General features: G+C 40.4%; 1 protein-coding gene across 2 annotated transcripts; it reads right to left on the reverse strand.

Annotated features, from left to right (window-relative positions):
- Positions 1-8,593: 8,593 nt before the first annotated feature.
- On the reverse strand, positions 8,594-118,493 carry zmat4a (zinc finger, matrin-type 4a). Of its 2 annotated transcripts, none has more exons than XM_047593083.1 (7): positions 118,318-118,493; positions 97,432-97,533; positions 75,234-75,323; positions 54,245-54,401; positions 38,273-38,494; positions 25,234-25,330; positions 8,594-12,058 (listed from the first exon to the last, which is right to left on the reverse strand). In XM_047593083.1, the coding sequence occupies exons 1-7, from the start codon at positions 118,402-118,404 to the stop codon at positions 12,031-12,033; spliced, it is 783 nt and encodes a 260-aa protein (XP_047449039.1). In that variant the 5' UTR covers positions 118,405-118,493; the 3' UTR covers positions 8,594-12,030. The 2 variants fall into 2 exon arrangements, with proteins under 2 accessions (XP_047449039.1, XP_047449040.1); XM_047593084.1 differs by lacking the exon at positions 118,318-118,493 and adding an exon at positions 101,456-101,574.
- Between the last annotated feature and the right edge of the window lie 25,686 nt (positions 118,494-144,179).

A 144,179-nucleotide genomic window follows, 5' to 3' on the forward strand; every position in this document is an offset into this window, starting at 1 on the left:
TTAGAAGGTCAGACCTCCGTGTTGCTCCTGGGGATTGGGTGACTATAAGAATCGGTGGTATGTGCCAAGATGAGACAGGCTTGTGCCTAATGAGTGTAGTCAATAAATCTTTGATAAAGTCAGCAGTGTATGTCACTGGGCTGCGCCTCCCTGATGTGTACATGCACGCACTTGAGCAGCATGAAATCCAGGTCTACCTGCACTAACGCACGCATACACACACACAGCCTTCGAGCAAAAGAAAAAAAAAACGTTAATTAAACATACATGACTTGGCTTATGGGACAGCAGGCAAATTTACATACATTACCTCAATCCCTCAAAGATGCTGCCAACACTCGCGTGCTTCTCTACATGCAACATACTATCCAGCATTATGTAATTAAACTTGCTTAACATGGGCAGATTGCAAAAGATTTAACCAGACGCAGCATCAGATAAAATTAACAGTTACATGTGTCAGTGGAGGTGATTCTGACAAATTCGTTGTGATCTATCCACCCCACACATGTGCATGTATGAGAAAATGTGACAGTAATCTAACCCACCACTTGATGAATCTCTGGGGAGCAGCTCGTGAGATGAGACGCAGCAGAAACAAATTATCTACAGCTAAAGGTCATGTTTCTCCTGTTGCCATCGCTCTGCTATTTTAATAATCTTGAGGGATTCATGATGCTTTGCACTAGTAATGTTTTCAAGCTGTCTGGGGGCTCGAGATTGAGTACTAATGGGAGGAAGGCCATCCTGCTGCCCTTTAGGGCCATCAATTATGAATAGGTAACATTTGTTGCTGATTAATGAGAGCCTGTTACTGACTGGGCTCCAGAGCGCTTGATATCTGGTTCTAGACGATCACAAACAATGCCAGACAATTGATATGTAAATCCAAGAAGACTACAATGAATAATGAATCATTTTCAAAACCTCTGAGATTCACGTGCATGTGCTATATAATAGCTGGAGACAGCACACATGGTGATTTGTGGTGAAATTCTTTCTATTGTTTAATTCACTACTTTAGACCAAAATGAAATTAGGGGATAGTTTGAAAACTCCTAGAAGTTGATTCCCAATGACCCCATCAGGCCAATATTTTAACTTTATTGTAACTAAAAGCTTAATTACGACTAATACTTGACTCAGACCAACTTCACCCCTCCCACTAACTGGTGCCTTGCTTAGATCCAGGCCAAATTATTCAGTAATGCGCGGCGTTTATAGATCTGCTCTTCAGCCTCCTAAACGGCTCACAAGATTCATTAGTGCCAATATGTCACTATTTTTAAGGTTTATAATTCTATAACAGCCAAGGAAAGAAACATGTCTAGAACAGGCAATGGCCGACATCTTCCAGGCTAACCTTAGCCCACATACACTAATGCTGACAGATATTAAAACTGACAGTTTAAATATCCCCTCCAGTTCTCTCTGAAGAATAGACACACCAATGGATGCATGTGCCCCAACATTATTTCACCCACACTTTTTTCTCATTGCAATTATTATAAAGGATTAATGACTCGCTTTGGTTTGATAGGTGGTTGGTAAAACAGTATGCAGGTGCTTTACTGCCCCCTACCAGAAAGGAGTGTAGAGCAGTAGATTAAGACCAAGTTGTTGCACCACTGTTTCCAATGAAGTGGTGGATCCAGGCTCTTCCCAGCCTCTCACAATAATCTAAACAATATTCTACAGTGTATATTGCATTATTATTTTCAAATCCTGTGGTGAGTGCAAGTTTGAGATTAGAGAGCAACCCGGGTAGGATTTTTTGAACTCCCATAGCCTGAGCCAAAATCTGTCTTATGTCCTCATTATAGCTTGTATTTCCATATGCCTGGTTGTATGTTTACAAAATCCTCCAGAGCAAGCCTGAAGGAGACGGTGGCAAAAAAACAACAACTCCTTTTTAACAGGAAGAAACCTTGAGCAGAACCCAGCTCATTTGGAGGGACCCATCTGCCTAAGGCCAACCGGGTAGTTGTGTTACATGTTTGAGAATATAAGAGGTAGGCAGGTTGGAGAATTGTTCATTCAGGTAGGTGCGGATAACGGCAGGGCATGACCATGACCATGACCAGGACCATGGGCAAACAAAGAGTTTGAACAAATCAATGAAAATTATATCAAGCATTGATATAATGATCAGTCACACACACAATGATATTGATATATTGTCTGTGAACGACACAATTTTAAGGATCAAAGTGACCGTAGTGACTCCCAGATCCTATATGCTGATTTGAAGGGGTTTGGCTTGATGTTTCCCCAGAAAAGGTATGCATGTGTGTTCATGAGTGTGTGTGTGTCAGGAGGTCATTGTGCTGCAGGTTGTTTCACTGGATGTCACTTGTGTAGGACACATTAAAGCGTAGCGTGCCATGCAGCCACAAGAATGCTGCTCAAACCGTAGCCTGTCATGTCTCACACAAACACAGACACGCACAGGCACATGAAACCCACCTGCAACACTAAACTGCTCTGACAAGCCCAGACCCCTTCAGGACTACAGACTGGAGGATGGGAAAACATAGTTTGCCTTCCTTCTTGTTTTTTATTCTCATCTTTGATTGAAAATAATTCAATTAATATGCCTTGATTATATGGCTGATTTTCACCTGATTAAAACTGCCAATCAGTGTTTTGTTAATGTTCAGTGTGATGCAGATTGTTTGATTGGCAGATAATTTTACATGTTGTCTGTAGGAGGACATTAAGAATTCTTCCTACCAAAACATTATGATTGGATTCATCAAATTCTCTGTATGGATGCGAGTATCACACTGTGCTTCAGCATCCTGCTGGTTGCCTGTTTCTAAGGAAACAGTGAACTCTTTATCTTACTGTCATCAAAGGGGCCTCATTTGGAGATACTGAAACTAAGCAATCAAGGCAGCTTCAAGCTAAAGTCATTTCACTCATCAAATAACACTTTTCATAAAATAAAATGATATTGCATGTCATGGAGGCACCCGTGGAACATGATTGATATGTAGACTGATATACCTTGACAAGCGTGAATTCCCTCCAGACATAATGTAAGAGTCCAACCATGCAAGAGCAAAGTGCATAAGACAGCCTGCTCATCTATTCCCCTTTCTGTATATTTTATCAGCAACTCATGTGTCGTAGGAAATGGCGCGGCTTCTTGTGCACTGGTGCACACTGGGCACATTTGAAGCAATATCAGTGTCACACAATGAGGTCTGCAGAGTCATTCTTGTTGTTGCAAGATCAGTTTATGCCAACAGTGGATTAACAGTGGTGGAAACAGCAGCTCAAACGCAAGTGTGAGACCACTTGCAGAGATACAGAGTAGACAGCAGTCATAGCTGTAGAATGTAGGGGTTGCACAAGTTCAGATTTTTATGAGACTGATATGTGATGAAAGTCAAGTTGACACCGACTAGTCACAGATGTAGACAGTAATCAAAAAACAGTAGAAGATAATGCTTTTCAGCAATTAAATCTATATTCTTGACCTGAACATTCTGTATATGCAGAGAACAGAGAGCTCATGTGCTACATATTGTGAGCTGCAGATATGTCTAGCCTGTAAACAGGCTGCAATTCAGCACCATCAGTAGCATTTCAGTGTGGTCCACAGTGTGTTGCAGAGTGGGATAGTGACGCCAAGTTAATAAAAAATGAAGTATTTTTCTGAAGCTAAGGTCTAACAACTTTGGCACTGAAATTCAACAGCAAGTTGTGTATCTGCAGCCTCCTTCTCTCTGTTACCTCAGGGCATCTGGTGAAGTTGTCAACTGACTCCTGTCCAGAGGATTGGGGCCGTTCCTCTGTTACTGGCTGCCTTTTCAGGTGAATGTGCAATGCAGTAGAGCTTTTGTTGTATTTCAAGACTGACTTACATATTTTGCATGTCACAATAGTGTGAGCTTCATCTTTGGTCATCAGGCGTCCGTGTTGTTACCGTCACAAGATCACTGACTGGTCAACATGATACTTAGAGCTCAAAGCAAACTGACTAGTTTTATATTATTACAAAAACACTCAAATGATAGCTGCCCAAGGAAGAAGAAGGAATTGTTGGGGACTGAACCGGTGACCCCACAATATTTGAACAATAAGTTTTGCTTACTACATACATCCAAATGCTTTATTTCATAGTTTTGTCATCTTCAGTATTGCTCAAGCCTGATGTCGAGTGAGTATAATATGAGTAATTTGAGGAGTATCAGAATATGAGCCTGGTAACACTCCTTTGGGATTTCATTATGGGGTTTGTCCTACAACTAATCAGAGGCATTTTGTTGTAAAAAAAAAATAAAATACAACACTAAGAGTCAAACAAATTGACCCCAGACCAACTTCCTGCTGCAAAATTTTGGTGGACCCGCTGGTTTAAAGACTAGCACTGTCCTACAGAAAATAAATAAATCATTAAACAAGTATGTGTTGAGAATCCTTTATTAAAATTTAGGGAATGTGTTTTCACATATCATGCAGTACACTGATCTCTTTCCATTACCTCCAGACTATTTTCTTTAGTCACACCAGCAACATTTCAAGGCCAAATAATCAACCCTTCTCAGGGTGAAGGTAATGCTGCCACAAGCATCTCAGCCGGTGATATATCATGAGAAGGAAGATCAAAGTATGTGTATTTGAAGCTAAATCTTTTTTTTTTTTTGATCATGTGTTGTTGTTAAAATGAGGAAGTGGCTAACCTTTCTTCAGAAGGGCTTTTCTTCTGCGTATTCCGCATTTATGTGGGTGCGTACACGTCTGAACTCATGTACCGCCTCTTCATGCTTTTGTGTATGTGCTGTGTGTGCAGCACACTCTTTCCCTCTTCCTGCGTATCATATGTAAAATTCGCTCCGGTAATGAGAACAGAGCTCGCAGACGGCTGCGGGAAAGTATAAGGGGGCTGCATTTTAGCCTCAGGAAATTAGGAGGCAAAAAAAATAATTTATTAATGTACCATTAAAAATTGATTTGTGTTCATTACTTTCTCTGATAACTTTCATCCACTTTGTATGCAGAGAGAGAATTTCGTTTCCTCCAAGAAGAGGCTTTAGTGGTTTGATGCAATAAGCGCTAAATATTCTATATATAATGAATTAGAGCCAGTGCTACAGTAGAAGTCTGCCAATCAGGACACAGTGCTATAATAAACTCAATGATCATGGGTGTAATGAGATGTGCAAATGGATATACGGGTAACTTTGCACACTGCATGCAGGGAAGATTTAACATGTATTAATGTGTATGCATTATATTTTAGGTATATATTTACTGCATAATTAAATACAAATCATTTATTTGACATACAGTACGAGGAGACACAAAGGAGCTTTATCTTTTGAAGATAATTAATGTTTGGTTATGGTCCAACCCAGAATCATGAGTGACATTAGCAACAAAAAATGCAATGGTTAGGTTCTGTTCAAGTCTGAACAGTTTGTTAAACTCTAAAAAGTAATTCAGGGGGTTAGTAAGTTCAGCTCAAAATCAAGAGCTTTTCCTGCACAAAAAAAAGCAAACAAACATTATGATGAGTTGATAACTTAATTTAACACATTGGTCTAAATGAAACATAGAGGCGTATTCAGTTAGCAGAACTTGAAACTTATTTTGACGCAGATAAATAAGTTATTGTACTAAAAAGTAAGGTAACAAGTTTCAAAGAATTAAACTGGTTCCGCCCTGTCCCTGGTCTGTTGTGTCTGGTGGTCTGAGAGGCAGCCATGTTTCCATCAGTCTGCCTCAGGGCTGCTGTAACTAGTTTACCACCACCAGGATTTTAATTTTTAATTTTTATTTTTTGAAAAACTAGAAGCACAAAATACAAGCACTGATGAGTAAACTTCATAAATCATTAGGAGCTTTCCTATGTTTAAAAAGTTTTTTTTTTCTCCCGGCAGTTTTTTTTTTTCAAATGCAGCTTTGACAAGACCACTAATATCTAATTCTGAGCTATCTAAAAGGTTTGAATCTTAAGACATTGGCAATTTCCAGCCCATTACCTTTGTGATTCATATGGTTTAAGCCAAAACAACCCATTTGTGCTCCGCTTCCCTTAGTTCGTTGTGTTTTGATTTGAATGAGGCACGGCAAATTCATGTCCCAATGAAGAAGGAATTTATTCAATAATTTAAGGCAAACATGTTCCTGAAGTTATAAACGATAAAATATGTATTACAGCATGAGCTAACCTTCAGTTTAATTCTTTGTTTGTCTTATTGTTCAGTACCACCCAACCTAAAACCATGCTGTTATGTAGTTTGCTTCAGCACTGCAGTGAAGATGTGTATGGAATATAGAGTCTGCACATTTTCCCTTGGATTGTTCTCACTCTGCCACTGGCACACAGTGCTCCAGCAAAGCTACTTAACTCACTCCCTAATTCCTTCAGAACTGAAAAAGAGGCAATTGCTCATATTTTGTATGCATAGTAGGAATCCATAAGGGACTTGCAGTGGATAGGTTGGGTTTTGTCCCAGATCTGAAGGCCTTCTTTTCGCAGACCTTATGTTCATTCTCTATCGTGGCTTAAACATGCACAATGTGAGAGCATGAGATGGAAAAAGGAATAAAGATTTCATACTCAGCCTCCTCAGAATTACTCTGCTCCTCTTCCCTTAAAGGTTGGGACCGAACAGCACGCACACCCACAAATCTCTTGTGCTCACATGTTTTCAAGCCTCTCCTTTGCTCTTATCACGCTCAGGTAGAACATTAGAGATGATCTGATTCCATCTCTGGAAACTACACTTGATAGGTCAGATATAGTGTGGGCTGTCAGAAGGTTACAGTAGAATACTGTGTGCGCTTGTGTTTATTGCAATAAACTAGAGGAAAATCTGTTAAAAAAGGAGCTGTCCCGGACTTATCGCTGCAGCCCTATGATCTGCTCACTATTTGATCGATGGCTCAGTTTTAAAAAGTGTCATTAACAAAGTGATCAGTGCAGTCTGAGCCTCTTGTGTTAAGGGAATCTGAACGACCCTTTAGAGGTCGGCAGAGATACTTCAGGAACACTTCGGCTTCTTTTCCCGACACGCCTCCTCATGCAGAAACCAATTTGGGACCCTTTCCCATTTACATTCTATTATTTAAATTTCGAAAGAGTGAATTAATGAGTCTTGCTTCCTGATGGGCCACTGTTGTCTGCATAGCTTAATTAGAATAATCTATCTTCATGGGTCAGGACTCAGCGAAGCCTGGCACTGCTGGAACGTTTCTCTGGGAAAAAAGGAAAGTAATGAAATGAGCTATGCAGAAGTGAATGGAAGAAGCATGCAGAGGACTGGAAATGTGACACATCTACTTCTGACTAAGATCATCCTTATGTCAGTGACATTACACATGTTCAGTAGTCCCATTAGGGGAAAAGTTATTGTGAAAATGGTCAATGTAGTTGTCTCTTGGGAATAATGTAGAGAGTGCTCTGTGGGGTTAATGAGGCAGTGGTCACTGAGGTGCATTCACAAATGTAAACAACATGTAACATACAAGATTTTTAATTAGTATTGATCAGTTATAGTTTTGTCAAGGTTCAGCAGCAACCTGTCAGGATTTATGGCTGGCGACTGAAACCAAAGGCAGGACATGATGATTGGATTGGTGGTCAGGCATTTAATAAAAGAACAGATCTTGATGGAGAGGGCTTTCTGTGAACACAAGCAAGAAGTGAGCCAGGCAGGGCCTAACCCTAACCCGAGATGGGTATCCTTATACAAGTAGAGATCAGCTTCTTGAAGTCAAAGGTGACCCTACAAGACTGTGGCGGTGTGACTGGCAGCTGGCATGGTCAACATCCCTCCAACACCTGACTCTATTCCAGTAATCAAAAAAAGGCAGGAGGGTTCACCCTGGACAGATCGCCAGTCTATGGTAGGGCACAGAGACACAGATGACCAATTTAGAATCACCAATGAACCTCACAAACAGGGCCATATAAAGAAGATACTTTGGTTTAACTGTTTTATTAACAGATACCCATTCTTCATGAGAAAAAAAGAATAATCAAAATCACTTCAGAGAGAATGGTGGTGACTGGTATCGTACAAGCTCGGGACGCACTGTAGACATCATGAATGGACGTTCAGTAGACATCAAAAAAAGACGTCACCTGTAGTAACAGTCTGCACTTTCAGGTAACCTGAATCAGACGTGCAAAAATGACTCGGAAAAGACGCCGTGTAGACGTCACTTTGCGCAGTGGGCACCTATTGGAGATAGATACCCTAAACTACCAAGTCATGATTTTCTGTTAATCCAAACCTGGATTTATTTGAAGTACATTCAGATACAGTTTAGTGTCTCATGTACAACAGAATGTAGCTGTAAACCAAAGATTTCTCTGTTTGAAATCTTTTACTGTTTGACCACTTTGATTGTCAATGTTCATAGCAAAATGTAAAAAACTACAAATTAAAAACATATGTCATTTGAACAAGGTCTGAGAACATTATTCCCTTGGCGCTGGTGATTGTAAACTGCTTTTGTCTTCCGCCTTCTTAAAATCAGCATATAGCAGATGAACAATAACTAGAACTTATTACACATACGAGCATAGACAGTACATTTATTCTGAACAAACCGAAGACAAAGACAAAACAACTGTAGTTGCAAGTGTCTTTTATTCTTTTCTGAGACACAATAGAGCACATAACCCAGAGCACAAGAGGACTAGAGGGTGTATGAGAGGTGGACGTCCTGTGATGAAGGAGAAATGACTGATCCAAAGCAACATTTGGTCAGAGATGATATCACTCAGGGTGAGCAAAGCAGTTCAGTGGAGTTTTTTTTTCTTTTTTTCGTTTTCTTGCGATAACAAATTATTCGTGCACGTCTTATTTGCAATATTAAAAAAACACATTTCTACAAATTGTCAATGTCGTAGACGGTGGAGTCGCTCCCATCAGCTGGCGGCTCTGACATCAGCCAGCTACAGTTCTTTCAGTTTTCAATCCATGGCGCTTAATGATGCTTGTTCTTCTCTTTCTCGGTACAAATCTCCAGGTCAATGTTCAAGTGGTTTCAGCTGTCAATAAATTAAGAGGTCTCTGCAAAACAAAATGCTTTAACAAGTCAAAGCTACATTTGAATCAAACACAGGTCTGCAGTTGACACAGCACTGAAAATGACAGTAGGTGAAATTACTTATACTGTAAACAGATAGCAATTACAACTTAATCTGATCACAACAGTACTAGATTATTCATGTATAGTTTACCTCCTAGTTTTTATTTATACAATACTGGCTTTTAAAGTCAACATCTTTAATTTCTTAACATGACATGTAAGAAAGAAGACTGCTACATAAGCTTCAAATAATAGTATATATATATATATAGGTATACAGTATATAAAGCTGGATTATCCTTTAAAACACTCCACAATAATAATAATAATATTCATCTGTGAAACCATTAGTTATGGTTTAGTCCTTTGCACCTTATCTACCGACACATTCTACAAGGCTCCATAGTGGAATGGATTCGGTACGTGCGAATGTTCAACTCTCTGCAGCAGTGTTAAATTTCACAAAAGCAACCACTTACACCTCCCTGAGATGAAGACCATACTGAAATGAAAGGAAATATTTCTAAACCTATAACACCGATCACATAGAATAGACTGTATATGCTGCATTACACAGTAAAAGACAAATCCAGTCTTTAACTTGCAAGAAGAGGTTGTGTTTGACATCTGTTGAGACGATGAAAAATCTGCCTATTGAGTTTAGATTGTGGCCCATCTCAACTCGGATCAAATGTCTGATGTATTGGGTGTAATTTATGTCACCATGTGAGAACAATGTCCTCACCAAAGTAATGTGCTCTGCTCTTAGATCTAGGGTCACTTTGGCAGAAAATTGCATTGGGGCAAGAAACATGAATGGTCAGACAATCAGACACTTCAATGGTCAAAATAAATTGGAACCAAGAAGTCAGTTTGAAAACCGTGTTTGGGTTTAAACGAAGTCTGAAGGCACAGCCGGGGCAGGAACACATGTGTATTTCCTACAAACTAACCATGTACAAGGAAACCTTTGATTAAAGCAGTTCCTAATATTCACTTCCACATGATCAGTTTTGTGTGACTGCATTGTAATGTTACAGAACTTGTGTAATGCAGCCCTCCTTGCTTCCTGTGGAACAAGGGAATATCAGACACTCTTCAACCATCTGACAAGCACTTCTGTCGAACATACTCCACCATTTTGTTAACCAGATCACCAGGCTACGATCTCCAGTGACCAAAGTGGATGTTTTAATATTAATATTATCATAGATGGCTATTAGCACTACAGAATCTGAGGTGTTACTATTCTACTGGAAAAAGGACTTGATTAATAATAAGTTTCCCCAACAATAGAAGGTGGTCACGAGTGAGGATAAAATTCTCACATAACAGGCTTGAAAGATTGACACTACAGACACATATGGGTCTTTTGTAGACTATTACCTGGCTCCTTTGTTATACTTCCCTGTACACTATTTACATTTGCTTTTCAAACATGTATTTCTTGCATACAAGAATAGGATCAACAAATAAAGCTTACACAGCCTCACACTACATGTCGGTGGGAGGGTTGGAAGCTCTGACTGCATCTGTAACTTACGGTTGCCTGCAACACCCTTCTCAGTGCAGGTTTCCAGACGTGTGTAAGTGTGTCTCCACGGGAGAATAATTCAGCCTTTAGTAAAATGGAGAGCTCAGTCATTTGGAGTGGAAGCCACTTTTAACTTAAAAGGAGTACACATGGACGGAGATACTGGTGGAAACCTGGAACCTGCTAAAGGCAATATAGCCTAACTGGCCTGGGAAAGACACAGGGAGCTGAGAGATGGGAAGAAAAATATCTGGACTACTTTGCTTGACCCGCCGTCACCTGGAAGATAATGCAGAACTGCATGGATTAAGCTGGAGCAATCAATTAAATTTGACTTGTATTTTTTTTTTTTGTTTCCTCACACGTGAACTTGATTAACTTGGAGGATTTTACATGACCTTGGTTATTGTCTGTGTTTCTTGCCACATTGTATTTCTTCTTGGTCGTGTTACTAGGGCTCATCAATTAACTTGGTGAGGGTGAAGTTATTACTAATATGGGAAATGAAAATAGGAAAATCAATGTTTAAAGGTGTAAAAAAAAAAAAAAAAAAAAGTTATTTTTATAATTAAAAGATACATTTCCTGTGTAGATGCAGACATATGTTATCCGTTTTTCTGGACTACCAGAGCCCATATAAAGATACCTTTACAACATAGTAAGAATCCCACCAGTGTCAATTATTGCCATCAACCCCTTTTAAGCTGCACAGGGATTTAGTTACACTGCCAGAAAGTATGCAGCAAAAGCTTTACACTGTGTGTACCATACAGAATGTGAGGGCAAAGAGAGTGACAGTGACACATAAAATAAAGCTACAAATTATAATAATAAAATAAAGCCCATAATGCTAAATAATGTACATCATTTACTTTTCATTACAAATAAATATGCATGTTTCATTCAAGTAAAAGAAAACAGAACATTATACTCCCAATTCAAAATTCATCTTACTACAAAATTCCACATACTGCGTCCCGCGAAAAATAAAGCAAGTTCGTCCATGCATTTTTAGAAAGGCTGCTGTGCATTGGATCCACTTTAACGCTCTCAGACTGTCAGTGGATTTAAAAAAAATAAATAAAACAAAACAAAACAAAACACTGTATACAGCTTCAGTGGAATGTCAAAGGTCAGTGATTTATGAGTGGCCAGCAATGCAGAGGAACTGTTTCAACTGTGACAGATATAGAGAGCATATGCAATGCTAGAGTGTTGAAAACAAATCTCTTTGTTTTCCTCCTTGTCAGGGCGGCCAAAGCGGACAGAGTGAAAATCCAGGACAGAAAGAGAGAAAGAAAGAGACAGAAAGAGAAAGAGAAACTGAAATGAAGTTGAGGGGAGAGTGAGAGCGGGGCAGAGGCAGAAAAAGCAGGGCAAGCTGATCACAGCTTGTCTGACATCAATCCAGTAGTTGGTTTTCATCGTCAACGCCACGCTCACTGGACACATATCTGATTCTTCAGACTGTTGGAGGAGAGAGACAGAGAGGAAAGGTTTACTACGGAGTTATTCTCTGCATGGAGCTGAAGCAGCACATGGCAAAAATTTTAACAACTACCCATCAAACTAACCTTAAACAAAAATTATTTTAACTTCAACCAAAATCTTTTGACATTTTTCATACTCACGTATACTGCATTTCAATCTATTGAGTCAGTTTATTTACATTTATGTGACGTTCCTGACATCAGCTGTAATAGTCAAGCTTTGATTCCTGGTAATATCGTTAAATTCATCAATTCAGTTTCATGTAATTTGACCCAGACGCTTGCAGGTATAGAGCATTTAATAATAGCGAATATCAGCAAAATAGATTGTTCATTTTCTAGTGGAACATAATATTAAATAACCCCAGAGGATTAAAAAAAAAAAAAAGTTTTCCCAGTAGTTTCAAGACTGATTTACATTTGAGTAAAAAGGCGACTCATTTAGTTTTTATCACTGTTATTTAGAGTTTCGATCCCTAATTCTCAAAAGAAGCAAAATACCAGAAGCTATTGCAATGGAGTGAAAATTATAATTCTACATATTGGCAAATGTTGCCTGATAAAAAAACAGAAATATGTTGCATACAGAAGCATCCTTCACTGTGTGTGTGTGTTATTTTTTAACATGTTGGTCATGTGCTGATCCAGCACACTGGACCCAGACCTCATCTTATGAGTTTATCACAGGACTGAATGCTCACAGGCTCTCTACGTCCACTGAGGATGGAGTGAAAACAAGCCAGTGGCAGTTTGTCTCTCACACATTATGAACGGCACCAGCAGTGCATCCGTGGTTTAATAGCACAGATGGAAATAAATCTTGAGGCTTCCTGCGGTGTCCCCCAGTGGGGCTACATTGTGACAGTGTAACTGGGGGCGGAAACATGACGGATTGACGGCCGGCACTGTTTTTGTTGCTTTATTTGTGCTGCACATAAACAATGTGTCTTCCTCTGTCAGTGCCGTGGGAATTGCGTGTTGTCTTCAGGTGAACCAAGCAGAGTAATCACAGCCTTCACTGTAAAAGCAGAAAACGCAGCGGGACACAACAACTGCTTCACACAACAAACTGCCATGCTTATTTTACTGGAAACCTGAATGTGACACAAAGCGCCAACGCATGCAACCACTCTTACACTTCAACACACAAAATATTTTGCACTGAACCTTCCTTAACCTCTGGATCTTCTAACCGTTACAGTACTACACAAAACTTTTGAATCAAGCAAAAACTGTACAACTCACTCGTATGGTTTTAGTATTGTCAAGCACATGGGCATACAGATGGCAAACAAAACTGCTTGTAATTATAAAGTTGAAAAAGAATGAATATTACAGAAACGTCCATGGCAGCACTGAGGTGGTACCACAATGGATGTGACACATTCCCTCTCTCTTTACCATTATGATGGAAATAGAGAATGGGCTGTGATATTAATATGCGTGGCATGGAAAGTATATAAATATATATAAAGCCTTAATGGATTGCTTCCTTTTTGTCGTATGCTTTAATTTGCAGTGCTTTACATTCCTGGCATCATCCATATGTATGAGCCTGCCTTGATTACAGCAGCGCGTTCATGACTAGCTGGAATCTCCTCGCCTCTCACAACTCTCTAGATGAAACAAACAGCAAAAGGATCCCATTCAAGAAGTCAATCTACGGCTCTTTTAGACAGATTTCACTTCAGCTGATGCGGCTGGCGGTCCTAAATTAAAACACAGTCCTCCAATCTGAAAGTGTGGGGAGCAGAGTTCTATTTGTTTAATTTAGTACCTCATTAAACCAGTGAGCAATCTCACAGACTGCACCTGGAGAGCATACCGCCCCTGAAACTCATATTCTTCTTGTGTGCGTGGCAACATAGTTAATGAGAACTGCTGGTCAGAGGTTTGATCTCGACTGCAGACGTATTTTTTTCTATATCCAGCGTCTTTAAAATGTCAGACGCACCCGTCAACACATTCTCAAAACTTGACTTGCAGATTGTGTTGTTTATTCATTCCATCCAGGCCAAAAATTGTTCTTTATTCCTTTTCTTTCCAGTATTGGCATCCTGCTTGCTTCAAACTTCTCTGACAGATAAAAAACTGATGAAGGATGAGACTGTGGATTTGGTAGAGACATTATTTGGGATGGCCAATATACAATTTTGTGCTGTATTTGAACTTACTGCTTACCGTAACCCATTTTTTTTTTTTTTGTTTTAATAATTATATACTACTGAGCCAAGACATCGTGACCACCCTGCCGGTCTTTAATCAGCAGCAAAAGAGCTCCACCCTGCTGTGGCATCTCTTAACATGCCATACAGACTCAGGCACCAAAACATTTATAGGAGAGCCTTTAAGACACTTAGGTTGACAGTTTGAGCCTCTGTTGATCAGACTTGTTCCAGCAGATTACCCACCCCTTCATAGTTTCTTGGACCACTGCTATGAGTACTTATTGAGACTTACCTGGCACCTGTTTTACAAAAATGATTTGTGAAAAAGGTTTACTTGCAGACTGCAAATAGTACCATCTAATTTGAGTCTCAGGTTGCTCAGCTGTCACGCGACCATTTGTGTTTAATTAATATTAAGCTCTGTTCTACCTCCATCAGTTACAAGGAAATGTTGAATTATACACTGTACTTATTTTTATTTTTTTTTCTCAGGGGACCAAGTCCCATCCACTAACATGCAGGAGGTGAAGCGTATGACCCATACTGCAGCCAGTCACCAGGGGGAGCTCTACTTGCTTTAGCTTCACTTTTGAGGGGCCGTTCCATCCGTGTTAATACAGTCTATAGTTTACACAGGTAAGATAACTGCAAATTGCGGCTTGCATTTTCATTAAACTAGATTTGAGAGCCTCCCACAGGAATGGCTGTTTCTGAGATATTTCGACCCACTTGTCTGTATGTGACCCATGCATGTATCATGTTGGCCTCACCTCACTTCAAAAGTAGGACATTCTGCGCATCATAATTAGTTCACTTTTGTCACATCCATTCCTCTTCGAGGGCATTGGTTTGTCAGCAGCCAAACTGAGTGATATCATTCAACAAACTGAACTGGCTGAAAACAGGCAGGGGTCTGACTTGTGGGAACAGCGCAGGAGACACTGCAAATAGTAGGGCTACCAACACCACCCGACAAATAACCGATGAACGGCTTGGTGTGTCACCTCCTTTATGTCATAACACAACAGCACAGGAGAAAAATAATTACTTCAGCGCTACAATAACTGAACCATCCCTCTAGACAAGAGGTGTATTATTTTCAGCTTGGGAAACAGAGAAAGTAGAGATGGTGCAATTGAACAAAGTCTAGTTTGAAGTGAAAATTACTTTGAACAGAGTTAGTGCATCTAATCAAGCATACGTTATACCGGACAGAGTGCAGGACCACTGTGGATGCGCATGCTAATGTAATTCAGTTCCTAACTTCCCAAACTTCAGCTTCTGTTAGAAAGACAGATAAGATTTTATGGCTGTTTTTACCATTTGTCAAACTCAGACTGGAACAGCAAAAGGGCTTAGTGACAAGCACAGTGATTACCATTTCTTAAGCTTCTGTTGCTTGGTGCAGGAGGAAGAAGAATATTATATTAATTGGTTTATGCATGGCAACGGGAACATTCTGTCACAACAAATCAAACGTTCAGATTCACAATTTAGCCCAAAGAAGATCATGACCTGCGTATGACCTCCAGTCAAGTAGTTATTTGAAAGCACCTAATGTCACTGGAGGGTCACTAAGTCAGTACAAACAGAGTAGACATGTTAAGACTCATAGTTTAAATGGCCTTGACAGGAACCTGTGCTGTGGCAGTTAATGTGCACTGTTGCATATTTAGGTGCTGTGTCTCTTTATTAACCACCTCTGGAGAGAGGCAGAGTAGAAGCATCTGTCATTTAACAATTCCTTTCCTACACGGCATGATGTCTCACACATTAATGATGAGCCCTTTGGAGAGTGGAGTAATTCCAACACACCTTGGTGCAAATGGACTCAGTCCGACCGAAAGCAGATTTTTGTCAGAATATCTAAAAATCCTTGCTGCTTCCTCTTCCTTACCATGAAATCGTCACTGCTTAAATGCGCATCCTCCCCACACTGACAGCCGGACAGGCTTTCAAAGACTTTGAAGCTGATACATGGCTTTAAACCAGCCTTCAAGAACTGTGCTATGCAGCACACTCACAATTTCAGAGGTTTAAGTCAACAGTAACATCTTTCAAGCTGCTGTTTAGCTCGAAAGCTCGTAGCTTTCTTCACAAGTTGAAAAAGGGTCTCATAAGTAATTCACAGGGCAGGTGGTGTAGGTTACACAGCCGCACAATGTCCAACGGCACAGGGCGACCACACGACCTGACCACATCAGCTCCGCAAATACGGCCACTCTGCAACTTATGTATTCCTATGGCGTGTGACAAATTGTGTCAGCACATTACTCTAGCGAAGCATTTTTCATGCATAATTCATCCTCAAGCCTACATTCCACATGGACATATTCAAATCCCTTTGAAGTTAATTCCCTCTTCATGATAAACAGTCTTGCTTGCTCTGACTGTGCTGCAGCTTATGGTCGCCTGTGTTGAAAGAAGTCACCTGTCCGAAACTATTTTACTCGACAATACTGGAGTGCTGGAGAGATTTACACTGGATAATCCAACATTTATTTTAAAAAAAAGCTTTTCTAAGTGAGAGTTTTTATAATAACTGCCTTGTTTTGTTCCTTATAATAAGTGACACAAGGGACATCTCAGTGGCCGCTGAGGCTACTTTCAACAGCACAAAGGAGATATATGTCATAAAAGCCATCTGCACAGTTGTGAACATTTGGCCTCCCACGAGCCCAGTTGTTCTGTTTTAGTGGATCACTGCTCCGCCTAAGAAAGTATAGCCTACTATAAATAACATAGTAAGTAGTGTAAGTGGTCAAATTTTATCTTAACATACATCATTTACAGGATATTAGACTTGTAAATATATATATAATAGACACATGACTGTGAAGACCATAAAATCATGGAGGCAATTCACATTTTACCATGAATGCAAACCTCAAGGGTGAGACAAGAGGAAAAGTTAGAAGATATATTTCAAGGGATATTTAACTGGTGATGTCAAAGTAAGAATTAAGGGAAAGGTGAAGAATTTTCCTCTGATGGTCATGAATGTATGAACAAATTAAAATGAAAATGTGTTGGTCTGGACTGACTGAAGGAGGAGGACTGGCCAAACAGGCACCTGCTATTGTTAGATAACAGTCGCTCAAATACCATTCATCTATGTGGCCTTCTTCAGCTGCGGTGGACGATTTCCAGCCAGTAACATTCAACAGGAAACAAAGTGAATATTTGATTACCCTCCGACAGTAAATAAACTGAATGAGGGTTGGCATCTCAGCTAGCAGCGGGCCCCAGGGAAACTATCAACAGTAGAAAGGGAAAGAAAGAGAAGACAAAAGCAGGTAAGCTGACAAGCACTTGCCCCACTTGGAGGTTGACAATTGGCTGCTCTGCAGCCAGTCCCTGAGTTATCTGCCTGTGCACAGGGGAATTAATTAAGGACTTGATGATCTGGGGAAATGAGGATGAATAATAAAATCCATGACGGCCTCTCTTTGTGGAGTTGCTTCTTTTGTCCTTTGTCCTTCCCAGCTCGTGATGATTGTCATGCCTCGGAGCTGCTCTTGTCATCGATACCCGCCTACCATGTGCACATTAAAGTGCGGTTTTGAAAAATCTTTCCACTGAGCAGCTAATGGGTGCACAGTGTAAAAATGGCCCGATCCTTTGCAGAGCCCCCACTGTGCGCTATTGTAAATCATAGAGCCATTACACGGCAGATGAGTGGTGGGAAAATATGGGCACAGACAATTCCCCCCAGCCTCAGCGCTGGCTGTTTTCTGCTTCAGCACACAATGCACTGTACGCACTCAATATTTAGCCCTCCACCACCTTCAGAAACGTAGGTGCTCACAGTCATTATCCACAACTTCTCTTTCCATTTTCTATGTTGGATGAAGTTGCTGTAAGTGAAAGTCATCATATTCAGTAACTCGATAGTAACGATTGGCCACCACGCTTTTCATGGGTCTGTTTACTTACAGTTACAGTGACTCATAACGTGACAGAATGATGAAAGATGAAAGTCTTTGACAGAGTTTTGAACTCGACAAGCAAACTTTAACGGCAGACTTTCAAACTGCCTGATGATTTTCAAAGATGCCCGAGAGGTTATTTTCTTTCCATGTCCAAATAATCAGCAGACTATTTCAGCTGTCCTACAACTGTACCAGCCTATGCATACTGTACAGAAAAAGACAGCTGAATCTCTCCCGCTTTTGAAACCACGGAGTAAATATGTTGTCTGAATTGCAATGAGGGAAACTGTCAAGGCTTATTAGAGAGCGCTTTTTCCTGCTTTGAAGATGTGATTTGTATGCGCATGTTTTACTTGTTTGAACCTGCATGAATGGAAGGGAAGAACCATGCTGCTGCTGATGGTGATTTGCGGCGGGCAGGATAGCGCCCCGAGGGGCTGATTGCTCCCCAGGTTAGCCTCTCGCATCGACTTCATGCCTGAGATCACACTAAAGTAAGACTCCAGGTCTAGACCCGTCAATGACACACAGAGGACTTCTTTACTGTTGTGCTGCTCAAATATTGATGTGAATTAAAGTCAATGGACAGCCACTCACTGAAACACAACATCCAGTTTATATATATATATTTTTTTTTTAATTATGGAGTTCATTGTGTAAAATTCCATTAAGACAGACACTGACACATTTTTGAAAATCTAAAGTAAACGTCAGATCACAGTAGCAGACTTTGATATTTCAGTGTGTTTAGCCAGAGCTGCAGTGTGACAGACAAAGAGCTGCTATTGTTTGACTGCGTTCCAGTTTCTTTTTTTTATTAGTGTTACAACGAAGGTGCTACTTCAGCTGTTAGCATTTGAGTATTTTTTTTTTTTTTTCGGTTTTCCTCTCTAGTGAGGATAAAGCTACATTTCAATATGCATTTATGAGGGAACCCAGTGGGGTGCTCTGCATCTGAAGGGGAAACAGCTTCAGAAAGACTTAATGTTCTATTCATATAAGTCAATGAACATTAATGAAAATGTCACCATTGTGGTGCTCAGTGGAGCCAGGGATTAATTATAGTATTATTTGTATGGATATATGAGTTAATGATCTTTTAGAATAGCAATGTTTTGATAGTGATTTCTTTCGTATATGTAATATATGTCTATGTCTAGACCTCATGGAATCAATTACAAAGACGAATTTTCCTTGAAGAATACTGTGCATTTATGCTGTAAGCTGTATGACACATTATGTAAAACCCAGCACTGATAGGTGTTTGGTTGTGGGTTTGCTGACTAATAACAGCACATGCGAACGGTGGATGATGTGATTTCAAAAAATTATACACACAACAGACACCACCCAATCCAATATACAGTAGAAGTGAACTAAACATCTGAAGTGTGCTGCCGCAGGGATGCTTCTAAAAGGGACGTGTGTGACGGCAATGCGCTTTGTGATAAATTGAAACTTCAGGGCAGAAACTATTCTGTTTCCTGTCTTTGGGCTAAACAGGGTAAATACTGCTACACTTGTCAAACAGCTGAATTTAGCCTTCCTCAATACAATATGCATTGCACATTATGTCTTCCTTGCATAGCAGAGAGCACATTATGAGTCAGAAGCAGCACCCTACACACAGGCATGTCATCTACCGAGTCTTGCCACCATACTGACTAAAAAAATACAGTAAAAACCTTCTTATTATGTATTTTTAGACATGGTACCATCTTGGATTATGGATGGCAATAGTTAATCCATTTTTTTTGGTCCCCTGGTGGATGAATCATACGGTCCTTTGCTCTGGTCCAACAACAACACAAACATTAGTGAAATGCCTGCACAGCAATTCCCAGACGCTGAATTCCAGTTAATCGCCTAATGTTTCATATGTCTCCTCCAGCACAAAGGAGTTTTACCCCAAAAAGATCAATATTTACTAGATTGATTGGCACTAAAATTGGTATAGATGCACCCACTTTCCCGAAGATAAATATAAATGGATTTAGTCTTTATCCTCTGGCGCCGAAAAAAAAAGGTTGGTCATGGTTTTAAGTGAAATGTCTCAACAGCTGCTGTTTCACAGTTGGATGATTTTTGGCACATAAATATTTGTCAAGCTTCAGAAAGGTTTTCCTCATTTCTATTTTGTCACACATTACATATACAGCGTATCAGGTATTTACATTGGTGCTAACCATGAGCAGTATGTGAGCCTTTCAGCATGCTGGCATTAGCATTCAGCTCAAAGCACCACTGTGCAGGAGTTCCACCTCAGAGTGCTGTTAGCACAGCTGTAGACTTTTTTCTTTGATGTTGGATGGGCTGGTAGGTCACAACGGGATCAAGTGGCTATGAAATTGTAAGCTCAATTCAGAGCAAAGAAATTGTATGCATTGATGACAAAGAGCATGGATTTATTGTGTTCACACGAGGCAGAGGTTGATTGTTGGCACACGAAAGTGAAAATTGTGTGGAGATTAATTGTCCATGACTTATCATTTCCGTAACAATTTTCTACGAGTAGCTGATGGCAAGATACGTCACAGTAACAAAACACCTGGAATCCTTCCACATAAGTGACTTGTCAGGGGTTTTGCAGGCAGGTCTGGTGTTTGAACTTTAGTATAGAAAGGTTTGTCTATCCGATTTATCCTCCCTGATTTGTGTGTCTGCCAGTGTCACCGGAGCACTTGAAGGTCATGACTATAGTTCAACCTCCTGAGACCCAAGCATTTCTTTGGAATGCATCCTAATTTCTTTAAAATAAGATTAAGATTTTTCGGTATTTGGGATTAGTATAATGTGTAAAGAAAAAAAAAAAACAACATCTTTGAACTGGTGGGTTTTTGAAAACAAATTATGTGGACACAGGGATTATTTCACTGTATATTACAATTTCAGTCACCAATGTGTACCAAAATAAAATCTCATCTCATCTCATCTCATTTTATCTCATCTTAATTACTTAATCCTGCACTAGGGTCGCGGGGGTTGCTGGAGCTTATCCCAGCTGGCATCAGGCGAGAGGCGGGGTACACCCTGGTCAAGTCGCCAGCCTATCGCAGGGCTAACACTGAGACATACAACCATTCACACTTACACGCACACCTAGGGTTAATTTAATAAAATAAAATAAAAATTTCTATTTTAATACAAAAGGAGAATTAGAAACAATAAGATCCCAATGTCCTCAAATGAGTACTTGGGAATTTGTTAAATTTGTATGGCATATCAAACTAGAAAAGTTAATAAGAATAAATACACAAGTGTACTGACCCTTCACTACCAGTACCGCTGCAACAAACCTAAAATTTAGAATGTCGCCATATGAGGACGGTGGGTCTCAGGAGGTTAACTGTGAAACAGGACCTCAGTGGCTTATAAATTTCTGCAGCCATCAGCATGGTTCAGGCCAAAGCCTATTTGTATGCGCCACATCTGAGCTCATGCATGTGAGATGAATACACACACACACACACACACACACACACTCGTAGTGACCTGTGATGGATGGCTGTCCCAGGAAGAGTTGATGGCACAATAATTATCCTGTCAGCTTGAGTTGACCTATTGATAGCAGTGAAGTCCGTCTATGCAGCACAATTCCTCAGATTAACAAGCAATTTCGTTTGTAGAGTGATACCAGAAACAGATAATTGATATTGATTAAATGTGAAATATTTTTACATAGAGCACCGTGACAAATGCAGTACAAATGCATTATTCTTCTTGTGTTTTGTTGACTTGAACACTTGCTGTGGAAATTGTTCTCTGTAGATATGGATAATTAACAATGTTAATTTTCTTTAATTTCTGTTATACTTTGCACATTTGAGGAAGTCACAATGAATTATTATCAGTTATTGCAGGTATGGCTTACTACTAGTAGGTAATACCACAAATTAAAAATCCAGCATAGTGACAATAATCATTTATACATTGCCTCCATTATCTGATGGTAAAAACCTGTGGTTTCACTAAATAATCCATTAGTGTCAGCCATGTTATTTAAAATGAACAAGTTGTGACATAAATTAATGAACTACAAGAGACAGAGTTTTAAAGTCCTTGCACAATCTGAAATTGAGGCTGTTGGAGGAAATCTTGCATCACATCCTTTCTTGGCGAGTGGATGAAGCCAATACAATGTTAGGCATGATCAGAAAATACTCATTTAGGAATGCCCTGTGTTACCTTTCCATGTGTTTGCATTTTAATACAACTATCCCAAATTGAATCAATATCTTCAATTTTTTTATTGTCACTGGAGAAGATAATATAAGGGCAGCCTGATGTCTGCTCCTCTATATGACATGTTATAATGTTAATCCTGCTCTATGACATTTAGTTGAGAGTAAACAGAGTAGACACTATGATACAGATTGTGTGATTCACTTGTGGCATATGTTTAACGATTCAATCTAATGTGCTGCAGTATCTCAACCTCATTTTTACCTACCTATAACACGTAATTTCACATTCTGGACTTGTTTGTAGAATGGCCACTGCAAAAAGGTTCCTCAATTGATTGATCGGCGATTGCTTTGCAGCAACAGAAAGAGTTCCAGTAGTTCCTCTAATCCTTCTCCTTTCCCCTTAGTACTGACCAGTCCCACCAGCCTGACACCTCTTGCACCTCTTGGCAGCACTCACTACTAAGCTCCTTCCCTCCTGCTCCCTGGCTAAGGAGCACATAAAGCTGCTTGGCTATTTTTGTCCTTCAGGTTTACTGTGAAATTCCATGAGAGCCAAAAAGTGAAGAGCTATTTTGAGTTTTCTCTACTTTTCGCTTGGAATCTGGGGAGTTGAGAGCACAACACAAAGAGAGGGAAGCACAATGTATCTAAATTATGTTAGAGTTGTCTAACTTTCAGGAAATCAGAGACTTTAAGCATCAGGGTTGTTGTACGTCTGTAGCCGGCTCGATAAATTAGTATTGATCGCGCTTCTCATTAGTACACTTGTCATGGACGGTTAGTTTGCGTCCTCACTGATTCAAAATTGAATTTCTTAAGTTAATTTTAGCAACGGAGAGATGTATATTGCTGCAGCTTGACGGCTTTGTTTCCTGTCTTGTTGAGTGTACGTTCTTTGACTCTTCTCATATCTGTGAAACATAATCAGACCTACACACATAATCAAACCTTAGCAGAAACAGCAACGTCACAAATGGTAACCACTAACAGATAAAGGTATCAACAACAGCAGATACAAACTGACTTTGGTGATGGATTAAAACTCCAAAATTGCTTATTTTTAAAAAAATTAAAATCAAGCTTGTTTCATGTTTGGATGAAACATTCACAGCTTCCTTTTGTCAAAGGAACCCTGTACACATTCAGCTTTAAGGGAAAGGTTTCCAATTTCCACACAGTTCCTTTCAGTCTTAGACAGACTTCACACCTCAGTGTTACTTTTTTTCCAGCCTTATTGTGATAAAGGAGAATATTGATGCAGACCTTTCTGTGTGTAAGCTGGAATGAAGCAAATAAATCATATACCTGCAGTACAGTTGTTGTTGTTGTTGATGTTGTTGCCTATATGGGTCAAGTCAGCTTGTTGGGGTGGAGCTGGGAGCCTGTGGTTTAACTTAAGTGTGACAGACAGAATAAAAACCAGTGGCTTTGACAAGGCAACGCAAGAATCTGTGACTAAAGCATGGGGGTTGTTAAATGGCAAGTTACGCCTCTTGATGCCAGCATCCCCTTGGACACGTGGAGCCAGAAAATGGCCAACAGGGGGAATTAATTCCAGGACACGCAGCATGGAAGCGCCATCAATTCACACCTACTGCCCAAAGCACACACAAAACCAAACACGGGTTGCAGTCGACTTGTTCCTCCTAAAACTGCTTTAGGTCCATTATTCAGTGCAGAGGAGACTCCAAGAAAATAAATGAATAAATACTCCCACAGGGGACTGAAGTTGAGAAGAGAAAACAAATCCAAGTGTCCCAAGTTGAAGGATGTTATTCACTCTGAAATCACTTGTCCCTGTCCTTTGACTCTAACCTGGACGAGGCAGATGGCTGCCTTCCCTGAATCTGGTTCTGTCTCCTTCCTGTGTCCAAGAGTTTTTTTTTGTTTGTTTGTTTGTTTGTTTGTTTTATTATTATTATTATTTTATTTTAATTTTCTTTATTTGTCATTTAGCTGTCCACCAAAATTAAATTTTGGCGCAATGGCTCAGAGCATTGAAAATGCTCTGAGCAATGTTAGAAACAGTAGGGTGGATTGCTGTTGAGTGTCTCTATAATACAGTTGGGTATAACAATGTATATATTTCCCATACAGACTTTGCATCATTATTTATATGGCGTCACTCAGTCTGACATGCAACACGATTTAAACTTAAAGTTGCTGACGTGTTACTTTAAGTTTGAACAATCCCCTATTCCTTCTGCTTTCAGAAGTAACAGAAGGTATTTCTACAGGCAAATGTGGTTACTGCGGAACTTCCCAGTCTCAACAATAAAGTATGGGTATTTCCTTAAGAATAAGAAAGCAGGCTTTTTCACTGTGTTTTGTGATTTTTAAAATGAATGGACAGATGGTAACCAGAGGCCAGTGTTCACTTCAGTCCAATCTGCTTAGGAAACTCAGTAGATTTCCTTAATAAGATTAAACATACCTGATTAATTTACCAGATGTGACTACCAGGGAAGTGGTTGCATGCAGCTTTTTAAACCCAGCTTCTGTAGCTCATTTGGAGATAAAAGTCTGCTATACAGAGAGGGCAAAACCCATAAAATTGTTGACTGAAAGTAAATGAGGAAAAAAACCCTCACTGGATGCCTCCTTTAAATGAGCCCATCTGAAACGCCTGTCTCAGCAGTGCAGCTCTCGACAATATTCTCATCATTTATGTATGACTGAGAAATTCACTCTTTCTGAAGTGCGTAACCCTCCCTTAAGAAGCAGGGATCTCAAGGATGCAGATGAAAGCAAAGAAAACAACATATTTTCTAGCCGGAAGATGAGTTGTAGCATTTAGCATGTTGCACTGCAGCATTAATAGTTAAAAGTGGAGATGGGTTCCGTCGCGAGGCAAAATCCACTCACTTGTTTTGGTGCTTTGAGCCCTGGAGATGTGCATGGTACTGTGCCACCGAGTTGAGTGTGACGCTGCAGACTTCACAGGTGTAGCTCCGTTTCAGACCTACAACCAAGCACAAATGCACATATTGAATGGATAAATCTAGGAGGTGAGTACCCAGTCTGCGTTTCATCCTCTGTAATAGCAGAGAGGCATTTTCAAATTGTGATATGATAATATGATTTTCACTCTCCTGCACACAGTCAGTACTATTCAATCCATCAAACCCAGACAGCCACCCTGCGAAACCCATTTCGTTTATGCAGATACGTTTCAGTTACAGCAGGTGAGCATTCTTGTGTCCTCTCTGGATTGCCATGACTGATAGAGGCTGCTGGTGATGAAGCAGAAAAAATCAGTTAGACATACAATGAAATGTCATGCATTTCAAATCCCACGGAAATGCATTTCTCCGCAGTCTCGAAGCGGCTCAAAGGCTTTAGTTTTTGTTCTGTTTTTTTTTTTTTTTTTCAGCTCTTACATTAACTGAAATGTTTATCTATCTTGAGGTGCCTGATTTATTTGACATTTTTGTCTCTCTTTTTAAAGAAAGAAACTAAACAACAAAAAAACCGTGAGTGATAATGGCTGCACTGAGTCAGCACGCTGTTGCTGCATATTCGGGGCGCCCTGTGTAATGGCAGTCATGTTGTACTAATCTCATTGTGGTATGAAAAATGGCTGCCCTGATTGCCTCACTCTTACAATTGAGTTAACTCCTCCATAAATACGCCTTGGAGCAAAAGGCCAAGAAAAAATAAATGTCACTCCGCACTCATTGAATCACATTTCCATATCCTCCTCAGTCAAATTTTCCCTATGAATGATGGTGTAAAAAAATCATCGCAGCCATGAGCGAGCTGCTAAAACTTGGAAAGCACAGTTATTTTCTTCTTCCTGGGATGTGAAAAAGTGATGGTTTAAAATTTGCAGTTTTCTAACAACTTTCTTTCCAGATGTTGACGTGAGCTGTTTGTCTTCTAACATTTTGATGGAGGGCAATATTTTCCTATAGAGGGAGCAGCAAATCTTTCCCTTTTACTTCCCTGCTGATAAGCAGTACAATAACCACTCTGTCAGTCTGCCACCAAGACTGAGATTTCAATTTTCCACCGCCATCCCCAGACGCAGTCACGAGCTGACATTATGTTCCTATGGCAGGCAGTGAGGGTCTGCTCCGTAGTGGCCCTTGGACAGCCTGCTTCTCAAACAATTTTTGAAAAGGTGAGAGATTACACAGCGGCTCTGGCTTCCATCACTGCCAGCCACCTGTGGCTCTTCCCTCGTGGTGCTGCTCTGCATGAGCGATGAAGCGCCAGCAGCCTTGGGGTCTCTGCAGTTCTTACCTCTCCATCAACTTTACTTCCTACTTTCCGAGGCATCGCCAATGAGTCATTGGAGACTCGTTTGTTTTGGTTAACTTGTCCCTTAGCTGAGAACAGAGAGGCAGCTCAGAGGAAGATGCAGACAAAGAAAAATGTCCTCTGCAGTGTCATTTATTTGGGTTAAGATGGAAATTTGCTCCAACAAACAGTGTTGACTGCCACGGTCATTTTTTGGATTAGATGAATTGCTCCATACAAACAGCAACATGTTTAGGAAGATGACACACGCATCTGTTGTTGATCATATAGTAACAAAAGGCAACTTTTCAAGAAAATGGGAAACTACTAAAACAATAGATGACATGGCCAGAGATTGATGATAAAATAAGTATCCGCTCATCCCAGCTTTTCAAACCTCAGGCCATATTCACAAAAAATCTTAAAGATGAAAGAAGGTCCCTGGCGGACCTAGGAGAAACTTGTGAAATAAGGGCTGTGTCAGTTCTAACCTCAGGACCAGATTTAGGTGTGAAAGTAAATTCGCTATGTTGTTATACTTTGTACTCACAGTTATCCTGTGGAGTAAAACTAATGTGGTAGTAGTTGTAGTAGAGGTGGTTATTGTTTGTGCCTTGCTGGAGAAAAACGTATAACACAGTGGGACAAGGAGAAACAGTATTTCACACCACTGTATGTTTTCATTAACATATTCTGGAAGTGACAATAAACACAACTAAAATCTTTAAGTAATTTGTGTAAAACAAGCGCCTACGTCTGAGACATGTTAGTCAGGGTACAGGTAGTCTTTAGTAAAAGTACACTGGTGATGAACTTTAAAAATTTGATGGCAGGCAAGTTATTAAGCTCTCCATCAAACAGAATGACGCAACATGGAGAAAACTGACATGGGTCACACTTATCCATTAGAAAAAAAAGTTCATACTTTATTAAGTAGATAAAATAATCACCAACTACTGTTACTGTGGTGTTTGCTGTTCCTGTTACTTAACTCCCTGTCATTACAGGTGTCTTCCTGTCCACCTGTGGTCAGTACTCCTGATCATTAGTCCCATCCTGATGTAAACACCTGAGTCCAACTGATCCCATTATATTTAAACCATGTGTTCACCCAGCATGTCAGTTTGGATCTCCGTGTCAAGAAGGTACCCACCTGATTCAAGTGTAATTTTTGCACTGTTTTTGTCTTTGACTTGATGTATATTTCTTTGTGGTTGGTGGGCAGCTACGTGTATGCACAAGACTCTGTGTCCTTGCGTAAAATAATAACATACTGACATCCAAATTGTGACGTAACACAGAAAATATTTAGGGAACAAAAGAGTTCTGTGCAGTGAAGCGGCTTTCTAGCTTGGTCTTGAGGTCATTCAACTCCAGTGGCAGCTCCACTTAGGTGAACATTAAAGTTACTGTACCAAGATGTAAGACAAGCGACTGGCAGTAGTCTCCAAGAGACTTACCAGTGATGTGACATGGAGCCACTCATTGGGTGCTATGACTTATGTAAGTGATGTCTCCAACAATCATTATTTGAGCAAGGTTCACTGGAACAATGGGAGTAAAGGTTGACTCACACATATCAGAGAACTGATTCAGCTCAATCTGTGTTGGTCGATCACGTGAGTGACACACCCCCCATCACCATTTTGGATGGTTACCAGAGGAAAAAAAAAACAGGAGCAGACAACAGAGGAGGTTCAACTAAAGATGGAAAATGGTAAAACAGAACAAAGACAAGATATGAGAAACGAGAAATGTCGAGACAAATGATAAACGATCCGTACAACCTGAGGGCAAACAGCTGGAGCTCCAACACAGAACTGCTGCCTTCAACTTCTTCCCTGGAAATCATGAACTATCTGGTCTATGAGTTTAGAAATTATAAATCCCTTGAAGCTCACATACACTTGTCTAATGGGTTGGGTGGCAGGATCTGTTCTCATGAAGTCACAGATCTGACCCTGAATTCAGCAAAACCTCGGAACACATTGAAAATACACACTCAGTTACAAAGGAGTGGTACATAAATCATGTTAGGGTTTGCATCTAAGGCTACTTTCTCCTCCTCGTTACTGACACATGGAGGAAATATCAAATCTATCCAAGAACAAAGGTCAATTTAAATCTGCATTAGGGACCGGCTAAAGCAGTTACCACTGTCTTATACTTTTCATGGTATTTTCCACTGTTATTTAATATTTGGAAGCAACAACGAGGAAACATAGAACTTTTATTCTTTTATTTCCCTTAACCGGTGGTCCTCCAAAGTATACCATGGACAGCGCAGGGAGAACTTGACAATGCCACACGGATGGAGCCCAGACAGCAGGTGGGTTTGAACCCAGAACAGTTTTATTGCACGTATACAATCGAGATTGAGGGCATTTACCTATGAACCAATCATAACCAATCATAAATGGTCCATTTCATGTTGCTCACTGCTCAAAAGCATTGTCCAAAGTTAATAAGCCACAGACACAAACGCTAATAGAATATGGTGATTGCTAGCTTTACCTGTGCACTGACTCGCCAATAAACCACATTAGGCTTTCTTATTGGATGCAGAGCTGAGTTATTTCATTTGCTCTGTAGTGAATCTCTCCCCGTCCCCAAACTAATTGAGACCTATTGCCTGAGTCGTTGGGAGGGAGCATGGTGGCAGCATGACTGATCGGCAGTGCAGTCCTCTATGTGGACTGTTTGCAAGCAGGAAAAAAGAAGGTGGTGCTGGTCCAGTGTTCATGTTAAATTAACCAGCAGCCATCTGCCCCACTCCAATGCTGCATGTTTACCTCACTCCCTTTCTGTCTGCATCACAACGCCCAGGCTGAAAGAGCATATGCTAAATCAGAGTTTGTACGAAACAAAACGTTTTGTGCCAGTGGAGGATATAATGTAATGGGCTGCTTTAAAAAAATGGACTTCAAGGATGAAACCACCACTCAAAGCACTTTTCATCCACTTGACACAGAAAGCAGCAGGAGATTGGGCTATGAAATTGGACACAGTTAGGAAATGTGACAAGAATAGACATTAGGTGGAAACAAATGGTTCGTCCTCTGCTGGGTCAATCTAGAACCAGTTAGGGGACAGGCTGTGGTGTGTTCCCCCTTTACCTTGATCAGCTTGTTGTAATTTGCCCGTCTATGAGACTACTATTAGGGCTGTAATAGATCTATTTTAGGACCGGGGTAATGGTGAATGTAGCACACAGCAACGAGCAACAGCTTGAGAAATGTGACTCTGGGAATCTGCACTGTAGAAGGAAGAGCTGAGAGAGAAAGGGTGAGACATCTTGCTAAATCGCAGCTGCCAGAAACGCATCTTCGATTAACAGCTGTGATGGAGTCTGGAAAAACATAATTTGTCTGTCGGGGTGTTTGACAGGCTAGACTGTGCGGTTTAAATTCTGGTGTTTAAGTGTGCACTGACAAAATAAAAGAGCACTCACTGTGTCGTCTTGTGGCAGCTACAAAAGGAATATGAAAACGCCACGACGCACGGCCAGTATCATGACAATACAGGAGCTGGCTGTTGCTTGATGTGGGTGCATAACTCACAACAGAGCGTTTTTTAGTATCCTGGCATCAAGTGGCCAAGGTTGGAATATATCTGCTCTTTATCTGCAAAAACCACCACTTTTTAGTCTGAAAATGAGAAGTTATGCACTATTCTATTTTTTTTTCTTTTGGCATCTTAAAATGGTTAGTGCTCCATGTGCCTGCAGAGCTACAAATATGGCTCACTTTAGTAGACTATAAGGCAACCAGATCCTAACTTCCCATGTTTTTGCGTGTCAGTAAATACTGTGATTATGTATTTGGATGTGAGCATTTGCAACATACAGATGACTTTCATCTCAATACAGGACAAGAACACCACTGGTGTTGACAGAGACGGAGTGGTGCTGCTGTTAACATGCTGCTCATGCCAGGTCACCTGTTTTTACCTGATTTGAGGAATAAGACCGAGTGCTTATGTCCCGTATGTGTGAACAATCCCCCTGTACTGTAGACCTGTTTTCTGCCCACATTACAACAAAAAGGAAACATATTTATGTTATACTGAATAGTGCTTTGTTAATGAAAGGAGTTAAATGACGTATCATTGCCCATTAACTGAATTTTTACACCATGACTGTTTTACACACTCCCACAATCTCTTTACTGCACTGAGAGAAAACAGTGTGGCACAATCAAGAACACACAGAATACGCTCTCTGAGATGAATCCCACACATTTACATTAACGTGACTAATGTTACCCGCCATAAATCTATCTTATATCCCATCACTAGTGGGTCATAGTTATAATATTGACACTGGGCTCATGACTCAGACCAGAGTGTAATTTATAATAATTTCTAGCTATTCATATTTATTCTATATAAATATTCTATATTTATTTATAGTCTGCGTATTATCTACCAGTTGCGGTCAGCACACCATAGGCTCGGAGAAACAGTACTGAATATTATCATGCCTTACGTCACTGTCAGACAGCTTTTTCTGATGAGGTAGTGAAGGCGCTACATCCTCCTCTGATCTATTCAAAGCCATCACGCTCCACTCAGAAAAACAATTACCCCACAGAGAGTGGGAAATGCTTGTCTACCTCTGTCTCCACCATTAGCTCACCTGAAAATGAATGTGTTAAAACACAAGAATCACGCAGTGGTAGACAAGCAACTCCCACATTCTGCGAGGTACCGGTGCACACATGTCTTGCCTGTATACACACGATTTTAAATGTAAATTAGCTGCCACCACAAAGAGAGCTGTGCTATTCCAGCTGGTTTCATTCATAGCCTGGTGAAAAACGGAGGCTATTAATTTTTTTTGCGCCCCTTCAAATGTTAAGGTGCTTTCTTTCGCTAACATGCAGATAATGACTGTGGCCATATAATGTTTTATTCTATGTTCTTACCAGAAACTCAGCACAGCTCTGTGTTTGTTGCACATGGTCTTATATTGTTTTACCATGAATATATCCTCCCTCTCTCCCCATGAAGGGGTTACTCCCTGCACACCACTTTGTGTTTTGCTGCTCAGTCTGAAATCATTTTTATGACTGTTTCAAGCAAGAGAGACGCAGCAGACATGAGGCATAATGGACTACTCTTTGGACAGCCATGATAATGAACGGCAGCGAAAACACCAGCTGTGGTGGAGCAGTGAGATTAAGTGACTTTGTTCTTTTCAGAGAGACATTTTCACACCTGGTTAGATACATTAGGAAAAAAATACTAATGTTGTAATATGTTGAAAAGGAAGGTCTGAGTGGTTCATTTATTTATTTTGAAATTACAATTTAGTTGTGTGCAATTTTAACCTCTCCAGTGACAGACATTATTGGTGCTCATTGGCCCCCAATCAGCAAAGCATGGATGTATGCATATGCATTTTCTATTGTGTGAAGAGACAATATAATTCATTGCTATTTCTAATGTCCTCAGCATTCTGTTTACTCTTAATTAGGGTTAATAAATGTGGTCAAATTTCCTACTGACAACAAAGTTTTATTTTTTTTTTTCAGCATTACTTTTCTATAAATGATTGGTTTGATAAAGGAACCCTGGTTGGACCTCAGTATCAGGCCCCTGGACTCATAACCACACTAAACCAAAGGTACATAAGGTCACAGATGAATGAGGACATGAACATAACATGAATCATTCACTCACAGCAACAGGTAACATCTGTTAATTTGCTGCATTGAACACAGTGCAGACTCATCTAATGAACTTGTTTCTCTAACACAGGCTGCAGTATTCCGTGGTTCAACTCGAAACCACTGAGTTATGCTGCTGAATCCTGCATCTATCACTCTCCACCCATCAGCTGTCTCCCCCACCATCTCTATGTCAGTCTCACTTCATCGCACTTGTCAAAAATGGTAAAAGAAGCCAAAAAGTCCCCACTGAACATTTTCCTTCAGATTAAAATAAACCTATCACGCAGCCCAGGCAGCAGTATTAAGATTGACTAATCCCAAAGGGAATACTGAGTAACCACTTCAATTTTTTTTTTTTCCTGTGCTCGTGTCTACTTTGCATCATTTGATATATTATATAATCTTCTCTGGTATGCAATAAGATCTAGTGTTGTATCTTGTGCCTGTTGGGGCTGGAAATCACATTAGGTATCTGTATGATGTCACTCTTATGTAAAGTAGAAGTCAAAGTCAAACAATCGTGGCTCTGATGTCCGAGAATTCACCACACTTTGACAGATAATACAATAAAAACAGTTGGCGGCCACTCAGGCATTTCAGTGAACTGTGCTGACGGTCAGCTGAACCAATCTGTCTGTTGTCTCCCTTCACATTGTCAGCCTGAGGTGCATTTTAATTCAGACCTCCCCACCACAGAAGCAGGGCTGATGCAGGGAATGCAGCTCACGTTTCATTTAGCTGCTGTACGGAGACAGGACGTAGGTAGATAAAGGACTCTACAATGTGTCTGATATTTCAGCCTCTCGTAGGAGGTTCCATTATGTTCCTGAGCAGTGAAGAGAATCAGACAGCAAACACTTTTTTAATAGGGCTGTAGATAGTTGCAGCAACCAACCACACATCATGTGCCCTTATGTCCATGCTTTAACCACAGAAATAATTTGACCCATTGAAAGGATAGATTTAACATCAGCCTTAGACGCACCTGTTTTCTAGATTCAAAAAAGGTGGGAGGAAGGGGTGTGAACAGGTTACAACTACATTGATCAACAATGAGGTTCTTTCAAATGTAGTAACTATGTTATGTGCAGTAATACATTACGGATACATCAGTCACATCTGTTGGATTCCTTTAATGACCTCTGTCTATATTCTAAAATATATAATATAATATATATAATATATGAGTGAAAGTGTGATTGAAGTAGCAGTTACACAATTTTCAAGAGTGGTTCTTCATTTACAACGATCCTTCCTTCTTCTTTATATTTAACCAGTGAAAAACAACAACACATGAGCACTGTTAAAAGGTATTTAGGCTTTTAGTCAGAACTACTGTTGTCAATGTGAGACAACTTATTGCCCACTGCAACAAAGTTACAAGAGTTACAACTTCAACTTGAAAAAAGTGCAGAAACTCATTAAAAAAAACCCCACAATAATCATCCAACTCATCCAAGTAAGTACATTTAAAATTATTTTTTTTATTTTTTTTTTTAAGTCAGTTTATTTGTTGGCAATGTGTAAGATTCATCTAATGGCTCTCCGTCTCAGATAGTCTGCCAACAAAACCTGGGATGATTATTTCGTGTTTATTTTGTTGTTGGAAATACGTTAGAATGTAGCGCCAGCTAGCTAGGGCTGGCAGAGTGAAAGCAAGTATTTAAGCAGGGTGATCAATTTTCCCTCGACATCTTCTCGTTTTTGAGATCTGAAAATGTGTTTGTGCTGAATTTCAAAACTACTTCTAACTATGATGCCCTCCCCTCCCCTGCCAACGGATCAGCAACGCCCCCTCCCTCAATCACTGGAGTGTCCGTTAAATTTACGTTTGTTTCATGTTGGGAATTGTGAAATGTGCAATTTTACAGAGACTTGTAGTAATGCATAGTATGATTTGTCCTTTCTTTTTTTCTGTACAGGGTTACTTCACCTCAGTGTTGGCTGTGCTGCTTAGGGCAACTGCCCCTCAATGACCTGGTCCTGCAAGTGTTGCAATTTCTCCTCGCCAAACAAATGCACTAATTGTCCATTATAAACTGATGCACTCTCATCAGGCAACTAACTACCCTCTTCCCTGTTTCTATGCAGACTGTGTGCTCCTTCAGGATGGGAATCGGGCCTGAGATGTGCACTCCCAGGGTCCACGCTGGGAGGGCCTTGAGTATTCTCTTTTTTTCTTTTTTGACATTTGTCTATTGGACTATGTACTAAGAGGAAAAGAAATGTAATGCCCTGGGTCACAAAAGTGTTCTTTGTTTGGAGGAGGAGGACACAGGAGGAGGAGGAGGAGGAGGAGGACACCACAAACTGAGAATGCAGTGTAATTTCAGTTTGAGTTTGTTGTAGGGGTGTTGATAAAGTTCCTTATTGAAGCACGTGTTGTATCATTTATATATTTCATGTTGAGCCAACTTGATTCACATTTGTAGTAACTTGAAAAAATACATTGTCTTAAAAGTATCTCAAATAATATTTTTAGTCCACCTTACTTGATAGAGGAAGTTGAGTCAATTGATTGCATTTTGCAGCAACTTGTGTTTTGAAGAGTAGTTAACTTTACACAACTTTACAAGATGACTCAACTTATCTCAGTCAAAGCAACAAGATGAGTAGACTTAGTTAAGTTGAGTCAACTAACCTTTTTTAACAGTGAGGCTGCTCTCAGTGACTTATGTAAAAATTAAATGCAGAGATTTAGGGATTCATGTATTAAACACTGTATATTAAAGCACACAGCGAGTTTCCATGTCTGCATGATTAAAGCTACTGTACAAACCATTGTCTCCAGAGAGTTTTAACTCTCAATAAATGCATACTGGGAAGTCGGCCAATAAGTCTGTTGCAACTCAGCTGCATTAATTCAGCTCATCATTTGAAGCCAAAAGATCTCAAGAGAGATCTGCAAATGGACTGAAAATACCAAGAAAATGTTGAATTAACTTAAAATTCTAAAACAGTTCATTAAAAGATTAGCTCTTGTTATTAAAGCAAGGCATTGTGTGCCATTGACTCAGTCATAATGCCAGACTAATCCCTGGCCTTATGTTACCTACATTCAAAGTATTCCAATCAGTTCCACACACTTAGATGGGGGAAAAAGAGTATGTGGAGATACAGAGGTATTCAAATCAGTTTCAAGAGAGAAAATATTCGCCACAAGCAGGGAATGTGTGAATTTAGCTGATTACCAACATTAATGTTGAACCCAAAAGACGGCATCATATCTTTTAAACCTCTGCAACGATAAGCAGGGAGAAGTACTCAACAATCCATTCTCAATGGTGTCTTAATGGACTATCTACCACGATTTAATTTTTCCATCTCATTTAGATTTCGGCAAATATTACAGTCCTTTACATTACGCTAAATGATCATTTCTGAGTGCCTTTCCCTAGCTTTGAACAGAGTGTGATGGAATTGGTTAATAGAGCAGTAAAATGGGAATACGACTGAATGCTATAAAGCCAAATAGCACAGGTCAGCATCAGTACATGGACAGTATGAAAACAATAAACCTCTGCATCATTTCTATATATATTGACAGTTTTACAATATTTAAAGATATTTTAAAGAATATATATATATATACATATATATATATTTCTATCATGTGAGGCAGGAGCTGGGTCCGCCCATGTCTTCTCTTTAGCCCTCTCATTTCTTTGGCATCAGCCTTCCATAGCTACACATCTCTGTAAACACAAGAACAGCATGCAAACATCTGGATGATGGCACCTACTGCTGTTGAATATTTCATCAAATGGCAGTCTTCACACTGCACATTTTCTCTGCGAGGAGTGTGCGAGGACGGCACGGAGAGGTCATGGAGAGGGAACGGCTTGCAAAGGACGGGGGAGCAGAAATGCAAAAAATGAGGAGGATGAAAAGAGGGAATGAAGAAGACTGCTTCGAGTCAAAGTGTGAAGAATTTTTCCCATCAGCAACAGTGGGAGCAGCCACATCCTCTGCCTCCGCTCTCCATCCTGCCCAGCCCAGCCGCCTGCAAGGCCCACAGTGGTGCCATTCTCCTCTTCACAGGCTCACACTGCTTTAGCCTGATTGGATGATTTGCCACTTCATGACTAATTGATAACTGCCGGAGAGAAACGCTCATTAGTCCAAGTGCTGAATAGTCCAAGTCCAGCTAGCATGCCTCTCCATAATGTCTGCGCTGATGTTGGTTAATCCATCTCTTCTTAACACACTCCAAAAACAGGCATTGTGGAAAAGAGATGAAGACAAAGATGGGAACATCTTCGAGGGTTTGGCAGCACAGCTATCTTTTTGTAAGAGTCTGGTAATGCTTCGATTGAGATTAATGCTTGTAATAGGGGGATTATAGGAGGAGCAGTGTATATTTTGAATCATTTGCATACTGTAGTATTGAACCCCTTCATAAAATGAAAGAACTAAAAGAGCAACAACTAAACACTGATGGGTTGTTCACAAACTGAAACCAACCTACCTTATCCCAGTTGACAGCATGCCATTGGTAGTACAACCCTCTGAACTGAATCTCCATTCTGTATTACCCAATAAGAGGTATTATTATCATTATTGTTTAGGTTTGCTTTGTTTTTGATGTTTTCTGATAACCATTACAATCAGAACTCCTGTAATAGTGACTGTGACATACGAAGAGTCTCTCTTCCGGAAAAGTCAGTAAGTGGTAAGAACATCTGAAATATCTTAAACAATACATTGAGTATACTTAAGTAGTGCCAAACTTTGATCTGTAGGGAAATTGTGAAAGCCTGGAAATATATCAGAAAAGTGTCCAGCAGAGATTGCTAGATACAAAAATGAAGCTGTGGTATCAGCCAAAAATCAACTAAATGTGTAATTCGGGATGCCATATGGCACGTATGAATATTCATATAGTTATCTAACATGCTATTAAAAACAGTATGTTTTTAGGAAGAAAGAAAAATTGTTTACTGTGCACTGTATATTACACTGGATTATATTAGCACTCCAAATGTAAAGCCATGGATCTAATGTACTGTCCTTCAAACAGACATCATGCGCTTAAAACCAACATGACAAGTCTGAACTGAGAGCTACTGCTGAATTTGTCCTCCACCAGCCACATAGCACCTGTAAGGCACAAAGAACCAATCAGGCCTTGCATCAGGGGTTCGTGTCCAATCAGCTGTGAGGACTTGTTTCTCCCATTTGGTGCGGTCACGCACCAATGCCCTTTACAACACCTCTGGGCTCCTTTTGCTCTTCTGGCAGCTGGCCCTCCACCAGCTGGAATAATATTGTGTAATTGTTATTGACATATTGTGACTGTGGAGATGATAGGTCAGAATGTTCTCTCCTGCTCCTCAGTAAAATTAACAGCTTGTGACATACTGGTGGACACCACAAGGAGTCAAGCTGACAGCTGCAGTCAAGAGGGCTGACTTTCAGTTCAGCAGCTTAACAATCGTCTGTTATGTATTTTAATATACGGTGCTCTCAGTCACTCAAAAGTATTACACCTGTCAAAGCATTAGTTACAGTGTTTGACGAGAAATCCCTCAGGGTCCAAAACGAAAGGCAATAATTAGCACCGCTAAAACATCCTTTCTCAACGGGGATTAAGTGATTTAAATACAGGTTGCATTCATGTACGCAGAAAGCATCAAGGACTGACAATACAACTCTACACATCTTTTACTTTATATTTAAAAATATAAATGTGTGGGGTTTTTGCACTTAATCACATTTGTTACCACGACAGGCAGCTAATTTCAGAGATAGACAAGCTTTAATAATCCCTTTGAGGCCACAGGGCAATAAGAGGATGGTAAAGATTCAACACGAGGCTGTTTAGTGATTAATACAAAAATTGCTGATTGACAATAGAGTCACTTTTTTCAGCTAGAGTTTCAATCAAGTTCTCTTATTTTATCAGATCAATTCAAAAGAAGTATGAATGTGATTTAAACACCCTGTAGGACTGCAGATATAGTGGAAATGTATTCACTGGTGCTGTGTACCTTTCATCTCCCCCATATCCAGGGTTTTGCCCAGTTGCTCCAGCAGATCTGCCCTGGCAGCGTTCTTCTTGTGCTTTTTGCCGTCGTAATGTTGCTGAGCCATGCCCGGGTTGTTGAACCAGGCGTTGCATAGCTGGCAGTAGCGGTCCGAGTCGCGGCGCTGTCGCGGGGAGGTCATGGGAGACGTCTCTGGGGAACTCTTTACAGGACTGGGGGATGCCTCTGAGGGAAACACAACAAAGAATGACATGAGGAAGATGTTTCTATTGACCGTGACAATTATTGTCTGTTAAATCTACTGTAAATAATAAATAAGGTGGTGCTCAACTGTGGAATTTACAAAGCAAAGAACATAAATACAACATATGTGCAAATTTTATTTGACATATTTTGTTTGACATACATGAATATTTGACCAGGTTTGACACAGACAAACAAGGCACCAACCACTAACAACCTTGGTGGTTGCTGATGGTTAGCTTGTTAGTCTTGTTTTTTTTTTCTTTCTTTTTTTCAGTTCGACTGGGTTTATAATTGTGATTTGCCTTGTGTTTTGCAGAGGGGAGACGTGTTGGTTGACATGTAGTTGCATATCCCATCACTTCTTACCTACTGCTGCTGGCTAGGCTACTTAGCTGGTGTCTTCTTCTTGGTTGCTAATGGTAGCTGACTGCTAGTTTGCTGTTTTTCAGATGGACTGGACTTCTAAATGTGTTTTGCCTTGGATCTTGGCACAAAGGATTGTAACATTTCATCCTGTGTAATAATGATTGGATTGACATACACGAATATTTGACCAGGTTTGGGACATGACTCACAGACAAACAAGGCACCAACTACATAATATCTCAATAAGAACTTTATTTGACTTAGGAAACAAGACAGACTCTAAATAATAAAAGAGTTTGGTGTTGAAACACTTGAAAATGGCCAAAACTAACATCAGTCAGCATGTTCCTGGGTCTAGTACGCAGGGACGTAATGGACTGCATTGCACGGCAGTACCTAGAAGTAACTAGAGTATATATAGTTATATAAGTATATTCACCAAAAAGAAAATAGATTTACTGAAAATAAGTTGTGTGTTTTCATAGACAGTAACAATTACCGTATTTTCCGCACTATAAGGCGCACCTAAAAACCTCCAATTTTCTCAAAAGCTGACAGTGCGCCTTATAATCCGGTGCGCCTTATATATGGACCAATATTGAGCCACAACAGGTCTCGCAACTACGGTAAGCAGCCGCCGACTTCATTTTCCCCCGTAGAAGAAGAAGCGCGCGGTGCATGCTGGGATATATGACTGCGCGAGGCGGGACGTTTCATTTCCATTTGTGTGTTTATGTAAAGACCCCAAAATGGCTCCTATTAAGAGACACTCTTACGACGCAGAGTTTAAACTCAAGGCGATCAGTCACGTAGTAAAATACGGGAATAGAGCAGCAGCGAGAGAATTTAACATTAACGAATTAATGGTGCGGAAGTGGAGGAAGCAACAAGATGACCTGCGCCAAGTAAAGAAGACTAAACAGAGTTTCCGAGGGAACAAAGCGAGATGGCCACAGTCATTCATCTCTTCACCGCGATGATGCTAAAGAGCTTTTTCTCCTGCGATAAATAACACCGCTCCGCTGCCCTTCCTCTCGTAACCGATAAACTACCATATTTTCCGCACTATAAGGCGCACCTAAAAACCTCCAATTTTCTCAAAATCTGACAGTGCGCCTTATAATGCGGTGCGCCTTATATATGAACAAAGTTTTAAAATAGGCCATTCATAGAAGGTGCGCCTTATAATCCGGTGCGCCTTATAGTGCGGAAAATACGGTATTATGTAAGAAAAACAAAAAATGTGAGATAAAGGGAAACGGTTTAAATTGAGTAAGCTATTTCAAATAAAGATAAGTTTTGAGTCTGGATTTGAAGGTTGTCTGAGTTAACAAGGTGTTAACAAGGAGCTGAGTGACTGAATGCTCTGAAACCCACGGTGGACAGTCGTGGAGTCGTGTATGCATGGATGAGTTTGGGCAATGATACGAGCTGTGGTGTTTTGGACCAGTTTACGTTTTGGCAAAAAGGGATTTGGAGGGCAGAACAAGAAGAATTACAATAGTTGATGCATGAAGTGACAAGGGTGTAAAAAAAGAACGAAAAGAATCCTTGTTATGGCCGAATATCTGAGAAGTGTGTGGCTGTATCCAGGCCCGCATGCAGGTCTTTTCATGCAGTGGCAGTGGTATCCTGTGCTTAAGATGGGCGAAGTCGAGTAATAGTGATCAATGCCACTAATAAATGTGGCCACTGTCATTATTACCAAGACTCTGCTGGTCTGGCAGTGTTCAAAGAGAAGGCTCAGTATGTGGCCATGCAGTCACATTTTAATCATTAGCACAGAGGTGGCGGCTATTCACTGTCCCAGAAGTCTGGGGCAATTTGAAAGACACTGATCACCTTGCGAGAGGCTTTGTCTCTCACAAGATTCCCACACTGTGCTGTTACACAATAAACTGAAGAATAAAACATTCATGTTGTGATGTCCTCTTTGTCTTCATCCACTCATCTATAACTTCCCTTCAAGTCCTTTGCTGTTTTTCTAACATCTTGTTTGCAACTTTATTATTTTATTTCAGTTAGTGAGCCGCGGCCATTGTGTGCTGCCTTTTCTCTTTGTGCCTTTTCGTGCTTTTATGAAGATAAATTAGAAAAATGTGGTTATAAATACTCTATGCAGAGTTGCACAGTTAGGTTAACATTTTTATATCCATTTATATTTTAACATTAAAATCTCAAACTGGCTTTTTAAAGTGAAGATTTGTTGCCAGCACACAGAGAACATTGTAACGGCTTTAATGAGCACTGATCAGCAGGACTGCAACAGTGACTGTGGCCCTGCTAGTCTGAATAACAAGCTGTTATCTTCATTAAATGCCTGAAATTGAAATTGAGGAAAGCCTAAATTCTACTTGGCAAATGGAATAAAGAGCCTGCTCTTCCCGGGGCTGCCCACTTGTGTCTTTACGCATGGATGACGGCATTAACCCCGAACGAGCGCCGCGTTGCACCGAGCGCTCCTCGACACAAAACGGCACTATCAACTTAATCAGTTTTAACACTCCAGTGCTCGGCTCACCCAAAGTCAACATTTAGTGTTGTCCCATTACGTTCCATTACACCAGTCAACATTTCAAAATGGCAACTCCCCTGAAAAACAGAGGAGAGAGAATGCATGGAACCTTAGCTGTCAGCACTCTGCTTTACGTTTAGAGCCCTTCCGTGAGCCTTCAGTGAGTCAGAGCTGAGCCATAGGAACAGCACAGCTTACATTTGCATTACTTTCCACTTTCAGCTCTTGGCTGATGCGCTTCTCTGCAGCAACTGGCGATTATGTATGATTTAAATCATTATAGAGTGACCTCTACAACTAATAGGCCAATGTATTCTGTCAGATTGAGTTTCATCTATGTAGTCGCCTTTACAAGCAGGTCAGAGGTCAGCGGCATAACAGCTAGCCCTGGAGCTGACAGTGATGTAATGCCTAGCCCAAAGGACAATTCTGTTTTGAAAGGCAGAGGTTTTGCATTCAGGCAACTTAAAACCATGTTCTCGCGCTGGCAGTCTTTATAGCCATCCTACCCACAAAGCTTCAGATTAAAGGAGCCCCACACGACTCCTTATCTGTTAGTATAAAAACTATAAAATATGAGAGAAATAATAGTGTAATACTCCCTCAAAGCTGTGTAGCCTTCCCGGACATAAGAGACATAACCTGAAAGCTCAACCCCAGCTATCGACGAGAACATTCAGGCAATTACCTGGGAGGGCAGAGACAGGGATGCCAAAATAAAAACAAATTAGAGGCTAAAGGAAACTCAAAGGAGGTGAAATATTTACAGTTTAGGGAGATAACAAAGAAGTTAGAAAACAATAGGAAGTTAATTCCAGTTCATTCCTACCGAGTACACTGCATTCAGTCATCTTATGGCCATTACTAGTGAAACCACCTTAGTTCATCATAAATATTGGAAAAGAGCTGGTTAGGCTTTTACCTAACATCAGCTCTCACAGTTCAATGCTATGACACAATATTAGAATTTTAGCAGAGAGGAAAAAATGACAGTTAATGCATACAGCTACTGTTTGCAAAGAAACAGTGACACTGCAAAAATACCCCAGAGAACCATGCTACTTACACATTCTTGTTTGCATTTTGCAGCTTAGGACTTTACTTTTATATGTTTTGTATAAATAGTTCTGCATATGATCAGAAATCATTTTGATCTGATTCCAGCATCCCCTCGCTGAGAGCTTGTGGACTATTCACATCCTGTCATTTGGAATTGTTATACTGACCTTATGGGGCAGTTATTCAAATGTAATTTCACAACACCAGTGACTGTAATATGTGCAGCACCAATCCAAAGTAAGGTGCTTAGACTGGCTCTGCTTCACAAAACCACATAATGGACATCATTTTAAATCACTTTAAAGATCAACAGTGATAAAAGAGATAAACGACTATTTGCTGCACCCCTATTTCCTAATCATAGCCTTTAGTGCTGAATGGGAGATTGTTACAAAAGCTAATGGGTGCAGTGAATTAATGAGGAACACAGAGGTATCCTAATTTTTTTTTATGCTAGATTATGCTAGATGCTATGCTTAGATTTATTAACGTCACAATATCACATACACATACTATGCTCCTACATTCACTTGCACATGACAAGTACCAATGCAATGCAATGCTAATGTAGAATAGGCGATGGTAAGGATGTGAAACTCTTTCTTTTCATGAATTACATTTGCACTAAGAATGTCAGGAGTTGGTTAAGGTTTCTAGATGACTGGTGTCATTTTCTAAATACTGGAAACGTCTGAGGTTGTATTTTGGAGGACTAGGGTTCTGATAAACCAAAGGGGTTAAGCTGTTCTGCTCTCTGGAATGACTAAACTTTGAATGTATGCTGCCTGGGGAGTTAGACTATTATCTGTGTCCATTTGAATTTGGGAAGCTGGAAACTCTGGTTATCAACCGACTTCTTGTAAGAAGTTTGATGTCATTACAAGCTCCATTTTGAATTTGAGAGGTGAATAGAAGGTATTAAACAATGAAACCACAACAGCCACCTGAAGTTAGTTTGATGATGTAATGGCCGGTAACAATTATGTAAAACAAGCTGGATCCGTATCCTATTTTCTCCTATTGTCTGCTGACATGCAGACATGTCCCACTGTCTTTGCAACTTTCATAAACCTCTTCACTCTCTAATGAAACAGAGATGTTTTGATTTGATTCTGCAGAAAAAGGACCTTTTCTGCCCCCTGGTAAAAAAAAAAAAAAAAAAAAAAAAATTTTGCCCGAGTAGCCAAGTCACAGTAAACAGGAGCCAAGTAAACCTCCTGTAAACTATAGAGCACCATCAGTTCAGAGGTTGATGTGAACTGAAAACCAAAAAATTGAGCTGAAAGGAGCTAAAATGTTCTAAGAGTTCACGCGAACCTGAGAGATGGGTAATAGTACTGATTGATAGAACCTTGCCAAAGCTTTGCACTATGAATGCCCACTAAGCTCTTGGGTCACGTGTTATGGGTAAAACAGTGTGGATTATTAAAAAGTGCCCACAAGACTCTCGTAAATATTTCTCTGCAAATAGTTGGGAATAAAAGTACCATGATTACAAAGCCTAAGCAAAGACAATTTATCTTCATCAGTGCGACCTTTCCGTACAGTACTCTCCTCCAGCGAAGCATAATCACATTCTTATTTAATATTCTTACGACTATAACTTAGAACAGAATGCTCCAGTCATCTGTCTTGCAGCGCAGCTTAAACTGAAGTCTTTACATTCGATATATAAAGCAGCAGGCTGCGTTATTGCAGGTTGGCTCTCTGGCATCATAGATAACCCAGCAGGCACATTAAAGAATGAAACCCGTTCCTCCCATTTAGCGCATCATTAGAGCCATACTGTTTAACACCACTGTGTGCTTTGATTGAGGGTTCAGCTCAGTTCAGAAAGAGGGTCCTGCCACTATCATCAAGAGGCAGATGGTGTCAGCCCAATGGGGCACCTGCTGCGCAAAGGACACTTTAACTGTGTAAAAAGGCCCTCGCTTCTCTGTGTTAAGGGTTTTAAGCATCAGCAAGATAAAATTGTGCCTTATTTTGTGGCACAGAGAAGGATTTGTGGGCTTTGGATACGCTGTGCTAAGCACAGAACACACTAAAAATGACTCTGAGAGGAATCCAGCTTTTTTCCTGATGCCTTGCAACTTCTTTTTTTTTTTTTTTTTGACAGTGAAGAGGATTTTTAGGAGAATTATGAGCACACAGAGTTATGAATCATCTGAGCCTGATGGTCTTGACTTATCGTCACTAAGTCAAGAAGACAGTACACATGCCACATTTCATAAAGGAAGCCTTGTGTTAGTCAGAGGACGCACGCACGCGCACACACAACATGCACGCACACACACTAGCAGTGCTTTATTGGACTCATAGACTCTCTGTTGTTTGACCAAATGTGAGGTTTTGCCTGTTGGTTTGGATAGTGAGGAGGAGCACATATTGAAGCAGTTCACCACAGGGACACCTTACACTTTTTCAATTTTTGCTGACAGTTTGTACAAGTTTTCATTTCAAAATTTGAAAGAATGCTAGAGGATATTTTCAATTTTCATGTGAATGACATTTGATGTCAAAATGTGAACGTCCTCAGCGCCATATCAATTCACAGACAACCTAATCCTACATACTTCAGTGAAAGTAAGAGGAAGGGGCACTTAAGTGACAGGATAAGTTGTAGGTCCTGAAACTCAACTAATAATTGTCCTGCTAACGTCAGACACTTGAAATGTGGCACACCTCAAATAAAACAGACGGACAGGGCTAGTTACTGGCTAAAGCTACAGGAGGCAAGGCGGTGAAGGGATGTAGCAGCTTACTGTTCAATCATCTTTACAATCCTTATACACTTCCAAATTCATCCTGCTGCTTCTGTCTTCAGTCACATCATCAATACACATTATAGTCACCCACTGTCATTTGAATCTGCACATGCTCATGCATAGCACTGCTTCCACCACGTTGTACAAAAGATTCTGTGTGCTTTGGATCGTTGGTGTGGATTTCATCTGTCTGAAGAATGCTGTTCCACCACTGCTCTGTCTCATCAGGTCTTTCAGTTCATGAGGCTTATGAATGGTTTGCACCTCGTAGTGAACTCTCAGTATTTGCTCTTGTGAAGTTGTCTCTATGTTAAGCCTTGATCATGATACTCATACTTCTTGGAAAGTGTTGTTCACTTGGCTGGATGTTGAGAATATATTTTCCTGAACTGTGGAAAGGATCCTTAAATCATCAACCACTGTCTTCAGTTCACAGGGCTTTTTTATGTTGCAGAGGTCACTAGTGTGTTCTTTTTTGTACCATAGAGCTAGCCACTCCTAATGTTTCTGCTATCTCTGACAAATACATCTGTAATACTGGCCGCTTTGACTCACATAAACCACTCCTTTAAAATGTCCAAATACAGCGCACATTAGGAATAAATTCCAGACCTTTAATTTATGGAAAATAAATGTCCACATCTGTCCATAAATCTGCTTTTGAGGCAAGTATCCAATTGAATGCTGGTCCCTTAAAAGGAGTATACATGTTAAAGAGCTTCTCCCATTTTGAATGTGTCACATGCAAAAATATATGGTTCCCTAACTGTGCTTTAATGGCTATATTAAATCAGCTTCTCATGAGGCGTCATGAAAAGTCAGGGGATCACCAAATTATTAGGACTCATCCTCTGTATCCATAAATGCACTGTAAATGTATGATGTATTTAATAACACTACATCCAGTGGTTGCAGCACTTAACACCCAATGTGTCAATCTTGTTGTTGCGGTAGGGGAAAGGATCACAGTCAATAAGACTCGAGAGTGTTTTTTCTTACTCAGCCAAGAGAGTGTAATCACTTATTGATGGGAAGATGGAATTAATTGTTAGTAAATATTAACATGGATATTAAAGCCCATTTCAGGCATCATTTACTAATTGGGGTGAATGGAATAACCAGAGAATGGAGGAGACAGAAAAGGAAATCAGATAAAATTATGTCAAACACTTGGTGATTTCTTGGCAGGACTATAAATCCATCTCATCCTACTACTAGGATAGCACTAGCTATAGCACATCCATGTATTTTACCTGCTGCAATAATTGTCGGTTATCCATGTATCCGGACCTAGTGCAAGACAGAATGACGAAGGCGTCATGAAATGTTTCAAATGAAGCTGGCACCCCTATAGCTGCTGAGCTGGTTAAATGTGAAAGCTGTGAGGAAGGTACAGTATGTGCCATTATGTTCCTGGAGAGATATTCTTATAGCACATGGAATTCAGTCAGATAGAGACTTTCCTGTCCTTCAACGGGGACATTTTTTCTTCGCAGCAATTAGTCATATTCACATCAGTTAGTGTTTTCCTCCAGGGAAACGCGTAGCCCGCTTGTTAGAAGCACAGATTCCATTTTAAATGACAGCTTCACATAAACAGCCTTATTTAGCCTTTTTTTTTTGACGTAAATACATTTTCTAAATTATACAGCAGCACTTGTTTGGGCCTTATTCAAACATACTGGCGTTGGGCGGTTTTGATGTAAAGGCTGCACTGCACTGAGAAATGTGCTACTTACTGTTGGCTTTGTGAACTGCCAATTAGATATAATTCAAATGTATTTATTCAGCCCTTGTGTGGCTGTTTGTGTGAAGACGTTGCTCTTCATGACCCGGCTTGTTTTGTGCCATAAAACTATTAAAAACCCTAAACAAAATCTACATTCATGAGAAGAAGGCTGTGAATCCATCCACTTACAGTAAATCTTCCAACAATGTACTTCCTCTTAGGCCATCCTCATGAGAGATGCAGCCTGGAAGTCAGCACAAACGTTTCCCGCCCAAAAAATTAAAAGTTAGTCAAGAGTCATCCTGCTGGGAAGTGATTATGCCTGGCAAAGACGTGTCAGGCCAGTCAAATGATTTGAGTTGTGTTTATCAAGTAATGGACAGAGAAGTAACAGCAACATACATCTGGTCTGAACACCATAGAAACAATTTTTAACAAAACAAAATGTCTTATGAGAATAACTTTTCTTTTTCAAGTGTGTTTAATCTTCAACCAACAATCTCTGCAAATGAAAATTTTGACCTTGGCACTAGATGAAATGTCAGGCTATTGTGAAAGTTATCAGTCCGTGGGACACATCGAGCTCTGGACCAAATATTTGTACTATGACTTTCAGTTAGTCAAACTTTAATTAATCTAGGTAAAAGTCATTATTGTAGTGGGGCTTTCACACCTAAACTGCTGCACAGAAGATCGTCAGTTAATCCCTACAAATGTATGCATGTGTAAAACTGTGCCAACGCTGAGGTGGCCCCTTGGATACTTTGAGAAACAGCAGGGTACCAGAGGGCTATTTAAAAATTCAGGAGCCTTTTAAATGTTCGTGCAATGATTTGTACCTTTTAACTAGCTAGCTATCTGTTAACAGGCTAGGCCACTTAGAGAAAATAGGCCCAGATAACCGCTTAGGATCGTGTTAACATTTTAGCACCAGATTTCTCCCGCTCACTCAGGAAATAATTGCAGGGATATATACTTAGATATATATCCCAACATTAAGCTGCAAATGCTACAGGAAGTAATATTCATGGCAGCTACAGTATTGTGCTTACGGCCCAGACAAGTGGAAAGAGGCCAAAATATGGAAATGGTGCTTAGAGAGGCCATGTGAGGGAATGTGAAAATACATGGGGCTGTGATTATATAAAGGCACTAATGGCACACCTACATTCATCTAGCCTGCTTGGGCTTAAAATCAGAGCAAATAGGAATTGCAACATGTTGCAACACCAGCAGTTGATTTAACTAAAAATGCATGCAGATGAACATGTGCTATGTGGGTCAGTGGGAATATTCTCATTTAACGTGACTGAGTAAAAGAGCAAAGTGGAGGTTATTTGTTAGCATATGGAAGCTATGTGTAACACTGCACCGTTTACACAGGGATTTCAGTATGGTTACAAATTGATGACAGTGCATTTTCCAAATGTTTATTATAGGTTTGGAATAGAAGATCTGTTCAAAGAAGAGACAAAAAAACATCAAAGTCTATTAGATTGTTCATCAAGACTTTTTAAGTGTCAATGCTTGGAAAGCTGCAATTTTTGCGACTGTATCCTGCCGGACAGCTGGCAGGTACAACAGTGTGTCCCGAGAGGAAGGCGGATCAACAGAACAAGTCGGCCAGTCCGCTGACGTTACTTATGTGAAAATCAATATCCCGGGCCTCCAGGTGCCCTGGATTTATCTTCCTGACATTTTCTATTTGTGACAGATCTGGGTGCCTGTACAATAGAGGTGGCTTAAATTACAGTCTCAGGGCATAAAACAAGCTCAGCCCAAAGAAATGATTTTATTTCACTCAACCTTCTATTGACAGACTCTATCTTATCTCTTCTGGTGGCATAAGTGCTGTTTGTATGCACCGATGGTGAGACAGAGACAAATAAAAGTCTTTGTGCTCAAGGGTAATACTGTATGTGGGTCTGCTTTTAATGGAGAGGTTTAAATGCCATTTCGACTTTTCCTTGCTGACAAAGATGGATGAGAAGCACTGAACAAGTGAACTTTTTGGGAAAGAAATGGTCCAATATAAAGTTTCCCAAACTGCATTAAAGATATTAGGGAGGTTATTTATTTAGTTCACTTTTTTAGATGTCTGTCAGGTGGATAGAAGGTTCCACGGTGTCCCAGTGGGTTGGTGGATGTCAGTGCGATTGATGGCTGTGCCACCCCCTCTTTTGGCTGAGACGGCTCTGCCTCTGTTCTGAACCATTGGCCACAGATGGCATCCTTAATGGCGATGTCTGTCACTGACATGTGTATGGAGAGCAAATAGCAAAGGGCTGTCTGAGCACTACATCATCAGATGACAATATGAGTCATTTTAAATCAAAGAACAAACTCAAGAAAAGAGTTGAAGTTCTCTAGACTGAAAACCTAAATATTGTTCTACTTATAATAATGTGGTCTATTGAGAAATTACTAGATATACTAGAATATATTTTGCTTTTTTACACATTCTCACTACCTTTGAACATTTTCAGCTCTTCACATTCCTTCCGATGCTACACCCAACATCACTCTTTGAATATCATAATATTCAGCTTTTTCATCCCTGCCATACATTTGTAATTGTGAGGAAGTTTTATATATATATTTTTTTCAGACAGGATTATAACTTCAGAACTTCAAGTCTGAAGTGAACACACTCAATTCACACTTCAGCTCCTTGGCTTCACAAGGAGGCTCACTCTAAAGGGTAGAGCAACATGAAAGTAATAGTTTTACAGCATATGACTGACATATACTTTATTATCCTAGCCCCGGTCTGTAGTGTTTAAGATGATCTTACTTCATCTCCACATACGCACCCTAAGACACCCCCAAACTATACAAGGTGAAGACATGCTCCTCTCCACCACCATAGATTAATAAGTCATTATTTGGCAGCTGATAATAGCAGCCCAATAATTGTAGTTTACCATTAACCTTTTTAGATTAGCAGCTACACAAAGACCATGTTAACAAACAGACATCACTTAAAATTTTGAGAGGAGAATGGTGATGACTTATGACTCTATCAACAGCACCTAGCTTACTTTAAGAGCTTTTGGATAAAGAACACACTATAGACCTGTGAGGATGGAGGGTTGCTACAACAGTTATACCTGCTGGAACCCATAAACAATAATGCTAACCTGTCAGAATATGAACATTTTGTTAATATAAAATTAACTGAAAATTCTGTGTAAGACCTCAGCGTCTGCATTGGCATCAGTGGGAGGTGGCAGGGGTTGATGGTGGGTGTACAAAGTGCTTGACTCATGTAAGAGCTTTACAGGCCCAGGATTAGATTTTTCTATTAGATGTTTCTATTTTAGGTACCAAAACCACTTAGGTTCAGCTTAGCTACCTTTTGATAAAATTAAAATAAAGTATTAATGACATTTTTGTGCTGTTTCTCAGGTGACAGACTTTATTTATGTAAGGCTGTACGATTTCCAGGTTCAATCAGATGCTGTGTTAGATATTTCAACAGCAGCAGTTTAGAGGTGAGCATACAACAAAAATATATATATTTTTTTTAAATGTCAGGGTTGACCAAGAAACAAAAAAGTGACTACAGAGTCTGAAAGTTCCCCACAGACATCAATCCTTGCCTCAATCACTGCCTAAGAACACAAATACTGTATTTCAAACAGCCAGTGCAGAAGCAGAGCGTGATGAAAGAGACGGGGGACTAGACTGCAGAGCAACTAAAGATTTTTTCCTGATTTGAATCTGAATTTTAGACCTTGGAGTAATTTCTTTTGTGATTTGCATATACAACAGAAAGGAAAGAACCTTTTGGCTTTAAGAGTTCAAAAAAGCTGTTATGTAGCCACTGTATATATGGCCTGAAGTAGCTGTAGACTTCTTCTGTCCCACTTTTAGGAGTAAATGCTGCTCTGCTGTGGTAAAAGGAATTATGCTATTCATTTTTTTTTTTTTTTTTTTTCAGCCAGAGGGTTGAGTTAAACATTAACTGAGAGACAAGAGCTTTGTTCCTACCTCTTTATAGGGGGCTGCTGCAGTGGCTGAGGCAGTACTAATGCAGGATGAATTCAGGACTTTCCAACAAACTCAGATAATACCACTATAAAATCACAGCGCATCATCAGTCACGCAGAACACTTCCAACAAATTAAAAGAAAAGCAGTGGAGAGAACACAAAACATAAAGCTGTAACGTGCATATAAATGGCTCGGTCAACTAGAGCACCATGGTAAACAAACAAAGCTCAAGGCTGAGCTATCCACACACAGACTGTTCAGTGTGGACTCAGGTGCTGGGCGTCAGAACAACCTGAAAAAACAGAATGTTTTCTGTTTCTCATTCAATGTTTCCCCCTGCGACCTTCCCTCATTATTCTCACAACTGCCAATTTGTAAGTAGAGTCAAGGTAAGCAGCTGTCAGTGGATTACAACAGCAGAAGACTTCAATCACCCCGAGGTGAAGAGCAGTTGGTGATTAAATTTATATAATGCACACACTCAGGAAGAAACACACACCAGCATGTTGTCCTGCTGTTAAGAAGCTGATACTGAAATGTAATTTTAGCTCTATAAATTTTTTCCTTAATCTTCTGGGGACCGTGGATGATATTTAGGAAGTGGATGGACAATGAATGCAAATCATTAGTTCAATAATAACGCAGATATTTGAGTTCGGACAAAGGAAGGGCAAGGTCAGAATTGAGCACAGATTGAAAGCACACAGTGTCTAATCATGAAATGTTCTCTGCCATGATAATATCTTAGCAAATCTGTCAAAGGAAGAGGAAACAATATGTACATCTTACCTTATGTAGAAATAACAAGAAGAACTCAATGGGGGGTTTTGACATTTGTCACTCATTGTATAAGGAATTCATGCAACTTTATCAGTCTCACTTTGTGTTGTGTCTCTCATTTGTCTATTCACTCCCACTGACAGCGCTTATAACAAGGATAGCAGCTACCATGCATTGTGTCTCACCTTTGGGAGCAAGTTGGAGTTCAGTGTGAGGGCCAACTGTCAGCTAAGGCCTGGACACACCAGACCGGCGTCAAAGCACCACCAGTGAGCTAACAGATAAATTCTGTGTCAGTGTGAAAGAAAATAACTCTTTCTTCAGGCAAATGGCAGGAGTACTTATTCCTCATTCAAAAGGCAAAACCAGAAGAGCTACTATAACCTGGGAGGATAGGAAATTAGGAATAGCTACAAACTGATATACAGAGCTGACCTCTCTTAAATCATGCTGATCAGTAGGTATAAAGTTCAATAATTACACAAAGCCATGTTGGCTTCACACATACATAACAACACCTCGAAGTATTGTAGTTGAATGCTTAGAGAAGATGAAGATGCAAAACAAGAAGGGCCTTCCATGTGCCCTTTTTCCATTTCTGTTTCTCTTCCCATGCCCTGGTTCACCAAGCTGAACAGCCAATCAGAGTCACGTCTCTGATCATCACTGATTCCAAAATATGATCAAACCACCAACTGCATGATTGGTGGATGACCTGCTCTGTTCTGTCCTGTTTTGTTCTGTGTTGCATTGGAACAGTACTAGAAACCTACAGAAGTCACGCCTCAAGGTGAGCTCAGAACTCATTTGGAGGCAGGACAGTACAAGGACAGATTGTGAAAATGGAGACAGTAAGTTGGCAACTGACCATCTAAATGCTAATCTTAAAAGTAGTGTCTAAATGTCTGAGCGTGGTGGTCAAGCACTCTTTTATATATTATACAAGTTCAAACTTTTTAAGTACTGTTCCATTTCCCTCTCTTAAAAGTAACTGACTGCAATGTCTGGATCAACAGTGCTGTTAGTGTGATGTAGCACCATTTAGCACATTGTATGGTGTTGAATGATTAAGCCTCCCACAGAATGTGCACAACTTCATTGCTTTGATTAATTATTCAAGTTCCATGCCATAAGGCATCTAACAAGCACAGTATCTTTAGTTGATGAGTTGCATACATATTCTGAGGTAATAGAATAGAAGGACAGAGTATTCTCACTGGACAAAAGCTGTCTAAATTCACACACATGTCTGGGACGTGATTGAAACCACTGGACCATCCCAGAGAAACTAATGCAGCACATAGCCAGAGAGATTACAGCCACAGGATAAGCTCCAAATTATTCTTACCAGTAAAACTCTGAGATAACCTGCTGCTACATCAGAATTAGAATTTACAATCTCATTCATTCTCTTAAAGTATTTGATGAAATCGTCCAGTTTAGTAATAAAAAAAATAAAAAATCCCAGTTACCTTGAATTAATCATTTGCAAACCGCAAGTTAATTCCTTAGCATTTTCTAATGAAGGTCAGTAGTAAGCCTACAGGGACATACAGTATAGGCAGTAAGAAATGTGCCACTGATGAACGACTAATTAACTTTAAAGACAGAAAAATGATGGGTAACCCCTCTCAGGTCAGTATGGTAAATGTGAAGCTCCAATGTAGCAGAGAATGAAAGCTGAAAATTTTGAGAAACAGCTATGCAACGTCTGTGAAAAAGCAAAAAATAAATAAATAAGACAAATATGATGCTTGCTGGTAGGCAGGTTTGTGGCCAGTCTTCCTCTTTTCCATTTTCTTTTTCTTAGCAAGGTTAATTGAGGATGAAGTGTAATAATTATATTTACATTTTATTATGTTTAGACGAGGGAATGATGTCCATGTTCTCATCAACTTTAAATTGTCTCCTAAAATTAAAGTAGCTCCCTTAAAAGGAGGAGTATGTTCTTAATGCAGAGTTATGTCCACGAGCTCGCTGATAAAGGTTTAGACTTATTTACAGGTGATGGAGAATGCAGAGAAAAACTATTGACTGATCCAAACCATTGCACAAAAGTGGACAGAGAATGCTTAGTTACAGCAACAACAAGTAGACTGGATGTAATTTGTTCCACCACCTCTCAGACATGCCCCGGTATAGATTTGGCCTCTGGGCCTCTGCAGTATATCGTGACCCTTACAGCACCTCTGTGTGTATATGGTGCTTCTATGTCCGTGCACTAATGTTTACACAGGGCAATAATATATCAGAATCAGCTCGGACTGCAGCTCAGAAACAACAGTGGTGGCAGTAGGAACACGCTGTGCCTCCCCACACAGGCTGCAAGATGTTTAAAGTCAGCTCTGGGAATCTACTTAACTTCACACATACATAACAACACCTCGAATCAGTTCCAACACTTACGGCATCCTGTTTCCCCTTCCTTAATTACCTTCCTTCTCAATAATAAATCCCCTTTAAACACATGTAGTTCCTCTATCATTTATACCCACAATGCATTTTTAACAGGGGCTTTACCTTTGGTTGTGATAGCAGGCTGCTCCCCCAGTAGCAGTTTTAGCCTCTTGGCGTGGATTTTACCCTGGTAGTGTGACTGTGCCACCACTGCTGAGGTGAAGGACATGTTACACAGCGTGCAGCACTTATTCTTGTCCACGTCGCCCTCGTCGCTGCCCTAAAAAACAAAAACAAAAAAAACAAAAACAAAGTAACATCTCATCAATAATGCATCAATCCAATACAATGCGTTTATCGTTTTGTGGAGCTTTTAAAGCAATATTGGGAGGAAAGTGCGGTATGTTGTTTGAGAAAGACAGCTCCTTATTCAACACATCACTAAAATCTCTGCCATGTCTGATTCAGACGAGGGAAGAGGGAGAAACACTGCCCGTCTGAAGTGTTTAGATCCTGGCAGGATGCAAATGGAGGCGACTCTTTTGTTTTAGAGTGTGATAGTAGGGGCCAGTATGGCTGATGGTGGGCTGCTTTCTGAGCCTCCATCTGTGCAGACTGCAGTGAAAACCCATTATCTTCGGAGAGTAGAGGGAGGACACAGAGCAAGGCGCCATACACTAAGAGATAGATACTCCCGTTTTTACTGAGATGCGATAGGGATGAGAGGAAAAAACGGCGTCCTGCCAGGCAGACGGGGTCAGAGAAGGGCTGGCATCCGATGCACGGGGAGGGGAGAGGAGGGTGAACTCCATGACCTCATTCAGATGTCTGTTACTTCGCCTGGTGCACTCTACCAGATGTACAGAGTGAACAACTGGCCCCAATCTTTTCAGCCCAACTGTCTCAGCTTGAGATAAACTGGGATAATGAGCCCATTCACCTTCATGATAAATATACCAACACTGAAAGTTCAATTGACGAGGTTCTGTTTGGACAGGAAGTATACCAAACTTCCACTGTCCAAGCTGCAAAGAACCAGCATGATGAATGTTCTGCTTTGAACCTATTTTCTGTAGTTGGATGCAGCTTAGATGTTTCAAATCTATGCACAATAATGGTAGTTTGAAGACATAGTGTTATGATTACTAGCCATGCTGATGGCATGGTTTTACAGTGTACTGACATTCATTCATTCAAATCATATCAGTATTATTTCCATGGTTTTTGGTATGTTTTTTTTGGATGCCCACATGATGCCAATATAGCTGCTACTTATCACATGCAGAATATTGCAGCAATTATGGGAATGGAGATATTTCTCGACGATGTGGTTACCCCCCCAAAGATGGAAATATTGCCTATTGGTCACTTGGTCTGGCCACATCTTTGGTGATGACATCATGAGCTACTGCATGTAATACCTTGGATGCATCCTTTAGTAACCTGCTGACTGTTCACCACTAAATAACAGCGTTAGTGACACTTTTCAACATTCCATGAACCGATGTCCATGCCTAAGAGGAAGGATTTGGATCTCTGTGGAGATACCAGCACAATTACAAACGGACATAGATTTTGTTTGGTGGTTTTGAACTTCATCCAATTGAGTTGAGCAGTCTCTGAAAAACAGCAGATGCACTAAGATTGAATTAATGCCAATTACACTGAACTTAAACACAATCATTTACGTAATTTTGGTAAGTAAATGTTGTCTAATTTGTTTTTAATAGCTGCAATATTCTGCTGTCAAAAATAATTTGGACAGTATCTGCAAACTAATTCCAAATGCATACTTGTGCTATAAGCCATTTCTACAGTGCTTGTAGTCATTTAGGATGCTGGATATTATCCAGAATACAACAGCTGCCAGCTGATGATACTGACGTTGTTTCAAAGAATTCTAACACAGTCTTATTTATTTATTATTTTTTTACTGTCAAATGGACAAGTAGGTGATTTCCGCAGGACTCAATTACTCAATCACTTTCAATTAGACAGCACAAGTATTCCCCTCTTAAGTCTGTGGTTTACACAGAGAACAACTTTTCTATCTACAGTAAGGCACAGAAGGTATAGTAACATAATGTAGGATGCAGAAGAATATTCTTATTTTCATCCAGGTATTTTGTCATTTTACCATATATTTAGTAATGTTTCATAGTTTCCACAAACAGACAGAGCTCCGGGATGGACTGCAGCAGTTATGCACTTTCAGTCAAATTCATTTTTGCATGTTTTTTTCTTTTACCATTTGGTGTATTCTAACAACTGTAAAGGTGGACAATATTAAAGAAGAATTTAGAAGAGACATTTTACCATCAACAAGTCTGTGGACTTTATATAAAACCGCAACAGTTAAGACTGGACAAAAAATTTTGCAGTGTCTTTAAAGGTTGCTGTGAGTTAAACATGTCCCGAGCTAGAATGACACCAGCAGCCATGAAGACCTGAGCAGCTTTGACAAGGGCTTAATCATTATGAGATCTCTCTGCATAGATAATGGGGAAGGGCTTTATTGAAGGCTCGTGCATGAACATGATGTCTCCTAGATACCATATAATTGAGGATACTACAGAGAGAGCCTTTGAACCTAAAATAGCAGCGGCTTATTGGACTGAATGATTTGGAGGTATGCAAAGAAGCCAAAACATTAAGGTCAGCCACAGATGAAGTTAATGAGTTTAATTTTGACATAGCATTCACATCAGCATCTGGCTCATATTAGTCAACCATTTATCAATATATCACAAGATGGAGAAAGGGTAAGATGAAAAAATCTGAGAAAGTTGAAGACTGAAATCATTACTGAATCAGAGCACATATGAAGCAAAACAACTCGCAGGCTCTTCACAGTTTGCGGAGGTGAGGACCTACAGTGGGGGACAAACATTGAACTGGCACGAGAATGCAGGGACATGTGCTGGTACAAGCCTGATCTACATGGGTTCCAACTTAAAACATACACTGGAAACATCTGCTGCAGAAATGTTGGTACCTGTCTATGTCTTGCGGCTCTTTTGGTGCTGCACAAGTAGAGATAATGCTTTGGTTCATCATCGGTGAACAAAAGATTAGGTGCATTTAAAAAAAAATACAGTTTCTTTAACATGCAGTACAGCATTCCTTTGTTAAGTCCAAATCCAACTCATATAATAAAACAAGTGTTGATCCATTTTGCATCTACATCTACACTACTAGTCAAAACTTCGGACCCACCTTTTCATTTCAGAATGAGAAGGTTTGTCCGAACTTTTGACTGGGAGTGTACATTACAATACACAAAGCAATATACCTAGGCCACTGCTCTGGTATGGTATGCTTTTAACAGAGAAAGCCCAGCCACTGACCAACCGGTTTCAGCAACGTCATCACACAGAGAAATGCCCGAAATTGCTAAAATGTCACATTCATACTGTTCTGCTGGGACCATGAGATTGTTAAACCCCAACAGCCTTATTTATGCTTTGATAAATTGTTACAAGCCCTAAATGTGACCAGACTCATAATTGTGCTGCGGTGGAGTTTGTTCACTTTGGCAGAACATGCATACACTCTGTCAGCAACTACATTAACGCAGGTGACTCTTTGAATTTGCGGTTCTCTGTAGGACAACCAGCCTCTGTTTTCCACACCATTAGGTACCCAGCAATACCATTTGTGGCAGCAGGAATCACGTGACCCTCCTCCGAAACAAAAACATTCAGCTCTGTAAGTCAGCACGCCTGTGCCCATAACCGCAATGTATTTCGTAAAGCACTTACACTAATATGGCTAGCAATTAAGCTAATTACCAATTAAATGAGGAAAACAGATATCAAACAGAAGCTTAAACAGGCTACTCCTTTTAAAAGAGTCGAAAGACACATCACAGCACTCTGTTTTTTCCCGTTAGAGGAGAGGTGCTTGGCTCAGACACAAATGCTTCTCCCAAGAGGAAACTAATGTCATTGTGTGGGAGGTGCTGAAGAAAACATCCAGCTCTCTAAATAAGCTGAGGGCAGAGGGCACTGAAACAGGGTTAGGAGGAGATGTTACAAGTGGTTATTGGGTTATTGTGATATATATATATATATATATAATATATGTATAATTAATATAATATATTATATATATAATATATTATGATATATTAATATATATGTATATTATATATATATATATATATTATATTATATTTGTATAATTTTTTTTGTGGTGTGTCACAGTGGCCAACGTGTTAACATCAAAATAAGTTTGGATAGGACAGTACAGAACCTTGTCTTGTACCCGAGGAGGCCTTAGATTCCACTGAGGTTATACACACTGCAATAGGCACGAGATCATGAAATAATTAGTTGTATTTTGGCTTACACATGTGAAAGGATGAGTCAAAAATATTCCGCCACGCATTCACCTTTCTGCTGGGATGTCGTCCGCCATCAGAGAAGTGCTGTCAGTTTAATTAAATGGCTTGAAAACATGAGCACCAATAAATGCCCACCAACACAGGTCTCTATCCACTACTGTTATGAGAAATGTGATATTTTGGATGACTGCAGAAAAAGTAAATAATGTAATATAAAGCCTTCAGAGTCGGAGTCACACATCAAACAGCAATGGAAATATGTGATTCATGATTATTTCTTGGACTATGAGGACGTCTGCAAACATGTGGTGTTTTTGTCTGCTATACGTTTTGTCTCTTGGGTCAACCTTCTGCTTGACTGACAAATGTAATTTCTTTATTTTCACATTTTCAAAGCTGGACTCAGTTTTCACAGAATTCATCAGTCTGGTAAACATGCTATTGAGATTTCAATACAAAGAAAATATGCATATGACTGGATACAGTCCTACTGCCAATCAGGGCACTTTTGTTGTCAACAAATTCAACTCCATGGTGTCCAGATATTGTATATGACTGCTACGCTATTACTCTTCTGTAAATCCAACTATAACGATTTGATTGGCCCAGCACATCTTTGCTGCACAATCACTTTCCAACTTAGCGACTCCAAACCAGCCTCCCACTGCAAATTGTGGGTGGAGTAAGTCAGACTGGTTTCCAGGCAATAATTTCCCTTAAATTGGAAAACAAAACAAACACAACAATCTAATAGACCGTTACTATGACAGTATATATAAAGAGTACAAAGAAGACTGGCGACCAGGTCCTCAACAGTGAGGGCAAAGTAAATAGAGCTCCCCCTGGTGAATGGCTCCGTGTTAGTGGAGGGGACTTGGGCCAAACTAAAACATTAAAATGCAAGATGGCGCTGCCCATATCCTGGGAAAATAATGTCAGTTTGGCCAATGCAAGGAAGTGAGGACGCATATTTCTATGTCTATGGTCACAAGATCAGTGTCAAAAGTAAGGCCTTTGTATTGCAGCAAGGTCCTAACTATTACTGAAACACAACCTGCTGCCATTTTATTAAAGTTGCAGAGCATGGTCTCAATGAAGAGTCTAGGTATAGTACTACTATGATTACAATGGCAGGAACATTGCTGTGCTTAATTTATTATTGCATTAAATTTGACAGAGTTACAGCAGAACATTTTTAGAATGTTCAGTAACCTCGGTGTCACTGACTGGTTTTTATGATGATATTTTATTATCTGTTTTACAGTTGTGGTTCAGCAGAAGTAAAAATGTACATTTTTATGGCTTTTTTTTTTTTTTTACAAATCACTCTGACCTGGTGACAGGGACACAAAGACTTATTTTAACATTCCCCCCAGGGTCTCTTTTCCAGGGAGGCCTTACAGTTGTGGGGCTGTTACTGAGTGGATTTCAAGATGGGTGTTGCTTTCTGCATTGATTTTCAAGGTACAAGGTACAAAAGGTACAAAATTGTACTTGTGGTCATTTTATAGCACTTTCCACAGTGACAATACAACTATCAAATTATATGAGAATAATTATATTTATATGAAAACTTTTCGGTGGCACAAGGTGCTTCACAGACAAAGCAAACACACTTTAGCACTGATCAAAAAGTATAGATAAAAAAACAGATAAAGAGCAGCAGATAAAAAATATACAAAATAAAAACAGTGATAACAGCAAATGCAGAGGAAATTTAAAAAATGTTGAATGTAATTTATTTGTGCTCAAACTTGTCGTCCACCAGCATGTACCTCTGGCAACAAAGGGGCGACCCTGCACTTCAGGCATTTACAGAATGCACTTCACTTTGCAGGTCATTCTCCTGCACTCGTCTGCATCCGTGAAGGGCACATCCATGCTCGGTGCCTCTTTTAATGTCATCCACTAGGCGCCCAGCCACTAAGCTAGCTGAAGCATGAAGTGCCTTCAGGCAGTGTTGTTGTTTGTGCAGAACATTTAATGGTTGATTCACGTTCATAATTCACTTTCTCTTATCAATATCGACGGTTAGTCGTCCATATATAACACAGCGCTATCACACGTGATAATAGCTAAAGGGCACTGTCAGAGAAAAATACAAAGTTAATTTAAAAAAGATAATAGCCCAATAATTACTGTGTTCCCTAAAGCTCCATCCCCATCTAGTGATTCACTTGTTGCCCGCCATACATGGACGATGTTTCCTTGCAGTGAACATTTGAGGTAGCATTTGCTTCTTCGTCTGCCAATCAACTGTACTGGTTGGAGCAACACCTCAGTGGTGAGCTGAATTTCATTAACATCCCATGGTCTCTTCTTACCACATCACTGCTAGGGCTTTTATCAATATGCATTCTTGTCTGCGCTCGTCTTCTTGTGGAATTTTGAAACATCGCCATCACTCTACAGTTCAAATTCAAAGTACGCATCTGACCAAGGTCACTCCAAATACCCAGCTGTGTTCTCACCCCATGTGTTTTATCATGAACACCTCGAGAGGGGACTTGTATGTACAGTCAAATATCCTAGATTATACTTTACGGGCGCAATCAAGCACACTACTGTTCCAATTTCAGAATGACTGCCCTGCATCCTCATATCCTTCAGGAGTTGTAATTCGACAAGACCAAACCACCAAGTTTGCAAATCTGAAGTTAACTTGGTGTTAATAATCACTCCTATTCTCTGAAATATGATAAGTCCATGCATATGTGCAGACATGTTTCACCAGCGGGGGTCTGATCCTGCTATTTCAAATCAGACCTTTGACGGAAATGTTATTCGTAGTGAGCTGTAATCTGCACTGATCACTACTGCATGTGTGCCAGTCGCGAAGACAAAAACACAGATCTTCCTCCCACAGTGTGTAATAACAGAAACGCTGCTGCTGCACAGACGCACACACAGAGCCCCTCCTTCTGCCCTTGGTCTTGTCCTTCACTAACTCTAGGCACGCACACACACACACACACTTTTTTAAGCAGCAGCACCAAAGCAACCGACCTACTCTTTGATCTTATACATCATAACGAGCAAATATATATTCAGGAACAAACCAAAATTCAATGGCAGATGAGATGGCACCTTAAATAGAAAGGATCCATAATTTCATGGCTAATTAAAACTGGATAAACGAAGAGCTAATTGCAGTGAAATGTAATTAATGAAGCCGTAGGTTGGTGTATGTTGTCTGATTGACAATCACAGCGTAATAAACAGACCTGCCTGCCAGGAAGCAGATTTATAAGTGTTGTACTGTTTTCTGAGAACAGAATGGCTAAAGAGCGATACATCTAATGTGAATGATTATTTAACTTTGGGAATGTGAAGGGATTTCTGACAAGCAACACAGCAACATGGTTTTAAATATCTTCTTTTTTGTTCCTTTTTGGTTCCAGAAAACCCATGAGTCATTTGGAACCCAACACATGCTGTATTCCAGCAGTCATATATGGTTTGAATCTTTTTTTTTGTGTGTGTGTGTCTGTGTAATATCTCAAGCCAACGGTGAGAAATAATTGGAGTTCTGCATTGGCAGAATATACTGCTGGGCTGCACTTCTTTGAATATGTAACTGATGGAGGCAGGAGGAGAGAACGAGAGAGGGGGGTCGCCTCCCATTCCCATTCATGTGAGGCATAATAAAATAATCTTTTTGATTTGCAAGCAGTAAATTCTCTTTGCTGTCAGTGCTGTGCTGCACATTTTCATCTCGGTTTAAGCAGCGTGTCCTTGCCTGCCTGTATTTGTGGCGTAACGTAGACACAGTGTGTGATGTCTTACTGCACCGGACTGGTTTCCATTTGTCTCTGCATCACAAATGCCACGGCTGCAACATGCTCGGACACGCCGACGCTCACACCGCTTTTCTTTCAGAAGTGGAGTCAACGAGCCGCACTGCTCTTTAAAGTGATAGCTTTGAAGTGCGGCAAGCCTGGACTGGATGGTGTGATTCTGGCTAAGCTTAGCAGTGTATAAATCCTGGGCTAAATCTGGAGGTCAGGGGATGCTCACTACTCATGCGCATCTCCCCTAAGGCACACACAGAAGAAATAGGACATCCAAGTGCAAGGGTATCCCTGAAAAAAAAAAAGGATAAAAAGCACTTGCTCCCAACATAGCCGTGGACAATGCAGTCCATTGCTGCCAAGCGGAACATACAGGGGAGGGCTAAGCAGGGCTGACACAGTAGTCTCTGCTGCTGCTTCTGCTTTCGCCACACATACAGGAAAGTCACCTTCACGTTAAACGGCAGGCACTACTATTAGGGGCAGAGAATAAATTCTCACACAGCACTGGAAAGTGTGTCACAAGGCCATAATAATATATTATACAGGCTAATGGTAACTTTTGGGTGTGATGCCAGAACCTCACACACAACCAGATTGTCTTGATGGAAAATGTTGCCGTCACTAATTTTCCTCACAGACCTTTGTATGTATGATTGATGTCTTCTTTTGTCAGTTTCTACAACTGTTGCAGCAAGAGCTGAAATGACAGATGGATGCAGCTTGCTTGGGTAAATGTCACTTTGTGTGGAAAAGGTCGCTATGGTTGCATGGATTGCTGAAAAAGAAATGAAAAGTCAGGGCATCCTTTAACCCAATTCCTGAAAAAAGTCCATCAAGTCAGTATTTGGACAATCACAGTGACCCTTTTCTGTTTCCTGGTGGCTGTTCGTGGGTTTGAGAGTTGATGTTGTGTCCTCAATCTTGATGAAGACTCGAGCAATCGAAGTTACATGATACACCCAGTTTCACTAGTTCTATATATTTTATCAAAAGATCACACTTTGTCATTGTCATTGTCATGATAGTTAAAGCAAAAGCTGAGATCTTTAAAACTACATTATTTCATAAGGCTCATTGATTTGATTTTTGATTTTTGATTAAATTCTTCTTAATCCAGTACTTGAACCTTAATCATGTCTTCACAAGGTTAAACAATTCCCTGCTCGTCCTTATCTAAGCTTTTCACAGTGAAATGTAATTGTGAACACCAGGTTCACACTGTGGATGACCCAGCTGAGGGACTTGGAGGATATTCTGATCAGTTACACCAACTCAGCAAAACATACAGCTGCGGTGACTGCACACTCAGCGCTTTTGATGAGCCATATCAAGCTGACATTTTCCCCCAAATTAGTTTTCCACTGTTGGGAATATCTCACATGACTCCACACCAAGTCTAAAAATATTTGGGACTGATGAGCAATTTACAATTTATGTTGTGGCTGCACAGCAAGCAGCCGATCCTCTATTCTCAACATCAAAGACCCTTAAATCGCTTAAAATTCATTCCCAAACCTTCGTATTGAGCGAACGCTGAACTCACTGATGTTACATCTGTTTTCTCTCTCATTGATTTGGAGTCCTTCAGTTGGACAAATTACAGACCACCAAGCCTGTTAAGATATCTCGATGCAATCCAAGCATGAACAGTTACCGCTTGTTGTAAGCGGGTTGAAAAACTGTGTCTACTTTGGCTAATGTGAAGTAGGATTTGGAATGCCAATTTTAGGGTTAAGGATTTGATTTGAATGCACTGAAGTAGGTCTGGCCCTAAATCTGTTCAGCTATTTATGCTCCCTTACTCTGTTGGAAAGGCCTGAAAGTCAGTGTATGTGGAATATTAAAATTAGCATCATTATTCAAGCTTTACATGGAGCATGTGAAAATGCAGCCTTGTGTGGTGTCGGCATCTCATGCAGTTCCATTCAACACTGTCAGGTGGCTTTCTTTCTACAGCCCCATCCTGCTTTTTGGAAGTCCCATTTTCAGGTGGTTCATCGCCCTCAGTACTGTCCCCCTGGCCTCCTGCCTTTATTTTGCTGGGCTCTTCTATCTGCACGGTGAGGGATTTTGCTAATTCATGGGCCTTCACTGGAAATGAAGGACCACTTTCCTGAGAGCGCCAACTCACATCCGTCGCCTTTGGAAAGAAGCACAGGAGAAGCGTAAAATGCGGGAGCACTTTAGGAAGGGGCATGGAAGAGTGGAGTCTAGGTTCCACACGGGAGGTGAAAAATACATTTAGGTAAGCAGCAAGGCAAGCATCATCTTCTGCTCCTTCATTTTTCAAACAGAAGAACATTGACGTTTCATTTCTTGAAGAAACATTTTATATTATATCAATCCACAAAGTTGTTTATTCAGCTTTGTACATTACATCCTGCATGCTTTTATCCATCAGCACTACTCTGTAAAGGGATATTTAATGATTATTTTGTCACACAGTAGAGACCTAGTGTGTTGTATCCAGGCAAAGGAGGCTAAAACTGCTGCAACAGAACACCATGTGATCAAAAATAGAACACAGGAAAGGAGTGGAATCAGGACTATAAGGCTGTTCAGAGTTCAGACCTGTCTGATTGATTGTGGTGAGCCTTTTGTCATTTATCTTTAAGCGCAAACTATCATACCCCAAAAATAAATAGAGACTTGCGTGTTTGACTTTGCAAACTGGTAACACCAAGAGCAGAAAGTGTTTTCATAAACATAAACAGATTTCAGAATCTTGGCAGCCTTTCTACAACTGATTAAGTACATAGATTAATACACGGGCCAAAGATTACGATTAGAAGTGACAAAATCAGAATTTGCATTAGTATTACCATTTGCAGAAAGGAACCTCCACCATGCTTCACTATTGCCTGCAGACACTCATTATTGTAGCTCTCTCCAGCCCTGAACAAACTGCCTTCTGCGACAGCAAAATATTTCAAATTTTGACTCATCAGCCTAGAGCACCTGCTGCCATTTTTCTGCTCTTCAGTTTCTATTCTATGTTTTGGTGCATAGTTGAGTCTATTGGCTTGATTGTTTTCATGTCAGAGGATATTTGTCTGCAACTCTTCCATGAAGACCACTTCTGGCCAGGCTTCTCCGGACAGTAGATGGGTGTACCTGGGCCCCACTGGTTTCTACCAGTTCTCAACTGATGGCTCTGCTGGACATCTTCAGATTTTAAAGTGAAATAAGCTTGATGTGTTTTTCATCTGCTGCACAAAGTTTCCTTGGCCGACCAGTGTGTCTACAGTGTTACTAAATCCCTGACTTTGTGCAAGTGTACCTATAAGGATTGATGCTGGTTTGAATGCAAAGGGTAGTAACACCAAATATTGATGTGACTTAAACAATCATTATATATTTTTAGAAGTATTCTTAGTTTGCAGAATTTTCCCCCCACACCTGCATAAAGCTTTTGCACAGTACTATATGGACTAATAGCAACAACGGCTTAGATCAAGGATGATGAAAACAACTGAAATGAATTTAAAATGCACATCCCAACTATAAAAATGATGGTGTTAACACTATTTGTTCTGTTATCAAACATCTGTATTGCTTCTATTAAATCAGACTTACTTTTTTTTTCTCGTTTTTCAGATTTTCTTCATAACCACACTTTGTGCGCATTGAGCGCTATTTAGTGCAATCTGGCATTAAATTCACAAGCTCGGAGGCAAAGATGCATGAGATAAACTATATAAAATACATGTATGTACATGTGGTGCTCCCATCTGCTGTTCGAATGAAGTGAACAAGTGGTAATTCAAATATGCAAATCAGATCATGACATTATAGGCATGTGTGAGTAACAGATTTTGTCATGCATGGCTACACAATCTGCATGGTATGGCATCTGTACATCTGTGCACTATGCTAATTTCAACACTTGTATGTTTTTCCCATGGTATACATTCTAAACTTATTCATAATTTGGTTCATCCCGTTGGCATTTTTTTGTTTTGTTTTTTACAAATGCATGCCATTAATTTCTTTTTTTTTTTTCTAAAATACAATCATGACAGAAAAATGGTGTTCTTTTTTTTTTCTTATGTTCCTGGAATTCCCTGACCGTGCAGCTGATTCAATGTGCATACATGCATTACAAAATGTGTGTGGCCGTAAGTGTACGTACGCCAAGAGCGCAATCTGCTGGATATTTCTCAAGGAGAGGTCGAGGCAACGAAGCATAAGACTCCAGTCACTTCTTGTTCAGTCAAGGCAGCGTGTGGGACACCTGTGCCATCTCCAGTGTGAGTGCTCTGCGTCTCCAGGATCTGGTGGCAACACTGCAAGCCTGACTTAATGGAAACTGGCAGCTGAATAGACTGACAGGCAAACATCAGAACCAGCCAACCAGCTACACAGGTCTGCATACGTGAACTTGCGTACTTAATAGTTTTCACTTCTGCTTGAAGCAAAGTCCTAAATAGTGCATTGATAAGAAGGAATTACTTATTATGGACAGCAAAAAAGGAATTTGGAGTTTGTGCAGTGACCATTGCACATCTGATGTGTCTCTTATTCTGTCAATGCAACCCCATTCTATTGTCATTGAATGGTATAATGATTTTTTTCAAAGACACTTGTGGTCCAGTGAAGATAATTTCTCCACTGGTTTTCAACAGCAGGTCAACTTCTGATGGAAAACAATGATCTGAGGAACTGCAATATTTTTGGCGATCTGTAACTTTCTGTTGCATCAGGTCAAACTTCTTCTTTGTCTAATACCAGGTGACCAATGGCCAAGTACCTGCAAATAATCATAATGATATTCTCATTAATTACATTACAATCTTCCAATGTGTAGTCTGGTAACCACTTACCCTAAGTGGTTACCACCACCACCAACACTAAGCCTATGTCCAAACCAAACTTCTCCTAACTTCTAGCAAACCTAAACAATTGAACCAAGTCTTCAGTCTCTTATAGCCATTGGTAGGTGTCAGAAATTGACGTCAGGCCAATATGCCTCCACTTTATACTAAATTCCTTACTCCCAATGACCAAATCTCAAGCAATGGAACAACTGATCAAAAATCATCTTAAATCAACCAGTTTTGTTTCTTTTGTTGAATTTTATCAACGATTATGCTGGTTGCTGACATAAGCAAAATCACTAATAGGAATCTGAGAAGCTGTAATCAGCAAATGTTGGGTACTGTATTAAACTTGTCACATCATTTATTTGCCCAACTAATCAATTACTGCACTCATCCTGTTGCCAGTGTAAAACATAAATCACAACATAAATGCATTTCCAGCACTGTAATCGACCAAAAGCCTTTCTACCTCGAGGGAAGTTTCAGCTACTGGAGACATTTTAGCTGAATCGTGCAATTCCTGTGCAGCTATCCATATCACATTATTAATAATTAGCTGTTCAGATATCAGGAGAGAAGATTTAGGGAACTGCAAAAACAAATGAAAAAACATTCAAGTGAGCTCTTACCGCAAAACTGCAGTCTTACTGCTTTATTTATTCCTTGTCTGTCATTCATGTTTCACTGTAAAACAAAATAACACTCAGGTATTTTGTCACTACACTACAAAAAGGCAATAGTTTCTCCCCCAAATCCAACAGTTTTATATGAAATTTATAATAATACACAAATATGTGCCATTTTACAGCCTTAGCACTCAACATTGCAAAGCCCTAAATCACTACTTGACTTGACTGATGCCCCCTCCCCCTCTACATGAGAGCAGGTTATCACGGCAAGTAGCATGACCAGCAGCGTGTACAGTTGTCAGATACCATCAGCTCAACCGGATCCAGACGTCGGGCCATGCCAGGCAGTATGCACTCCTACGGTCTCTGGAGGCAGTGCTGCCAAGTGTATTTTTAGATTGTGCCACCTTATAAGCACAGCCTGGTCGCATCACATCTGTGTAGTTTAAGTAGAGCCCTCTCCCATCAAGGCAATGTGCCCTTTTACCAAGGGCCTAAGGTCAGACTATAGATCCGACATAGATTTATAGTGACACTTGAAAAAAAAAACTAAGATGAAACAATGTGTGAGTCTAGTCCTGGTTTTGTCACAAATGTCATTCTGCTCAAAAAATCACAAAACATTGAAAATGTAGTATCGAATATACAAAGTCACTACATTTTATGGTATGCTTAAACCCTGCTAATGACTGTAACGGTAAGAATTTACCACTAGTGGGGCATCACAGATTTGTCTTGAGGAAAGGTCATAGAATCATTACTATCTTTGTCTACTTCAGTGAGTAAATTTACTCTACAATCTGAGCAGAAAACAACCTTTGGATTGATATTTTTAATAGGGCTGTCAGAATTAATGCATTAATACGGATTAATCCATCATGCGTCACCCAGCTTGAGACTAACCAAGACAAAGACAAGCTGGCAATGCTGGCTGGCAAATGTCTGGCCACTCCTCCAACGACTATTCTGTGTGAGAAACTGTTCTCAGTTGCAGGCAACATTGTAAGTAAGAAGCAGTCAGCTCTCCTGACCCCCACATTAATGTGGAGAAATGTTCGTGTAAAAAAAGGAGACAAAAAGTTGTTTTGTTGAGACTGCTGAAGGCGCTTAAATAGCATGTTAAGTGCATATATATTCCGTTCTTTCTTGAGTCTGTTTGCTCATGTAAAATGAAATGCGATTAATATAGATTAAAATGAATGATATATAATCAATTAATCAAAATTAATCTACAGTAACCGGGTAATTAATCTGATTAAAATTTTAATCGCTTGACAGCACAAATTTTTATATACAATACAAAAGTAAGATTCTTTTTTGGGATATCTTTTAAGGAAGTTGGTCTAGACAAACAGTACTAATAACGTGCTAGATTGTAGGTCAGGAGTCATCATCTTAAGAATGCCAGGACCTTGATTGATCCCTAATGGACCAATCACAATGACTTCACGCCTCTAACTCGATCTAAGAGAGGTTCCTGAATAACTGCTCACAGACTAGACAAGAAGAAGCTAAGCTAAGCAACAATTTAAATACTATTCAATGTGCATTTAGACTTCCCTAGTTGGCACTAGTCACCTTCTATAACTGCCTGACCTCTGGAGGATCACATGGGGGAGCCTATCGCAGCTGTCATTAGGTGAGAGGTGGGGTACACCCTGGAAAGATCGTCTGTCTATCACAGCACTAACAGAGAGAGACAGACAACCATTCATACTCACACTCACCAGTGAACCCAACGAGCATGTCTTTAGACAGTGGGAGGAAGCCAAAGTACCCAGTACCCAGAGAGAACCCATGCAGATACCAGGAGTAATATTCAAACCCTGATGCTGTGGGCCATCAGTGCTAGCCACCACAACACTGTGCCATGTGCTGTGTCATTGGACATCAGTTGTTAGGAGATATCAGAAGAAATCTCATTATTTAGTGTATCGCATGGTTGGGACATTTTGAATTCATATTATTTGACAACTCATTTGCCCCAAAGAACCCACTTCCAAGAGCAAAGAGCAGCAACCCTAAACCCTCATTCCCATTATCCCTATCTTCCAGACCTTCCATTTGAAAAGCAGTGAGGTTAGGAGAGTTGTTTTATTGGCTCTGAGTGCCTCCCTTGGCTTTCACTCTTGTCTCATGACGGGACTCTGAACCAAGTAACCCAGAGATTTTTCTGTGCCCATCTTGCACAGATCAATTTGACTGTTGTTTTCCTGGTCAATGGCATCTCGTTACAAACAATACATTCACTGTCAACACTGGATGCCACATGGAATGGACTGTGTTATGGTTTAGGGTTTGATGGATGCCTAATAAAGAAAGTTTTGTCATTCTAGTGTAGTCACAAAAATAAATCTTATTTCTTTATTTTGTCAACTGGAACAGAGTGAAACAACTGCACACAGAAAACCCTTAAAATTGCATTTAATATAAGTAAAGAAAAATCTGAATTTAAATTTGAATGGGCTTTATTTTATTGTAGTATTTATAAGGTAAACCAGTCACTCAGCTAATGACTTTGGTTAAATAGACTTACCCCGGGTGTTTCAAGCAGTGGTAACCCTGATGGATATGTCCTGCTGGATGTAACACACAATGGATCAATCACATGTATTTGTAACCTAACCTCTACAATAAAACTCATCCAGAGGCAAGCCCCTGTTATTTATTGAATAGGCTTACATAGACTTCATGGACATTGACTTAATCCTATTAGTTCCTTTATCCTTTGCACTTTCATTTATTTGTCATGGACAATTTGGCAGATATTTCCACATAAACCTGCTTAAATTCGGCATATGCACTAGGCAGGAAAGACACGTTCTAGGTTAACACAAAAGAAGTCCACAGTATACCATAAATTACATTTAACATTTAGCTGAAACCGCAATGTTTCCTGAGCTTAAAAGGATACACCACCCTTATGTGAAATTTAATCTATCTAGGGTTACCTCAACTGATAAAGCGACAAAATAGTCCAGGAACTGTCTGATTCACCTCCACAATTGTACGTCACTGTGTGTTTGCCTTGTGGTAAATAATCAGAGCGACATCACCCATCACCCACCACCCCAACTAACCCTGGGGGAAACACTGATGTGCTACTTCCGACCCTGGCAGCATGTGTTGTGTTAACACCGGAAACAATGGGGGCCACAGTCACACCAGCTAAAAGTCAACAAATCCTTCAATTTAAACTGAAAAATAGATGTTACCCAGGACTTCTAGATGTACATCATACAATGGTTTGGGTTCAAATCACTGCTTGGTCAAAGTCAGGTGACAATAGTGGTCTCAAAACAGTAGCATATAAACCTTTAGAATTAGAATTTGTATTCAGATAAGGCAGTTTCCAAACAGTTCTATCATAGATTTTCACAGCAGCTGAACTCAACCGTCCCCCCCACATCAAGAGGATGTAGATGGCATGACCCATCAAGGTCACCTCGCATGAACTAGCCTGGAAGACTCGACTAATACCCTTTTCCCATTAACAGTCCTGCTCGAGATGTAGAGTGTGGGGAGATATTCTGCACGAACAAATGGACCCATGTAGAAACCAATTTCCCAGCCGTTACAAAGCAGACACAGATCCTACCTGACAGCCATACACAAAATGCTAACAGCTTTGATATTGAGAGCTGCTAGAATGATATTAAAGGCCACACTGAAAAAAAAAAAGAAAAACACACATTGTATAAAACTCCTTTTACCTCAGGCCCTTTGTCAAGTTTTGAATCATTCTGCATGAATATTTGTCTCATCTAGCGACAGCAGCCAGGAATGCTTACATAAGTACTGTACTTGAGTAAAGTTGGGGGAAAAAAATGTTAATGCATTTTATTTTCCTTTTCACAATTTATTTCAAGGGTAAATATTCTACCTCTTACCCCATTACCATTATATAATGCTGCTTATTGATTTAATACTGCAGATTAACACATTAATATTAACAGGATTGAGATGTACTGCATACTAAAAGCATCTCAGGTGCATAGTTAGTAGCTTCCTCTGGTTTGGATATGATATACAGTGGTGGAAAAACGTTTTCGGACACCCCATGCATTTGTGAAATATTGCATTAAGAATTACTCTTAGGTCTTCAAGTGCAGGTTCTTTTAGTACAGTCACAGACAAAATTTTAAACAAATCCTAAAACAGCCATTAAAAACTTAAAATTAATTTGTTCCATAATTTTTTTTGTGTGTGTGTTTTTTTTTTTTTGTTTGTTTGTTTTTTTACATTACGATACAATACATACAATAAATGATTGGGTCATTTTGTTATTTGTTGACTTTGATACCAACAATGTTGAGAACTGACATATTGAAATTTGTGTTTTTCTAATGCAGTCATGCCTTTTAAAACACAAAAAAATATTTTTCCACAGATATTTCATAATAATATTTGAGATGCAAAATTTTAAGGGTGCCCAAAAACTTTTTTCCACCACTGCACTGCAATTACTCTTCAGCTCTACTAAATGTGCATCCAAGGTAAACTACTTGCAAATCAAGCAAGTGGCTTTCAGCTGTTGAACAATGCGATCATGTAAACGCACCACGGCAAACTGTTATTTGTGTGTGCAAATCTTGAAGCAATACCAGTCCATACCAATAACTCACATTCACTATGCTGGCGTCAAAGTGGAGCTCTGTGCCCGTTCCAGCCACTGGCCTAGTCATGTGGTCCATTAAGAATCGCTCTAGTCTCATGATAATATAAAGCCATGGCCCAGTCTTGACATTTCAACTTATAACTGGGTTTCAGCCTTCCTTAATGTAGCCATGTCTCTGAGCAGTGAACACCTTGTACATCTGGGCACTCCAGTAGTTTTCAATTCCATCATTGACAAGCAATTATCAACACACCATCAGACTCTGCTACACAGCAACTTCAGTTGTCAACAGTTGTCACTTTTGTCTACATAATGCTGAGGAAAGCTCAACTGTAACCGACGCCAAGGTCTGGACCTAGATGACTGTCCATCAATCTGTCCTCAATGCTTCGGTACCGCTGGTTATTCCCCGACGATACCACTGTGGAAGATCGAGCTCACCAGGACAGCATTTGGTCACCCTATCCAGTTGTTCGGAGCAGCATCCCAGCAGTTTCCATAAGTACTTTCACCTTCTTATTTGAGCAGAGTTGATGAGTGTGATGATAGTTAGAGAAACTTTAAACAAATCTAAATTATTATTTTAAGAAATTAGGTTCCGTTTGTGCCTCCTTTTCAGTTCCATCTTCGTTATACTCTTTTATATCAGTGTTCTCATTATTTTCCATTACGTTCATATTATTCATATTGTTTATTATTCACATATCACCATTGTAAATTAATCACTTATTTCACTTAAGTCGTTGTCAGCAGGTCCTCGTGAGCTGGAAATAGAAGATCCTAGAGATGCCTCAGATATGATGAGATTGATTAATTACTAATAATTAACATTGATCCAATATTAATTGATTTATTCTCACAGTGTATTCTAAATCTGTGGGTGGTGCCCCCTTTCGACAAGTGCAGTTATTACACTTAATTGTGTAATAATTTAATTCCCTACATGTTTGTGAATATTTGGTGATATGGTCAAAATACTCTCTTGCCTAATAATTGTGCACACATTGTAAGAATACAGTGACGTTAACTAAATTATTGTGTGTGGGTGAAACTATGTGTTGTGCGCATGTTTCCTGAAAATTCATTCAATGTGATCCCACATAATGATAAAAGCATCGGTACAACCCTGACAGGAGTACACGAGTAGTGTCTAAGAGATTGCAACAACAAAAAATAAATAAAAAAAAGACAGATGCTGTCAGGAAAATATATTTTGTAGATGAAATGTGAGGGAAAAGAGGGAGGGGAGGAAAGCAAGGCAAGGGAGAGAAACGGAGCAGAATGAGAGAAATAATGACAACAGAACGGTAGAACCACAGAAGATGAAAAACCAAATAAAAGAAGGCAATGGGGGCTGCAAACAGAGAAAGAACAGAACAGAATGGAAAGAAGAGTAAGAAATGGTTTAGGATTGAACGAGAAAATACTGACAGGTGAGAAGGGGAAGAGAGGGAGCAACATGGCAGAAAGAAAAAATATAGAAGATGTGGACAGATAAAGACAATGGAAAAAAGAATAAAAATAGAAAATAATACTAGAAATGGGTGAGATATAGAAGATAAATACAAGCAGGCGAGGAAAGGAAAACAGGTAAAGAGAGCAAAAAACAGAAAATTAGCAGAAAAAGACAAGACAGAAAAGGAAAATAGAACAAAAATCTGAGAAAACGATGAGGTGAAATATAAAAACTAAGTAAACAAAAAAGAAGTACATATAAAATAAGAGAGAGAAGGAAAAAGATAGAGGAAATTAAATGATTAAAAAAGCAGGATAAATGAAAATAAAGCAGAAGATTAAACAGAATATGAAACAAAAGACGACAGATAAATAATGGAACTTATGTGAAAAAGAGTGAATAGAAAACATACGAAATAAGAAAGATAAGAATGCTGCATAAGAGGAGAGGAAACTTGCGAGAAAATGGAAGGGGATAGCAGAGAAAAAGAAAGGACAAAAAATAGAAATGATAGGAACCTAAGAGAAAAGGGAATTGGGGAAACCAGATGAGTGGAGGCGTATGTCAGGGGAAAAGCGGGCAGACAAGTAGATGAGAACAAAAAAAGACAGAAGAAGAGTGATGGGTTAGAGGGGAAATGCACAGCCAAAAAGAGACAGAACTGCAGAGCGGATGATGAGCTGAGGAGAAAGCAATAGTGTCCCTTGACGTATCCTTATCTGGTTCAGAAACCCAGATTTCTTAACGGAAAGTGGGCAAACCCCCCAGTAATCACAGAAGAGACCCCAAGTCACTTCACTCAAGGGTCTCCACTACATCCTCCTCCATCACCCCATGTCAACCCTGAACTCCACTTGAAAGGAACTTGGAATAGAAATGCCTTTAATACAAAATCTCAACAGACATTGTGAAATCTCAACATGGTGATGGTTATTTCAGTGAGGACAGAGCTGCAGAGTGTTCTCACCTTGCACAGATGGAGTCTAAGAGGAATAGGTGCCACTTTGAGCTGTAAAGATCACACCAGTGAAACAACAGACATCCCTACCCAAACCTTTATCAAACAGGGAAGGACAGACCACATAATTGTGTCTGTCAGTCATGTCATGTATTTCCAATTTACATGACAAGGAGAGCTGTGAGGTTCAGATACCTCACCATGTGCTTTTGTGTTTGATGAAAGGTTGGATCCCCTGGCATCCAACCGCAGCACTGTCGCTGTGACACTGTTCGTTAGGCTAGAAATGTAGTACTGCTGTTTTTCTGTCTGCCATTATGACACATGAAGGGTAGGGGGGTCACCGGGGTGTTGAAACGGCAGAAAAATCTATTAAAGATAAGGATTTCCATGTTGGAACAGCAGCAAAGGAGTGATCTGTACATGTTTCTCAGTGAGTACAGACAAAGTGCAGAAACAAGGCTGGATTGACAAAATTCATATGGGACTCACATTGTCTGTTCTGAGCTTCTTGGCAGGGCAGCCTCCATCCACAGGATGTAGCATGTAATACAACCGCACTTTGTTGGCGTGTTTCCGACTCTGGAAGAGAGAAAAAGAAGAAATCTTATGAGGATATGCTGAAAATGGTTGATCCTTGTTTTGATGTTGTCCCTTCAGGTTCACCTGTGAATTGACCAGGACATCCAGTGCTGTCCTCTATAGTACCTTGGACGTATTCATCAAAAGGCTTGGTGCAAACATTTGAGTTTGTACCGTACCATGCCCTCATTCACTTTTATATTGCACTCCATATTCTGTGGGGGAATACATGTAATGTATGCCCCCCAAGGAATTTAATTTAATCCTTTAAGTGCTTGACTCTCTATTGAAATGTGTGCCTGGAAATGTATTTAAATTCAATCAGTAAAAGCTTCACAAACAAAAGGCCAGAACTGAATAACTTTATGGAACTGAACAACTTTATGGATGGACTTTATATGCATAATGAGTACTGCCTTTTAACAGACTCAGACACTGTTCAAGTCTAACTTAAATACAGAAAAAATGTGTATGCTCACACTAGAATCAGTTAAAATCATCAGTAAGTAAAAGTTAATGGACCATTCATACACTACATTTCAGATCACGTTAAAGTTGTTTGTTTAAATAAACAACATCAAGAAAACCATGTAAACCATGGATAGTTATCAGCTCCACTCACTTAATTGGCTCTCTCATTTTCAGAAGGCAGCAATTTCAGCAAAAAAGTTATAAAATCCCAACTGTACACCACCTGCTTGGCAACAAACAGCGTGCAGACACAACTGGAAACCAGCTGGAGAACAAAGTGGATCATTCAGCAAATAAACAGCCAGATTCTTCCATCAGGATTTGGGAGAGCTAAGAGGGATCTGATGGACCACAAACTAATCCTAATGTTGATTCAACATTTAACAATTCCAAATATACCAGGGTTGTGTTAACTACTTGCTTAAAGTAAAAGTATCCATAATTGGTTGTCAAAAAGTTGCCTCTTTCGTCTCGTCTTATTCCGGTCGCAGGGGGCAGCAGCTTCAGGAGGGAGGTGCAAACGGCCCTCTCCCCAGCCACTTCCACCGACTCCTTCGACAGAATCCCCAGGTGCCTCCCAGGCCAGGCGGGAGATATAATCCCTCCATTGCATCCTGGGGCGACCCCGAGGCCTCTTGCCAGTGGGACATGCCCGGAACACCCCTAAAGGGAGGCGTCCGGGAGGCATCCTCACCAGATGCCCGAACCACCTCAACTAACTCCTCTTGACGTGGAGGAGCAGTGGTTCATTCAGAGCTCCTCCCGAGTGTCCGAGCTCCTCTAATTTAATTTACAGTGTAAATGATCAGATGATCTAAAATAAAGACCACTCCTGCCTAATACAACCTGACTTTCTAAAGAACTAGAAAGAACTCTCAGTGTGTCTTGTGGTATCTGGCAACATGATGTCAGTAGCAGATACATTAACTACTCTTATGACCTGGAGTCAGTTGGATTGTCAGTAGTGTTCATTGCTATGGACTGGGAGCACCCCAAAAAGCTTGGTGTTTCAGACATGCTCTGGCCCAGTCAATAGATTTAGGTTTGTACTGCTGCAGTGCCTCTACATGGTGCTAAAAGCCTTTATACCTGTGCGTTGGTGTGTCAGCATTGTCCTGCAATTACGCTGCTGCAACGTTGGCCAGTGACTGTTCAGCTGTATTGAGTTTCTCCCTGCAGTTCGCACAAGTGGAACTCAGCAGCAGTTATTAAATGTGGATCAACAGCTACTTTCACTGAAATCGCTGCAGCACAGAACAAAAAGAGGACATCTGAACAGACGGTGTGGAGGAGGCTGTACGAGGGAGAATTTTTGGTGCTTGCCCGGCTGTTGAAATATGTGAACAAGGGAATGCCTTTTGGACCAATCACAGCTGTTGTGCTGTGCTTCGCTGAGACTGGTAGTTAAGTTTCTGGGGAGGTGAACGTCAGGCAAAAGTAGTGATTTCTCATAAGCAACACCCACAGATGCTTCTATTTAAACCCCAGCTCCCCACCAGTGTTTTGGATCTGAAGAAGCTATTTGGATGAGGTTTTCAAGAAACTCTACGAGTCCAGTTGCCCTTGTTCTCGATGACTGAGGAAACAACCTATGGTGTAGAAGTGACGTGCGGCTATAAACCATGCAGTTCAAACCTTGTCTCTCGGGTCTGAACACCGGCAGATATCTCCCATATCAAGCTGACGATAACAATTGACTGTTCATGTATTGTTTAATGTCCCAAGGCCCAATGACACAATCCCATGAAAAGGAACTATATGTTGCACACAGCATGTTCATGTACTTCTCTTCTGTCCAATCTCTGAAGCCTCCTATTCATGTCTGAACTACTATAATGATACCATCCAAAACAAGCTAATCTCACAATTAAAATTCAAAAGCAGGAATAAAAAAATAGTATATCTGTCAATCTGCTGCCAGTAAAAGTCATATTTCTGAGGTTATGCTGGAGGAGTCAGCATCTCAGCTGCTGCACAGTATAAACACTCTGGGTAATCACCGCCATAAACTAATGATATTGTTTTGAAAAATTGCCCCGTTAAGTACCTCGCCTTCATAAGTTGGGTTAGCCACTGTTTAAATATGTTTTTTTTTTTGTTTTTTTGTTTTTTACAGCAAGAGGGAAAGAGATATTGGACTACACTGGATTGGGCTACATTACATCAATCTGTGTTCATGAAAAACAACAACAAAAAAACACCTCCTTTCCTCCTCTTTCCAAAACACACTCCTGTTTCCAAGATCGGGCTTAGGTTAGAGGTCCCATTAAAAATAGGTGAAGGCTGTCAAATGAAATGCACTCTGCTGATCCCTGATACTGGACTCAATTGATAATTAGCACCCGGTTCAGTGAGGGTAAAGCAGGAGTCTTCTTACCAGCAGCCCATTGATCCTCAAGGATCTTATAGCACAGCCACGACCGGAGAAAGGCAGGATTTGGGCGGACAGATCAGTGTATCTGAAAATGTTTCCTGTCTAAGGTCAGATGATTTGGATGTCAAGCGAAAGTGATGCAGAGGAAGGAGGGGGAGGAACGAGGAGAGGGAATACCTGCAGTGATATTGTCATTGCATCATCAGTGGACGTCACAGATGAGTTTATAATTCAAGACAGCATTACTGAGGAATGTATCAGGGTGGCAAGGTGCCCAGTGTCTTTCTGCATCAGGCAGGAGGGTAACCATAGGTTTGTTTTGAGAAATGTACAGCAGACATCTCATCCTCCTTCATCAGTGGGCTGTGGGAATAAATTTTCTTTGTCTGTCTGGTTTTCTGGCAATGATGCAGCAACCTGAGCTCTGCCACTTCTTTCAAAGAAATAAAAGACACGAGAAATTCACTGAGCACTTCTCATTAAAGTCTGGTCTGTTTTCAACTACTCATTTTTAAATAGCTTCTGCGTAAAATGGGGGGAAAAAAGGTGACAACACTTTTAGCTCAAATGGGCAAGAACAAAGCATATTCTGCCTCTATATGAAACACCTCTGGTTCCTGATGTATTTTTGGAATATGAAGTGGTTCTGAACACAGTACAACATGCTCAATGCAGCAGCAGCAGAGAACGCTTCAAACTCAGTGTGTGGAAAGTAGAAGGGCGATTTGCACATGTGAAATTAGAGTTTTCTGCTGAAACTTATCACTAAATAATCAGAATAAAAGGAATTACAGGACATGTAGTACCAGAATAAGCTTTATAAGGTTAGAACTATTTGTTTCTGTACTAAAAATGGGATTTAGATCCATTTCGCTGTGGAGTGACGGATTATGATTATGAGAAAATGGGGACAGGAACAAGAAAATCAATCACAGTATAACATCAATTTCCTGGAAGGTCACTGTCAATAGCCATAATGGAGATGCCATTTTTGAGGACAATGGTGATCAAGACACACATGGGCGTCCTTTTAGCAATGGTGTGGGGCACACAGAGAAAAACAAGGTCCACAGACAACAGACCAGTACCAGAAAACAGCCATTAAAGTGTGGAAAACAGGTATGATACCAAGCCCATGCACCAACCAAAAGACACTTGCATGGCCCCTGCTAGGACAATGGGTGCGCAGAGTGGTATAACAAGGATATACACACTTGATGTTTATCAACAAATACACAATACGAAGTGCTTTTTGCTCAGAATTAGATTTGATTGAATCAAATCTCCATGTCACTCCCCAACAGCAACAAATTAGGCAATTTGCATGAGGTATATTATGTGTGATCCTCACCCCTTTTTATTATGTGATATGCTTTACATCCATCCACCTTGTTCAGAAGAAGAAAGTGAATCAGTGCCGGTTGTTATTTTATCCTTCCTAACGCCTCCATCCTCAATCCCTGTGTGGCCTGAAATTAAGATTGCATCAACTGTCGTTTGTCGGAAGGACGCTTCCCAAAGGACAGCTGTGAAACCGCATCATTCTTTAGACTCTTGAAGAGCAACGCGTCTCATTTAATGGAGACAAGTTAACACATTTCCTTGATTACACTTCTGTTATATACTAATCTGAAATGCCACCAGGAAAAATATGTCAAAGACCTCGGCTCACAAATCACCTGAAAATGAACAAAGCCTTAGTAAACAAGAGCAATCATCTTATACTGTATACTATAAAAAGTTTCATTGTTTTGGCAAAATCATTTAATGAGAGCAACTCATGAGTAGCTTGTTTCAATGTCTTGCTTGAAAATCTGATGAAAGTGTGCATTTGGAGAGCTCATTCATGTGGGAGTTTTTTTTTTTTTTTTTTTTTATCTTGGCTTGCTTCTGCCAGCAAGTCCCTTGTTGCCTCCTCCCACTGTACTCTACCAAATGCTAAACCTGTGCAGTACTATTGCCTGCATCATTCAAATCTGGAAAACAAAAAGAGAAACTGTACATTTCTGTGTTCGTGCTACTAGTGTGCGCGAGTGGGGTCACCTTGAGTTGGATGTGATGGAAATATGTCCTACTAAGTTGTATTAAATATGACAAATACAATAACGGGAATAGCATAAAAAGGTTAGTCTGGTGTCTAACTTAAAGAGTAACAAACTGCCCCATAAGATGCTACTTTAGACACTTATTTTCCTGCTGATGGCTGTGTTTAAAGATGAAGTAACTGCTAACTCAGAATGTGTAGTTAGACTACTTTGGACCAGCTCCCCTGCGCTTGTATGAAAGGGAGGCTAAGTGCATGCTTGACATAATCAGGGCTGAAGAAAAATCTATAATGCATTATCACCCCATCAGTGAGCTGATCAGGGCTATTGTGGGCTCTGACATCTCCCTTTCTCTGGGGGCACGGTGGGCACTGTACAGTTCAAGGGACTAACACGCTAGCCTTGTTTCTGGTTAGACACAATGAAGCTCATTCTTCGTCAATTTAACATCTGCTTTTCAGGTGTAAAAATACGTACGTGGGGGAGGCAGTAATGTGGAATAAGGTGTATACGTCCACACTGTTTTTAAGAGTTGCCAACAAGGTGCCTTTGAGCCAAGTACTCAAGCCTACCTACTTCTTCTAACTGTTCAGTAGCTGCCAATGCAGGGCTTTGACTGCACGGAGCACATCTCTGCTGTAAATGTATTTACGTTGTGGTGGTTAGCATTGATGCCTCACGGCAGGAAGGCTCCAGTGACACGTCTAGGGTTTAACAAGGCATTTACAGCATGTTCTGGGTGGTGCCAAGTATAGTGCCAAACACAATCATGTACATTCTCTTTGAAATGAGATGTTAACACTTGATATGTAAAAGTGTTTATTCTGCTCAAAATGATCTTGCATGTGTCGGCTTGGACTTGATAGTCTGACTGAACCAAATTTGCTGGCCCCGTCCCCAACTGTGACGGACTAGGCAATGCTCTGAGGTATATTGTGTATAATCCTAACCCTTGCTCTGAACAGCACTATGTTGCTCTCTATGCTACAATAAACGATGGTCAGTCAGCCTTCCCTACAGCATGTCCCCTCACCACAGGAGGCCACGCTGTCACTGTTCCCTGAAACCGCTGTTCCATTTTTCAACACAGCGGCAAGCAGTGTTCCGGCTGAACTGTATTTACAATTTAAAAATGTGGAACACAACCCTTTGAGGGTGAAATTACATAGCTAACTCAACCGAAACTCTGTTTTCAGGTTGTTAAATGGAATATGGCGAATGAAATGACAAAACCCTTTGGTTTAAGAGTGAAGAGCGACCAAGGGGACTGAACATAACCGAAGCGTTTAAAGTTTGTGTAAAGTGAGTGGGTGTTCGACGAATTGCTTGCATCATTGCCATTACTGGAGGATCCCAGCAGGTACCTGTGGTTAACAAGCACAGGTCACACAGTCTCAAGTAAAATACAACCTCCTCTCTTTAAACTGTGGCCAGCACAGACAAAAAGGGGAGGGAGGGGGGGTGCCAGAGACACAGTATGGCCACTCAGAACCATGTTTGAAATGTTATTTTTAGTTAGTTATGCAGGATTTGATTTGATTTTAACAGGATGCCTACTAAACACAGGAGTGTTTATGTAGTAATTGATTTAAGAGATGATGAGGGTCTGCAAAAGAGTTATAGCATCTATCCCAGGACATTTGTCTTATCAGCTCAGTTTAGAGCATTTATAATACGTGGCTTTTCCCATCAGAGGGTCCTGCCAGCAGCACAGAGCGTTAGTCGAGAAACTGGCCATTAAGGATGTGTTTATACTAATGACTGTTCACCACAGAGTTCTTAATTATGTGATCTAGTGTCATTTGTTATAAGCCCTACCTGCCGAGTTGTTTGTATCCACATTATAGATGATGAATGGCAACATTCAAATCTGTGTCTCCTGAATATCAGTGACCAAAATATGCCCCATTCAAAACATTTTGTGGTACTACTGCACATTCAGCTGAGCCACTGGAGTTTGGCCGCAATTTTCTTTGTCCCATGTGCATAGTGCAAAGCTGGCACAGCGCCGTGTCTGCCTCAGTAGAGCGGCAGGTCAATCAAAGTCTGAGTGACGTGTCAATTTAGACTAATATGCTGATGGTCTGTATGCAAATGAGCTCACTTGCTTGTGCTGATGTCATGTTTCCAAATGTCTAAAGACCGCAGTATAGTTGGTGCAATGGTAAAAATGAAAAACAAACAAAGTGATTATACCCTGGCAAAGATCAGCCAGGCCAATCAACAGAAATAACAGAAATCATGCACATCATCTAAGCACAGTGGAGTTTAATTTGTGTACAACTAAATGGGTCCGAGTGGCCCGGTTCTTCATGGGCTAAATAATACCAGGATCAGACAGACAATATTTGCAGTAGGGTGATACAGAGCATACAAGTGTAACAAAATTCTTAACCTGATTGTTACTGGTTCACTGAAATAAAACAACATCATTGCGATTTTACTTATTATCATCTCAAGGCCACTTAATGAGCTGCATGAATGAGTAACTTGTGCTCTGGTAAACACCAGAGAACATGTCATATTATTGAAACTAGATTTCTGCATTGTCTGATGGTTACAGCTGTAAGTACCCTGACAACTGGGTACACCACACAGGCCCATTTGGTGACCAGTGCAATGGCAACTGAATAAAACATGAAAGCCATCAAGAGAGCAGGAACCCATAAGCGTACATCAACTGCCTGCTGCGATGTCCTCTCCAGGTAGCTATTGATTATTTTCTGGCTTTATCCTGCAGACTATTTGTGTTCATTGTGGACCAAATCCATCATTTCCTGATAGTTAAAATGTCATCCAGATTGATGTAACAAATTACAAAGTAGTGATTATTTCTACAATAACGATGACACTTGCAGGGATTACAGCATCATTCACCATATACTGTTAACTTGATAAGTTTAGGTTAAGACTGAGGTCAGCTTTAATACAGAAAAAGTAGGTAGCAATTTTATTGCCTATAAACCTCATGGGAATCCTGGTCTCTGGTCTGACCTTACCTTTGTGATGGGTCTTAAATATCAGGAAACCAGAGTGAAATACTCAATTGCCTGTTTTCTAGTGAACCTATGTGTGCCTCTCCCTTTAGTGCTGGATGTGATATGAATACATGGTGCATGATATGATTTATATGACATGATTTTCACGTTTTGTAGAAAAGCCTAAGCTTATGTCTCAATTGGCAAAATAGTTCAAAGTATTCTAGTATGCAAAGCTTTAATGCACTGTCAACTGAATGAAAACTTGCCTTTATAACATCACTGCGTGGCGTGGCACTTGGTAGGTATGCTGTCATAGCATCTTGGAGAAGTTGCCAATGTGCTATGGATTCATGTCTATCTCAGTGTCTTCTGTTTTCTTATGTAATCCAGACTGACACCTTGATGTTGACATCAGGCAGCACAACCCTTTATCTTTTATTTTTTTTGCTCTTTTTTGAGGCAGAAGAAAGAACTTTATGACTCTGGTTAATTGATAGCTGTATAATAAAAGTACTGCTGCGTCACAGCAAGAAGGGTCCAGGTTCTCGTGGGCTCTCTCCAGGTACTCCTCCTTGGTTTCCTCACACCGTCCAAAGACATGCTTGTACGGTTAGCTGGTGATTCTAAATTGGCTGTAGTTGTCTGTCTCTCTGTGTTAGCCCTGTGATAGCCTGGCGACCTGTCCAGGGTGTACCCCTCGTCTCGCCCAATAACAGCTGGGATAGGCTCCAGCAACCCCTGCGACCCTTGTGAGGATGAGAGGTTACAGAAAACAAACAAACAAATGAAAATGACGCCATGGTACTGCAGGTTAAGGGATACAAATCTACACAAAGCTAAATGCTCATATATTATTACAGATCCAAAGACCTGCCCAACCACTGCTAGTTTGCAGAATTATTTTACATTCTGAGGTCATCATCACAGCACTCTAATGGCCATGTCTGTTACACAATTCACCTCAATATCTCCCTGGTCTATTTGGAGCCTTTTAACCAAACGCAGCCAAGAGTGTTCTGTGACTTGCACTAGACCAGTGGCTGTGTGCCAGTGAGGCCTCTAATTATAGAAAGTCAGACAAAAGCGGTTGTGACAGAGGTCAGGTATGCTTCAAGACACCCAAGACCTGAGCTGAGCAGTCTTACTTAGCCGTCTCAAGATGATTTAGGAAGAGGATTTCCATGCTTACCAGTTAGCCCAGGGCTCTGCAATGCTACTCACTGTTGTTATAACCCCTCCAGCCTACAACAATGCTCTCTGCTGCATGGAAAAGGCACCACGGTCTACACTCAAACAGGCATGAGCTCATGAATCATCACTCGTTTACATCAAAACAACCAGCTCATGTGGGGATTTGATGAGGGATTGCACTGTTTATTCAGAAAGACCCCCAAAGATTTGAAGCTTCCAGCAGAGAATGAAGTAAAGTTCTGCTAAAGCGCTTCAAAACTAAGCACTGGAATGCAGAGAGTGGTTCAATTGCCGTGTAACATTTACCTATTAAAAAACAAAACAAACATTGGTCACTGTTGATTGATTTCCGCTAATTGGCTGTGTTTGAAAACCCCACTTCACAGTACAGGTCTCAGGTGGGCACTAGGACCAAAGGTTAACGCGAGGAAGCTCTTCAATTGGATGTGGTGTAAGTTTTTCATACTTAAAAACAAATACTTTCATTCTTTGTTGATGTAATGGTCAGTAAATCCTCCACTTTGGTCCAGACTGTACTATTGCAACAATTTCTACGTTAGACCAAAGAATCGTACAGTCTCTGGGAGGGTGAATCCTACTGACTTTGGTGATTCACTCACTGTCGTTTAACCGGCTGACTTACATTTTTGGTCAGCAATAAAAAAGATTACAACTATGGAAAAGATTCCATGCACAACAAATATTAAATAAGCCCCCAAAGGATGTATTCTAATGGCTTTAGTGATCCTGCCTTTTTGACCTTTGCTCTAGAGCTGCAGCTCAAGGTTTCCAATTCTCCTGTGAAACATCTCAAAATCCACTGCACATATTTTAGTTCTTTATTCATTTAAATATTGTACAGTTTGCAGAAAACTCTTCTGCACACTCCATTCCACAATTTAAATGATACACTATATTGCCAGAAGTATTCACTCACCTGCCTTTATGCTGTACGCATATGAACTTAAGTGACATCCCATTCTTTATATGACATTGTCCCACCGTTTGCAGCTTCTGCTCTTCTGGGAACGTTTTCCATGCTGGAATTCACTGAGCTCCTGAGAGCGACCCATTCTTTCACAAATATTTGTAGAAGCAGTCTGCATGGCCAGGTGCCTGATTTTATACACTTGTGGCCATTGGACTGATTGGAACACCTGAATTCAGTTATTTGGATGGTGAGTGAATAATTTGGCAGTACGGTGTAGCAGCGACATCTGTGACCCCTTGCAACGGAAAAATCATGGTTTTGTTCTCTGAAAGGCACGTCATGAAGAAGTAACTGGACAACGTACATCAACGCCTCATTTTGATGGATGGCCACTGAACATGTTAACATGTAATGGTAAAGGGAGTACTGTAAGTCATCTGTAAGATAAAGTTCTATGCATATGGCACACATGACTTTGGCAGTGTCCTTGGTGGTCTAATTAAAGCATTTAGCAAAATCTACTCTGTCAGCTGTCAAGATGACAAATAATAATCATCCAAGGAAGTGTAGGACACTTGCTAAGCTGGTTTCTCATTTTAGTCAATCTGGACCAAAGCAGCTTGAAAATAAATGTCATAATTACTGTAGAGTGACAGCACATGTTTGACAAAACTAAAACATCTCCTAATTATTTGTTAATCTTGCTGCATGCCTGTGGATGTTTAAATGTGCATAATATGCACCAATTTCATTAGACTTAATCATTATTCACGCTTACACGCTGTAACAGCTTAGACACCAGTTTAATTCTGCAGCTAAAAGAATCTGAGCTGAAACTTTGCTGACCTTCATACTGCTGCATTCATGTGAAACACTTGAAAAATGACTGGTTAGATCCTCAAATCTTGTTTGTAGCTGCTCTGAAAGAGCAATGTCTCCATACGTTGGTAAAATATTAACTGTGGTCTAAACACCGGGGATGGTGACTTCTGGAGCTTTTTATCATTTTTATCCTCTCATTTCTGGGGAGTGATGGCACAGAGCAAGTAAACAGAAGGAAACACTTAAAGGGTTGATGCCGTCTTCAAGCTCAACATGGTTTTATAGCCAATTTGGAAAAAACACACAGAAAGGACACTGGACCTGATGGCTTTTCACTCTGAAGGATGAATCTGTAAGGTGCCTGTGAACGTGAAATGAAAAATGGTGCAGGAGTAATGGAAGTGGCTGGGTACAGGAGCATTCATGGTCCTGCCAAACTGCACTTGGAATAGACCTATCCATCAGCACAACGCGCATCAGTAGCATTGGGAGAAGTTGAATATATGTGCACTAACTTCTCATTTCAAATCATTTCCCCTGTCTCGTTGCATTTGTCACTCTAATACCTGCCATCCGATCCACTGCTGGAAATAAACATCACTTCAGCCCGCTCCTATCAACACGAGAAATTGCAATCAGACCATAAATCACAGCAAGGCTTCAATTTGTTATCAGGACATAAAGCAACTTCATTCTTCACTGCTGACAGTCTGATGTGAATTAAAAGCAGACACAGCACTTCATTGTGTTTGGAATTAATCATTATCGGGTGTTTTTTTGTTTTTTTTCCTTTAACCCTTTCCTGATTAAGGAAGCATGCTGGATGCTGATTAGCATCATCATACACAAACTAAACGCTTCCTGGCAGCAGGCGGAGGATTGTTGAGCAAAGATCAGTGCACAATGCAGGGAACAAACCCCGAGACTGCTGATTACTGTCACCAAAGTAGGCCACGCAGTCAATTCTGAACTTCCACTAAAAACATGGTATCGACCATGAACAAAACCCTCGGAGATCAAAGAGAACAGGGCCGTCAGCTTTGTGCAGCTTCCTCCGTTAGAAAGCACAAATACAGCTAATTCGATGCATCGTAGAAACAGGTTTCAGAAACAGGACAACCTGTCAGTGTATGGATGATACACATGTGCAGGTGTAACATGACACGGAAGCCACGGCAAATTTAAGAAGGAACATTGTAGAGTCAGAAACAAATGCAAAGTGTAAATATGTAATGATATCGTGGCAGATTCAGGCACACTGTCGCTGCGCTAAGCCCGACCACTGTTCACTCCACTGATTTTCTTTTTGACAGGTCCTAATATTATATCTCCTTCCCATTCCCGAGAGCTTTGAAAGCTTTTGTTCTCCCCTCCATCAGTGGATTTCAAGCTGATTTTTCATGAAAGTTACTGATAAAAATGGCATGGGAGCGCTGCAGTAAAAATCGGTTCTGCCTGATTCTTACACAGTACAGCAGCGGATAAAAACAATCCATCAAAAACCTCCAAAATAGAGCTCAATCAAAGCCCATAACATATAATAACGATTAGGATTGAGAGGTGGATAAGATACTTGTACTACATTCCCAGAGGAGTTTTAGATAAAGAATCACTTTCGCTTAGACAAACTCCACTTTACTTTTGTATATATACACAGTTTGATCTTTGAGCTGTTAAGCACCAACATGACCCAGTTTCAGAAAAATCTTTTCTCTTCACGGGTTATCCTACAGGAAAAGTGAGGACTTTGTCAAATAGCTCTAAGCCCTTCGAAGTCACCACACTGGACATTTCTTGAAAATTTTCTATTCACCATTCCAAGTGTTGCTGGACACCAGGAATGGTGGCAGCAAAAGGTGCCCTAACCTTAATGCAACAAGGAGGAAATCGTATAAGGTTCAAATTTAGGCCTGCAAGTCAGAACAGAACCGTTTTTGCGTACAAAGCTACACCCTTCAATGAAATCATTTATGTTCCAAATGCGGGCATTAACTATAACGTTAGCAAGATGCTAAGAGGACAACATTCTGGTTGAGAGTGATCTTGCTTCAAGAAATTGGAATCGAGCTAATGCTATTACTCGGTCAAATGCTTTGTGGTTTGCTAAAGGAATAGATTAGTGTTTAAAGTATTAGTGCATGTTTTGTTCATTAGCGTTTAAGAGGATGTAATAAAAGTCATCCAAAAATAGTGTTGTAAGAACCCCCATAATTGCAGTGAGCTATAACAGTCATAACTCAAATGCGCACGGTGCACTACATCCTCTGTATCACCGCACTGCACCAGCGTCACGGCAGCTGTGGTACACAAAATTATCACGGCACACAACAAAACCATTTTCGCCACCGGCGGCGAGATGCACAGTGTTCGGGAATCTGGCTCGTTGTTTTTAATTTGTGCCTCGTAGGGCTGGAAGCACACGTGAGGGGGGTAATGTGGGAAGGGGGAGGGGGGGATTCATATTGAAATCAAAATCACGCCTGGGATTATGAACTGAGTCATGGCGAAACCATGAAAGAATTCAGTCTAAGCATGAGCGGAATGTGAATCTCACGGTCTCTTAATCTGACGTGCTGCATGGAGTAATCATCTCCATGTCAGAAATATCGTGGGCTCTTTTTGAACTTGTTTATCTTTCGCTCTTTCTCTCTGTGTCTGTTTTTAAGGGACAGACTAACAACTGATCTCTTAGGACAATTTCTATTAATAACCCCTCCTTCTCTCCACTGTTTCCCAGTGAGACAGGCTCATAATTAAACTGAGTAAACGGCGTTGCATTAGAGCGAGCTAAATAAAAAGGACTAAGCTTCTCAGCGGTGCTGTTTTTGCTTACATGGGAAGCTTTGGGACACTTTGCATTATGCCAGCATGTTTGGAAGCACTTATTACATTCCTCTTCCTCTTGTGTGCGTGTTAATGTGACTTGGCATGGAGACAAATTCATGAGGTCACTTTTTTGTTTTTTTTACTTTAATAAGAAAGTATATAATAATATAATAATGAGGCAAAGCAGCTTTACTGTTGATCATGTTTTCCACTGATCAAACACAAAGCTCAGAGGAACAGCACTTTTCAGCCTCTTCGATTATCAGCCGGCACCGTGATGATTCAGTCTCATTTACTGCAGTAGATTATGTACTGTCGGCACTAGAAATGGCTAATATTTCCATCCCATTAACTTCAACGCCTGTGAAAATGACAGGGGATGATGGATGGTTGCAGGGTGGACATCACTCTTCCAGTCACCGACAAGAGGGTCTAGAAACTCTCCGACCGACCTGCTGCAACTATTAGCAAACGTCACCAGTGTGTTAATGACGCATGCTAAGTAATTAAACAGGAATCACAGCTATTATTTCTTTCTTTATCTGACAAACACACTGACCTGTGTGTGACAGATTGCAGCCAGGACCAAGCACGGCTCAAAGGATGTAAGCATGTGAAAAGTGATTGCTTGAAAGGTGAAAGCTTTGTCTTTAAAAGTATAGAGATATTTCCTTTCCTCTGCATCTGTGTGGAGTGACACAACGGAACCAGAGGAAAACAACTACTACTCGTACTGAGCTACTGCGCTTCATTAATCCTCTCCCTCGAAAATCAATATTTGTAAAGGTCAAACAGAGCAGGCATGGAAAATGCAGATTAGCTCGTCAATAGTTGACACACACTCCTATACACCCACATTCAATTGAGCGGACGGAGGTGTAACGGCTCAGGATTTATAAAAATGTTGAGCAGAAGGCCTTGTGAGGTCACCTTGGGATGAATCGAGGCAGAGGAGGCAGATAATCACTTACTTGACGTGCATTTAAAATGTGGGACTATATTTATACAGCTCATACAGCATGTAACGCATCAGGCACCGTTTACGTGGGAGTGATTGTGTGATCGTGTAGTTATTGTGAGGATATCTCTACCCCATGCTCATGTAATGACAGAGCTTGCTGATCCAAATAGTTAATCTGCCGGCTGGTCACTCTGACACTTGGTTCCAGACCAAGGGCTGATAGCACATATGGAAACTCCATGAAATCACCCCTCAGTTTCCTGAAGAGCAGTTTTGAAGCTCTCTCAATTTTGTGTGACTTTTAGTTTCACTTTTCAAGATGAACTCCCTAACCTGGATAAAAACGATAAAAGAATAACCTGGAATTCTAGACACTTTGGATATGTTGGTGTTTCCGAGTCTTCCTCCCAGACTTTACCAGGAGAAATCTGAGGAAATTTCACTGTTTCACTGATCAAAAGGGTAAATTGTAGAGTACATAACAGCCTTCATGTTACTAAACCTCCTCTAGAAGTTCTGAAGTACAACATATAATGCAACACAAAAGAAGCCTACCATGAACCTCTTCAATGAATGTGCCACCTTCGAAAAATGCCACTGGTGCCTGGTTCTCCTATTCTCCAGTTCTCTCCAATGAAGTTTGTCCTCAAATAATAACAGATACGATGACCTATAACCATGGTAAGTGCAGCGTTTTAAGCACAGAAGCATAAAAATGACTTCTGGTGTAACTCTGTAGTTACCAAGGCATCCTATGCTCGTCAGGCTGCTTGCTGACCTTCCAGCATCATAAATGCCATGCTCATAAATGGATGGATATATATATATTTTTATTTATTTGTTTATTTTTTTGAAAAAAACACTGCCCTTTCTATTCCTACTTTGACCTTAGCTCCACTTTGCCATTTAAATGTGCCCTTTATCTTTATGTCTCCCCCCCCCCCCCCACCACCCCCCACCCCACCCACGTTTAACCCCAATTCTTCTCTCATGCATCACTGTAAAAAGAGTTAAATCATCAATCTGTGTGCAAGTCTCCAGTGAGGATACGACCCATTCTGATAAGAAAAGGATCAAATGTGGCGAGAGTCATGCAGCTTAGTGTGCATTCACCCTGAATGGCACATAGAGGCCTCACACTATGATGATCACAAATACCATGTGTGTTGTAGAGCTGGGAACTGGGATGAGAGAGAGCCATGCGAGATTCCTTGAGGGCAGATAATATCAGCAGAGCCGGGCGCAGTCATTTGGCCCAGAGGTCTCTTCTGCACATCTACAGCTTCATGCATATTCCACAGCCTGATCTTAGCGCTATATGTGGGGATAGAGTTCACACAACATTCAGGACGAGGGTGGTTGTGTCATACTTACAGCATATGACAGTACAATCATGCCACATGGACAACAATGACATTTTGTCTAATCTACCCTGATGCCGTTATTCATACCATATTAACAATATATGACCTTTATTTGAACATTGAACCAATCCAACTATTTATAATCAAGATTCTGCACGATTCACACGGGGGAGGGTGGCGGGGGGAGGGTTTGTTTGTCCACTTTCTGGGCCGTCTCAGCATTGAACAGTATGTCCTGAATCCATTTAAACAAACAGAAAAACAAAGCATGCAGCCTTTTTTCGTAAAATTAATGATGTCAATCTTTTCAGCTCATAATCCCTCAGAATCCTAATCACACAGTACATTTATCACTGAGTTATTTGCTCTGTCACCAGACAGTTTCTTTTAAACACCCTGTAAAGCTCAGAAGAGGTAAAATTAAACAGTTTCACAAACAACAAGCAAATGGCACTGATTCTGTTATTGTGAGGGGTTTATTTGAAAATCTGAAAGCAAATGCTATTTGATATGAGACCCATGCTTATTTTCATTTATTTTTTTCCGGTTCTCTTTGTCTTTATTTGATACTGAACAGTGAAGAGTGAGATAGTAGACACAGGGTAAGAGGCCATGTTGCCATGCAACACGGGTCCCCAGCTGGAAATGCATTGTTTCATCAAGATGCTGCAGTTGTGTAGGATTCACTGTAACACAACAACTTGTGAGAAATAAGACGAGGTGATGTTTTATCTAATAAGTAATCCACAATTCAAAAATACAAGCTTTTACCATATAGTGAAAAAAGTCCCTGGGTTGTACAAAAAGGTTGCAGATGCCATGTGTCCTCTCAATCACAGTCACCTAACATTTAGTTGGAAACCAATCTCATAGGTTAATGTAACACTACTGCAGACCAACTAAGCATCTGTTTAGCCAGACACTGGTGCAACTAAACGTAAAAACAACAGCTGGGTAATGGTTTGAAGGATGTAGTGGTGCAGTCATATTTAAAGAGGTTACACTGTATATCTGCTCAACTCCAGGACCCCTCTCCTCCTCATCCAAACCAACCGAGACAATTGCTGTACGGTCAGCAGCAGCTCCAACAAACTCGCACAGAAAACGTTGATAGGCAAACTCATTTTGCAATGCATCCGAGATAATGGAAACCAATTAGCCAAGACATGAGGTGGACAAAGAGCACAGCAGTCAGAACAGTACAAGTCAGCCAAATGCTAACTACTGTTACCGTCACTGTGGCCGCTGCTTCTCAGCAAGTCCCCGGGATAATGATCATGCTCCGTGCTGTGAGGAGAATCACATCTCAGTGCATTGAAATACATAATGTGGGCTTGGTGCAGATTGCACAGAAAAAGTCAAACACGCTGCCTCTTTGCTTTAGTGTGGTGGCATTTTACTAAAAGACTCCCCAGTGCTGAGAAATACCAGCTGACAGATATTGTGCCCGGATATTGGAATGAGGTTATTCAAGCTGAAATGAGCAGCACTTTAGATGGATCAAACTGTGCTATAGGTTGTCTGCTGTGAGATGTAGACTGCTTGCGGTGGAAATACTCTCTCCACTATATGAAAAAAAAGAACCCTAAAAGGTGGGGTCAAACTAACTGGACCTGCTTTTAGAGGCAATGAGCCCCACTCAATCTACGAAAGTATAAGGTACTTAACAACCCAAGCCTGACCCATGCCAGAGCTGCAGCGTGTCTTAATCAGATAACAATGACATTTATAAGTTCCACTTTATCCAGTTTTCTTCCTTCACTCAACCTCAACTTTACACAGTACACTGAAAATTTAAAGTATAAAATCTTGAATTATGTATAACTAGAGCTTAAATTCCTCCATGACCTGTTTCACTCCCAGGTTATACAAAACATTTGGTCTCCCATTTAGTTACAAAGTTGGCCTTGTCTGGGTTTGGTCATGCACATTATTGACAGCCACGGAGTATGAGCACATGCATTGCCCTGTGCATGTGTGCATGTTAGACACATACAGCAGATGGATAAACTATCTACGCTATCTAACTACATCACATACTGGCTTACTGCATGAAGTGTTTCTGTTGTTTATTAACGAAAGCCATGCATTTTTAAGCCAAGCAATCCCATAAAGACGACCAATATTTCTCTGTTATCACATGCGTACGCCTGATGTGAAAAGAGCTGTGGCTAATGATCCACTACATGGCTTTTAGCATCCATCAGCTCTTATTTATTTTCTTTTTTCGATTTTACAATGTTGATCAGGTCTTAGCACTTTCATTAACTTTACTTTCAAATAATAGGTAAAAATGAGCAATCAGATAGTTTTAGAAAGGTAGTCGAGCCACTAGCAAATAAAGAGTCAAATATTTCCCAGAGTACATGTTGAAGTGTATTAGATTGTAATGTGAACATGTGAATTCAGTGTTTTTTTCTTCAAGTGTTGACAAATCCCACCACATACATGTACATTCATTTATTAATTTTCTGCATACACTTGTCCTCTGGAGGGCCGTGGGGTGAGGGGGTGAGGGGGTGGAGGGTGGGGCGAGGGCACCCTGGACAAGTCGCCAGTCTATTACAACCTGACATGTTGGGGTGTTTTCACTTTGTAAAGAAGGGAAGAGATCCTATTCCAGACCAGTTTACTTCATCTTCAAATGAAGGTAAACAGAGTGGATGCTAGAGCAAATCTCTGTCTTTCTACATTCAGAGGGCTGCAGGGACTTAATGAACTCAAGGAGAAGCAGCGCACAGCAGCTGTAAACAAAAGATACTGGGAAAACATGTGTATTCATTTCTAAATGAGCAGCATTATTGCGTTAACCACGGTGAGCCTTATTTTTTATGCCGATTTAAATGCCTTGGAGTGTTTAACAAGACATTTTAATAATTCATCTCTTATTCTCAGATGTCTGTCCTGAGCACAAAACCTTCCTCAATAAACCTACCACTATGCAAGGAGCACTACAATCAGGCAGCTGAGCTCAAAGGGCGGGTCAGGAAATCATCATATGTTCCTAGCACTGCTTGTTCTTGTTGTTGTACTGCCAGAAAATATGGGCCTTAGGACCGTGAGACCAGCCAAACCTGAAACACAACGCTCTTGAACTAAAAACCAAGCAGATAAACTCCTTAGCTGGCAGTAATCACTTTTATCAGTACTGATAAAGCTTCAGCTGGTGTGGCTAAGAGAAACAGAAGTTGAACAACCGGAGAACAATATATGTCTTTGAAAGCAATTCTTTGAAATTAGTATGCTAACAGCACACATACACTACTACTTCCACACCTCTAATGAGCACTCCCGGGTCACTCCCATTCTAGTTTCTCTGTGAAGTAAGAGGGCGGTGTTTTTTAAGTGGCTCTCCTGCAGCGTCTGCAGCAGGGCAGCCTGTCAAGAGAGGCAGCAGTGCACTACACCGGTACACATGCAAAGAGACAGATGCATAAATTAAAATGAGCCACACGAGTCTTTGAACTGAGAACCAGAGGCCGCTCTGATCCGCCGTGCAGAGGAGCTCTGGCTTTGATGTGTTTGAAAGGGAGGTTTAAAGATCAATTACATTTCCTGTCTCTACTTTCACCTCAAGACTGCTTTAACTTTTTGACTTTAAAATTCGATTAAAAGCAATGCGCGGAATTCAATGCGACGTCGGCTTGATCAGAGATCCCCACATTAGTGTGAGTCAGATGACCAGTCTGTCTAAAGGGTTTTATCTGGACGGGGATTATGGACCTAGGCTTTAAAACTTTAAAACTCAGTTTGGTTGGAAGCATTCTTTATATTTCTTTAAAATTATTCATTTGATTGCGTACTGTATTACTTTTCAGAAAGACTGGATTCTCTCAAAGCCTTCTCTTGCCTGCATTCAATTACACATATCTGATATTCGTCATTTTAGCAGACCTGAACTGTACAAAAGAATCTAAAGCCTACAGTAGAAAGGCACACTGCTCGCTGTAAAGCTATTCTGACACTTGGAGCATACATAAGCCCCGCTGGCACCTCTGAATCCACCTTTCTCCACGGAGGAAATTATTATGGCCCCACACCTGTCTCTGCTGAGCTGAGCTTGCCGGGGAGCGTCAAGGTCAGAGCCCAGACACCAAGACAGGGTTGAGGATTGCACACACTTTTGGAAAAAGTTACAAAAACTGTCGTGTGCAGCTCTCTGAGACACTGCTTTCAGACAAGGGTACACAATCGTGCAACCACTTTGCCTGAAGCATACAAAGATCTTTAACTTCTGTCCTTATCATGACTCAAGTGTTTTCTTCGTTTTGTCCACACATCTGGAGCTAAATTCTCACACAAAACTGAGATGCAAGTCATCAGTGGCCACTTGCTGGACGTCATTCACCTCCATTCAGTTACCACTGAACAAAAATATATCACGCTCAAGACTCAGTTATTACTCAGCCGGATTCTCAACTCTTTAAAGACTAAATCTTCAAACACATCCCAAAATGAATAATTATAGACCCATCTCTGCAAATAAGACAAAGCACATCTTCTTAAGTGTAAATTTCCCAATCTTAAAGTTAAGTATACGCATCCTTTTTTCCCTGTCTGCCTTTTTTTTTTTGTTCTTGCCGTCGTCACCATGACCCAAACATGTCACGAAGCATTAGACCCTAACTGAGCTAAAAGAGAATCCAAATACGCTCCATCTCCAGGAGGCAACAGGCCGAGTGCTGTATTCAGCATTTACCACACAATAACAAAATTAATATTTGATTTGTAATGGTACAGCCACTTCGTGTCTCCTGCAACGCCCTAAAGAACAAAGCCGTTCTCCAGTTACCCGCACGCTGTTAAGGCTCCTTTAAATAGCACGCCACAGCCACACGGCGAGCACAACACCCTGCAGGAAATCGAGTTTGATTTGTTAAGAGCCGCACGGAGAAAAGTTGTCTCAAAGACAAAGTAATACAAACCTTAGGACAAAGTGACACTGTCGCATCAATTTAATAAATATGTATTCCTCATTGATAAGATTTCACCTTTGCAGTGAATCAGCATGACCACAAAAAAAATCAATAAAAATGCTAAACTGACTCAAGGTCTCAAACTATTTTCCTCCAGTGCATGACAGAAGAATGAGCGGACATCCCTTAGCAACATTGCATGAAGCACATTGTTCATATGAGTCCTTTCAGCTCCTGTTACTGCACATGTCCGGCAGCAGTACTCAGGCATGACATGGTCTGACAGTGACAGTGAGTGAGAGGCAGCCACTGAAGGGAGGGTAATGTCCCTTACCTGTCAAGGCAGGCAGGGGGGGAAGGAAACCAAATGGTTGCTTTACTCACTCTGTCCTTGAGGAGATGGATCTGAGAGGCTTCTACCTTCTCAAGTTAAATGACAGGTGTTGGCGTGCACATGGGCTGCATATATAGCAGGAGGATTATAAAAATTGTAATCCCTTACTCTGTGTATTACAATAGAGTTACACAATGCAAAATAAGCCCATCAGACGTTAGGACGAGACAGCACCCAAATCATCATGGCATCTGAGGTAAAACGGTCACAAAACAAACTAATCATATTGCGTAACTGTCCTTCAGCGTGTGTTTGGGGTTGTTCTTGCGTGAATATGACTGATCTGACAGTGTTTTATACTTTTGGCTGCTCACACGGCCAGATCTGCTGCCATGTTCGGCGCCTTTGTTTACACACTCCCTCAATTTGCAATACAAAGTGAGAGAGCCCGGTGTCTCCTCAATTTAGATTGCTTTGCTTGTTCACTGTAATTGCGCTGTCAAAATGAATATGGCAATAATCTGCTGGGGTTCAAGTGTCACGACACATAGCACCTTTTAATATCTGGGTTTTAGAAAAGATGCCTTAAGATCGCTTGAAGCATGAAACCATGGGGAAATTACAGCCAAATCTCAATTTCTTCCGCAATTATTCCTTCATTTCCGGGATTGCTGTCCACTGAGGGCTAAATGAAAAACACTAGATGGTTAAACTCAGGTGCGCTACGTGTATATTGGTAATGTGCAAGGCTGCAAAGGCTCAGGTGTATAGATCAGTGGAGTGTCTCTGGAGGCAGAGCCAGAGCAGCGTGACCCAGAGCCTTTCATTAGCGCCACAAGAGTGGTGTAGTGTGTCTGAGTCATGTGAGGTAAGCGTGCGTGGGCGTCTTCACCTCATAATGGGCAACCCTCTGGGACTCGGAGATGAGCTGAGCGCTGCACACTTTGCAGTAGCTGTCTGTGAAAAGCCCTTGGTCCACCTCTGTTGACTTCATCTGGAGAGAGAGACAAATGCAGATATGGTTACTGACCTGGGTGCACTATTTGGCAGGTGTGCACCAAGAATTGAACACACAATACTGACCACTCTGAGCTCAAAATGGGAAAAGAAAACCCTGCAAGAATGCATGGCTTGAGTTGAAAGATGCTCAAACATCAAATCTATTATTTAATCGACTTAAAAGTCTCAACTCACTAAATCACCAACTGAAAAAGTGCTGATGAAGCAAATGGTTCCCCAAGCAATATTCGTAATAATGAGTATTTATACATAAATGTAATGAGATTTTCTGTCTTTCTCCCACTAGGTAGATGAGACAAACCAAACAAGATGAGATAGAGTAAACAATGATTTCATTCCATTGCTTTTAATCAATATTTCATTACCTTGAGCCTGTGAGTTAGTGACAGATGCTGAGCAGCTTTTTGCAAGCATTGACTGAGAAAATCCATATAATACTATACATGTCCCTAAAACTTCGGGCACGGAGCTGAAATTATTTTTGACGATGATAAATAAATAACAACGACGATCATGCTGACTGAGTTTTTTCTGGAAATTCATTAAAATATACAAGGGAACGTTGGGCCTTGTGCTGCAGAAAAAAAAAAAAAAAAGAGAGAAAAGGGATTCACTGAGACGTGGCTGCATGAAGCTTTTATTTCCACAGCTGAACCATCTCTGCTTTCTATTACTAATTCAGCCCAGCTTCCATTAGGGGCTCACATTTCATATTTGGAAGCAGTCGGGCTCAGCTCATCCTCACTTACTCAGGTACGTCTTCATTAGGAACAGCAGGACATACGAGAACTGAGTTCACATGCGTGTAAAAGAAAATTTCCCCCAAAGTGTTTGAAAACTCAAATGAAATAATTAAAGCTAAAGCTCGTACTTTGTTATGGTTTATTGTATTTCACATGCAAATGGTTGCTGAACTCCTCGCAAACACAGAGCTAAGCAAAAGGAGGATGACGTGCAGCATCCTTTAATAAGACTTCACGTATAGTAACTGCTCTGGATAAGTGTTTGAGACTTCAGATTCTGACCCCATACTTATTTAAATAATATTAAGCTGACAGTGTGTGGATACACCAACAGATTTTTGACATTAAGTGCATCAGTAAGAGCTTGTGTCATCATTTAATGCAGTTAAGTATATTAAATCTTTTAAGCTGTGAAGTATATTTCCTGCATCATCTCCTGATGCACTGTAAATAAATGATGACTTCAGTGGATTGAGGCCACTTCAAACACGTTGTTTTAGCCCAAAGACACAGGTACAGTAAATATTAAACATGAGAAGTCTTCTAGTAGTGTGAGAAATGCAAACCCTTCTGCAGCAACTACAACTTTCTGATTCTACATTGTTTTCTTCAATAAATCTTTAATGAATTGTATATTCAGGAAACCGTCATAGTGATAGTATCACAATGATAGTGAATGATTTTAGGTGGAAACTGGTGTTTTTTAAATGCTCTTAAATAGTATTTAATGGGTACATAGTGGATTTGGAGAGAGGTTTGGAGGTAACACTTGTCACAAGTGATTTCAGCACGAGATACACACAATGTTTTGTCATAAGCAACTTGTCTGTGTACACAAACTATAGATGCCACCATCCATGGAGGGCAAGAACTTAAGTGTGCCTTTAATGTTGGTTACATGCTGTAACCATGGGTTCTGTAAGTGCAGGCTATTTAAAAAAAATAAATAAAAAAAAAACTCGGGGAAAAAAAAAGATGTGGAGTATATTTACCACCTCATCTCCTGATCAAGAGTAAATAAATGATGACTTGAGTATGTTGTTCCAACAGGTGGTTTTAGCCTGAAGCTACAAGAACAGTAAACATTAAATATGAGAATCGTTTTAGGAAAGGGAAGAGAGAGAAATGCAACCTCTTTCCACAGAAACCACACCTTTCTGATTCCACATAATTATTTTATACCCCTCTATTGATCTGTCGATGCATCTAATATTGATTTGATTGTGTATGTGTCAGACTGAAACTGTTGTGAGAGTAAATCATTTTTGGTGGAAATAAAAACTACTCAATGTTTTTAAAGGCTCATGCATACTGCATGTTTCTTAGAAGTTGCAATGGACTTTGAAAAACCTACATTTCAGTGACACGTGTCTAGGTTTGCCAAAAAGCAACTTGTCCATTTACACAAATCATAAACATCCAGAGAGGGCAGAGATCAGGTAAGTGAATCTCTAACGTTGGTTACATGCAGCAGCACACACACAGCGTATGTGTCCCCCTTGAGGAGCTGTCGCTGTTGGGTTTATCCCTTTGTGCATGAGCAGTCTTGAAGGCTGCAAAAATGTTGGGAACAAAATACAGTATGTACATGTAAGTAAGTCAGCTATATTTTTGGCAGAAAAAAGTAGGTGCCAAGTCCACATGGTGGCCTAGTTATTAAGAAAACATCATTTGTTGTAACTTTTGTTGTTTCTCTCTTTCTCAAAATCATAAGACTTTCCTTCAACATAAGACTGGCAGCAAATCTAGTCATGGCAATTTGCACAAAATAAAGTAGATTTGAAAAATAACAGCAAACCAATCAGACATAATATTATGACCACATTCCTAATATTGTGACAGTCATCAGAGAATGGACATGGACCTACTGAGGGAATTTGGAGGCCAGGTCAAAACCTTGTGCTGTTCTTCATGTTTTTCATGTTTTTTTAGTTGTTTCTAACCTGTTTTGTGTGTGTGTCAGGCTGTATCCTACTGGGAATGACTGCTTCCATCAAGGAGTGTCATTTCTATGGGGTGGGGTTATCTGATCTGGTCTAGTTGGGTGCTACATGGCTAACTGTTAAGAATTTGATCTAATGAAAAATTCAGTTTAGTCAACCAGAACATTAAGTACAGAATACCATCTGAAAACTAATCAAAATGTACTAATAAGCTACATGAGCTTTAGAGTATTACTAAATTTCCATTACAGAAGCAAAAGACAGAATAAATACATATATTTGTAATATGGAGCGTGGGAAAGTTTCCCTTTTATAGGAAGTAAAACAGTGGGTGAAATGACTGTGAGGAAAGAGTTGTTTGAAGTGGAAACCCCTAAGAAAATCATCACTGACTTTAAAGCTCCCCTCAGCTCCACAGACTAAACTTCAGCTAACTGTTTGGTTTCAAGTCCTGGAGCTTTACATTTCTGGCTCGCTCACTGTTTTCATCAACTCTCTTTCCAGAAACAGTTTGTGGTTTTAGCCACAAACTGTTGTTCTTAAACCCGCAGTACACAAACTGCAGCACCAGACCAAAAAGTTGCCAACAAGCCAGCAAAATGAACTTATCTTATTAGACTTTAGGTTTTCATGTGAACAACTGTAGTAACAGCAACACATTTCCTGTCATGCCAGTACATATCATATATGTTAGGGCCTTTACTATAAACATTAGCCTCATTCTGAAACTGAATATAGTGACTCGCAGAACTGATTCACTACATTATCTATCATAGCAGGACGACCTTCAAGTGGCAGACTTTTGTTTCATCTTTAGAATTCACGTCACTGTTCCAAGACATGACACGACCTCGGCAGTGACTTACAGCAGGGAGCACTCTGAGCCTCTAAGCTGCTGTCCTTCTGCTCTGTGGTATAGGAGAGCCCAGAGGCCACGGCCGCACTCACAGGACAAGGATAATACATGACAGAGGTCAAGGTGTCTGTGGACGAACCGCTATAGAATGAAATGAAATGAAGTATGAATAAGTCAGCGATGTCGTACCCCTCCCTAGTCTTGTAATCAGCCAAGAGCAGCTTCGTTTTCTGTTCAGATTCTGAGGGACAAACAGCGCAAATGAGTGCCTCCGAGAGCTCTATCAGCCAGTGCATGTGTTGGCAGCCTGTTTTAGCAAGGGTGTGCAGATGCTGGAAATGAATGATTAATCACCTTAAATTTTGTTGTGAAGCAGAAGCATCGGCAGCAACATCAGCAGCAGCAGCAGCAGCAGCAGCAGCTTGGGAACAAAAACAACTCTTATCTTGAGCTCGAGGAAGGGCTCGTTGCCACGCCATACACTGTAAAGTTTGCGTTCTTATCTCAGCAGCTGAAGAACATAAATTAACAGTGGTTTATTTCCATAGTATCTCTCAATAATGCACCATTATGATGGAGATCAAAAAGCATTTACTGCAGTTCATCCCGTGTCAGGATATTGACTTTAACCCTAACCTATCTCTGCAAAGTTATAGGATTTTATTTGTCATTTATTAACGATTGCTTTATGCAAACCAATCGACGATCACAGTTTTGGTCATAATCGGTTAAGATGTTGTAATTATTTCTCCTGGTAGGAGATTGATAGGTGTCAAATTGTGGTTTGCTGATCTCTCTGAATGCAAATACCTCTTGTGCAAGGTGTGTAATCCAAAGGGAATTGCAGTTGATTTGTGTCTGTTCTCTGATTGGTTTACGGTTGAACTCTCTCTCATATTGGAAGTGTATCGCTTTTACTTTTGCACTGTTCAGCTGCTCATTATTCGACCTGTGCTGCAGTAGAGGCCAGCTCATGTGGAACCCCACAGCCAACTCAAATACTCTTATTGCTTTAACATTATCAGACTTTGCTTAGCAGTGACACAGTTGCAGTTCAGCTCAGCCCCCTGCCTTCATCTCCTGTTAAACGGCTTCTTCACCAGTCTTGTGTGTCCACATTACTGAGGGTGCCTCCCCAACCTCCAACCCTGAATATTTAGCTCTTGGTTCAACTGAGTAAAAGACACAGCTTTTTGTGCTCCTCTCTAAATTTAAATTGATATTTAGTTCAAACAAATGATCCCAGATCCCATTATGGACATGGATATAAAAATCAAGAACATACATGACCATCTATTCTAAACTGTTTATAACAGTTATGTTCAATACTGTAGAATAAAGGATTTTCTCATCTTTTAAGCTCGTACATGCCACATCACTTTTCCCTGTGTGTCAGCAGGACACGAAAGAAAGCAGTAAAGTCCTGTTGGGTGTGACGTACAGCTCTCCAAAGAGCAGCCATTGCTCCCTAATTTAACATGTTCTTCTCCTTGGCGATCAATTCATTAAGCTAATGGATTTCACTGTCAGATGCACTGCTGTAATCGCAAGAGCTTTACCATCTTCTAAATGAGAAAAATATTAATTTTCACCAAGAGTAATTAGATAAGGGGAGGCATCACAACTGTAAACCGTCGGGGGTTTGCTACACAATTTAATCCACGATATCTGATCAGAGCAGCTGTTGTCGGCATCATCACAGCCAGGCTTTCTCCAAACAGAACCTGAACTCATTACTTAAGTCACATTGCCACTTTGGCGAAGGAGAAACGCGGGACAGAGGCGTCATGGGGGGAAAAATGCAGCGCGTCTTGCGCTGATGATCCAATTAGCAGGAGGCCAGCATGTTTCTCACACCTAGTCAATACTGTTTAACATCTGTCTGTTACTATGACGAGGCGCCAGCAAATCAGCAAAGGCCGCACAGAGCTGGACGCCTGAGGCTTGGGGCGGGGGCAAATAGAAAAAAGTTGATGAAACAGTAAGAGGGAAGGGGGGCAGGGATGAAAAGGAGGTCAAGTGCCCAGCAGATGTTGGAACTATAAAAGGTCAGGTGTAATTCATAAGGGAGAAGGGAGAACATTAAGCTGGGAAGCTGGACGGATGCCCATGCAGAAGAGCTGGATCCATACTGGCCTTTCCGGGAGCTTGGCTCTTTGGCTAAAGACAGCACAGTTAATAAATTGTGATCACCATCATACCATCACATTAACGGGGCACCGCTGCTGTCGTTACACAAACATTCTGTCTTCAATACTAGGGCCGGGTTTTTTCAATTCAAATCCATTTACATTTTAAAGAACCAATATCATATATCGCCTTAAGACATCTTGCTCCAAAGCATGACAGACGCTACAACTCCGAGAGCACCGTCAGGCCTGAAAGCAGATGTGTGTCACCATTTTGAATGAGGACAGACGGACTAAAGCAAAACTATATATTAGATGTGCCAACTACAGTATAACCACAAATACCTTAAAAGAATGACATTAAACCTATTTCATTACTACGAAAAAATGTTTCAAAACTTAAATATCTCTAAACAAATCCAGCCAAATTGAATTGGGACCTTGTGAATTAGACTTGAATTGATTCAAGAAAAAAGTAGCGACGGCCAGATATATTGAATACAAATTTACATTTTAGACTGTAATTCTATGTTCACCTTATTGCTCATCGCTTTGTCTGTTCGGGTGAGAACCTTGACTGTTGGTGAATGAAAGGAAAAGCAGATCATTCAGACAGAAACAAACAAACAGTATAAATCCAAACCCCAAGGAACGACTGTGCAGATTATGTTATCTGGCAAATATCTGATATCTGAGCAGACGATTACTTTTTATCTTATAAACGCCCACTTGGTAAACATAGATCGTCTGAATCTGAAAAATGCAAAATGCTGAAAAGTAGATGATAATCTATATCCATCCACTCATAATTTCAACAAGAACATCAGTCAATAAAACTAATCACTATCTCGATTTCCATCCACATGTACAACAAATATACCAAACAGGGACTTCCACTCACTACTGATATGCAAACATTGGGAGAATGTTTGTCAAGTTGAACACTTGATGGTGGATTTTCTGTGTTTTTTTTCAGTGTTGTTGCAAACTGCACATATGAACAGGCATAAAATACACATATCTGGATTTCTACTAGTGGGACCATGGATCATGCATCAAGCCATTTCAATCTAGACCAAACTGTCTGACTGACAACACCTGGAGTTGTACCTCTAAACTCAGCTACTACTCTTCAAACCACTGCCCCACAGCAATCATCTCATAAAACCGGAGCAATGGGATTATGAAACGTGTTGTGTCATCTTCAGCTAATTTAATTTGGAATGATACTGCATCCACTTGGGGTGATGCTGCCTCTCCCACACACAGACATTAGATCTCTCCAGTGAGAAGCTTCTGTGGCAGAATGGCCCCAGATTGTTCCCTCCATCCTTAAACTGTCAGAGAGATATAGTATACAGAACAATACTTGGAGAAAAGAAAAAAAAGAACAGACATTTTATAAACCTTTACAGGGACCGGCCTTGAACAGTTTTATCCCCTGTTGCACTGTTCATTTTTTGTAGTGAGCAATTCTGGCCACGCTGGCATCATAATTCTCAAAGCTCGAAGTTTAAGTGCATACTTTACTATTACTTTGTTTATCATTTTTACTGCTTTTTTTCACATTAGGCAGCAGCAGCCATCCCCTGTAATGCATCACAACTAAGACAAGCTTTGGGCGCTTGTAGGGTTGATTGATAAGACTGTACTTGAGAAATATGCCCATATAAATCACATGCTGTAATGGCCTTACAGCGTAGCAAATATTAAGATTCAGCAAAGGACTTAGTCTTGACAAAAAAAAAAAAAAAAAGAAGTAAAACCAAGACATGTCAGCTTTAAGATGAACATCCTGTGGCATATTGCGGTATATTGTTTTGTGTAGGGGTTTTTGGCACATAGCCCTTAAGAATTTATAACATTTGTCATTGGCACAGGTTTTTCATCGAGTACGTCAAAATGCCAGTCATTCAATCTATCTGGGACAGTTCACAGTTTGAGTCATTTTAATGCTGCCCCAAGCACATGCAGTGCGTGGATTCCTTTTCAACCCCCACCACAGCACTAATTACTGTCTCAGTCACCTGCTGGTTTCTGGCAAAACCCCAAACAGACGTCCTTCCTTCCTTCACTACTTTTTGTCTTTTTCTTTCAGTCACCGATTGGACCGACCAGCACACACGCTATAGCAGTGCTGGGCCATCAAGTACGCCAAGAAATCGCTGTTTACGTATTGTATTTGTGATGGTCACCAACAAACTGAATGATATTAACATGCTTCATGTTTGTCAGTTAATTGATAAGATTTGAGAAGAGCTACACAGCACTCAGTATGTTATAAATCTTATAGTTAGGGCTGGACTGAACCATCCAGCACCACTTTTTTGTGCTGCTAAAGGTATAAGCAGGTGGGGGACGATGCACTGGGCACCTCTCCTCCAATTTCTTTTCTTCAGCACCGAGCTCCTGTCCTCTAACTTCTTATCTAATACTGCTCTTGCAATTCTGTGCTATTACTGTAAAGCTTGTTAACTTGTTATTGAATTAAAATTGCATGGAAGTGAACTGAATCTTTGCCTCCTCTCCACCATGCCTACAACCACTATTTTCTGAATGTTCAAATATTGTGCACATGCCTGAGTTTAATTACTTTAGAACACTATACCCTTTACCTTCCACTTGCAAATTCAAGATATTTGTCATATGCACGGTAGGAAGTGGTTTAGACCATCCTTACTTTGCAAGTCTCCCTTAATAATGATATTAAACAAAGAAATATAAAACGTACAAATATGTATATACAATAAATGCTAATGCCATCAAAATGGGGCCACACAGTAAACACCCAGATAACACAACACACACACAAAATCCAGGTAACATCCCACAGACTCCAACGTCCCACTTGGTCATTACAGAATTTAGGAGATAGAGGGCCATGTATTATTCACAATGAAAATACTTTAATACAAACACTGTTAAACAAGTTCATAAATTATACACCACCTAAGACAGAGCTTTTGCTTTTGACTTGCAAGTCCTGGGAGCTGCTGACTCTCCCCAGAGGTATTTGCAAAAGTAACCTGCCTACACACTGTCGAAACATAATCACGTAAACGCGTAATCACATCTGTAGTTATCAAAGCAGACTAATGGCTGCACATTTTTTTAACTCATTGATTAGAAATGGTGGCATACGTGGTCTGGAATACAAATGGCAAGGCATTACAGAAGAAAGTGAAAGTATGGATTTTGAGACAGAGTGCCTTGCAGGCAGGCTCCATGAATTAGTGGTATCTGAACACTGGGCAGTCACACAGTGACAGAATTTAATTTACAAAGAAAGAGAAACTTTCACACTTTTATTTTCTCATTTGTTTTTGACAGTTTGATATCTGTTGGTAATGTAACCTTTTCTTTATTAACAATAGTCAATATTGTCTTGGAAGAGTACACCTAATATATTAGATGTTTAAGTACTCGGTACCTGCTGTTTGGAATTCACTGCAGAAAACATTAAAGGGACTCATCAGCCTTGGATCTTTGAAAACCCACGTGAGAGACCTTGGAGCAGCTACACATCGCACTTGTTCTTTTTGATGTAAATCCTTCCACGTATTTTATTTGTGTTGTTGTGCGTTGTGTTGTTGTTCCTGTTAGTTCTTAATTGTGGCAAATTTCCTATGCTCCTGTCTTGGCCAGGCTTCCCTTAATGCCCCTTTATTTAAAAAAATATTTATTAGTTCAGAACAGGAATGGAAAATGAAGTATAGTCCTGGTCTACGTGTGTTCTGGGAGGGATATCCTGACCCATAATGTAGTTTCATTTAAAAATGTAATTAATTCAGTTAGTAGTAACATTATTGTTGTTGTTTTGAGCTATGGATGGTCTGTATATGCAACCTGAGGAGAAGAATGTAATTATGACTTAGCATTAAGGTACCCGATGGTATAGATGCAAGTTAAAATAAGCCTCATCTCAACGTTAAAGTGCTTCAACAGTTCATCACAATTCAACTGTAATCCAGTAATATATGATCATGAGTACTCATTGCTACTTTAAGTGCAGCTTGCATTGTATTACTAGTTTGCTTTAGTAAAAAGTTATGTTTCTAATTCTGACTTTGTAATTAGTGATCAGTATAGCTTTTTCTAACTTTTCTGCCTCCGTCCATACGGTTCAGACACCACGCTCATTTAGCTTCCCAGGATAACGACCTTCATCCTCAGAGCTTTGTCTTGCCGGTGTACATGATGTCATACGGTAAATCGCCAGTTGCTTCATGAACTGTGTTACATTCCTGGGCTCACTGGGTTATTTCCTATCCCTGTGTGTGCCAAAACCTAAATGTGTGTTCAGCGTTAGAAGGAAGGGGTGGCAAATTTAAAAAGGGGGTGTGATGATGAAGTGGCTGACACCCTTTTTCACATTCACCCTGTGAATGTGAAACAACAGTGTCCTGAAAAGGCCTGTCAACAGTATAGTCAACTGTCACTAATTTAGGCATTTGAATGAGACAAAAGTAGAACCTCAGTTTAGCCTTGCTTTCATTTCATATCTATTTATATGCACATAGGTTTGGTAATTTTAAACAAAGGCTGCCATTTTAAAGCTTCTTTTCTTAGGTGTGAAAATAACGTATCAGATGAACATCAAAAGAAATAAATGTGACAAGTCTAAGACATCGAATCTAAGAGCTACTGACAGAACTTGACTTTTAGTATCTTCTTTGGAAATGATTGGCTCTCACAGCAACCGCCTTTAGTTGATGTTGTGTTGAGCGCTCTGTCTTAAGACTCTGTAAATCTGGTGACTGACCGAGTCAACATGACACCTTCCTGTTCCCGATAAAAGCTTTGCTTGATGGACACCGTGTAAGGACTCTACGTTCTGTTGTGGGGTAAAGGTCTGACCAATGAGGGCGGAGGCATTGATTTTCACAAATCCAGACATAATGGGAGTGTGACCTCCTACATTCACTCTGCTGCTGCTGCCACCATCATCAATAAAGTGGGGTGAAACAGTCCCAGAAGCAGCCCTACATGCCCAGGGCCCAACAGGACCTCCTGCATGTTTCACTGATGAGCTGGAATGGTTTGGATCATGGAGTTCTTCCAGTCTTTCCCCTCAGTTTGTTTTCTTGCTGCATAAGATAGGATGGCTGCATCCTGCAGTGTAGCCTCCATAATTCTGCTTCAGCCGCTCTGTTGATTGGCACTGATGTCAGTTATTTAGCGATTTTTCTTCACAGCTCAAAGGATTCTTTTGCAGAGGTGACCTGTCCTATGCTTTTCTTCCAGTCCGCCAGAAATTTATTTTCCTTCAGAACTCGCAACACTGATGTGCTTGATAAATGCCGTTCCATTCTGTGATATTGACTTATGTTATTGTTTTCCCTTCTTACGGATGAGCTGTTTTTTTGTCACATTTCTCTGGCTTTTATGACGCCTGTGCTCCAACTGCAGTCTCAGAAAATGAAACAAAGGTCACTTAATTTGTGAACAGTCTATGCATGATAGTTAAATGCATGTGAATACAATTAAATGAAAGTCCTTTCATATGCTTGATCTTCTTCTATAATGAAACCACCGCGAGTTAACTGCAAAAACATCAGCATTTAAGACGACTTCTCGAATGTTTTAAAACAGGAGAAATTCATGATTCAATTTCATTTAATTTGTATGCATCTGTAAAGAATTAATTTGATAATACATTTTTGATAATGCAATCTGAAAATGAAAAGAAATGCCTAGTTTAAACTCTTAAAATGAAATAAAATAATACATTTAAATCTCATCTTCTCATCTCATCTTCCGTACCGCTTAATCCTGCACTAGGGTTGCGGGGGTTGCTGGAGTCTATCCCAGCTAGCATCGGGCGAGAGGCGGAGTACACCCTGGACAAGTCGCCAGCCTAACGCAGGGCAATACATTTAAATATTTATTTTTAAATTTTAATTTCAAACATGAATCCTTATTCCTTCTTAACAGTTTTATATAATATGGAATTCTGTAAGCCTGCAGTAACAACTGACCAGGTCAATTATTGCATAGAATTTAATTCCTAGAGCCACTGGCACTTAATCTGGCTGTTTGGACATTTTTAGAAGGCAAATTAAAACATTTTTTAAAAAGAGAAAAAAATGATCCATTGTGGATGAAATGATGAAAATAATGACCCAGACCCCCAGACTACTGCGGTAGATGCCCCTCACTTCACAAAATAAAGTAGCCTTCACCAATACATTGTAGACCTGTTTAATGGAGAAAGATGACTCCACATGGGCTGACGGTGGTAACTCATAAATTAGAAGCTGGTCATTCACTCCATATGCAGTATTACCAGTGGTAAAACCGGCAATTAATCATAGCTGCACAGCACATTAAGAGTATCAGCTTGAGAGAGAAGTGCTGGGCTTTGAGCTACTGTCAAAAGGAACTGCTGAAGCACTCAAAGCAGTAAAAGTCATAATGAGGTCCTGTAAAAAAAAAAAAAAAAAAGGCTCACAGTCTGCACATTTCTCACAATACTCTAAAAACTTTGACAGTGACTTTTAGAAAGTATGACTCAGTTTCATGTACTGGTGGTAGGTAGGGGCGTATCTGACAAAGTCAAAAATACAACACTTTTCACTTTCCAGGACATTTAACAAGCCTTCCCCGGGAAAATATCCATCTCCAAGGTTTTACAGCATGAAAACATAAACAGTGTTGATTACTCTGATGATATATTGCAGGTGCTCTGGTCCTTCACAGCCTGTAGTTTGCAGGTTTTCGTCTAACAAACCAGCCAACCCTGGCCATATCTGTCTTTTCTCTTCCCCACTGCAATACTTAATAGTGTTGTGCTGTCCATCCACCACTCATCAATCCATTTCATGTTGTGCACCCTGTTTTTACTAAACCTGAATCACAGCAGAGACCTCTATTAACAACCACACTGCACTGTTTTATTCTAGCTACTTCACGTTAAAAGAATTCAAATTCAATTTTCATAGTGGGACATATAAGGACATTATTCCATAAATTGATCATTATTGACTGGAAAAAACAATCACTGTACTACTTTTTTTAAAAATACTTATAGGGATAATCCTTTGGTATGAAAAACACTCTGTCATATCCCAACTGCCTAAACCAGGAGGTGTAGTATATTCAAAATATATGATAAACTAAGTCAAGTGATTTTCACAGCAACTGTGGAGCACTTGAAATGTGCTGGTGGGGATGATCTAGTGAAAGAGATTACATAAGAACAGGGGCAGACAGCCTTAAAACAGATTCACTGCACTTCAGTCTGTGTGAGACACAGCCTTTTATAGTTCAAGGTATTACATTGTCTCTTCTGAACTCAAACAAAATTTAGAAAGAAAAAAAAAACATCCTGATATGAATCCTTAATGTGAATGTTGTGGGATTGCACCAGCATCTTTGGATCATATTCTCTGTAGCTGACTAAGAACAGATTATTGGTAAAATAAGTTACCGACTTGGTCTAAAATGCTGCATGCACCCACAGATGTAGGTCCTTAGTTGGCAAATGTAAGAATTACAAACTCCCACATAATACGAAACAGTGCTGAACAGAATATGGTATCATTTGTCCGCCCGCCGGCATGAAGATACATCTTCTTCAACTAGAAACAGAAACCTGCACCGGCTCACTAATGAATGAGGTGATGAAATACTAGACTAGAGAAGATTTAATTCAGCCTGAAATAACAGAGGAGAGATTTTTACAAAACCTGAAAATCTTTTATAGATCACCTTTGGTACTAGGAACATTCTTTTTTTGAGAAACAGTGCCATCAGGTCCTTAATATGTCTTTTAAAGTATTAGAAGCACCAAACTCAACATCAAACCACAAAGACTTCAACTGAACCGCCAACACAAGCTTGATGAAAACCTTCAGTCACCCTGCCAAGGGCACAACAGTGTGGGTCAGTGCAGTGCAGCCCCTGTGAGGCTGCGGTACAAGTGCATGTATTCATTACTTGGCATGGGACAGTGCATTCAAAGCAGGTAATATCGAGTCTTTAGGAAATCTACATTAGAGTGCACCTGGAGTAAAAAAGTAAAGACTTTCCTGCGACAAAAGTCAGCATGTGTATACAACGAACAATCCTGATGATCTGAAGGTGTTGGTTGAAGGTTTGAAGTAAAGGGTCATATCAACCACACATGGTTCTATGAGGGGGTGTTGCCTAAATCCGTCATAATGTGGATGTTAGTTGTCGATACACAGTATCTTGGACAGAACTTTTATGCAAACAAAACAACCGACCTGCATCGAACGCCCCCCAACCTCCTGGTAAAGACCTGTAAAACCTTTGCAGACACTGCTCTGGAAGCGTGTCAAGAGTAGCAGCATCTCAATTACATAAAGCTGTCTTAACATTCACCATGGGTCATCAGTTTGGTTGTAATTTGAGACCATTACACTAGGATGTGAGAAAAGGAAAATGAATTGGGCACTTTGACAGATGCTTCAAATCACCACAGGTAAAGGCTGCCATGATTAGAGCTTTAGTTACATTCATGGACGGTTGTAATAATATGTTATATTGACCATCTGGCCTTTTCTATTACATATTACGCATACAGTATGTGCCACTATGGGCAGTATGCTCCATGCTCACGAGTCCATTTAGGCAGTTTGTACCCTCGACCAGCTGATATTACTGTTAAGGTTGTTGAATAAAGTATTTATTAAGTGCTTACAGTTTCACTAGAGAGCCTCTGAGTTCCATAATGGCCAAGCAAAAAAAGTTATGGTCATCTTAGCCCTATTTATTTATATAATCCACAGGTGCGCTTTGCAGCACCTGCATTTTTCTCGTTTTCACTGAGTTTGCAAGCATAAGAAGATGAGTTTTAAACACCAAGGAAGCATCAATCACAGACATGGCACAATGGCCAGCACTGTTCTCTTTTAAAGAATGGTAGCACAGTTTCTTTGCTGACAGTGAATGATGATGAGGAATAAAGTGAGCGTGTCGGTCACCAGTTCTGAAGTACCTCCACCGCCGGTCTCTGGGCCAGACAACAATGGAAAACCCAACGTAAGCAAGAATCCTGCACTTGAAAAAACTGACGTCTAAAAGTCACAATGCTTGTAGCTCGGAGAGATAAACACTCTTATGTGCTAAGATTGTGCAGAGAACTCTGGGAGTGATGCCACAGCTCAACAAAACAAAGCCTTACAGAAGTATTTGGCAGTAATTCTCCTTAATTATTAATAAGATCTATGCTACACAACCATTCCTGGAGCTATTTAATCACAGTATGATTATTCTGAGTTATTGAAATATGTGTCACCTGCATACTTACTAAGACATAACAATATTTTTTCCTTATCCCACCACATCCCACTAAGACTGATTAAAAGTATCTGGAACCACTGTTTTAGCCGCTAAGAAAACTGGAGATAACATTTCCTTGATGGTCTCATTTTATCCAACCGTCTGTCCAAACCCAAAAATATCCACTATTCCACTTTTTTACACTTTACACTCACTACACTGTTATCTATTACCACATCAGTGATATCCTGTTATCAGTTATGCACCACTTGAAAGTATCATCATGTATATACACCAAACTGCTTCACACTCATGCATGCATGAATCTGTTCGCTTCTGCATCTCGGTAATCCTCCTTTGGTTCCTTCGTTTCTGTCCCACCATCCGAATTTATCTTTCTCTGTACCCAGGTGGCCTCAGGCAGGTGGGTCTCCCTTCATGGTTTATGCCCAAGGTTTCTTCTAGTTAAATGTCCACAATCGTTGTCACTCCACATAGCTGTGGTATTGTTATTTCAGAGCCTGGAGCACGTGCTTCTGCTAGGCATGTAAGGAAGTCTGAGCTGAAAACCAGTATTTATAGTTGTGAAAAAACACCACGTGATCCGTTTTCTTTATTACCACTGCCCTCGTCATCCCATCCCTCACGGCAAGTTGTAGTACTCATTATTCCTTCCACACTCTGGTGATCTGATGATTAGAACCCCACCTGATTGTAACAGACCTCATTCTTAGTCCTGTGTTCATTCCACTTGTTAGCCAGTTCAGCCAGATCAATCTATTGGTTTTAAGAAATGGTATACTAGAGAGCAACTACTCTTCTTCTCCAAATATGATATACCCATAGCCGAGCTCTCTACAACTAAATACCAGGCTTTGTCTTCTCTACCCAGACCCAGGACCCACAGTTGTCACAAACGATGTAGTAGTTGCAGCTTCCCTCGTGACAAACCCTCGATAGCACTCTACGGTGCACTCATCAGTCTCTCCTTTACTTCCTTGACCTGGGATCAACATTATAGATTGCCCTACAGACTACAGACGTGGCCTTTGGCTGATAAGACAACAAACTGGGTTGTTTTAACTCAATGCTCAATACACCAATGCTCTACACTACAACAGACTCCAAGTTTCCAGTACACTAACCCTCACATGAGCCACCCACCATCACCCGTGGCATAAGGACATCTCACTTTCTTCCAAGGCCACAGGCCATTATCAGCCCCCACTAGTGGAGATCAGGTTGTAACTCCTGCACCTGTTCCCTGTGTGTCTGACCGCTCTTTGTTAATCACATCATTATCTTCATCCCGGTGTTTGCAGGCTGCACAAAATCCCCCCTGCAAGTACATCCTTTCATCCCATCAGCAATTCCTCTACACCTCCTCGAGTCAAGCTGTACACAGTAACGTGACTTCCACTACTTCCCACAATCTTTTCAGCCTCATCCATTTTCTACAAGTCTTTTTCTTCTCCCTCCCGGACGTAAATGTTTTGTCAGCGTGTGATAATCTTTAAGCCTCGGCCACAGCAGCACCACTCCGCATCCACGTCCAGCTTCATCAGCCCATCGGCCCTTCTCCTGTTTCTCCGTCTATAGGTCAGCACATTCTGTGCAGCAATTATGTAGTTATTAGGAGTTGTAATCAACTCAGAAAAAAGGAGAAACCAAAATAAGTTATACTGTACTGAAGAGAAATTAGCTGTTAGGGGATACAGAATGAAAGAAAATAAAGGATGAGAGCATTTGTCTGGCCTCCGTGTGCTCGCTGTGACCTGTAGGATCTATAGAGAGTGATACCTTTATCGTCAGCAGCATTTTGTCCAGCTGGTGCTCCTGGCCCAGCGAGACACTCAAACATCACTCCCAGGAGGACAAATTAGCCAAGCTGAATGAGTGAGGCTACATGCTCACAGAGCAGTGGGACTGTACTTCCTATCTCAGAGCTTTGTGCGCTGTCTCTATGTTTCTGCCGTTTTGGCTATGGGGAGGCAGAGGCAAGCCAAATTGTAATGTCATGCCTCGAGGTCAAAACAGTGAGCAGCTACTTTGTGTTTGCTGCTAAGTGGGCTATTCCCATGCAGTGTGACCTAAGCGGCGTCCACAGATCTGATGAGTGAAAACATTTGCACACACACTGGGCAGTATGCCTGCACTTCAGTAAAATAATCAGCTTGGTGTTCAGCCAGTGTCGACATTTAGGACTAATGTTGAGTTGTTGCAACAATGAAATTGTGACACTGGCCGACCTAATGAGATTAATATTTTCGAGTGTGGGCAAAACATCAAGGGGTATTCCTACTCAAATAATCTGCTGTAAAAGAAAATCCACAGCCTAAAACGTCAGCACGGACCTGTTGCACCGCAATGTAGCTTCAGTACGTCCGACGTTCAAATGAAACATGCATGTCCATATGTTGATCACAGGCTGCTTCCACAGCTATATTTTGTTCAACTTTAGAGTGAAATGTGATGTCACAATGTCAGATATAGTCTTGATGTGGTTGGCGTCCACAAGGCAATCAAGACAAAGTTCTGGCAGCGTCTCAACACCATGTGCTTGTTGTGACTAGTCATAATTTTGCGTGAAATTTCCATTTGAGGAAATCAGAAGGTAATCGAATTGGAAATGACTGGCAGACACCTCGTAGGGAGAAGACACGCTCTGGAAGCAGCCTAGGGAACAACCTAGAGAACAACCTTCGCAAGCGGGTGCAGACCACCCTCTCTAACAGGTCTCAGCTCGGTTCATTTGTTTGCGTGACTACTGTGTTCACACAAGCCCAGACTAACCGACCCTGGTGAGAACCTGGTCACTCCTGGTTCCAGAATAATGACTGAGATGTGAAAGATCAGTCAATCAGAGAACACAACATATTCATCTGTAATTACATCTGAATACTGTTACTCAGAAACTACGCACATTTTGTAGCTTAGAATTGGTGGACCATCAACCCTGTACTTACATCAAATGATTAATGGTAAAATATTGATTAGTTAAGTTGGAGTAACTGTGAAGCCAACAGCTGGATTCGTTTCACTATAATCGGTGAAAAGGAGTTTTGTACTGACTTTGTAAGAATAAGAGCCCTCACTTTTTGGGTGCATGGTTCAAATATTTAAGAGCTGTTCTACACATCTGAGCCCAGTGTGGAGCCTTTTATGTATTTATATTTGTCATTCTGGTGCTATAAGAAAAACATGCAAGAAAAGATTTATCTCTTTTTCCTTCTATGGCGCAGATGACTTTGCTTAGTTGTTTGCTTCAAAACAACATCTACGCTCTGGGACAATAAGCACGCTCAGCTCAAATTAGGGGACCACTTTGTTACTTGTGCGCTATTTATAAAAATCCTTAGACCCATCTTAGTTGACCTTCGATGAAAGAAATAATGGAGACAGAACTGGAAACAACTGCGGCAAGAAGGCCATGGAAAGCAACAGAGACGCAAGGCAATGACTTTACGAAAGCAAACAATTATTGATGGAATGGAAGCATGGAGCTTCAAAGTCTCTTACTCACAGGCATCACAAATTACAGACAGCGGACAGAGGAATGAAAGTGTTTTCCCCTCAGCTGGAGTATTTCAGAAATAGAAAGGATGACTTGAGGGCTTAGAGAATCGCTGGAATATTAAAGACGGAGTGATGAAGGAGCTTTATGGTCGGAGGCAGTTTCTAACATGTTGCTTTTTAGTGCCCAACTTTCTTGCAATGTCTTAAAAGAGAGCTGACGCGACAGAGGCCGTTTGTGTCGCAGTATCATTTTTAAAAAGACCCAGTGGTACCACGACGGTTCCATCTTTCAGCTTACATGAGGCGATGCCATCACGCAACTTTAAATGAGGCAGATATAGCTTGGAGCTCCAGCAGAGCTGGGTGAAATGCTGCATTATTGTTTTCCCCATCCTCCTGGAGGCTTGAAAATGTATCACATCATCCAAATCTAGCCTCTTCAGTGTGTAGTGAGCTGGTGCCGCAAGAGAAGGAGGAAGACTTCTGACAGCTCCTTAACTCACAGAACAAACTATTGAGTGAAAACAAAAAGGCTTAAAAGATTTATTTTCTATTAACCTGCTTATGATGTATTGGACATTGTTTGACATGAAGAGTCACAGTGTAGCGGTGACAGAGTCGTCACTGGCTGAAAGTCTAATAGCATTATTGTAACTGAATTTCAGTCAATAATGCAGATAGCCCTTCTATAGTAAGTTTTCCTAATGCCCACAACATATCCAGCTCCAGCCCCTCAGTTGAAAGTTTTTTTTGTTACTTTTTAGGATAATAGATTGACCAAATGTCCAAACGCCAAAGCTAGACGCACATTTTCATTTAATTTAGAAAAACGATGCAGTGGAATAATCAAGAAAACAATTATCAGATCAATCAACAGTCACTATTTTTTACTGTAAATACCTGCATAGGTAAACAGACAGTGGAGCTGTGCATGAAAACACTGAACAACGCAGCAACAACTGTAACTCTGCATGTTATACAAAAGGCCACCCGAGAGAGAGAGATCGAAGCAAAGACTGAAACAAGTGTGTTCCACGTTTGTTTGCTCTTCTCCACAAGAGAGAAACGATCAGTGAAGTCCCAAACGGCAAATATTACCACAAATAAATCTGTAAAACGAAAGCAGATGTATTGAATTAATGTGTTTTCAAGCAGAAACAATTAAGATGGTTCATTGATTAGTTTGTGTTGTATCATTATGTGACATTTCATTCATTGCTATCACTTTGCTGGTTATCAGTGTCTCAGAGGGGAAGTTATTGTTCATTTCCTTAATCTACACCTATCAATTCTAGAGAATGGCACATTTCTTCTAAATCTTTCCATTTACTTATTTCATAACTAAAAAGATCCAATGACTAGGGAAAGAACATATTTTTCTTAAAAATGCAAATGAAATAAATAATGCATGCTGCACAGTTGCGGCAACTATTCCCTCCGTGGAATCCGTTCTCCTCCCGCGTGCTCCACATAAAGGATCAGTTCCACGCATGAAAACAAGTTCTCAGTTCAAAAATCTCATGTCCTGCTCTGGCTTACACCGTGACCCATTTAAATCAGATCTGATGCGAAGGTGCGTTCATCTCCCTCATTCTGCACCTCTGCCTTCTAACCCACCACTTAAATGTCACCTTGAGAGAAGCTGTTCTCTTGCATGCAGAGCGACCTGGGGAGGGGGTGGATGCTGACACAGTTACTTTGTTTAATATTCATCAGTGATTGTCTTGGGTAGGAGAGGAAAAGGCCACGGGCTGCAGAATTAACCTAATTTTGAAAGTCTGACACTGATTCTTTGATCATTTTAATAGCACTCCGTGTGCTGCCCTGGACCATGCGCTGCATCACTGAAAGTTAAACCTCTGACTGGAATCCTCGCTGGTTTATTATTATAGAAGGGGAGTCCCTTAAAGGTCCCCCGGGACTGTCCCTAGACCGCTCGCTGTCCAGCATGAGGGACCTGTGCTACTACGCGAGACGTGAGGTCAACCTCCACCAACCAGCCTGCGCCGCTTACTTTTTAACGCCTCTGTGTGCGCACAGGCAGCCCCCGCTGCGCTGCGCTCCGCTCCGCTCCGGCATGCAACAAGAATCTCGGAGAGGAAAGAGATCAGCATTCAACACGACAAACCATGCCTGTCCCCCTGCAGTAAAGCATCCACACAAAGTCACACTCACTCACTACTGCTCGGCACGTCTCTTATCGAGACAGTAGTACAGAAAAAAAAGAGATGGGAATAATAAATAATAATAATAAAAAAAAAGACAGAAAGAAAGAAAGAAGACGCGGGGGGCTGACAAGTGGAATTCGAAATGAATGCAGCCTACCTGTAACTCCACACTGTAGCCCTGATAGAAGTGCGTCGGGAACACCGCCAGCTGATGTTGCACTTGTAGGGACACTGTATAATCCATTAACCAGAGGATGCTGAGGAGCGACAGGCTGAGCGGGAGACGCGTCTGCTGCTGGCAGCGGTACTACACCGTAGTACAATCTGCCGCTGCTCTCCGCCCCGCTGCGCTCCCATTGGCCGCGCCGCGCTCATCAGCCGCGTCAGTTCACTTGAGGCAGGAGGCAGGAAGTGGCAGCTACCCCATCAACAAAGATCATCTGGCCAGGCCATTCATAATACACACGGGTATCAGGACTAACGGTGGAAAAATGTGGATGGGTGTTGGGTAAGTTAAAGGAAAACAGTAAACATTACTTGAAAAAGTAGCACACACATTTATCTGACAAATTAATGAACCATTGATCAAGCATTATGGCACCACGTGGCACTGCTGGAGAGCCCTCCTATTCTTCATCTATAGGCAGTCTATGGTTGCACATAACAGGATTTGGCACAGCAGGTGGCTATGTATAGCCTGGCATAGACGTTGGCACACCATGTGATTTCCTTGTGGAGTGTGTTTTAAACAAAATAGGAAGAAAAGACAATTCTAAAAGCAATCAGAGCCATTTTGTTGTAATAAAACTAACGTCATGGTGCTTGGACAACACGTAAAACTACATTGCTACATCACTCACTGCATAAAACCCATCCAACCAATTTGGATGACCCGGCAGATTTTTACCAGAACATATTCAACTCCTAACAGACTCCAGACCATCTCTGGGCCAACTTCCAGGCTAGGCCATGTATTAAATGAGCTAAAATTGCTTTTTTGCTCTACTACAACAAGAGAAATGTAATTGTAAAACGTCTAATATGGAATATGTGAGTACTAAAATAATTACTTATAAGTACTTCTTTTTTTTTGTTATTCTAAGTGTGTTATTCTAAGTGTGTTAATATTAATGGTTGTTTTTTTTTTTGTCTGTTTGTTTTTGACTGTGTTGTTGGTCATTGGCTGTGGAGTTCAGCGCTGAACTTCAGAGGAAGTGCCGGGGATGCCAGGCTGGAGGTGGAGGTGGAGGAGCGGTGAAGGAGGTTCAGGTCTTCAGGTCTTAATCTAATCTTATTTTATCTTTCTTGTGGTTTTCATGAGTGTTTTTTGAGTTTTATTTTTATGTGCAACAAAGCTACGGTGACAAAGTAATTTCCCTCGTGGATCATTAAAGTCTGCCTAGGTCTAAGTCTAAGTGCGCATAATTGTTTTCATGCAAACAAAAAGGCAAGAAAAGTAAATTATCCAGTGGAAGACAAACATAAGGAAAAACAACACCAGGAATCGTTCCGGCCCAACTCTCTGTCAGGATGTAAAGAATGAGAGCTCATTATACCCACACATAGAGGAAACAGAGATGTCACAGTTTCATCTTTTGACTGGCACTCTTTGAGACATGTCCTCTAATTGCTTCCTCTTCTTCTGCAGTGGTGTCATGGCTGCTGACTGCAGAATTAAACACACTACCGCAATACATGCAAATGCATTTGCTTTTATTTTTCAGATTCATATATTCTTGAAATTTGGTTAAAAAAAAAAAGTTGTACATTTGGACTACAAACATTTTATGAGCTAGTTCTGAGAGACCATAAACCCATGCCCCTCATAAGTCCTAATAAGAATCAGGAAAGACTTGAGACTTGCAGTATATTTATACATACAAGGAATTTAGCTTGGTGGTCTGTAATACACTGAAGCTTTTTTGTTTGCATTAGTGCAGCTGCTCCATGCCACGTAAACAGTGTGTGAAACAGATACTGATAAGGTAAACTCTTGCTGATGAGCCCCTCACCTCCTTCAAGGTCCGCTTCAGAATGCGGGCCGAGGCTTTAAGGCGATGCATAGCTGCAGGGAAACATTTATGTGCAAATAGGGTCAGCAGTGCAATTTGCAAAATATCTCCACTGCTGATTATTCCAACTAGGTCAGAATATCAGGTCAGAACCGAATTACATATGGCGAAGGGGGAGCAAGAAAAAAAAAAAAGCAAGAGCATGCAAAAGTCTTTCATCTGCCCTTGAGCACAGTGCCCATGGTCCAGATGCTTGGTCTGTCATGCCAAGCTATGTTTGCAACAGGAACCATTTCCACTTTTGGTGTTTACCCACTTTGTGCACTTAGCAATGTAGAAGGTAAGTAATAATATGTCAATAACTGCCATGACATGTGTGAAAAAGGTGTTTTCCCATATATTCATTTATTTAAGACACTAAAATAAACATGTGGATTTTTTGTTCTTTTTTGCAGTTTAAAGTGGGTAAAATGTTATTTCGTTGTACATCTGCACACCTCTTTGACCCACCTCCTTCTCTCTGTGTGCCACTAGCAAACCAATCAGGGAATGAACCCCCCACACTGTGAATTAACCCAAAATCATGTACATTAGGAAGGCTAATCATCTGCTTTTCCCTGAGAAGGCAGACGGCTATTACAAATTCATAGATCCATCCGAGTTCACAGATGGTTTATATCATGAACACCTCAGCACAAATTTGTCAAAATCTCCAAATTACAGTGCATGAGTTAATAGCAGGCATGTAAGGAGCCTAACTAGTGTGTTGTCATTAGAATATACATTTGCACATACAGTAGCTGCTAATCAATATCAACGAGACGCTTAATGCTCCCTCCTTCAATATCAGTATTGACAAATACCTCAATATATCACAGGATCATTTAATATAAGACACCAAGGATTGCTGTGCGGACAGACAAAGACGGTCTGGGTTGTAGCTATTAACAATAGCTGGAAACATATGAAACACAGAAAGCTGAACACTTCAGTCAGCATGAAATGATCAAACTATTTGTTTCAAATCATCTCTGGCTGAATCGAGTACCATTGTGACAGCTGAAGAGTAAGACCGACAAGCCTAAATCCGCCTTTTTTCTAACTAATTTGCTCATAATCACTTTATTCCAGAAATACACTTAACCAGAAACAAAAATCCATTGCACCCATAAAATTCTTTATCACTGCTTACTCAAAAAAAGTAAGCATCAAGCCCTGAACCTGTGACCTTCCAGTCAGGTACAGAGGCAACCTCAATGCCTCACCACCAGACTCCCTCTGGAGAAGTGTTCTTTGATCACAGCTGCTTGTTGGCCACCGAACGGAGCTGTGAGAAGAGAAAATGTGTCAGGGCCAGATGATCTATTTTTGTTCATTTGTAGATTCCTTAGCATCTCATTACTCTGCATTGCGTTTCAGAGTATATTCATGATATGCATTATGGAGGAGTGGTTGTAGCTGAATGCTGAATATTAATCCTTCCCTATTTTACAGCGTTACTAAAATCTGATTCCCACCTCCTTTATAGGATAAGTTGCATATTTGCATCGATCTATTTACTGAGCACCATTAATGCAGTTTGTCATCAACCACCGCACTAAAGACTCTGAGATATCTTGCAAGACGTATAGGGAGCTAAATGTAGGCCATTCCTAAAGGTTGTGGATTTATGGGTGAAATCACTGCCTCTGGTAATAGAATACGATCTTGCTGGTCTCCCAGGAATTCAAGCAGGAATCATTTCACCACAGACAATAGGTTCTCAAGCAAGTGTGGCTGAACCGGGTTATATTATTCAAAAAAAATAAATAAATAAATAAAAAAAACAGCATGCAGCTGCAATTAAGCTTTTCAAACCTGGCCCAGTTTGTTGTAGGGAGCTAGGGAGCTAGTAGCACACATGCCTGTCTGCGGCTGGCACGCTGTTTTGGCTCCAGTTTTTCCTCTTTTAGTTATTTATTTATTTTATATATTTATTTATTTATGTTTTTCTGTTTGAGGCGCCAGACATGAAGAGAGCCAATGCCACCAACCGTCAGTCTCAGTCTGGTCGCTCGTAGCAACCAACCAACACAACGGGCACCAGAGTGACTGTGGCCGTAAACTCTAGAACAAAGGTCACAAGGCGCAACTCATCTTATTTTATCTTTAAAATAAGCTTAAAAGCTGGAAAGGGGACGCTTAGGGATGTTCTGAGACTATAAACATGAAGAGGGCTGCCTACAGTTTTAACCCGTCTGCCCACATAGCCTTTCTTGCACTCATGAAATATTCTGAAGTTGCTGGGGTGTTACATTTTCTCCCTATTGTCTAAAAAATAAGGATTTTGTTCAATGAAATGTTGTTTATCACTTTAATGAATACAACAATGTGGAAAAGCAATCTTTGAAATTTTACTTTTTTGGGAGTGGACATCCCATGGAGTTCAGTTAAACCCATACATCCGTTAAAAGCTTCAGTGGCTCTGATTGGACAGACTGTACATACAAAAACTGTTGCCCTGGATCTTCACTTCATAAAGCTGAAAAAAGCTCAACTGATATCTGGCCTGGAATTTGCCTAAAGTTATGTGGGAGACCCAAGGTCAGTCGAAAGAAGGTTATTTGGTCTGATGTGACAAAAATTTCACTTTCTGGTCATCAGACTTGACACCATGTATGGTGAACACTAAACACTGTATAATACCACAAACACACCATCTCTACCGTGAAGCATGGTGGTGGCAGCATCATGCTCTGGGGATGCCCTGAATGCAGAAAAAAAAAAACAAATCCTGGAGGATAATCTGACTCAGTCTGCAAGAGAACTGCAATTTAGGAGAATATTTATTTTTCAGCAGCAGATGCACAGAAATGGTTCAAAGATGACAAGGTGAATGTTTTGGAGTGGCCAAGTCAAAGCCCAGAATTCAGTCCAATGGAGAATTTGTAGCTGGAGCTTGAACTGTTTTGCAGGGAAGAATGGAGAAAAATTGTAGTTTTGTGATGTGCCAGTCTGACTGAGACATATCCACACATTCAGTGCTGTAATTGCTGTCGAAGATAGGCGTTATTTTGTAAAAAGAAAAAAAAATACAAATTATTTTAACCACGGCTCCATGTGTAAAAGCAAAACAGTGAAACATCCAGGGGATGATGCATTAGATACTTGCTTTTTACTAACAAGAATAGACTTACATAAACTTAATGATCCACAAGGGAAACTGTTTGGTCACAGTGGATTAGTTGCACACAAAAAACAAAAAGAAAGATGAAATAATGATTATAATGATGAAATAAGATTAAAATAAATATAAGTATTATCCAGAAATATTAAATAGAAAATGGTGTGGGCAAAATATGTACAACATTATCATTTTGAACAGATTTACAAAAAATAATCGGCAGAACGGTATCCAAGGTGATCTGCTGTTTGGACTGTTGCATGGCAACAATTGCCGCATTAGCGAAATTGTTCAGAGTTGGGGTTACTCAAGGAGGTTACATTACTGTTAATATGGATAAAAAAGTATAAAAAAAGAGTGTGTCAGACACATTTATGTGTTTACAGGCTTTCAGGATTGTCAGATTGGCTGTTTTCATACCCAGTTGGGCAGATTTCCATTTTATTTTGTTGATAAAAACAGAATTTGTTGGTTAAAACTTTACTTTTTAATGCAAGAAACAAACAAAAATACATTTGATATTTCCAATGTATGTGTGAGCCTGTGTGTGAGTGTCAGTTTGTTTTACATAACAAGCAGTGTTGGGTACAGTTGTTCGAGCTGCCACTCTCTAAGAGCAGAGAAGTGCTCCATCAGTCTACTGGAAGGTCAAAGTACTAAACAAAACATCTATCTGATAATTTGGGCCATTTTGTGTGGAAGAGCACAGCGAGTGCTGGATAAGGCTTGAAATTTTAACCTTTTTAAATTATCCTACATTTGATCCGCCATCAAAGTAAAGAAATGCAACACAAGCAATAAGTGTGAAAGTGTGTCAGAGGAGGCAGTTCTTGTTATGCGATTCGGCTTCAGGAGTTCCAATAAGTTTCTGCTGAAGCATGGTGCAATCTGCAGCACATGTTACATCACACTCCGATTACAGATATAGTTGCCAAAATTCAAGTTATTTTATAAGCTCCGAATTTGGGTGTCTACACACTGAGGGGGTAAACCTGATATATCTGCTGGCACAGCTTGAGAGAAACAATGTTCCTTTTATTCAATTGAATTATTATGTACAGATCCATAAAGACATAAAACACAAATAATGCTCAGTAATACACAGTATATATATATATATACACAGTGTGTATTTGTGTATATATATATATGTGTGTGTGTGTATATATATATATATATATATATATTTATAGTGCCTGAATCAAAGTGGAATCTGGAATTGAGTTTGACTTGGTGATATTATTTGTTTTTTAATAAAAAGTCAAAAGCCTGGAGTTACCTGAACACACCCTCATACACACAAATATGTCTGAAAAAAAAAAAAAAAAAAGGGCAGAGAGGCCAGACGGAGAAGACAATGGGCTCTGGGGACCGGCAAGAGAATGGTGGAGATGACAGATCCTGACAGGTGAAATATGAGTACCACTGACGCAGGGAGAAGGAGGATAAACCAACAGAGGTTTCTCACACACATACGCATGTATTTATATCTTATCATACCTCTCCTTTACAAATTCTTTCCCTTCTGTAGTTCAGCACTCTCATTCATCACTGCAGAGTGTCACATATCGATAATACCAATATCAATCCTCCTAAATGCAACACCCTTATGTACAGTATATGAAGAGCTCAACTATATTGTGGCCTAATCACTTTCTGGAGTGTGTTCAGATGAAGCATTTTATGAACTCCGTCTGAGCTGGCAGGTGGTGCTTGGGGCAGATGGTGAGCATTCAAAACTCAGACCAGAGACTTCAATTTGCATCTAGACTTCTAGACTACCAAGGTTTAGGAAACAAGTGCATTTTAGTTAAGGTTAGGGGCAGATAATGGTTTTGGTTGGATGTAGGTCAAAGACATAATAAATAACAATACTGTACCCAATTCTGCTGACAGTGTCAATGTGTGGTCAAGGTTCAAGGTGGTTCATTGTGTTTCCTGCTTATTCAATGTGTACGATCCTCCCGCATCACACATCATTAAAGGTGTGTGCAATTGGTGTAAGGAGTTTTTACACGTTTTGTCCCGTCTTTGCAGGTTTCTTCACATTTCCCCATGGAAGGACATAAAGTCATTATGAGTTAGCGGTTTTCCTGTCCTCGCGATATTTGAACAGAATCCAGACCACAGGCGGGCTGATCACACAGGGTCACGGTCGACTGCTGAGTTTGTTTCTCTCTGTCTTTCTCCATCTCACTCTCTAAATAATGCAGGCCTTATTTGTATTCTGCACAGACCCTACTGGTAAATGGGCAGATATGGTAAGCGAACATGGAAGGTTGGACACACTCTAGTGCTCCATTGTTGAGCGCTTGATTGAAATTGCTTGGTGCATCAAAGGAGCACACTCGGCAATTACTCACACACGGCAATTATGAGACAATATGGCTTTGCAGACAACAGCACAGTGGGTTGAGTGGAAAACAAGCACAAAACACATTTTTTCTGAAAGGTACATGCTCACGGATGAATGAAGAGCTTTCAGGTGGCCCTGGTGAAGGTCTGCAGCTCTTGACAGAGTAGTGGCTTTTGTCACTTAGGATTAACGGCTTTTTTTGGGTGAACGTGGGTGAAAATATCAGTATACTCCATTCTGAGCTCACAAATGAACATTTATTCCATATCTCTTTAAAGATATAATAAGAAATAAGATAGTCTCCATCTTGCAAATAACACATTTATAAGTATAACTGAAGATCTTACTTCATCTGATATGACGGTAAGTTGATAATGACTAATGTCAGCTAGTTTAATTTGAAACAAATAGCTGTTTATGGCATGGCCACTCAACATTCTAGATTCTGGTCAAACATTGTGTATTAAATTTTACTGACTGGAGAGTATAGCTAGAAAATGGAAGGAAAACAGCACTCCAGTTGTATTAGGGCAGAGGTTTTAAAGCAGGTCACCAGGTAGTTTAGTTGCTCCATCATACCAGAAACTTTATTCGAAGTAGTGGATGAAAAGTGTACAAAAGAAAGGCGGAAATTTATTTTGGGGAAATAGGTCAGATGTTAGAAATACAAACTCAAGGTACAAGCTATATGGCATTTTGTGGCCATAGTATAAGTGGTGGTGGCACCTAGTTACAGTATTTATTCCGCTGGTAATCTAAAAATGACGACTAGACTGTGGATCACAGTATAAAACCAGGATGGTCACCCACATTTTGAATTCATGTCAGACATCAATTTGTTGCATCATAACATGTACAATTAATATTTGTGTTTCATCACAGTATACCTAGAATCTGTACAGTTCGTACTAGGTCTGGGTGGTGTAACCAAAAATGTATATCACTGTATTTTTCAAAATTCACTTCCAACGTTCCAAACGCTGTGTAATCAAATGCGTCAGTATGGCGGTGCATTAAAAATTCATATCATAATGAAAATATGTACCAAAAATGAAAATATATGCCAGTCCTAGTTTGTACCCAAGATTAACAGATCTGGATCCTGTCATACACAAACTCTTATACAATCAGACAGACATGCTTTGTGAGCCCACCGTCCAAAATGAACAGCTCTGAGTCAAAGATTCCTTGCAGTGGATCATCTTCACATCCCATCGCCCCAAGGGTTAGAGTCCCTGGGTCGTCATACAAGCATCACTCTTGCACACTGCATGAAGCTGGCAGCCTCTACTCAAGGAGCTATGACTTCATCCTGCTATGATGAGGTAACAGAAAACAGCAAGCAGTTTGTTTTTAAGGGCCTTTAAAAAGACCAAGTTTTGAAATGCATACACTTTTTGTGCAATGCATTTATTTTTAGATACAGGTATATATCCACAACTTTGCACATAGACAACTTTTTATGTCAGTGCCTCTCGAAAGAGTCTATACAGGATATTTGCATTCGGGTTCACAGGCTCATGAGACATGCTCATAAACACACCTGACATGTTTCTGGCTATTACACTGCGTTAGTATGCTTAACACGGTGCAGCTGTTTGCATGCCAACACACACGCAAGCACATTCCACTTAGGGGAATTAATAAAACGAACAGGAACATTCGCAGACACCTGCGTGTCGGCATGCATGTGCAAACACTGTCACAGTGTCATTTATTACTGATGCAGACAGTGGAAACAAGATTGCTTGCTTTTAATTTTGCTGCGTAAATCAATACTACAGACAAGTCTTTGCTGCTGTGACAAATGAGTTTGCCAGAACGTCTCAGGCATCTCTACCTGGAGCACTAAATTCTGTGAAAAAAACTCACAACTGCTACCATCAATCCTTCATAGCAGTTGCAGATTACATTGCAACTTCCAATTGTACTAGTGCTGGTACATCTGAGGTCTCTACTACTTTTACAACAATTACGTGTACTATTAACCCTTTTATAACTGATAGTTTATTATGATCTGCTATCCACTACTCGGCCAGACAAAACAGACAAATACAGAGTTTGCACCACTTTAACTACAATGCCAACAATGACAACTCCTCAATTATTATTAATGTTCTATTTGGTAGCCCTGGTACTGTTGCAATTTGCCTTAATTGGAAATAACGTGTATGTTGCACTGAAGACGTTTCAGCATTATCTGTCAAATGCGTTTGTCTTTAACTGTGTTTGTCTGCAACTGACAGTTTTACTACTCTGAGTGGTGAAACAACAGGTGGAGCTGCTGACATATGATGTCTCTGTTCCAGTAAGTAGCCTAGGAAGGCACCATGTACAACACCAACCCTGAACCTTTTTCCATTACACAGAATACAATGTAGGGAAACAGAGAAAGTAAGGATGTCTTGTGGAATACAAGTCTAGCCACTGTATATTATAGACTGTATATAAAACTGAATTACCTGTCAGGTAAAAAAAATCTAAGTACACCTCAAATAAATTCTCTGTCATATTTCTGTCATATTAAATGCTTCTTATCTACCATATTGCAGTTTGTTAAAGTGGGCATTTATCTTATACGTTTGCATGTGATGCTGCAGAAATGGAGTTTGTCATGATTGACAGCTGCTCCAAAAAAATAAAATAAAATAAAAAAATGTTGTGGAGACACCTGTGGACCTCTTTTCAGGAACACAGAAGGACTTTTCTAATGTGCACGGTTCACAATAGGGGTAGAATGAGTAGGTGGTGAGCACTGCGTGGTTTTCTCCACACACAGGGCTGGGAAGTCTGCCCAAACAGTCCAGCTTTTGTCTCATCAGACCTGGGAAGGTTTTAACTTGTGCTCTTAGAATCGGCTTGGCAAACTTACAGCAGGCTATCATGCACCGTTTAGTCCGAGTGGCCTCCGTCCAGCTGCACTACCACAAAGAGCTGACTAATAAGGGGCTGCTGAAATGGTCATCCCTTAGGCTGTTTCTCACGTCTGCAAAGGACTTCTGAACGTCGGAGAGAGCAGACTGGTTCTTAGTTGACTTCTTGACCAACCTTTATTTTAAAAGGTTGACTGACTGATGGGACTACATTCATGACCCCGACACCCTCACTGGATGGACAGTTTGATCAAAGGTGTGACCAAAGCCAAACCCCAGTTGTCCATGACTGGAAGTGGCTGGAATGTGATGAAACTTCAAGTTAGTCTTTCAGATTTTTCAGTTTTGGCACCAAAAATACAGCAAGACGACATTTCCTGGTTGAAGGTGGCATTGTTTACCTCAAGTTTTGCCTCCAGCCAACATCGTGACGTCACAGTGATGTAGGCCGTGTAGGGTTCCACAGAGATCTTCGAGCTTCATAGCTTGAGTTTTGTCCTGAAACTTGAATTGAGGGACCTTATAATAATAAGGGTGGGTTTTCTGAACTATGTCAAATCAATTCAAAGAACGTTAAAGCACCTGGACACAATTTAGAATGCCACAGCAGAATGTCTAAATACTACAGTTAAACACCATAGTTTTTTAATTTAGAAAACCTTTGCATCTAAAAATACAGTGTGTTGTCACGTTGTCACTATTTGATGTGTTGGGTGTAAACTGATGACAATTTTAACAATTATCACAGAATAAAATGGATTTGTGAAGGTCTGAATACTTTGTAAAAATACTGTGTGAAGCTAAATGACATCCGTACTTACATTGCCCAAACTACTTAAACAAGTGGGTTTAAATAGTACTTCCCACTTTACTGTGAGTGGAACTTCAAATTACATTTGTCTCCCTTTTTACTTAATGGATTAATCAATGATATGGATTTAATAATAAAATGTCGGCCTCCCGTATCCAATGCTTGCATTGTGTCTGGCTTGCGTTGTTGGCAGCATCCGCAGAGCCGCTGCCACAGCGGGCCTTCCGTCCAATAGGGTGATTTATTAGGAAATACATGCTAGATCAGCTCCCAGCTGCACTACATGGACCTGTTCGACTGGCTATGGGCCCTGTTTGTAAATCTCATTCATCATCCCACCCCCCACTGCTCAAACAGAGGGAGGGAAATTAACATTGGCCAGCAATCATGAGCCAACATTGAAAATCCAATCAAACTTCTGACACTCATCCCATGGTGTGGCAGAGTTGCCCGATAGCAGCTTTCCAAATTCAGCCCTTCCTGACAGCCAATATTCACCCAGTGTCTGCTGACATGCCCTGTAGCAAGGCTATGGAGAGCTATTTGGTCATCCATCCCTAAAGGATCCACGCAATACCTAAAAAAAAAAAAAAAAATAGACTGAAACATGCTCACACAGATGCTCAAATTTACCCACGCACAGACACACACACAATGTTGCATGTCTGACTGGGTGCAAACATACTGCTTGCATGACAGTTATTTAGTGGTGCAGTGCAGTGGAGGCACAGCTTTGTGCTTTACGCTACAGAGGTTAGACATTCACATGTTTCATGCCAGCCCCATTACTGAAAACAGGCAATGTGTAAATATGACTGATTGTGATTTGTTGTTATGGGATCTGTCATGTCTTATCATGCAAATGATGTGCAGGTCATTTCTGTCCACTGCACTGATTTTAAGCCGTTTGACAGAGCTTAACTTATCAGTTCATTTCCTCTCAATCAAACCACTCTAATGCTTAAAATGACCACGGCAAGATCAGTTTGTTTTGCTGAAATTACAGGGCGTGATGTTTTCATCTGCAGAAATGCTGTGATCGATAGAAACCCAGCTGAGTGACATTATTTTAGAGGTCGTCTGCACTGGTACAGTGTTCAAGCCCCTGTAAAATTGAGAGCATGGAACCGAGCCCTAACCAGCCCGTCTGTCGGCTCTTGGAGGACAAACTGTGAACCCTGCCAGGATCTAGTATCTAATGCTCTGTATTGTTCATAACAAGTGGTGCTGCCACCCAAGACAGAAAAAGAAAGTGATAAAGTGAAGACCATACATTTCCTTTTAGAATCAAGAACAAGACCCTCCTCTGTGTGAACTGTGTTTTTTGGACACATCTTGGTATAATAACTTCCCACATCAGAACAAATATAAAACATCCAACATCAGGTGAGCTGGATTGAGGAGAACCATACTTTGAGGCTCTACTACATGTGCAACAGGAGAGTGCATTCTCTACAGACTTTTTATAGCCTGGTCAAACTGAACCCAAATTTCTTCCTGTTGGGAATTAAAAAAAAGCTGAAAGCTTAACAGTTTAAAAGTATCAGCAACCCTTCTCCAAACCAAAATCTCATTCTGTTAGCCAGCCAACATAACCACTGCTGTCTACCTTCAGTCACTTAAATACTTGCTCCAGTCATTGCTACTGGTCCTAAATGTGCATAACGTTTTTATTTCCGTAAACCACATCATCCAGTCAGAACCAAGAGAAAGCCTTATGTGCCTCTTCTGCAAATATTCAGGATGTAAAAAGTCACTTTAGCTTCAAATGCTTGTTGCTTGTAGTTCTCTCACCTTTAGCATTACTCATCTTTCATTTCTTTAATTTATTTCTTCTGGTTCACTTCTGTGGCTTTTAAAGTGCTTTTTTTTTTTTTTTTTTGCATTTCCATGTCATCTGTGTCACCGGGGATGACGAAGGGGGCCATGTGACCTGTTCATTTGAAATCCATCTTCCTCAAAGTGAAGTCTCATGTGACAAGAATTTAAGTGAATTTGGGGATATCGCGAGACAGGACTTTAAAAGAGTTACAGCTGTTTGCAAAAGAACACGTACGAAGTGCAAAGTGTACTTTCTCGAAATCTATAAAATAACAATTTTATTTTGCACAAAACTGTAATGGAAACACAGCCACTGATCAATTTAAATCCTTTGCACTGCTTCATTCATTTAAAAGGAGTCACTGATGTTGAAATACCTCTCCCTTCACAGCATGCTTCAAGTAATAAGTAGTAACAGGCCAACACATTCAAATGTTTTACAAGTAAACTGACATTTCAAAATGTTGGAACCCTTTCAAGTATGGACGAGTCAGAATGATGACACAGCTGCTTAAGACAGATTTTTATTTATTTATTTATTTATTTTTTGGTGAAACTGGAATCAATGTGATGTGTCAAAAGTTTGGAAGTTCATGGGTGCTTTAATTGCAGATCACTGCAGGTGACTAGATGTCACTGGTAATGTTTGTCTTTGAGGCTTTTAAGCTTGGAATGTTTTTTCGGTACCACCAAGCCAGACAAGCAGGAGCCTAAAGCTTGACTGACACTTCTATGACTTTTGGGACTGTGGTAGAAGCCTTCAGAATCACAGTATTATCACAACACTGCAATAATAAAATTATGTACACAGCTCTCGTGACTGACCTCTAGAGTGACGTCTTCAAATACATCACAGGCCTGCTTTAATTCCTCCCACTCTTCTGGTGTTAGGGCAGATGGCCTTGGATTTGTTAGTGTGAATAAAATATAAAATGTTCAGTTAGACAGTCTTGCATCAGCCGAGCTTGTGGCAAGCCTAACTCCTTTTGGGTGGTGCTTTTGTGCAGATATTCCACAATTGCCTTTGCTTTTTCCATTGTTTTTTTTCTTTCTTTTTTATTGAATTAATGCTACTATTTATCAGGTTTAGGGTGGGGGGCCTACCTGCGCTCTGAATTGCTTTCACCACATTGGAAGTTTTGTCAGATACACAGACACCCACCTTATCTGTGAGGTCTCACTCCCTTGCAACTCTAACAAGCTGCTCTGACAGATTGTCTGCTGTGTGTCTCTCGCTTATTTGAAAATAATCCAGCAGGACAGAGGCCGTCTTATAATCATCAATGAAATGACATGTAACTGGCATAAATGAGGTGGTTGTCCTCGATGTCTGTGGTAAGACACACAGCCTGGGCTCTTCTCACCCTTTCTTTGACTTTTTCATGAGTTCTTCTTTATAAATCCAGGATGATGGTATTTGAAAAGAGTTTTCCTGCTAGGTAAAACATAGTTCATATTCAGTTCCTCTGTAAACTGGAATCCTGGATCTTCCACTATGGAATATCATTGAAAATCCTGTGCAATCCTGTTGGCAAGCACCTCAACCAAGGCCTTTTGCCTCAGAAATTCTGTATTCCAACTGGGAAATTTCAGACTTCTGATATCATAGCGTTCCCGTATCAAGTTTACTAAAAATAATTTTGGTATATTGTCACCGCTTGCTGAATATTAAAATATGTGCAGCAGCTTTTTTTAACAACTCATGCAAACACAGTATTTTGGCTTTAGGTGCCAAGTAGTTTGTTTCATGTGCTCTTTGCCCTCTTACCTTCAGTTACCTCTGCAATTCAGCCAAACAGGAAGTGAGAGCAACCAAGGTGCATTATAGTGGAACCTGGACTGTACCATGTTGGCTGGTGGTGGCAGAGGGGGGTGGTTGTTAAAGCTAAAAAGACTGAAGACTTCTTATATTATTTACGTAAGATGTATTTTTGTTTTAGCGTTCCTGCTAGCCACCTGAACTGAGTAACAATTTTTTTTTTTAATGTTTTCTTTGATTTGGCTAAACCTTTCAATGAGAATATAAAACTCCCACTTCGGCTCTCAGTGGCTTAATGCTGAAGATACACACTGTATATGTGCAACATATTGGGCGACCTCTTTGTTCGTGCCCTATTGTATTTGGTTTATGCAAAATTATTATCTTGGTAAGACTAAATAAGTAGTCCTAAGCACGCAAAAAAATATTTTATGGGTCTGTTGTTGACATTTGTGGTCTTCTCTGTCTATCCCACGCAAAGTGTAAGAATCTGCAACATGAGTGACAGATGCAGACTTGCTTGACCCATGGGGTACTTTGTGCTGGTGGCAACAGGTTTGGCTACCTCTGCGTTGCTCTCGTGATGCTGGCGCTGCTGTGGCTGCCAGAGGAGATAGTGGATCACATTTACTTGATATCATTCCCCGGCTGTTACCTTGCACTTATCCTCACCTTGCCAGACAGAAAGAAAAAACAAGAAGAGGATTAAAGCTCAATACCTCTGCCAGGGTGACGGAAGAGGGTGGAAAACAATGCCGGGCGGAAAAGCACTCAGCAAATCCCTCACTAACCTCATTATAACCTCAAAGGGAGATGACTGAGGCAGAAAGGGAAAATCCGCCAGCTCTCAGCCATGACAGAGGGCCAATCATTCTTTATCAGCATCACGGACCTTCAATTCTCTTGATTAAGGTTTTAACAAGGGACGAGCAGCCATGAGCCAAAGCAAACGACAGCTTTTCACCGCTTCTAGTCTGGCTTCAGTGTATCATCGGGGCTCATTACATGGGTTATACACTCACACGTCACTCTGCTATTGGCATTTTTGTAAAGATGTCATATTGCCTTTTCAGCGTTGCCAAGCTCTGATGTGACTAATATGATGTATTGGGCTATATATTGACCATGATATTGATCAATAGTTCACTATGGGATACCCGTCACCTTGAGTTAAATCTAGTACAGCATTCAGTCAATGATGGTTTCACACATGTAATTATCTTGGTTATTTGCAGTGTTGTAGTACAGATATTTAATATTTCAGTAAATACACAAAATATTCATGTTGACCCACAGAAGTCTGGTGGAGGTGGGGAATAACTGTAAATTGAAATGAAAGGAAAGTGTCAAGGAAATACAAGAAGAAATCACATTTTTATTAACAGTGAAACAAGGCTACAAATCAAACTGCAGAAGTCTTAAAATGTCCTTCTCATGGAAAGCGTAAGCCCTGCATGCGGCCTGAGTGTTGTTAAATAGCCCACCGCCTACAGCTGCATCTTCTCTCCCCGTTATTGGTGCTCTCCCCCCTGATGATCAATTGATGAACAGGTGTACTCAATCACCTGCTGTTGACTGAAGGATGGAGTGCCTGGAGACGCCCAGGAGAGAAGACACAAGGTCACAACACAAAAGAAGCCTGCGGAACACCAAGAATGTACACCTTTTCATCTTTCTGATTTTCTTCAGATCTATCTAGCTTTTTAACTTCTTTATTTTATCTTTAGCCATAATTTGTGGCACTTTTAACTTTTAGGTCTTTATTCTTTATCTGTTGCCCCTTTTCTCTTTGCTGATTTAATTCATTTCTAACTGACAAAATCCTGAGAGAGACTGAGCTAAAACAATGAATCTCTGGGTTGCAAAATTAAAACAAAGACCTGGAAGATCCTAAAGAGCAACGAAGAGGGGAACTGCAGCTCTAGGTGATCATTCTTTTGTGGATCTGTCACTATGAGCTACCTATTTTTGTCTCACATGTAATCACAGCATCCTCGCTTAATAAAAAGAACTTAACTGCTCTTAACAACATGTCAACTCAAAATCAGTCTCAAAAATTGTGTGCATCTCTGTGATTAACATATAAATACAAAACATATAATGCTCCAGGTCTCACTGAATCACAGAACCAGTGACCTACTTCTACAGTTTATTTTATTTCAACATGCACTGAAAGGAAATGTCTTGAGATTCCATCCAGTTGAGGTGAGCATGGATCACACAGCTGCTGAGGAACAGTTCACCACACAGAATAGCTTGTTGTTACAGCATCAGAGGCTCTCTAGGGAGGATACAGTCGACAGACGAGGGCAAAGCACCACATCTACATGTAGAAACTGATCAATAGTCCACAGCTGAACGAACCATCAATCATTCGGGCACATGGGAATTGAGGCCCAGTGCTTCCTCATTCATCAGAATGAATAAACTATGACTCCAGGGACTGTCAGTCTAAAGCTCAAAGTCTTCTGTCTTCAATGGTGATATGACTTCTTTCAATTTTATGCATTTTTTTAATGTACAATGAGCTACATTAAAGAACTCTAGTATACACTGATGATGCTTTGGAGCAGACGCTGTCTTCAGTGGTGTTTGAGAGCAGCACCATCTTGAGGTGATCCAAGGACAAGACATCTGCATTGCCTGCACTTGTAGTTCAACGGGAGTAAATCTCTGCATCATTTAACTGGTAATGAAAAACATGCAGTTTTTGAAATGCTACAACTCTTTATGAAATAAGTATTTTGAAAACTTTCTGTACTTAGACCTCTGCATATGTTATGGTTTATTAAGGTTCCCAGAATTCTAAAGGTTGGACATACAGAAAAATAATAAGAAGAAAATATTTCATACATATATATGGTATAAAACTCAGTGTTAAATATATTGACCTTACGAGGAAGTTAACCCTCCCCGATCCTGACCCTTGCAGCAATACAAGCAATATACAGATTATTAACAGAAAATATACAATATCCCTGCAGATTGTATATACACTGACCATGATACAATTACCACCTTCACTCTTTTGCCACCAAGACAGCCCAGACCCGTTGACGCATGGACTCTTGTACACTCCTGTGAAGGTGTGCTGTTGTGTCTTATACAAAGGCGTTAGCAGCAGATACTTTCAATCCTTTAAATTGCAAGGTGGGGCCTCCATAGATTGGACTTGTTTGTCCAGCACATCCCACAAATGCTCAGTTGGAGGGAGATCTGTCAATCCAATACCTAGTCGTTGCTGTGCTCTTCAAAACATTCCTGACCCATTATCATGCTGAACGATGCCACAGCTATCAGGGAATGCTGTTTCCTTGAAAGGATGTATTGTCTGCAACAGTGGTTAAGTAGGTGGTAGGTATCAAAGTAACAACCACATGAGCAGCAGGACATGATAGCAGGTTTGCCAACAGGACATTGTCCAAAGCATCACACTGCCTCTGCCGGCTTCCCTTCTTCCCATACTTCATCCTGCTGCCATGTGTTCATCAGGTAAGAGTTGCACAGCACCTGGCCATCCATGTGATGAAAAATGTAATCATGTGACCATTGTTGGCGTTTTCAGCAATGGACAGAGGTCATCATGGGCACCCTGACTGGAAACTCTGACGCAGTCATCTAGCTATCACTATTTAGCCCTTGTGAAATTACTCAAAGCCTGATGCTTTTTTTTTCCTTTTTTTTAACCAGCCTCTAACATAAACTTTGAGGACAGAATGGTCACTTGCTGCCCATTATACCCTGCACGCTCACACTAACTGATGTGTGATAATCAGGGTTAATCACTTCACCAGTCAGTGATCAAAAAGCAATGTCTTTTTGTTTGTACATATTAAAGTGACTAGATCATGTGCAAGCAAAGATGAGAGACAATACACAGAAGAGTCATAGACATATAAAATGTCAAGTGGTGATACCAGCAAAAATGTGATTAACATATGGCAGAGGTGTATTAGCATGGACAGTGGAGTTCAGAAGAAGTTGTTTACATGGAAATGTAGCCAATTTAAAACTCCTTTTTAATTGTAGACTAAAGCTTGTCATTTCTAGCTTTTGAGGACATACATGTGTATGTAGTAATTATTTAGATGTATTAACTCATATGAAGTTAAGTTAAGGTTAAGGTTTTATTTGATTTTACTTCACTTTTGAAACGGAGCAAGAAAGAAGCACAGGAGAGGAAATCCATCAGGGTTCTCCCCTCCACACCTCATTTCATAGCGTCTCAACCCAAACCGCTGCCACCACACTCCTTCAACCACAGGCAGACAATCTGGACTGTTTCCATTTAAGAATGAGGTCCCAGAAAGAAAAAAAAGAAAAGGGAAAGAAAATTGCACAGCGTGAACATAGAAAGCCGTAACATCCACAGGGAAGGCTGTAGGGCCAGCAGGGAGGGGGGTTGCTGGTCGTATCCCAGTCGTGGCCACCGGGAGGGAGGGCAGCCAGGCAGCTGCGTGTTTGTCTTGGTGGAGCGAACACAGAATCAGCAACCTCCTGTGCTGCCAAGCAGAGGATTGAATTTCGGTGTAAATGTGCAGCAACATCTCACCTCATCTCCTCCTTGCCAGAATAGAAGAGAGGCCGGTATCCAGGAAACCTGACTGCCAGACCTGAGGTCAGGCAGTATGTAAGAATCATTTTATCATCTTGGTTTAAGCTACTTGGAGACTGTACCTGATGGGGGTTTATAGCACAGTGGGATCTGTTGCTAGCCAGAAGAACTTTACACTTGAAATATTGTCAAGTAACTGCTTGTCTCCTGGCATCTCTTTGTGGGAGTGGGAAAATTGCTCATTTAAGAACTAATTTCAGTAAATAATCTCTTTTGTACTCAATATCGTTGACATAACAGCAATTTAGAAAAATGTTCATTTACATTTATTTGCATATAAATATGCTGGAACACATCAGATCTCAGTGGGAAAGAAAATAAATCATTCTGCATATCTATAGTGCTATGGACTGGTTAATCTGTTGCCACATTATTTGATGGAGATTAAAATTGTCAACCTAGAGAAGGCTGAATTGAAAGACACCGCAAACATTAAAGTGAAAAAAAAAAAAAAAATGATGTGGCAGGCTAGACTATTTTGCTGACATTTCATTGCAGCAACTCAAAATGTTCCCGGCCCAACAACCTCAGGGAATGGTCCTAATAAGACAACAGATGGTGTCCTGGGGCATCTCCTCCCAGATCTGGACGAGGGCATCACTGAGCTCCTGGACAGTCTGAGGTGCAACCTGGCACCATTGGATGGGTGAAACATAATGTCCCACATGTGCTCATCTGTGAAAAGAACAGGGGCCTGACAATTCTATGTTCAAGTACTAGTCGAGCTCTGTGGTGCAGGGCAGTGAGCACAGGACCGCTAGAGGACATCAGGCCCTCAGGCCAACCTCATGAAGTCTGTTTCTGGTTGTTTGGTCAGAGACATTCAAACAAGTGGCCCGCTGGAGGTCATTTCATAAGGCTCCGACAGTCCTTCCTGTTCCTCCCGTCCTGCTGATGGGTTTAGGACCTTCCAGTCCTGTCCACCTCTCCTAGAGTAAGCCCCGGTCTCCTGGAATCTCTTCCACTTGACAATGTGCTGGGAGACACAGCAAACCTTCTGGTAATGACACTGGCCCTAGCCAAATCAATCAACTAGTGACAAATTGTCAGAAAGGATGAGGAGGGAAGCAATGTCAGTGGCCTCCATCTGTAAAACTGCTCCTGTTTGGGGTTCATCTCATTGTTGCCCCTCTGGTGCACCTGTTGGTAATTACATTATCACCAAAGCAGCTGAAACTGATTAACAACCCCCTCCGCTATTTAACTGACCAGATCAATATCACATTAGCTGAACTGACTTCATGCTTTACTCTGATTAAAAAGAGTTGCTGTAATTGTTTTGAGCAGTGTATATAGATTCATTTTTTCCTCCTTGAGCTCTTTATAAAAAAAAATAATAATAATTTGAGAGCATGGAATAGATGTGCATCAAAACCCCAAATAATTCAGTGTCCCGTCCTGCCTAAGAATATCTTTTGTCTTTTGTTTTTATAGTTATGAAAGTAAACCAGGCAATAGTTTGAACATTCTCTGAACGTTACCAAATCTCCATGTAGTATTTTGTTCCCATGCATGGTTTAACACTTGTGGAATGGTTGACATCACTGGCAAGGATACTAAACAGATTATCCAGCATGTAACTTTCCATTTTCTCCAGGACCCCACTAGTGTTTTAAATTAATTTAATCCACCCTGCGTTCTGCTGTGACATTCCTCTAATATAACACTAGAGGGTGCCCCATCCCAGCCCACAGACCTCCTGTCCAGGTCTCCATGAATCAAATCCCATCAAAGCAGGGGTAATAAAACAGCATGATCACCAGTCAGTGACATCTCAGAGCATACAGCACAATAATATTATAGAAAAAAAATGTAATACCATCGACTTTTTATTTGAGTTAGATGTTGGAAAATTGGGGAGGTATGATCAAGCTGTAAACACTCAAAGATCATCGCCTAAACAAGTACCGTACACATTTTTCATTTATTTATTTTATTTATTTATTTTATTTTATTTTATTTCATTTTAATGTACAAAGCTGATTGCAACACTTGTGCATGCCTGGCTTAGTATTAATTACTCAGACTACGTGACTTTTTATTTACCACACTTGTACAAGTTGTATGACAAAAATCTCCCTGGAAAAAACACGATTTATGTTTATTCTTTGCTCCGGCCTACATCCGTTTGACTCCTGACTTACCGTGACCGTGCATATAAAGTCCCATAATTAAGATTTATAGCAGCCTTTGAGGTAGTAACAGTAATTTTAAGTGGGGTTTCCATCTACGTCAGTCCATATCCAGGAGCGAAGCAAACTGTTTGGTGACTGGACTTTGTGAACTGGATGAGTGATATATTGAGGATGTGTGCCTACAGGGAGCTGAACCTTTTCCATAATCTGGTTAGCTCTGTCACCAGCTGCTATTGATACAGAATCCATTTGAGGATATATCTGTATCACAGAGGTCATGTCAAGACCACCTCCTGCTGTACTTTCTCCCTCTGGATCTAATATAATATGACCATGTCAATAATGCCCTTTCTGCAAATGCCACATATTAGCCAGTTAGTCCCAGCTACTATTGATTTGGTGGATATTTCTTTTGACGCTGTTTTAATTGTATTTCTGGAGGGTTTTTTTCACACTGATAACCCTGTCATTTTGGTCACAGCAAATATTAACATTTTCTAGGAGCAGCATCAGTACAAATAAAAAATAAATAAAAATTGTAAAATAAAAAGAACTCCCATCAGTTTCTGCTTTCAAAGAACCATCTCAGCTGAAACCCAGTCAGTGATGTTTTTTTTCCCGGCCCTGGTGATCTATGAGCTGATATTGTTGCCCTAACAGAAACACCATGTCGTTCACTATGAGCCCTGAAGGCCTAGACAAATAGCAGTTCAGTCTCCCATTCAGGGCCAGTGAAATACGAGCCAGCTTTTTCTCCAGACCCATTCTTCAGATTATCCTCCTATCCACAGTCCACACAAGCATTCCTCTATTTGTACTGTAACCCAGCTAATAATGGCACAAGGTATGCATTATATTGCCAGACAGAGAACTGACTTCAGTGCTGAATGGTCATTATTCATTTTTCAAAGGGCCACATCGTATGTTGAATGTTGATTTCTGCGTTGTATAATTTCTTAATATGCCATTCTTTAGCTGACTGATCATCATCTGTGAAGTTTCCCAATCTCAAGTCTGTGATGCTGGAAACCAGTGAGGTGTTGATTTATTACTGGTTCAATTAATTTCAACTGAAAGTCTGGCACTCTGTTTGAATTTCAGATTCAGTCTCACACTGCTGTTACTACTTCAGGCAAACCCCAATAAGAGTCTATGAGATGAGGATGCTCCAAAATGTTGTTTTCACTCAAATAAAGGAATGCCAGTGTGTAGTTATTTGATACGGAGCAGACAGCAGGCGGCACAGCGGCTCGGTGGTAAGCACTGATGCCTCCCAGCGAGATGGTCCTAAATTGACCCTAGGTGTGAGTGCGAATGGTTGTTTGTCTCTGTGTTGGCCCTTCAAAGGTTGGTGTCTTGTCCAGGGTGTACCCTGCTTGATGACAGCTGGGATAGGTTCCAACAACGTCTGCGACCCTAGTGAGAATAAGAGGTAGTAGAAGAATTACACGATGCATTCTTACAATTTGAAGGTTTATAGAATTTTTTGTCTCATCATTAACAATGACAAATAATTTATTTGAAAAAACATGATCAAGCTAACATTAGCCCACATGTGGATAAAATCTGAAGGTTCAGAATTTCAGAAGGTTTGGTGTTATTTAGTAGCATTTTATCTTAAATACTTTATTTGGAGTTACTCCTTTGCTAATTACTGTCTATTTACTAACTAGAAGCAGACTTTGCACTACTGTTTCATTGAATTAAAGCACACATCTTAGACTGGTGACAGTTACACACAAACACAACTGCCAAAATTGTCATGTTTTTTAAGTACTTGTACTCCCTGCTGTTTCCTGACATCACATCTTTAATGTGTTAAGCCTGGTTTATACATCTGCAACGGATCCGCTATGCTGGAGACTATGTGAGTGGCCCTCATGGTTGTAAGCGTTTATGTTTGTGTGGAGTCTGTGGCTAGTCAGTCATGTTGGGTTCCTCTGTGTACTCCAAAAAGGAGTTCAATTGCTCATGTTTAAGTTGGAACTCACAAATGTTACTTTTACTGAAATTATTAAAAGTGAGAAGACATCCAAGTGGATGCCGCGTAGGAGGATATTTTGTCTGGCCACTGAGAGATGTGGATGAGGATATGCTTTTCAGGCCAATCAGTGTTGCGATCTGTGTCGCTGTGATGTCTAGTAATGTTCCTGGAAAGGTGCACGTCAATCTAAGTACAGCTGGTCTGGGTCTGAGCCTAGGCTGCGTAGGAGCAGTGTAGCTTCATACAATACTTTGTACTGGTGTAGTATCAAAGTATGAATCTAATGTGGGATTATAAATCTGTTCTAAGTTACAGTGAGCTGATTTTTGTGACTTGAAATGAACTGAAAGCAGTGACCCCATGGAAAAGTCTACAGTATTGTAGGAACCTAATTGCTTTGATGCTGTTTAACACGTGTGACTGGGAGGATGTGTTGGGCAATGTCACATTCCAACTTGACTATGGTGCAGGGGATAATTCAATCAAATTTAAAAGTTGTTAAAATACTTCTGGCTGGACCAAAGTCACAGAAAGACCAACTGCCAGACCTGCATTCCCATCCCAAAAGACCCAAAACAAAAAAACAACAACTGAACAAATAAGTAAAATGTTCTTGATTGGAGTAACATTTGTTCAAATTAGCATTGGGATTAGGTTTGGGATTGTGGTAAATGTTTTGACAGCTACAATTTATTTAGTGTTAGCTTTGTAAGCTTCTGATCATGGTGAATAAGAAAAACACCCACGATTCACTGTAAACTCCACTCACACAAAAAGACGCCGTGGCACGAGGTTAGAATTAAAAGCAGATCATCAGAGTTTAAAGGAAAAGCATTCATCCATCTAACCTCCTCAATTTAGCTTTCATGTCAATGCCAAGCTGCTTGTTTCTCAACCTCTCTTTCATTTAGTCATTTGGTAAAAAGGAAATGTGCTTTTTGAAACTTGGAGCAAAATCTGAATTGTTTAAGTGTATGCAGAAGGCCGTCATCACTCTGCTAAGACAGATGTTCATCACGTTTGATAAATAGCTTGGTAGGAGTTGAGAGTCTTGCTCAGTTACGGTTTTGGCCCATTTGGCTGCTGAAAAAGTTCTTGGGTTAGCATATATAGAGTGACCAGATATCTCCAGCTGTATATGTATGAGAAACCCATCTGTGTCAGGCCAGTCAATAAGTCGAGCTACCAAACTGTCCCCCTGAAAATGGGAAGTTAGGACGAAGATTTGGATTGTGCAGTAAGGTAAGCCTGCTTAGCTCTTTCGTGAATGCTTGTGAAGATATGCAAAGAATACATTTATGTTTGCTGTCTAACAGGGATATTTTTGCCAGATCCATTATCTGATGCAGCCATTAATGCTGAAGTGGATTCGATACATCTTTTTGTTATGACAGTGGCACACTCCCATAATGTTCCACTTCACAAGCTTCTGTGAATTTGGTTTAATAACTGTATGCAAAAATACATAGCGAATCATCTGTGTTTTTACTGAGTAACGATATTCCATCAGTAAAAGTGGTGAGGTACAGTTTACATAGTGTACATTTATTGCTTGCTTTCCCACGTGCAAATGTTACACACTAAACTATTTTCCTGTGGGCATACAGTTGGTGTAGCCAAGGGAGTGTTGGCGTGAACTTTCTGGTTGCTTTGCAAAACTGAGCATGGGCCTAAGACATAAAAGGTAAGTGGGGTGACAGCATGGTTCTGCATTTTCTGAAATCCCTTCAAATTAAACAATGAAGCAACTGATATTTTTGATGAATCAAAGTATGTTTAACTGATCAATTCGATTGCAGGTTTGACCTTTTAAAATCCATCCATTCTTCTTAGATGTTGTTAATAGTGCTTTAACATGGACCTTTTCTTTCATATTACGGTTAATAAATTGGACACTCATTTACCTTGGTTGCATTCTAACATAAAATATTAATGAATGAAACCTGAGCAATTAAAAATCCCAACTGGCTCTGTGTAAAGTAGTGTGCACCAACCATTCAAAAAGCTGAAAAGCTTGAAGCTATTAGAACATTCCCTCTTAGAAAGTTGTGAATACCACATCAGTGGTTCATTCACACAGACAACATAGGAAACGCGAGCCAACTCGACAGCACCATTGCTTCCCAGAATCTACTTTTGGCCCAGGAAAAGGATCAGAGTATGAGTTCCAAGAACACACTGCTGTTGGTCTTTCTTGTGAAGAAAGTGTGCCATTACATTCTACAAACAAGAGCTGCCTTTATCCAGAGGCTGCAACCACTGGCAACAAAAAAACTGAACAATTTGAATGAAATGGTAAAGCCAGAATCTAGGTTTGAGGACGGTGCCTCACCTGACAATCATATTTCTTGAAGTTCAACACAACTGAAATATTGTAGTAACAAGAGCAATTCTCAGAGGATGTGAATATGAAAACTTCTTAATTGCCCCTCTTGTAGTAGAAAGTTTTTGTGTATTGAGTTGCATAATAGGACATGGTTTCTTATATGT

The sequence above is a fragment of the Mugil cephalus genome, chromosome 8 (genome assembly GCF_022458985.1).
Source record: "Mugil cephalus isolate CIBA_MC_2020 chromosome 8, CIBA_Mcephalus_1.1, whole genome shotgun sequence".
Taxonomy (NCBI): Eukaryota; Metazoa; Chordata; class Actinopteri; order Mugiliformes; family Mugilidae; genus Mugil; species Mugil cephalus.

Bases quoted from the DNA above. Each gene is read 5' to 3' on its own strand.
- zmat4a (XM_047593083.1), bottom strand. From the start codon at position 118,404: ATGGATTATACAGTGTCCCTACAAGTGCAACATCAGCTGGCGGTGTTC. The intron at 97,534-118,317 runs GTAGGCTGCATT...CTCTCTCTCCAG, and splicing joins GCTACAGTGTGGAGTTACAG to ATGAAGTCAACAGAGGTGGA. The intron at 25,331-38,272 runs GTACACAGCACC...GCTTGGTTGTAG, and splicing joins GGATATGGGGGAGATGAAAG to GTCTGAAACGGAGCTACACC.